This window comes from Vicugna pacos, chromosome 25, assembly GCF_048564905.1.
Source record: "Vicugna pacos chromosome 25, VicPac4, whole genome shotgun sequence".
Lineage (NCBI taxonomy): Eukaryota > Metazoa > Chordata > Mammalia > Artiodactyla > Camelidae > Vicugna > Vicugna pacos.
This window is the reverse complement of record NC_133011.1, coordinates 5,498,739-5,631,599: the sequence shown is the minus strand read 5'-3', so window position 1 is coordinate 5,631,599 and position 132,861 is coordinate 5,498,739. Positions and strand designations below refer to the sequence as shown.

The 132,861-nt window shown below is 38.6% G+C and overlaps 2 protein-coding genes and 1 pseudogene across 12 annotated transcripts; all 3 read right to left on the bottom strand.

Annotated features, from left to right (window-relative positions):
• Positions 1-21,814: 21,814 nt before the first annotated feature.
• Positions 21,815-66,559, bottom strand: DPY19L4 (dpy-19 like 4). 5 transcript variants are annotated; one of them, XM_072949472.1, is made up of 20 exons: positions 66,466-66,559; positions 61,615-61,725; positions 60,613-60,805; positions 56,307-56,431; positions 53,992-54,082; positions 53,593-53,714; positions 53,333-53,478; positions 46,729-46,852; positions 42,434-42,568; positions 39,976-40,107; positions 39,774-39,872; positions 39,122-39,195; positions 36,672-36,830; positions 35,668-35,787; positions 32,164-32,284; positions 30,248-30,304; positions 29,421-29,503; positions 26,571-26,703; positions 24,036-24,194; positions 21,815-22,364 (listed from the first exon to the last, which is right to left on the bottom strand). In XM_072949472.1, the coding sequence occupies exons 3-20, from the start codon at positions 60,647-60,649 to the stop codon at positions 22,200-22,202; spliced, it is 2,082 nt and encodes a 693-aa protein (XP_072805573.1). In that variant the 5' UTR covers positions 60,650-60,805; positions 61,615-61,725; positions 66,466-66,559; the 3' UTR covers positions 21,815-22,199. The 5 variants fall into 5 exon arrangements, with proteins under 5 accessions (XP_072805573.1, XP_072805574.1, XP_072805575.1 ...); XM_072949473.1 differs by lacking the exon at positions 66,466-66,559 and adding an exon at positions 66,068-66,093; XM_072949474.1 differs by lacking the exon at positions 66,466-66,559 and adding an exon at positions 62,482-62,593.
• Positions 66,560-72,429: 5,870 nt separating this feature from the next.
• LOC116285575 (nuclear ubiquitous casein and cyclin-dependent kinase substrate 1 pseudogene) lies at positions 72,430-74,909 on the bottom strand (annotated as a pseudogene).
• A 214-nt stretch (positions 74,910-75,123) lies between these two features.
• Positions 75,124-123,144, bottom strand: ESRP1 (epithelial splicing regulatory protein 1). 7 transcript variants are annotated; one of them, XM_031691166.2, is made up of 16 exons: positions 122,716-123,144; positions 122,081-122,209; positions 120,708-120,821; positions 117,818-117,932; positions 107,383-107,481; positions 107,193-107,247; positions 105,832-105,942; positions 105,574-105,706; positions 105,435-105,477; positions 103,026-103,327; positions 100,011-100,229; positions 97,588-97,786; positions 94,558-94,726; positions 84,266-84,416; positions 80,753-80,862; positions 75,124-76,670 (listed from the first exon to the last, which is right to left on the bottom strand). In XM_031691166.2, the coding sequence occupies exons 1-15, from the start codon at positions 122,845-122,847 to the stop codon at positions 80,788-80,790; spliced, it is 2,046 nt and encodes a 681-aa protein (XP_031547026.2). In that variant the 5' UTR covers positions 122,848-123,144; the 3' UTR covers positions 75,124-76,670; positions 80,753-80,787. The 7 variants fall into 7 exon arrangements, with proteins under 7 accessions (XP_031547026.2, XP_031547022.2, XP_031547023.2 ...); XM_031691162.2 differs by having other exon boundaries at positions 97,600-97,786; XM_031691163.2 differs by lacking the exon at positions 80,753-80,862.
• Between the last annotated feature and the right edge of the window lie 9,717 nt (positions 123,145-132,861).

The following is a 132,861-nucleotide window of genomic DNA, read 5'->3' as shown; positions in this document are numbered from 1 at the left end:
AAATAACTTTGAATTCAGTTAATTTATGTGAATTTTTTTTAAAAAAGCAAATGCAGTGCAATTCAATTATGAACACAGATTAAACTTTATTCAGTAAGTATTTTCCTAAACTGAAAATAGACTTGCCCTATGATCGAGCAATTCCACACCTGGGCGTATATCCGGAGGAAACTCATGCACCTAATGTTCATAGAAGCACTATTTACAACAGCCAAGACACAGAGGTAACCTAAATGTCCATCAACAGATGACTAGATAAAGAATATATGGTATAATGGAATATTAGTCAGCCATAAAAAATAATAAAATAATGCCATTTGCAGCAACATGGTTGGGCCTGGAGATCATCATAGTAAGTGAAGTAAGCCAGAAAGAGAAAGAAAAATATCATATGATATCACTTATATGTGGAATCCTATTTTAAAAAAGGACAAAAATGAACTTATTTACAGAATAGAGACAAACTCTCAGACACAAAAAAGAAACTTATGGTTACAGGGCAGGGTGGGCAGGGGGGGGAAGTTGGGGAGAGGGATAGATTGGGAATTCAGGATTTGCAGATGCTAAATACTGTACATAAAATAAACAAACAACAAGGTCCTACTGTATAGCACAGGGAACTGTATTCAATACCTTGCAATGGCCTATAATGAACAAGAATACAAAAAGAAATATATAAATGTAGGTAAAAATGAATCACTATGCTGTACACCTGAAATTCACACATCATTGTAAACCAACTATACTTCAACTGAAAAAAAAAAAAAAGGTATTTTGCTAATGGTTACACCGCCATCTTGTGGCCTTTTGGGGGTAGTGTTCGTAACTACCAGCAGTACATCACCTTCTCCGAATACTTCCCTGCGTAGAAGAAATATAACATGAGGCTTACGATTGGAGGTAACCTATTCTTTACATAAGCTAACCTGCTACACCTAACTGAACCATATCTTCATAGCGACTTCCAAAAATAGATCTTTTGAGAGAAATAAGTGAGTCCTGTAGCTAATCAAACATTACTTTCGCAAACTTACAGTAACTGTCACCGCAGCCTTCCTTGTTGGTGCGCGCCCCTGCCAAGCCCTGCTGTGAGCGGCCACAGCACTGCGCATACCCACCCTGGCATTCATCTCACCTCCTTGCAATTGCTTAACAGTCTAACCTCCCTGCTAGACTCTAAGCTCTTGAGGGTGGTGTGAGCATAGTGATCGCACAGTTTACCTACTACAGCCCCTGGTACATATGAGACCCCCCAATAAATATTTGCTAACTAAATAAAACGCTTTATTGACCATATAGCACATACATTTCACATGCATGCAAATGCATTCCTATAAACCAGAGCTGCAAACCTTTACTTGGTCTCTCCTTTACCTCACCTACAGCATTAAACTGCCCCTAAGACTTAGGATTCACCTCTGTGTTCTAGGTTTCATAACCAGCAAGGAACTTAAAGCTTGTGTAAGGCAGTATCCACATCACATACATCTGTCTTCCTATTACTCAAGTGATTCCTAGCCGAATGGGTAACTAAATGTAGACCTTAAGACCTAGGTCAAGGAACAGGCATATGCTGATTGCCATGATACAGCCAGAGCTGCACCTTCGAGGTTTTTCTGCTCTGACTGGGCAGCCTCATACCACCTTCCCGTATAACCCTTTCTACACAGGCAGACAAACGTCGTCAGGGCCTGGGCCAGGCGGGTGCCCTCATCTCTGCATTTCTAGGTTTCACAGAAGAAGGCACAGCCCTCCTGGCTGTCTGGTGGTCTGTCACCTCCATTCTGTCAGCCGAGCATCTGGAGACAGGAAGTCATGGGAACTTTCATTTTAGTCTTTTACTTCCAAGTTCTAAACTTCTACATTAAAGGCTTTAAAATATAAAAATCCCTCTGCATACAGACAGGACAAGAATTCAAGCTGTGCTTTCAGAGTTGGCCCCCAGAACTTTACTGGCATTCTCGGTAGCTAGAAACATTTTGTCACATTAACATATCAGCTCTTAGCAAGAACTCGACTTCGCACAGTCCCATGGCGTAAGATGAGTTCCCTAAGTGTTATCCAGACAAGCTAAGAAACAGGACGGATGAGGAGGTGGTAGCAAGCAATGTGACCACTTCAGACAACCTGCTTTCAGATCACACACACACAAAATCAGAGAACAAAGACATTTAAAGTGTAGTCCACAGGCTGGTGTCAGCCCGCAAACTGCTTGTTACTGGTCTGTGTTGCACTAAGCCCTGGGATTGGCAGTCTGAGTTTAGAAACGTTCACAGCAAGTGGACACTGTCCTGACTTGTGAGTGGGTGATCAGTGGGCCCGTCTAGCCAAGCACATTCAGCAGAGTTTGGGGACCGGGGACCCTGCGTGGTCGCTTAACATGAAGCATGAAATGGGAACAAGTCCCAAACAGGAGGACCACACATCAGTCTGTAATGGATTGAAATGAAAATGCAAAACAAAACTAGTTCTTTCACCACAGGTGGTTGGAGAAATGCTTTCCTGAAACTTGTATGAAAGGCACTTTCAGCCACATTTCACAAGACTGAAGTCCACTGTACCCAATAATCAGCAAAATACACGGCCTCTATGAAAGGAAAGTAATTGTTTGTTATTTCGGCTAAACCAGAACTGACCCAGTTCCTTCATGTGCTTCTCTGGGAGCCACATCACCTTGGACTGGAGGCAAGGCAGAGAAAAAGGATGCTCTGCACCCTGCAAGTCCACGCAGTGAAAAGGACCAGCAGGGCTTGGTGTGGCGAACTGAGCAGCAGCAGCACCCGCTGTGATGCGCGGTCTGCCCACGGCCACAGCAGGCTCCGCGTTCTTACTGTCCAGAGGCCAAGGTCTTCCATTCAGCTGCGCACCATGTATGCAACCTCTATCGAAAGAGAAGAACATGGGACTTGAAGAGCTGCAAGTTGCTGCCAGCAACTAGGAACCTAGATGCTGACTCTGACCCGGCAGCACTGTCGCTGAGAGCCATGTTCCTTTTGCAAACATGTAGGGAACCCAGCTCTTGGCTCGAACTAGGTGCAAAGTTCTCGCTTTTCTGGTGGGTGACTCCATCTGTGCTGATACTAGAAGCGGGTGGTTTCTGAGACCCTGCTACAGTGACAGCTATACTGTCAGCTGACAGCTCAGGTGTTGCTGCCTCCCATGAAAGCCAGGGACAGTCACTTACACAAAGGCAGGCAGCCTACTTGCTGGTCAGCAGTCTATGACTTCTGCCACATGCCTTCAATGGATGAACTAAGGGGCCCAAGGACTAATGCTGGCATGTGGCGGGCCTGGACTGGCAGATCATGAGGACTAGGGGCTGGAAGCAGTCATTTGTAAGAAGAGGAACCAGATCCACAGAGAGGAGAGAGTGGAGCAGACATGCAAACAGACAGAAGCAGAAATACGAAACCAGGTTTAGCTCCAATGAGAAAGAGAGTAGCGAAATGCCTGAAGATTTTTTTAGTATCCATTTCAGTTCTATTGCTGCAGATAGAACTAGAGAAACTTTAAACAGTGTTGTACCTTCCCTGAGTTTCCTGTCCTTGGATTCCTCGAGACTGGTTTCTTTCATGCCTCTTTGCGTGCCCATGACAGCGTCTGTTCTTTGTAATCCCTAAAACCTCAGCATACATCATTGTTGCCAGTTCCCAGGGTGGGACACTGTGGCACGTGAATGCTTTGTCCCTGTAAAATCTCAGTGATCCATTTCCATGAGGCACGCATCGTACAGCGCTGCGTTCCACAGCGCAACCCTGGACAAGGTGTCTCAACCAACGGAAAGGCATTGCCTCTAAGGACTGTGAGACGTTCCTTGCTGTTCAGTTTGCTCTCTTGCTGAAGGTAAGATTCTTTTTATGACCACAACATGATTTCAGCTTCCAAATGCTGATGTAATGAACTCAACTGAATGGTGTTAACATTCCAACAATGAAATTCCCCTTGAACTATCCTAGAACAACACGCTTAGCTTTGGACCAAGGAGAGTTCGCAGTAGAATTAGCTATTGCACCATAGAAAGAGAAAGATGTCTTTCCTTGCTGGGCAGCGAGGGTATCCAAGGCTGAGGAGGATTTGTCTCTCATGATGTGTCTCTCAAAATGTTAGGGGATTTTCAACAGTGTTCCTAGGGTGTGGAGTACCATCCAGCAGGATTGTCCAGGGGGTGCTTGAGTCTCACCAACATACCAGTGGCCATCACCTTCTCCCCCAGATCAACAAAGTGGAAAAGGCTCTCTAGACCACGTGTTCTCTAAGGGGGTGATATCAGATCCAAAGAGGAGAAAGCTGGTCCTTGGAAGACTGCAAAATTTCCTTTTTATGTATAAAGCACAATATACATTTAGGTACATAAACAGATATACAGTATATCTGTGGTATTAAATTTTCATGGGGGAAGTCATTGCAAAAAGAATATCTGAAAAGGCTCCTTAGAGGGCTGTAAGAACAAAGGCGACATTGAGAAACATTTGTCTAGGCTCAAGCTAAATCCTGACTTTCCCACATGGAATGGCACAGAGGAGAAAACATTACACAGACAGAAGCCAGATATTCAATTCTGGATTCAGTTCTGGCAGAGCAGTGGGAACTTAGGCAAATTTATCCCTCCAACCCTCTGCTTTGGAACTTCTAAAATGAAAATAACAATGAATTTTATAGCATTATCATCAGGCTCAAATAAAATGATAGATATGACTGTGTTCTGCCCTCTTTTTTTTTTCTTTTTACTTATGGTCAATTTACAATGTTGTGTTAACTTCCGATGTACAGTATAGTGATTCATTTATACATATATATAGATTCCTTTTTATATTCTTTTTCATCATAGGCCATTATAAGATATAAAATATAGTTTCCTGTGCTATACAGTAGGACTTGTTGTTTATCCATTTTATATACAGTAGTTAGTATCTACAAATCCCCAACTCCCGGCTTATCCCTCTCTACTCCCTTCCCTCAGATAACCATAAATTTGTTTTCTATGTCTGTGAGTCTGTCTCTGTTTTTAAGTAATTTCATCTGTGTCCCCCATTTTTTTTTAGGTTCCACATATAATGACATTATATGGTATTTTTCCTTCTCTTTCTGGCTTACATCACTTAGTATGGTGATCTCCAGGTCCATCCATGTTGCTGCAAATGGCATTTTATTCTTTTTTGTGGCTGAGTAGTATTCCATGATGCATCCAACTTTTAAAGATGTTAAATTATGGGACAATGTGCGTTTTAGAACCATTGAATTATGATGTTTGTAGCAACTTGATTTGTAATTGCCAAAACTTCGAAGCAATCAAACTGTCCGTCAGTAAGTGGTGGATAAATAAACTACAGTGCATCCACGTGATGGAATATTATTCAGTGTTATAAAGAAATGAATTGTCAGAGGGGAGGGGATAGCTCAGTGGGAGAGCACATGCTTAGCATGCATGAGGTCCTGGGTTCAATCCCCAGTACCTCCATTAAAGAAATAAATAAACCTAGTTATCTCCCCCAAAATAAAAAAAAAAGTGAAATTAAAAAAAATGAAATAAGCCATGAAAAGACATGGAGGAAACTTAAATGCATATTACTAAGTGCAAGAAGCCGATATGAAAAGGCTACAGACTGTATGATTCCAACTATATGACATCCTGAAAAAAGGCAAAGCTATGGAGACAGTAAAAAGACCAATGGTTGCCAGGAGTTGAGGGGAAGAAGAAAGGGCAGAGCACAGAGGACTTTTAGGGCAGTGAAACTGCTCTGTATGACACTATAATGATGGCTACATGTCATTTACACTTGCCCAAACCCACAGGATGTTGGTTTCTTCTCCAAAATCCTCAACCCAATTAAATTTTTGCACTTTTCTCTTCATGAGTTTCTCTATTTTCCTGATTAAAAAAATTTTTTTGTTGTTTTCTTTTGGTGGTGCAGGATAATTAGGGCTACTTATTTATTTATTAGTTTTTTTTTAAAATGGATTTATCTAATTACAGAGACAACTAGCAGACAGAGGCAGCTCCACCATTAGATGGTGTAGGCAATCATCCAGGGCCTTTCAAAGGCCAAGGTGTTGTTAAGCCAGAGATTTCAGTCTTCAACCAGGGCATTCTAGCCTAACAAGAGAATGTGAAATAATCAACTTGCTCTTGCTTCTCATCAACATTTCCCTGCTTCTCCCATAAGGTGAACCTTGTGTAAAGCATACAATATAAAAGCTGCCTAATTTTCAACTATTTAGGAAGGGGACACATAGCATCTTGGCGCATTTCATTGGCAGAATTTGTTGAACTGCACACTGTCAAGTATTCACTAGAACAAATAAAACTATCAAATGCATAAAAGATAAAGGATTACATTAGACTTCATTGCAAATGCAGTTATTCCAACCGTATTCTCAGTGACCTGGGTTAGGATTGAGAGAATGTCAGCGAATTCAACCATCAGAATTCACCAGTGACCATCAGGAGCTGGTCAGAGAATTATTTACATCAGCTGGCAGAGCTCTCCTGGCAACACATGGCAGAAGTTGACTGGCACTTCACTGGCAGCAAAAAGAATAATTGAAAAAGAAAATCACCAGTGCTCAATGACTACAGAATATTAAATATTAGATAATAGAATCATACACAATGCAAACATATCTGAAAATGGGAGACAGAACATGACAAGGGCAGAACTTTTGAATCAGGTTGTAGGAAGAAGACTGAAATGGGGCCCCACAGATCAACACAACTTGCTCCTTGCCGACTCTGCCCAGCCCCTGGGTGGCTCCATATGCACCTGTGCTCACAGGAATACCCTCTTCCCCATCACCACCACCACCACCACCACCACCATGACACCTCCTAGAGGACCCCTTGAATTCAAGGACCTCGCACTGGCAGCCAGGGTCTGACAGATAATCAACAATATTGAGTCCCTCACTGGCATTTCCCAGGCCAGTATCTCTCTGCTAAGTGGTGCTCTCAATTTTACTGACCCCTCATAGGAATTGAATGGATTTTGTCAGGCAAGCAAGCAGGTTGCAGAGCAACAGCACACTCATGAACTCACACTGCCTGAGAAAACGTGGCATTTTTCACCCACGCTGGCCACACAGCACAGGATGGAGGCGGTCCAGGGCTAAGAAAACAAACTAAGTGCTTTGACTTCCTGTTGGGTTCAGCCAGCGGGAGGCACTGGCCAGGAGGAGAGAGAGCAAGGGGACAGAGGCTGAGTATGCACTGCTCGGCCCACCCTCACTGCACTCCTTGCGAAGGTGCCTCCTTTGGGCAGTGGCGCCTGTCTGGTGACCCCTCTTCAAGGTGACAGTTCTCCCCCAATTTCAATAACACTCCTGCCCGCTTTGTCTCTTCAGGGCTAACAGTGGCACTGAAGTACATGTCCATCCTTCGTGGGCCCCTTATGACCGCCCACACCTCTCTTCAATTAACTGCCCCTGCTGCTCGTCTGTTTCCTGGGATCTTGACCGCTACACTTAACTGCTCCTTTGCTGGTGTGCTTTCTGGAACAGAACTAAGGTGAATCACATTCATAAACTGGGGGCAGGGGGGTGGGGGGCCCTGGAAACCACCAAGATGGAAACCGATGCAATCAGGCCTGGGCTGCCATGCTTTTCAGTGGCCTGGACGCCAACCACACACTCCAGCTTCCAGGAAAGCAGCAGCCAGCCAGTGGTGACTGTGGCACTGGAGGAGCCATTCACTTAATTTTTTTTAATTTTTATTTTTTAATTGAAGTATAATTGGTTTACAATGTTGTGTTCATTTCTGGTGTACAGCATAGCGATTCAATTATATAATTATATAATATATATATATATACTCCTTTCCACAGTCTTTGAGCCATTCACTTTAACCCATTCTTTGCCCCCTCCAGAGGAAGTTAGACCCTGGAATTAACCATCTCCACAGACTTAAGCCATGGGTGGGGCAAGTCCTTCAAGATGGCAGGACTCATACCATTTCATGGCACTGGTCCTCTGGAAGTTTTTTTATTTATTATTTTATTTTATTTTTATTTTCTAGTTTATTTTTTTAAATCTTTTTTTAAAATTAACCATTAGCTTTTTTTTTCTTTTTTTTTTCTTTATTGGGGGGGAGGTGTTAGGTTTATTTATTTATTTTTAATGGAGGCCCCGGGGACTGAACCAAGGACCTTGTGCATGCTAAGCACACGCTCTACCACTGAGCTATGCCCTCACCACCCCCCCCCCGGAAGAGTTTAAATATGTACACAAATCCCAGCCCCACCCACAAGCACCTCAAATGCAGCCAGTAACCATGGCCCTGCAGGAACCCCCATGCTGCCCACCAGCCCACTGTTGGCTACTCCAGTGAACACACGAATGATAAGAAAGCCTTACTGCTGATATGGAGAAAGTTTGGGTGGTCTGGATAGAAGATGAAACCAGTCACAAAATTCCCTTAAGCCTAAACCTAACCCAGAGCAAGGCCTTAACTCTCTTCAATCCTGTGAAGGCTGAAGGAGGTGAGGAAGCTGCAGAAGAAAAGGCTGAAGCTGGCAGAGGTTGGTTCATGAGGATTAAGGAAAGAAGTCATCTCCAAAATATAAAAGTGCAGGGTGAAGCAGCAAGCGCTGATGGAGAAGCTGCAGCAAGTTATCAAGAAGATCTGGCTCAGGTCGTTCATGAAGGTGGCTGCGCTAAACAACAGATTTTCAATGCAGATGAAAACAGCCTTTTCTTGGAAGAAGATACCGTCTACGGCTCCTGTAGCCAGACAGCGGAAGTCAGTGTCTGCCTTCAAAGCTACAAAGGGCAGGCTGACTCTCTCGCAAGGGGCTAATGCAGCTGGTGACGTTAGCCAACGCTCATTTACCATCTGAAAAGCCTCGAATCCTGAAGAATTAAGCTAAACCTACTCTGATTGTGCTCTATAAATGGAACAGCAAAGCCTGAGCTTTATTAAGTCTGTGCATGTTAACGTTGTTATCACTGCAGATGGGACTCACTGCTGGGGAGAGTAACTGGACAGTCAACACTCAGCATGACTTTTCTTTCACTGTAAATGCACACAGTATTGGAAGCAGGCTGCCCATTTCTGCAAATTTTTAAAAGAGCCCTTTGAGGTTTCTAAAGGAACACCCAAACCCACAATCTGGCCCCAAAGGCCAGAGCACGTAATTTGACATTCTTCCTTCAACCCAGTAAACAATCCAAGTTTGCGACCTCAAATTCAGAGGCTGACCATATGGGAGGCTAAGCTTCCCAAACCATGAAACCATTTCTTCTGGCCACAGTCCATATGCAGAGAGGTAAGTCTGTGCATTAAGGTTACCCGTGCAGCTATATATCTCATGAATACTTCGCATTTAGAACATAAAAATCTGAAAAAACAATGAAAGTCAGGTTAGCATGGCCCTTCTCCAGAAAGAAACATCCCCCCAACCCCACCCTGAGCCTTCCCCAAATGGGCAACTGAGAAAGTAAGTTTTGGGTGGGGCCATTAATACATTTTATTCTGTCTTCTTCCTAATCGTATGACTCCCCCCAAATGTGTTGAATTGTATCCCCTCCCCACCTCCTTATCTTAACAGCAGGAAAAAAGACCTGATGTGTAAGAGTCGAAATTAAGCTTTTCAAAGAACCAAACGATCAAGAAAGTTATACTTGAAAACTGACACTGGGCTCACGGTATCACTCTGGGCCACAACAGCTTTGCAGTCCAGCCAAAATAATAGACTTAGGGCTCAGTGTTATTCTTATAACATCAGGCTAATTTAGGATGTTTAAAATGACAGTTGAGATAGTCAGCAAGCACTATACAAACCGGTACAACTGCCTCAATTAAATGTGACTTGCTACACATTTTGGTTCACACCAACTGACAGCTTACTAATTGTGTGCCTGGGGAATAAAGTCAACAGCTTCAGGCACCGTTCTCTTCACACACTGGGACTGGGACCAGAGGCTCCTCTTGAATAATGGTCTCAGATCCAAAGGGCATTAGTCAATGGGCACCATATTGTCAGTTCCCACAAGAGTTCATGGAAAAACAGAAGCCAAGGAAACAGAAGGTGACGGGGTGGGCAGTAAGAGCAGAGGGGAAGGGAAAGAGGAGTTCTGGAATAAAACAAGCATCTTTAAGTGGCATATATGATAAATGAACATCGCATATTATGCTGAAGCTAACTGTACCAACAAGCAGAGCTGCAGGCAAGTTAAATTATATTCCCCCCTGCAAGGTAGTCATATTTATTGAAGTACTTATAAATTTTGCAACCACTTAACATATGTAAAGCTTTTTCTTTAAAAAAAGTCACTGATGAAGTTTTTGAGGATTGTGTCCCAACCCTACTTAATTCATTTTGTAAGCCTTACAGTTTTTTTTTTTAAATAAAACTTTTTATGTTGAAATAACAATAGATTCCCAGGAAGCTGCAAAAATACAAAGATTTCCACAGTATCCTTCACCAAGCTTCTCTCAATGGTGACATCTCATAGCTATATTGCAATGTCAATCAAAACAGGAAATGGACATTAGTGCCTTACTGTTAACTATAGACCTTCTTACATTTTCAGCATTAAAAAAAACTGCATTTACTCCTGTGTGTGTGTTAAATGACCCCTTTTTGTGTCATACACACTTTCTCACCTCTCCTACTTCTCCCTTTTCCATTTTATGAGCCAAACCACTTATATAACCAATTCACCATATACTCTCATTTCCCTATTCTGACCTCCTCTCTCACTTACTTTAAATTTGTTTACCTTGTGCTATTATACTTATGTAAACTATTTTAAAACATTTTAGAATAGAAAGGGAAATACATATTTTGTATAATACACGTATATATTTTAAGGTCCTTTATCTGGTTTATGCCTCACCACCTTTCCAAAGGCTTCTTGAGAGCTTCCAGGTTGGTGACCACGTGGACAGTTGGGAGCTCAGGGAGAGCATGGAAGCTCCGCACTGCTTCCTTGCCCTTTGCCTCTCTTCCATCTGGCTGTTCCTCAGCTATAGCCTTTCATAATCAACCAATCATGTGAAGGAAGTACTGGTGCTCAGGGCAGGCTGCCCCAAATATGCCGAAGTGGCATATTAATTATTTTGATTTAAAGTTACTTAAGAAACAGCTGATGCAAGAGGGACACTGACCCACCTCTCTGTCCCCCTGAGGGCAGGAAATAAGTCTCCCACGTGGAAGATGCCCTCCCTGCACCTGGAGGTAGGTCACCCTCATCACCAGGGACAGGGGATTCAGGGGCCAAGAAGTCTGTCTAAACAAACCCTGTTACTTCCTTACTCATTTACTACCCCAAGTTCAAACTGTTTAGATTCCTCACTAATCAAGTGCCCAAAGCCTGAATTTCTTTGTCCTGTAAATTTCTACAAATTTATTGTTTCTTTGTCTAAAAGATACAAAAACTGCCTGCTTTGGCCACTTCGCGGGTCACATTTCTAAGAGGCCACTGTGCTCATGAACTTATTTATCCCGTTTAAAACAAAATAAAAACAAAAAATCCCTTCTTGGGGAAAAAAAAAAGTGAGGGGAGTGATTAGAAAAAAAGAAACGATTGCCTCTGCTTAAAATCCGTCCCTTTCATCACATTCCTGTTCATCCTCTGCTCCGGTAGGCTCCTCGCTCTCCAGAAATGTGTTAATGTTCGCCTTGGCAGGTTCCTGGCATACACCTGGCACTCTATAAACACTTACTGATTGAATGAAACGCAGGCCAACTCCTCCACCACCCACCCCCAAAGCAAGCCTGTGAATATGACATGACACTCATCAGTACGTCTGCACACTGCAGCTCCCACGCCGAATATCTTGGGCACCTTTAAATACCGAGCAAGTAGAATCGCTGAGCCGGCTCGGTTACTGTTAGCCTGAATTCGTGGGCAAGGCAGCATTTACCTCCTGGTGTCTGGAAAGGAAAGAAGCGCATACTGCACCGCAGGCTCTCCAGAACAGAGTAACTTCAGGCCTCGTAAAGCGTGACCCCCGGATCTGGCCCCAGCGGCGAGCGAGTGGCCCGGGCAGAAGCGCCCTCCATCTGGACTCGACCGCTGCACTTTGCTTCTACCGGGTTTGCCCCTTCCTCCCATCAGGGTGCCTTGAAATCTTTGCCAGGTCGTTCCTGGCTTCCAAGTAGGCGCCAAGTCTTTCCGACGACCACGCTTAGACAACCTCAAGAACGCTAATTTAAGGGAGCCAAGGCCTCATCTCCCCTCCTCCCTCGTCTGCTTTTCTAAGTAGCTACAGTGGAGTTCGTCTCAGAGAAGACCAGCTCTACCAGGGGCATCCGGGAGAGGACAGCGATAAACGAGAGCACCCAAGAGCGAGAGTCCTCCACCGCTCCGGCGGGGGTGACACCGCGGCGCTTCACTTCATTTGTACTTGCAGCTGTGCCCCAACTTCTGGCAACCTGCGTCCACCGCATAAAATTAGAAACAACGCGTGCGAACCTTAGTGCCTCTGGGAGGACCCAAAGAAAGTGTGCGAGCATCACCCACAGGACTCCAGGAGCCTCTGGCTGCCGACCCGCGGGGTGGCTCTCCCTCTCGGCTTCCCCCGTGCCCCGAGGACACGCTGCAGCCGGCCACCTCCACTCCCCGGGCGGCGGCGGTGCAGGCGCCTCCTGGGGAATGGATTAGGGGGGCCGCGGAGCTGGGACCGCGCGGCCGCCCGGCGCCCCCAGTGCCCAGGCAGGGAGGGGTGCGCCCGCTGCTCCGCCCGCCCGCGGGGTTACCGTGACCGCGAGGCGGCTGCACCTGGCCGAGCCCCTGCAGAGCCCCAGCGCGAGTCGCACCCGGGCAGCCGCTGTGCTGCCTCCGAGCGGTTCAAAACGGCCGCGCCCCCGGAGAAGCGCGGGCCGCGAACACCAGGTCGCCAAGCTGTGCTCTGGAGGTCGCCACCTGCACGAAGTGTGACGCCCTCCAGGAATCCTGCAGAGACGAGAATAAGAGGCAGGACCCGCGACCCTGCGAGGCCGTCTCGGGGAGCGCGAGGCTCTCTGGCTCCCAGGAGGAAAGGAAGGAGCCCCGCGGGCCGCGGAAATCCACGGCCCAGGGCCCGGAGGCTGCAGGCGGAAGAGCAGTGGCCCGCAGCCGGGAAGCCGGAGCTCCCAGATACTAGGGGACGACTCTGCCCCCGACACTCAGCAGCCAAACCGCTCCCCTCGATGGCGTTGGCCCCGCCCCTCCCATTCTCTGCCTGGGCAGTGGACCGCCCAGCCTCTGAAGATGTTTGCTGGGGACGGCGCGGGTTTCCCTTCACTTTGTCAACTCGGTTTCCATTAACTAGTGCCACGCAGTATTCTCTAAATACTCGTCGAGGTCAGTATGCCTCCCAGCGTAAGCCGAATCTAGAGACGTGGTCTCAACACAGGCCACCCACCCGGGGCTGATTCCCAGGGTGCCGGTCCTCGCTGCAGTAGCCTAGATTCCGGGCAGAGTGCCCTTTGTGCACTGTGCAGTTGCACTCAGACGGCTCTAAAACTGACGCACTGAACCCTCATGTTAGCCTCTATTGCCTGGTCTCTTGGCTTCTGTTTCCTTGAACAAAGCTTACGCACCTGAGAATGATCTGGAACCTCTTTGGCCGAGGTTGCTGCTCCATCTCCCAGTTCTATTTCCATAAATCTGGGGTAAATGACAGCACGATGACAAATATAGTTTTAAATCCCAGTTACAACATTTACTTACTGTATGACCATTATCTGTAAAATGGGTATAATAATAATTTTTCTATAGAGTTGTTAAAAAATCACGTGAAGGAATTATGTCAGAGCATGTAGCATAGCATAGAACAAAGCAAACGCTCAGTGTTTATTGTTACTGGATACCACCAATGGCCTGGTCCAAAAACTCAAGCTGGGCCAGATTCCCTCTCCTAGAAATCTGAAATAAGTAAAAATAGATCAAGGCAATTAATAAATAGGAGTTGAGGCTGAAAAATGACATGACCCAGATTTAGGAATTGGCCAAGCCAAAGTAATAAATAAGCCGGAAATGAGGAAGCAGAGGTAACTAATTATTAAGAGAATATAGGAGATGCAGTGAGATGCAGACATCCTGGGAGAGACCATGCAGCAAATGAGAGATATTGGTTACTTAATAGGTCTTGGCTCCTAATATTTTTTTCTTACAATGAAACTCCTCTCTCCTTAACTTTTATTAAAGTAAGTTAACGCCTGCTCTTTACAAGGGGAAGAGCTTAACATGAGGATTCCCCAGTTGTGGTTGGAACAAACTGACATGACATCACTTTCTTTCTCTGCTTTCATCCAGATTAAGTTAGCAGCTGTAAAATAGGAGTTTCCAGTTGGTTCTCTGCTCCAGGAAAGTAGGTAGTGATTGGAAGAGACCAGACCCTAACTCTGGTCATATATATATCTTTCATGTGACTAAAGCAGAATTAATTTCAGAGCTGGTCTTATAAATAAAGTATGATCATGAAAAATTTTTTGCATTTCACCACTAGAGATGACTCAAAATTCAAACCCAATCATAAAAGGCAATAAAATGAGATTTATTTATATTAATGCTCATTGAGTAGGGAGTAAGAAAGGATCTCAAACTTTTAAAAAATTCTATGTAGATCTCATTTTTTTTTTGCTTGTAAGAATTACAAGTCCTCAGAATCATGTTAATGTATATTGCTAGCTATTGGTCCAATATGTTTACATTTTACTTAATAAGCTAATCCTTAGGGCTAACTCTTGCAGAATTAATATCTAATGCAATAGTTAATGATTTTTGAAACACAGTATTGTCCAGGAGCTGTGAAACTGCTTACATTGCTATGTATTAAGAACTTGTCAAAAACTTAATGTTGAGATAATAATAGCTTATGTTTACAAAACACTAGCTATGTGGCATGAACTTAAAATGCTGCTTTACTTAAAATCTAATTTTTATTTCTCACCAATTACTCTATGGGGTAAACATTATCCTCATGTCATTGTACTTTGTCACAGTGGTTATGAAATCCACTAAATAGTATCATAACTGAATAGTCACAGCAATTACTTGAGCCTATTTTTTCATTTCTATAGGACACTTAGTTTATCAGACTGACAGACCACATTCCCTCATTCAATAGCTCTAGCCACAAGTTTTCAGGTAAGCAGTAACTATTAATTCTATTTCTTTACCAATGATACTACCAAGAGAGAAAGCTAACTTGTAACTACAGTAAATGATCTGCTAAATTTTTTCCCATTTATGACCTTACAGTTCACGTATACACTCCCACAGCCGAATAGCAGTGAGAGGAGCCCCCATGAAACAGCCTAACTGGTGACTATTCTTTTTTTTTTTTTAAATAATCACTTAAAATCTCTGGAAATTGACCTAAGAGCACACAGCAAATGAAGAAATATTCCAAAAAAATCTAAAACTCCATAAGAACAGCCAGAGACTGTAGCATTTGAACATATACCCCCCTTCCCTCCAGCTCAGCATGGTGGAAACTCCACTCCAGGTGTGTACGGCCCCTCAGTACCCAGGCAAGGGCTACAGTATCTTCCTGGGAGGAGCAGGCCACCAGAATTTCTCATCTCCCTTGTTGCAACCACATATTGCAAGGGCTAACCTTCGAGTAAGTGAAGCCAAGAAGTGAGAGGCTACCTTCCTTCACCTAGCCCCTGCTTTTAGAATAGAGGCTCTCCCTCGGCAAGGCGCGCTGAGAATAGCAGATCCCTGATCGCCCTCACCCCAGCTAATCTGTAAGACAAAGTTTGCATTGGGAGAGGCTCCCATCCCCACCCAGAAGCTGCTTGTAAAGTAGGAGCGCCCCTTGGAGAGACACCGACCTGTGTCTGCTCCCAGCTTCAGTGATTTTTGCCTAGGGTGTAAAACAGAGAGCTCTGAAGCTATCTCCAGAGGAACTGACTTTATCTGAAACATACCAGGAAAGTTCAAGTCCAAGGGTACTCAAAACAACAAGAGATTTTGATGGAAAGCAATTAAGAGGAAGCTAGTAACTTTGTAAGAGATACAAGCTAAACCACAGGCCACCTAGAGAGAGAACCAGGGGAAAAGCCAGCTAAGAAGAGCCCTCCTAGCTTTAGAACAAACGACAAACACTGACCCCCTAGAACTACTCTTCAAATGAGCCAGGGTTTAATTAGATCAGGTTGTGAAGCAATGTATGCCCCAGGGGATTGTTGAAAACTAAATAGAGCAATCAGCTGATGGCTAGCGAGCCTAACAGCTGGATAGGGTCAAGAAAGGAGGTAGTAAGGAGCCCTGGTAGAATCACTGTCATACCAGGGTGTCCGTGTAATGCTCAAGACAGTGACAGCTGAGGACCAATAACAGAGGCTCCACAATGTGGAGTATTCTAGACATCACCAAAACAGTCCAGGCAATACTAAGAAAATAAAAGCCACCTGTAATCAGCTCCAGGAAACACAGGGATGTCAATATCCAGAGTTGCTATAAATAGAAAATATCAAAGAGATAGAAATTATTTTCAAAAAGAACCAAATGGAAATTCTGAAGTTGAAAGTACAATAATTGAAATGAAAAATACACCAGAGGGGCTCAACAGTAGATTTGAACTGACAGAAGAATTAGCAAACTTGATAGAGATTATGCAATCCAAACAACAAAGAGAAAAATGATTGAAGAAAATTGAACACAGCCTCAGAGAAATGTAATCACCATTAAGTACACCGACAGATGCATAAAGGGAATACAAGAAATTCCAACTATTATTTTTTTTTAAATCGTTAATGTATATAACCAGGAAGCTCAACAAACTCCAAGTAGGATACATGCAAGATCTACTTCAAACACATCATAGTAAAAATGCTATATCAATAACATCAAATGTGAATACCAACGCAATCAAAATGAAAAGCATTTGTACTTCAAAGGACACTATCAAGGAACCGAACCCACTAAGTAGAAGGAAATACAGCCGGCCCTTCATATCCTCAGGTTCCTCATCCTTGGATTCAACCAACCCATGATTAGATTATGATTGGTTGACTCTGTGGATGCCCAACCCACAGTTACAGAAGGCCGACTGCATTATGCCATTTTACACAAGGGACTTGAGCATCTGTGGATTTGGGTATCTGCAGAGTTCCTGGAACCAATTCCCCAGCAGATACCAAGGGACAACTGTACGGCTGACCCTTGAACAACGTGGGCTTGAACTGTGCAGTTTTACCTATATACAGATTTCTTTCAATATAGTACTATGTTTATGATCTGCATTTGGTTGAATCCACTGATGCAGAATCTGAGGATAAGGAGAGCCCACCACAGGCTTTGAGTATTCACGGATTTTGGTATACATGTGGCACAGCAGGGGGCTCCTGGCACCAACCTCCCACAGATAACAAGGGATGACTTAATTTCCAAATTATGTATCTGGTAAGGGATTTATACTCTAGAATTATAAAGACCTTTTCAATTCAATAGTAAAAAGACAACCCAATTTAGAAATGGGCAAGTAAATGCGAATGAACATAAAGAGTCACTCCAGAGAAGATATACAAATGGCAGTCAACACAAGAAAAGATGTTCAAAGTCATTAGCCATGATGGAAATGCAGATTAAAACTACATTGATATATCACTTCACACCCACTAGAATAGCTATAATCAAGAAGAAAGATAATAACAAGAATGTAGAGAATTTGCAAACTTCCTACACTGTTTCAAGGACTGTAAAATGATACAGCCATTTTGAAAATCAATCTGGCAGTTCCTCAGTTACTGCAGTCATCATATGACCCAGAAATTCTATTCCTAGACATATACCCAAGAAAAATGAAAAGATGTGTCCATTCCAAAACATGTACATGAATATTCATAGCAGCGTTATTCAAAATAGCCAAAAAGTAGAAACAACCCAAATGTCCATCAACTGAAGAATGGATAAACAAAATGTGGTATAGTCATACAATGAAGCATCATTTGGCAATAAAAAAGGATACACGCAACAGCATGAATGAACTTTAAAAACGTTATGCTAAATGAAAGAAGCCAGTCACAAAGACCACATATTACATGATTTCATTTATGTGAAATGTCCAGAATAGAACTTTCTGTCCAGAGACAGAAAGCTTATTTGTAGAAGTTGCCTGAAGATGGAGTAGTTGAAGGTGACAGCCAGAACATATGGGGTTTCTTTTTGGGGTGATGAAAATATTCTAAAATTGATTGTGATAATAATTGCACAATTCTGTGAATATACTAAAAATTGTTAAATGATACACCTTAAATGAGTGAATTGTAGGGTATATAAATTACATCTCAATAAACCTGTAACCAAAAAAGGTTCATATATAAATAAAAGACAACTTAAAATTCTAAAAACAAATTTTTATTATAGAAACAAAACAAGGAGTGTAACTAAGCATGAAATAAATAATTTCATTCTTGGTAAAAGTACATTTAATGTTACAAAATATGAAGTAAACTAGTTTATAACCCAACTCTTCTAAAGGATTTATGTTTATTGAAATTAACTTTTATTCTTTTGCAAAGATGTAGCCTTAGTTATAGGAAGAGCACATTTAATCTAAATATACATTGTTGTAGATATGATTCCGAAGTCAACATACATAAAAGTGGTTGTATTCATCTTCGTTAAATAGCTGTACAAAGCTACTAATTTAAAATATGAAAGGGTTTCTTACGCGATATCTCACACTATAAGTATGGAATGAATATTTTTTCTGATACTATTATATCAATAAATATAGTGGTCAGATGTTCTCTTACAAAAAAATGCGCATAAGATTATACATGCCAAGGTTACAATGTTGTAAGTTCTAAGAGACTTCTAACCAGAAATGATTCAGAGATGCCTTTATGCTAAATTTAGCAAACTGGATTCTAAAATGCCCTTTTTTAAAATTACAGCAATCAAGTATAATGTTTAGAAACCTTAATGGATGGAAAATAGTTGAATCAAATATATTTCTTTGCAATTTTCACATCTAATTTTATTTAAAGTATTAACATTACACATTCAAAAACTTAATAATGAGCTACTATTTCAAAAGAAATTGTTCAATTTTACTTGCAACTTTAATACATATTGGAATCTAAATCTATTAGCAAATAGCAACAATAGAGAGTGTGTATTTTAAAAACTGGACATATAAGAGAATATATTGAGATGTAAATCAGGAAGCAGTCACTTGCGTTACAAAGGGTTCTCAAATGCACAGAGCAGTTCATAATACGGGCCCTTAAATATTCATGCACTTTAAATACATTTACTCAAAAACTGATTTACATACACAACTTTTAGAAACTCCAGCGATTTTATAGAGAGACACTACTTTTACCCACAAAAGGCATCAAAATGTTTTAACAGTTCAAAAATAGAAAGGGCCAAAAAACAATTGATTTCTCAAAAACAACAAAGTTTAATAAGATGGCTATTCACTGCTCCTTCAAGAAATTAATCACTTATTTTTTAAAGTGTATTTTTCAACCCCAACTTATAACACACTTCGACCTCCATTTCTACTTTTCCTTAACTCAATCTCGGTTGTCTGGAAGAGTGTCACAACATTGAGGCTATGAACAATTTGGGTTAATGTCCTGAAAAAACATGCTGTTTATACATACAGAAAAGTAATGAAGAAAAAGTTAGCTTTGAAGTACAATGCATACTCCCTAGGCTGTAAAACCCTACCAGTCTAACAAAAAGCACTGAGACACAATGTCAAAGTCAGAGAAAATATAAACCAGCACAGAGTCAGTATCAGAGACCTTACCAAGTAAGTTTTATTTGTTGGATTGCTTGGCATCTGGGAGCTAAATGAATTAATTAACCAGGTTAGAAATCCCATCACTACCCTTAGTAAAGATTTGCTTAATCATGAATTAAAGTCAATAGTGAAAACAGCATAGTGAGGATTCTTTCTCTGTGCTTACTGATGAGGAAAAAGTTACCAAAATTTTCTTATGAGAAAGAAAGAAATGGATTTTTTTTTGAAAATAAAAATAAACTTTGAAATAAGGAGGTTAAGGCACTTATTTCAACGGTTTTGCAACATCAAGGCCTAAGTATGTTTTATATTTCTTTGAGGAAATCCTTCTGCCCAAAACCCAAAATCTTTGCTCCTTTCACAGTAGATCCTTACTGTCAAATCTAACAACTGTAAGTTACCCAAATGGAATTACTTGCAGAATTTCTTAATCATTTGTTATTCCACAAAGTGAGGAAATTCATTAAATGCTCCTCAAAGTTTTCTAATTACAATTATTTTAACTACAGCTAAATAGAAGCAAATAAACTTATCTCATACCCAGTATTATTATTTCTATAATAAAGCTCACATTTTTCTTTTCACCTAATGCTCAGTGAAAAATTCATTATTTAAAAAATTCAATTAAAAGCTGCTCCAAATCTGTTTAATTTAAGAAGTAAGGTGACAGAAGCAAAAGCAGCTTACTAATATGCCAAAAACAAAATCAATAAACACACAACAGTCAGAACTAATTCAGCATATTTGATCATAAAATAAATCAATAAAAATTCAATTAAATATTTCATGCTACATAGAATAGAAAGTAGGCTGTTCTATCTCCCTTTCAAAATATGCAAGCCGATTTTTACATTACACTATTTTGTATGCTCTCTCTAATCGTAAGTACCACCATATGACTATTCACTGTACACTTAGGTAACTATGGTAGTATTTTCATAAGGCTTGAAGCTAAATACTAGTCACTCACTATTAAGATGTACAAAGAACCTGAAATAGCCTGCCTGTAGCTGTCTTGATATAAGTGTTAAAAGTTACATAAAAGTATGCAATGAGAACCAACAGAACTAATATACCAGACACAGGACACTGCCATCAAACAATTATTAAGCTCCAAAAGAGCAAAACATCTTAGAGCTAGCCTAAGAACACATGTGCTTTTTCTTCTTTTAAAATATACATATTCCAGAAAATAAAGATAATGGAAAGACGCTCCTTTCTAACACAGTAATTTAGGGTAGTGAAACTGCAATTTTTATAGTACTCTAACAAGTGAAAAATTTGAAAATCTGTTCACTTAGGTGTATAAGGTAAAAACATGCATTCCATCTTACTAAAATGATACATCTACCCTGAATCTCTTTATAAAGTCAAATTAATCATTTTAGAATTTCTTTTAATTAATAATTAAAAATATGAAAACATTTAACTTAAAGGAACATAACATTAGATTGGGAACCTGTGCTGTGAATTTTATTACAGTTGCCATTTAGTTCTCAATGTTGAAGACTACGTCGCAGTTTCTTAAATAGCGGCGCTCGTGTTCTATCACAAATACATCCCCGTGCAGAACTAAGTGTGACGGCATCTGCACGTGTCTCTAGAAACTGCTGCTAATTTTAGTGTACATTTTCTCATTCTGAAAAAGATTTAATTTTTTACTTACTACTTCAGTAGAAAACATGTGAGTACATTATATACTCCATATCCATATTTGTAAAAAACCTGAATAACATTCTTTTAAATGTCTGTTTTAAAAAATATATAGGTAACAAGAGTTAATGTTTTATCATGATTAAACTGGTATCAAATTTATGGGCGTAAGTAAAAAAAGCTAACCACTTAATAGTCATAAAGTAATAAAATGCAAAATCATGCAATATATACTACTAAGAAAGTGCTTATATAAGCAGCAAATGATGAGCGCAGTATCATGGAAAATCTGGATATATCTTTATGTATATCCTCAAAAATCACTTTCTTTGTATAATTTTCATTTTAATTTAAATACCACAAATTCTCAGCGAATCTTTAGTTTTTTTTGTAATATTTCAGTTCTATTATATACCATGAAATACCTTCAGAAACTGCCTTGAGGGTAAGAATAATTCTTCCCATCTATAATTACATCACATTAAATATTTATTAAATGTTATATTTGAGAGATACACTCTGATCTTGAACATACTCAAATTCAAGACCAATGCCATGATGGAATGAAGATTTATGAGGAAAACTTTACAATAGTTCAGAAGGTAAAATCTTTAAAGACCATACAACAAGAAGGAAAACACCTGGCTGGAATACTGCGGAGTGGGAGGTCTGACATTTTACCAAGGACAGTAACGTTTCCCCACAGAACGCTAGACCCAGGAAACGGCAGGAGGGGAAAACAGCAGCAGCAACGTCTCAAATGTCCATACTCTGGTTTCCAAAAGATACCACGTAGGTAGAAGAAAATCACATTTTACTTCAGGTGGTGTAAGGGAAATGAAGGCCTTACTATTTTTCAAGACTGAAAGGATATCACAGCGTTGATTTTATATACAAAGTAGGATCTGTTCCAGTATACTCTAGTGAAGTAATTCACATACGGAGAATAGTTAATTTTGACCTCATGACAAAATCGCCCATGTTTTGAGTAGGTTAACTTGTCACCTTCTTCACAAACCACCTATCAAACAATATGAAACATAGTATTAAAAAGCTCATTAAGCTCAGAGGAGAAATGCAATTAATGTACAATTGACTATATTTATATGGAAAAATATATTATTGCTAAACATCACTCTCTCACATTGGTTAGCAACCATCTCACATTGTTTAGCAAATGAAAGCCTCTTCACAAGTCACCATGTCCATTAAATTCATGAGCTCCCCAGTGAGACCGCACAACCAGCATAAAATGTTTTCCCATTTTTAAAAGAGTTAGTCCTAAAATTTAGAAGGCGATGTCTCCATAGTCTATTACCATCCCTCTGAAGAACATCACATGGAGTCTGCGAAGGCTGAGGACTGGACATGTGCTCTTATCCTCAAACTCTTCTGCTTGTGTACAACTGACTCGTAACAGTAAGCAAGTTCCCGTGACTTACCCAGCACAATCCTTTACATTCTCACCTTACTGGTGCTCACTAAGATAGCTTAGCAAGCTTGAAGGGTTTTCAGGAATAAAATACTATTATTCTAAGGCCGAGGAAAGATGTCAGAGAGTCAAGTTTAAGAATAAAAGGATGGATTGGCTTTAAGTCCGTGCCTGGCATTACATGAAAGGAATAGTAACTTGATGTTCAAAATGGAGCCAAAAGGTGGCCAAGAGCAGAAAAAGGCTCCAGTAGGCAGCAATACAGCAGTAACCACTGATACCTGATGTTTAGTAAAATTCCATTTTGTCCCCAATTAAGCCAAAGCTCACAGACAATAAATACCAACAAAGAAAATTCAAAATACATACAGCAGAAAACAGAGTAAGTTTATATAACAAGTTAAGGGGTTATGAAGACAGGGAATGAGAGAAATCATAAAAATGAATTTCACACCTACAAACCGGCCTGGGATGGTTAAGACAAAGAGCTAATCATTTAGGAGGGTACAGAGTAAATCTTGGCTGCAACCTGAAGAGACTAGGCCCTCTAACCAAGAATGACCTCCCAAACTTTTCCTAAGTTCCCTCACCCCGAACTTTCCCAGGAATAAAGGCACCCTTCCCAGATGACACTAATTCTCAGATACCCAAGCTCCCCTGTCAGTCTTCTTAGTTGCCAGGTATACAGTATATACACTGCAGGCTGAGAAGTAAGCAGTTTGGTAAAATAGCTGAAATCAGTGACAACTTAAGATACAGCTAAACACTAACAACTAAAGTGGCTCTGAATACACTAATTTTTGTGGATAATAGGGACTCAGTGTACAGGATCATGTTAATTTAATTAGCATTTTTTCTAGGTATGTATCAAATCATAAGAAATTTCTCAACATAAGAATGTAACAATACAAATAGCTGCTCTTTATATTATTATACTATGTAACACTAATATAATATGTTAAAATCATCCTTGAAACCAAATTATGCCAAGTTTTGTTTATAAATGTTGAACATGCACAAATACAGACAACATATATGGAATCAGGTATTGGTAAGATTTTTTTTTTCAGAATTGCAAAATTTTCCTTTCGTACATTTAAAAAATACCTCACACTACTTCAAATAAGCTCCCTCCACTATTATATAACTTTAAATTACAGTCTTAGTTAAGTTCCAAAAATAAAGGCTGAAGATAAGATTACAAGTTTAAATAAAATCGTTTTCCTCAAAAAAAATTTAATTTTCCAAATGGTTACTCACGTGGCCATTTGCAATGTCTAATAAATCTTTAACCCTGCATCCTCTCATGGTTCCCACCTCATTGCAGATAGCATCTTCTACAATTAGGTAATTAGCCTTGTAGGATGTCAGTATTTTATAAATATCCTCAGCAGATCGCTTTGAATAGATTTGATAGATCTGAAAGAATGTAATTAAAACAATGATTTTAAAAGACATTTAAAACTTAACATTAATTAAAATTATACACTGAGCATCTTCTACGTAAGAGCACTATCTATGGAAAATGAAGATATTCACTAAGACTTGACTCCTGCCCTCAGGAAGCTTATATGCATCTGGCTATTGGCCACATACATTTATCTTCTTTGGAGAAATGTCCATGCAAGTCCTTTGCCCATTTTTCCCCCAGTTTTATTGAGACATAATTGGCATACAACACCGTGTAAGTTTAAAGTGTACAGCATGTTTATTTGATACTGTTATATTGTAAAATGATTGCCACCATAGCTTTAGCTAACACCTGCACCATGTCACACAATCCCCACTTCTTTTTTGTGGTGGGAACCCCTAAGATCTACTCTCTAAGCAATTCTCAAAAGATTAATACAGATTATGAACCATGATCACTGCTGTACATTAGATCCCTAGAGTTTATTCATCTTGTAACTGGAAGTTTGTACTCGCTGACCAGTGTGTCCTCATCTCTCCAACCCTCCCAGCCTCTGGTAACCGCAACTCTTCTCTCTGCTTCTGTGAGTTTGGCTTTTTAAGATTCCACATGTAAGTGATATCATATAGTATTTATCCTTCTCTGTCTGACTTCTTTCACTTTGCATAATGTCCTCAAGGTTCATCCAAAGATTTGGGGGGAAAAAAGGTTCCTAGTCTCATAGCCAAGTCACATAAAACTGAAAACTCTAAAATACTTAAACTTAATTACAACCTAATTAGAACTCTGATCTAATTATAAGTGATTCTGAAATTCTGCTTTAAAGACAGACCAATTAAAAGAAAACAACGAAAAAAAAGCCACGTCAGAGTTGGCTGGTTTAAATTAACAAAAAATAAAGTTCATGAATATGCTGTACTATATCATCTAAGCAAGCAACACTACCTTTTAAAGCGCAGCAAATACTTACTTCTTTTTTTAATATTTTTTATTTTGGGGGGGAGGTAATTAGGTTTATTTATTTATTTTTAGAAGAGGTACTGGGGATTGAACCCAGGACCCTGTGTATGCTAAGCATGTGCTCTACCACTGAGCTATACCCTCCCCTAGCAAATACTAATCAGAGGCAGTGGTTGTCTCTCAAGTAAATCACTCCCAGGCACAGCTCCCAGTCTCCGACCTCTCCCGGCTTCAATCTGTTCCATGATCATAATTAACTCTAAAACAGATCTAAGCTTTCTACTCCTAGGCTTACGGAAAAGTCTTTGATGACTCTCAAATGGCTCAAGGGGAAGTTTAAATTCCTAAGTATGATATTCCAGGTCCTTCAGAATTTGGCCTCATTTTTATTTTCTAGTTTCATGGCCAAATTTCATGGCTCATGTGACCTTTTCAACCTGAAATCATATGTATTCTTTTTTCAAACAAGTTTCTAGCCCAGATCAAGGGAATGTTCTTTATGCAGGCCTGGATTTGTGCAGGCAGAAATGATGGCTCCGGCTTTTGAACTCCTCTCTGTGCTTCGTGTGTGTGTGCACCTACAATTACAATTTAATAGTACACAGTAACAACTAACATTTAAATTTTACTGTGTTTCAGGCAGAGTGCATTATCTTATTTAATTCTCACAATGAGGAGGTGAAAACTATTATTGTTTCCAGATTCAGAAACTTTCTCAAGGTCAAAGAGTTAGAATGTGGCAGAGGTACCATTTGAGTCCAGATCCTCTACTTCCACAGTCTAGATTCGGAGAGTCTAACCTCTGTACTAGAGTCTAACTTCTTTATTGCTGTACTTAGCTTAGAATATATTTAAAAACTGTTCGAAATTCTCTCACACTGAAAAACAGGATATTTAGAACTCAGGTTCAGTTGCCCATTACCATCAGATATGAAGTTACCGTTTAAATCCATACCTAACATTCAAAGTAATATATTCTCTGAACAAGAATTAGATACCACACTAATGTTATACTAAGTTGAAAATAAATCAGTGTTTTATAAGCAACAGCAGAATTTTGGCTTGGAAATAAGAAGTGTATAAAGACATTCACTAAAAGACTTCTTTCAGTAATTTGAGAAGTTTCAAAAGAAAGTTTCCCTTTGTAAAATATTAAACATCAGTCCCTTGAAACCTTGTGGAAAATTAAATGTTTCTCCTAGAAACATATCAGTACTATTCATAAAACAAAGAACGTCATATTTTAATTTTGGCCCCTCTTGATTAAATGTATTATACAGCTTTTTGAAAACCAAAGCTAATTAACTCTTTTAAAATTGTCTGGATTTTCCTAGCTAGCCAAGAACATATACACCATTACAGAACTATACTAAAATAAAGGTCATATAAAAAAAGACCCAAATGTAGACTCTAAAATGCCTTACATTTTCATTTCTCTTGAGGAGATCATCGTCATTGTAAAGAGGCAGGCTTGTCACCATCCATCCAGTGCATAATTTAATCGTACCCATTAACTGTGGACTTCCTGCAAACACAGCTGCAACTGGAGCTTGCCTTCTGCAAAGAACCAGAAAGAATCACACACTGAAAAGGTAAGGATATGATTTAGATCACTGATTTATGTCAGTTCTGAAATACCAACCAACTTAAAATGTATTGTACATTTAAGTTTCATTTCATGTCATTTTTGGATTCATGCAAAAAACTGAGCACCTAGTATGTACCAGAAACTGTTTAGAGTGCTAAAAATACAGAAATATTTCAGAGAGGTGGGAGGACAAGGTCCCTGCTTTCAAAAGGAAGCAGGGGGACAGTATAAACATACAGGTCAGGTGGTAATAATGCTATTAAGAAGTAACGCATAGTAATGGGACAGTGACAGCAATATACTATTTTAGATAGTGTGGTCAGTTCAGTGGTGATACTGCAAATTCTCAAATTCATCTTTGGCAAATATTAACCACCATAACCCAACTCCTTCCAAATCTGTCTATCCTCCTGCTCTTTAAAAAAAAAAATTTTTTTTTAGGTTTTTTTTTTTTTTGGTGGGGGAAGGTAATTAGGTTTATTTATTTATACTTTTTGGGGGAGGTATCAGGGATTGAACCCAGGACCTCATGCATGTGAGGCACATGCTCTCCCACTGAGCTATACCCTCCCCCTCTTCTGCTCTTTCTTGATCTTAACATATCTGTCTCAAGAAAACACATGAAGGACTTCTCTACTCTAAATCATAATGCAAAGTCCCAGATATATGTCACTCATAAGACAGGTCCCAATGGGCTGCTCTAATATCCTCACTTACTTATTCACTCCCTGTATTTAACATTCAGCATCTGCCTACAATGTGCTAGGGATATTGTCAAGCTCTGAAAATAAAGAGATGGCAAACAGCCACTGTCCCCAGGGAGCACCCAATATGGGGAAACAAAAATGAAACAGAAAAATTACACCACAGTAATAAAAATGTCCAATCATCTGATGTACAACATCCAGTGTTTCAGCCTTTGCTGTTTTTGAAAATATTGTGGCAAATCACACACATAGATGTGACTTTTCTTTTCTGTTAACGAGAACACAAGGCTATACAGGCAGCCTTCCACAAAGATAAATACAACTCACAAAAAAGTATTAATGGCCAGTAATTAAGGATTACTTAAAAAATAATTTTTATACATACGAGAAGTACCATTATAATGAGATCTTATAATAAGGCCTATTCTCATTTCCATATACCTTTTCTATAAACCTACTCCTCATTTCTAGAAACATTTTTTGTTTTTTGTTTTCTTCTATTATCCTGGCCTTTCCTGATAGTATTTCATTCCTTTATCAAGTTCTAGTTTCTTCTCCTATGTCTTTAAAATTTTTCATATTATTTCACAGTCTCTAGCCATGGGGTAGACTGGGTTGGAAAATGGTTGCAATGATACTTTTCCTTAGAGTTAAGCTCTTGGAGAAAACTCTGATCTTCGTCACATGACTTGATTTAGCCAACAGAACAAGAGCAAACAATGTGAGGAGATACTTAAGACATGCTTGACACAGACCTGTCCTCTCCTGCTGCTCCTGGGAACTCTACAGCCACCAGCTTGTGAATGAGCCCAGGCTCACCTGGGCTGGATGATGAGAAGCACGTGGCCAAGTCAACTTCACAGCCTCAGCTGACACACACCCAAGCCTTCGACGTGTGAGAGAGGTGGTGCCAGGACACCCGGTCCCAGCTGAGCCAGCCCAGACCAGGAGAATCCTCCCCACTGCCTCCACTCAGCTGACCACCAAAACGGTGCGAAAGCACACGTTTACTGTTTGTAAGCCACTAAGATTTGTGGCAGTCCGCTGTGCAGTAAAAACTGACACAAAACGTTGTATTCTCAGAAATGGTTAGAGGGCTAAGTCTGTTGTCTCTCACAGACTACAGCTGGTTCTTGCTGTGTTGGACGCTTCTTCCTGTGTTTTGTAACTTTAGAGCTTATCTTCACGTAGCTTTATTTGTGAAATCCTGAGGATTACATCAGGCACTCCAGACCATCCCAGGACCATTTTTTATGCTAAATTCTTGATTTAAGGTTTCCTGGGTTAGACAAGTATAATTTCAAACTACAAACATGTGAATGCAAATGCATCACTAAAAATTCAGATGAGAGACTTTATTTTTGACCAAGAGCTGAGGCCAAGGAAGACGTGCTTTTTTTGTCATCCTTCTCTACCACTTGGTGGGTATTTCGCTAGTCCACCCTTTCACTGATAGAGTAGCCCTTTGAGGGTCCTTAGGTTATATATGTGTGTTGGGGGAGGGGAAAAGGTGTTTCAAATACAATTCCCGGCTTCCATAGGTCCAAGGGCACATCTCCTGTCACATTAAAATCTGCAGGAGCATTACAATTAAAATTAAAAATCTTGTTAACCTTAGTTATCAAGACTAAAATTCCACCGTTCATCCACCTCCAACCCAGAGTATGAGGAACATGTGTTGACTATCTAAATAAAAGGACATTGGTTTCTTTTTATTCTATATTTCTAGGTGTTTAATGGCTAGAGTCTCAATTCTCAAACTTATCAATACTTTATTTCCAATGGAAATAAGTTCAATTAGAAAATTAGAATTAAAAGTCCAATCAAAAACTAAATATCCCAAAAAACATGGAGTAAAATTCCTGAGTTTTATGAGAAGAACTAGGAAAAGCATTGATGTATTATTTCCCCTGAATCCATTAAATAGTGTTATGATTAATTAATAACTTAACAATTGTCTTGGGCAGTTTAATTCTTACTTTATCCAGGTCATAAGCTCCACCGTATCTGGGTCATAAAATTCTTGTAGTTCCATTAATTCTGTCATTAATCTTGGAAAAAACTAAAATGCAAAACAAAATCCCCAAAGACTGTGTGTAAGTACTTAGAAAGTTTAAAACTGTTTCAGAGTACTTCCAAAGACTAAGAGGCTAACTTAAAGCAAATAATATTACAATACCGTTCTCAAGGAAAAAATGGCATGGATTGCTTTACTTTCTTTCAGTTTCCTGCTCATTCTTCTCAGTCGAAACAATCTATTTTATGGTTAATCTACTGCCTACACTCAATACATAATTTTAGCATTACCAAAAATTAATGATCAGTTGTATCTTTCATGCACACGCACACACACACTGAATAAATAAGTAAACAAATACATTTCAGGTCAAGTCAAATAATTCACAGATTTACTGGCAATTAGTTTCATGTTACATTATGACAAGCCAAAGAATTTACATTACTTTATAAATATTTAAACTTTAGAGCTGCCAAAATACTTCTTACTATTTACTAATTTACCAATAAATACTATTTGTTCAGCCATGTCCTTTGCCAATTATAAACTGAATTAATAACAGTACTGAACTAGTACTGAACTACAGAAAATTGCATCAAATGGCATTCTAAAAATGTTTGGCTCTTCCATCATGTTCCTATTGGTAAAAAGTTAAGTATTATTAAGTATATCACACTTTATTTTGTTACAACAGTACCTCAATATAAGTATCCTACCCACATACATAAATTCATCACCATCTTGTACATAAAGTATATTTTAATATTACGAAAAATCTAATTTTCTTACCTCTTTCCATAAGCTGAGACCTATTATAGTAGGCACAGCCATGCTCAGAATAAGAGCCTAAAATATTAAAGTAAAAAGGGTTATGGATAAATGTATTTCAGAATTCCTTTAGACGTACTGGACACTGACTCTATGACCAACCACAGATTCTTACAGTTATAATAGTTTCAATCAGAGGAGTTGGAGTCAGCACAGAACCTAGTTCAGAGTGAGGTGGGTAAAGACTAATGAATTTAAGAGCTGGAGGCAAAGTGAGACACATGTATTTACTATATAAATTTAAGACAGAACATAAAAAGGGTAATGCTCGCAGCAATATTTCAAATGGCAAATCAGTATTTGACAATTTTTCCAGGAATTTAACTTAGGAAGAGCTTACAAAAAACACTGAACTGCTGTGTAAACACCTAACAACAACAAGAACAACAAGACAACGAGTTAACGTAGGAAAAGGAGCGAATACATATCCACATGTCACTGTGCTAAAACACGAATGTACACACTCCTCCAGAAAACCACCAGGAACACACAACAGGACTATTGTTAAAGATAATCATTTATCATCTTCCTGCCGAAGCCTGTTCTTCTTCCTGTTGTCCCATGCCTGCTGGTGACCCCATGACCCACAGTCACACAAACCAGAAACCTAGGAAAGATCTGTGACTTCTCCCTCCTCCTCATTCTCCTATACTTAATCACGCACCAAATCTTAACAATTCTTCTCTTCTATTATTTTCACTTCAGTATAGTACAGTATTGATAAAATGAGCCTTGAGGTTAGAAAAGCTTGGGTGTGAATCATGATTTTTATACCTATAAGGCTGCAATCTTGGGTAAGTTACTTAACCAGTTTAAGCCATAGTTTCTTTGTCTATAAAATACAGATAATATAGCTTAACAGAGTCTTTGTAAGCAATGAATAGCATGTGAAATGCTTCAAAAGGTACACATAGTGAGCTCTCAGAAACACTGCAGCTTTTATAGCTTCCATCCACCATGGCCTGCGTCTGGGCAGCAGCCTCCGTCCTGGTTTGAGTCTCTCACCCTTAAGCCCACCCCTCACAGAACGGTATCGGTGAGCTCGGAGAAGATGTTAAGTCCGACTCTCACGCGCCTGCATAAACATCTCACGTCTTCCTACTGCCTATCGTGTAAGACAAGGAGGCACAGCGAACACTCAAAGGCCTCGGTGACTTACCCTCCTTGACTTCTCCGGTCTCATTTCTTCACCACCCCTACTTAACATTTTATGTGCCAACAAAACTACGTATACCATGCTTCTCTGCCTCTGTTTTTATTCCCTTTGAATACATCATGTTCTTTGCCTAGCTATGTTTATTCCTTCTACCATGAATACCCTTTCTTTCCCCCCTTATTTGACTAATAACTCATCTTTCAAATCTCACATTTGAAGTCTTCTCTGAATCCCTAAAAAAAACCGAAGTAAGCAGCCCTTCTCTGTTCCAATAGCACCCTATCAACACTTCTTATTATCTGTTTTTATGACCAGGAGACTGTAATCTACTTGATGAAATTAACCATGTTTCATTTATCTTTTTATTCCAAGCACATTGCACACAGCAGGCACAGTGTAAATGTTCCATTTATGCTGAAAATATACCATAGTTCTAAATCAAACCAACAAAAATGTTATCAAAATTAATTTCTGATAGCATCTCACATTATTCACTTATATTTTTACCTTCTATTTTTTAAGCTGTCTGAGTGGAAATGCACTATTTTTATAATCAGAAATTATTTTAAAAAAATTTTCCCATAGGATCTCTTTCTCTCTTCTGCTCCATCTATAAATCATAATGTGATTTAGCCATGCTATTTTAATTGTATTCAGTGTGGTTTCCATTCACATAATTGGAAGAGAAACAAGTACTTAACACATAATAACAAGGACTCACCAACAATACTGGGTGTACAGTTCGTAATCGAAGCCACTTGAAAAGTGTCATCCAAAGTTCAGGAGAACATACACCAAATGCTGCTAACATGCACACATAAGGAGTCCAGAGGTATTTTAAGCTGGAAAAGACAAAAGGAGTCATATGTGAAATAGCCCTTGAACATCATTATCTGATTTCTTTTTTCAGAGTTCTTTCCTAATAGTCATGAAAATACCATAATGTTGAGAGAGAATGAAAAACTTAGCCTCTAATTTTCAGCAACATACACTTCTTAAATAATTAAGAAACATGTGGTTACTAAAATGAGGATGAAATAAGACATTAATGTAGATGAGGTGTAGTAAAATTGTACTCAGGAGAGAATATACACTTCTTCAGAAGGCAATTTGGCAGAAGTTAAAAAATTTTTAAATACTCCAAGACAATCTCATTTCTAGCAATCCAGCCTACAGATACATTAGCATAAGTGCATGAAGATATACATGCAGGGGTTTTAACTGCAGCATTTGTTTTAATCACAAAAAAATAGAAACCTAATTGTCCTTCAATAGGTATTGATTAAATAAATTCTTATGAAAAACAAAAAAGCAAAACTCTTTTGTTCTGTTTGTTTACTTATCTAGAATAGGAACTCTCTGAAAAAAAATGACTAGATTTCATACCTAATCCCCACCACCTACCTGATGGAGTCTGGCACCTCCTAGGTCACCCTGCATGTAATCTGCATGAACAGGCCTAGTGAGTAGATTACAGAATTAAGGACCAATGACAGAATAATGCAGATTACATGTTCAAAAAAAGGATCCTGAACTTAAAATGGCAGGTCCAACAATGAAGAATGGTGGGAATAGCAAAAAGTTCTTTTTCAGAGAGAAATAAAACTGAAAGTAAAGGGGAAAAAAGGTTAGCCATGCCCTAAAATTCTACTGAGACAGGAGGGAAGGGAGCAGGGCCTAACCATGAAAGGAATTGAATACAGCAATTGAAGATTCGACTCCCAGTAGACCTTGAGGCCCAAAATGGTTGGAGATTTGACTTCAGTAGACCCTGAGCTTTGTTATACACTCACGGTAATATATTAGCATGGTAAATGACACGCCCACAGGCACAAATAGGGTTCCAAAGCTGACCACATAAGGTCAAAAAGTGGGTCATGGCCCGGTTCCTGGGAATCCCAGCCTCTTCCCCAAAAAGTTGGATTAATCCTCCCACTTGTTAGCATATGAAGTTACCAAGCTCATAAAAACAAACAGCTCCAGATCCCCACAGTCTCTCTCTCTCTCACCTTTGGCGATGGCCTGCGCTCTGTCTATGGAGTATGTGTCTCTCTGAATAAATCACTTTTACTCAACTGTGGCTTGCTCTTGAATTCTTTCCTGCACTAGACAAGAACCTATACTCTGGCAACACTACCACAAGGCAACAAGATGGAATTAAAACATCAGTCACTTAAAATAGTCATGAATGAATAATTTCTTCATCCTACTTAGGCATTATGGATTGCTAACTATTGAGTGAACCCAATTCTCACTTCATGTTTCTGTAAAGAGATTCCCACTAGCCATAGATTTGGCAGGTTGATAAAATCTATGGACCCCTTGTAAGAAAACATCTTTAAATGCATAAAGTAAAATAACTGAGCTTACAAAGAAAACCAACTATACTGAAGTATTTATATCAAAGAATAAAATTTGTATTTGTAATACAGAAATACTTGTACTGTTTATTAATACATCAAACACAGGGCTAATAATGACTATAATTTTTGAAGTAGTGATGTATATAAATAATACTTCAAGGTACCTGTAAAAATTAATATGAGAAAGTAGCTATGCTTTCTGCTGGGAAAAGCACCATTAGTACTGCTAAAATGACTGTAATTCAGTATCTATATTCATAATTAAAGGAAACTTAAAGCTTCTACTAGATCAACATTCTTCACCTCTCCCTACTCCTTCTGCCATCCCTATAATTCAGTCTTAACTGCTCCTCCTTATGGCAGTGCTTTATCTGATTTGTGAGTGTGAGGTGGGATAAACAACTGAGCATACTCAGCTCAAACGCTTCTCCGCTTCTATATTTTGGACCCTCCTTTTGCATCATGGGTGTACAGAGGTGCAGTGGGCTCACCAAGGCTCTGCCCATTCAAGAACGAAGGCCTGAAATTTGAGAACCCAAACTCAGTTTGGGATGGAAAACATTAGAAGCCCTTTTGGTCACACATGAAAAAGTGTTCTCTAACACAACTTTTATCAGAACCAGAATCACTCAGATGATCAAAATATATTTCTCTTATATATTTGGTCTTTGATCAAAGTTCCTGATTCACAGCTCCCAAACCCTTTGTAATTTCCTTAGTGCTGAGAGCTTAAAGGCATCTTTTATTATGTTAATGAGGTGACTTTTGGAAAACAGCTAAGAAGGGATGGTTGCCAGTGGAGTCTGCCACGCGATTACAAGGTTGAAACTTCCAGTCCTACCTGAAGAGGGCCTGGAGTGGGAGTTCAATCACCAATGGCCAATGATTTAATTAACTGTGCCTATTTAATGAAGCCTCTGTAGAAACCCAAAGGGGCAGGGTTCAGAAAGCTTCCAGGTTGAACAGGTGGAGATCTGGGAAGGGTGACACCTGGAGAGAGCATGGATGCTCAGAGCTCTTTCCCCACACCTTGCCCTCTGTACCTCTTCCAGCTGGCTGTTCCTAAATTACATTCTTCTATAATAAACTAGTAATCTAGTAAGCAAAATATTTCTGAGTTCTGCAAACCACTCAAGCAAATTAATCAAACCCGAAGAGGGGGTCTTGGAAGCCTCTGATGTACAGTCAGTTGATCAGAAATGCAGGTGACAACCTGGACCTACAACTGGTGTCTGAAGAAGTAGAGGGCAGTCTTGTAGGACTGAACCCTCAATCTGTGGATTCTGAGGCTATCTCCAGGTAGATAGCGTCACACCTGAGTTGAATTGCAGGATACCCAGGTGGTGTCCAGAGAATTGTTTGTTGATGTGGGGAAACCCCCTACCCACATTGAAACTGGCTGTTCAGAACCATTTTACAGCCCTGTGCCTTACTTCTCATCTGAGTCAAACTTCAAAAACAGGGGTATCATTTAATGAAACTTTGCCCTCATAATACCATTTACCTCTCCTTCACTTACCAAAGTTGTAACTTTATTTCTGTGTGGTTAACATCTGTGACCTTCATTAGGCCACAGTCACATAAAGCTAGAGGCTGTCACCTACTTTTGCTCACCACTGTACCCCCAGCACCTAGCACAATGCCTTGGCCCTTGGAAGATATTCAGTAGTTTTTGAACAAATAAATGAATAAATAAGTATCAGTTCATTATACAATAAACACCTCTGTAAGCTCCAGTTATACTAAGGTTCTTTTGAGTTTTTATACTGTTTTATAAATGTATTCTTGAAAGTATCCACTTACTACCATTAGAAAGGACAATTCTTTGTAAAAACAAATTAGATCAAATAAAGTACACTTACCCTTCTATAACCATTGCAAGAGAGCCCAATAAAATAGTGTGAATCACGTGATAAATTATCTCTGGCCTTTCTCCAATTTGTCCATCTTCAAGTGTAACAGTTTCTTTCAGGGACTTACCACTACAGAAAGAAATGTGGTTTTTCACTACTTTGAAAATACTTATTTGAAAAATCAAGAGTTCTTTAATATCTTCATAAAAAGAAATACAGGTAGTTCTTAAAATTTGAAAGTATATTCTCGGGGGGAGGTATAGCTCAAGTGGTAGAGCACATGCTTAGCAGGTACAAGGTCCTGGGTTCAATCCCCAGTACTTCCTCTAAAAATAAACAAACAAAAAAACAAACAAACCTAAATTACCTCCCCTCCAAAAAAAAAAAAACTAATAAAAAAATTTAATAAATTAAAAAAAAAAAGAAAAAGAAAGTATATTTTCTAGTCAAATATCTCCAAGTCTTTGAAAATGACTTTCTGAACTTGAAGACAACCGACTCAGTAAAGACTAAATACGAAAGTTCAGGAAATGTAATAAAAAAGACATTTAGGTTCCTTTTCTAAGATCAATTATCACTGAACTAGTGATTGCTAAATCAATATAATTAAAGCATAATTTGAATAATTAAGGTTTCAAAATTAAGATACGGTATACAATCTCCTTTCAAATGTGATAAAAATATTTTTAAATAGTCAAACTTTATAATTTAAAAATCACTTAAACTACTAGCTTTATTTAAGTAGAAATTATTTTTACAGTAAGTAAAAATCTGAGTAAATTAGTGAATAAGTCTGTAAAAGTTTAACTTATTTAAATATTATTCTTGCACCAAAAATGGACATTATTTAGATGTATAAGCTTAAATTTGAATTTTTACCTGGTTAACTTATAAATGATATTTTACATACTGACAGAGAATTAGAAGCTCTAAGGGAAGGATATTAAAAATAAGTTTTATATATTTCCATAATTTATTAGTTAATAGTGTGATTGGTTCTCCTAGGTACTTACTTAATTCTCCTAAAAATTACTTGAATCATAGAAAGAAAACAAATAATTAACACTAAAATATAGAAAGGTAATAAAGAAGACTGTGTCAATCGCAAAAAAAAATCTTGAGATGGTGCCTGAAGGGATTCTTGACAAAGGAGCCAATTCATTGTAAAATTCCTACAGAAAACAAAAAAAAAGCACGATATTAAAATCACAGGTGTTTTAAAGTACTGAACATAAAAGCATTGCTTTTTTAATCTCAGTAAAAACTAAGACAAAACAAATTTCCAAAATCCATTCACTTATAACAGCAAGGTCATACCCTTTATAAATGAAAACAGCAGCATTAGTAACCCTCCTCAACAAACTGCCCTGATAAATGTAAAACTACTTTTTATGATGCAGCAATGTGACCATCTCTAGAGCCCAATACAGTTTTAAGGGAGTTTTACTTTCTATTTTTACTTGGAAGACAGCAAAAAATTCAGCCATATAACCTCTACATTTGCAATATGGTCTGCATATTTGTCCAATATGGTAGCCACTAGCTACATGTAACTGCTACAACATGAAATGTAGCCAATGCAAACAGATACACACCATAAGCACAAAACACACTCTGGACTTCAAAGATAAAAAAGAATGAAAAAAGGAATTTTAAAATTTTAAAAATACAGCTATATGTGGTTTTATCTGCATTCTCACTCCCAGTCCATCTTTAACCTCCATTTCATCCTCAGATTCCTAGCCCTACGGAAGGAAGTCAGAGATGCAGTGATGTTCAGGAGTGCTCAAGGATGGACTGAGAATGCTTCACAAATCACTGGGTTTAGAATAAAAGGTTAAAGTTTCACAATTTGTCAAAGAGTAATACAACTACCGAAGAGGCTGCCATCAGAATACTTTGTACCTAAAATGACTGCACTGATTTTTTTAAAATCTGCCAATTAAAGTTACTAATTCTGTAAGGTCCAATTCAAATCCCAATTTAATGAATACTTTTCCATAACCCTTGGTCTCAATCTTTCCCTCCCCATATTCCCATGGCATTTTACTTATCCCTCCATTACGGTGCTTAATACAACCTGCTATATGTTAGACTCTACTCGTTCTGTATCCCCCAGCGAACCTGGTCCAATATCCTACACATTAAATAAGTATTTAATAACACTTCTTCAGTGGTTCTTAAAGTGTGTCTCAACAGAAATGTTTCCTGAAGTTCTGAGGAACTACAAAATCTGATATCCAACTGGCACATTTGAGCATAGAGCACTTACTATTTAAACTACCCATGCCATTAATTATATAAAAACTATCTAAAGAGTTATCAATATTCTTAAGGACAGGGACCAAGTCTTAATCTTAAAATACTTAGTGCATTACTTACTGAAGCAAATCTAATTAATACCTGACACGCTGAACAAAGGAGCACCATATAATATCAACTAAAATACACCAGACAAAAGCAGCCTTTAATCCTAGGCTCATTCTAGAGTCTTCCTCCAAGGCCAAAGAGAGAGTCAGCGGAAAGGCCAATCAATTCTGGAGGTCTACAACCAATTTTTACCAGTTGCCTGCTGAGTGTCAGGCCTGCACGCATGTACACGCATGCACATGCACACGTGCGCACACACACACACACACCAGAAAAAGACATGGTTTCTACAAAGCATGAGGTCTTTTAAATGAACCTTTCATCTTAGTAGATAGCCACATATGATTTACACTTGAGAAGATTTCTCCAGTGTTCAAGCCATGTTAAACACATGGTTAACTGTGATACATCACAACGTGTAATTCCATGCACAGCATCTAAAATCTCATGTAATTAGTGCAAATAATTATAAGGTTCTAAGGCATATTATACGAACTAGAGAAATGTATAGGTAAATATATTTTTTCCATTATGCAAATGGACTCTATCAGTACATAAAATCATTTACTTTATTTTAGATTTTAAAAATACATGTAACCAACAAACAAAAAGTACAACACTATTCTTGAAATTTGAAGGTCAGCTTCTGGTCCAATCCAGTATTATGACCACAAGTGAGATTCTCTGCTATGAAATAACTATCTTACTGCCCACCCCTTTTTGATGACCATACCCTCTTTAATGTAAGCATTTTGCTAACTAGTGGTTAAAATTTCCCTGGTTTTTTATTCACTTCAGATCGTTAATTTACTCTGCCCTTAGGCTGTACCATGGTTCCTCACCAAGGGAGAAAGTAGCCTCAACATACTGTAATGCTATCAAAGTTTATGTGCATCTATTTTTAAAAGATTTAAACGAGATTTGTTTTTTAATGAGAAAAATATTAATGCCATATTTCTTCTAGATAGTATAATATCTCAAATTATTTTCTAAGTGGTATATAACTAGGTGTGTACTACCTCCTTCAATTATTTTTGCTCTCTATCTTCTAAGTGGTCTAGAGTTAGGTAAACTTACACAATCTGAAACTTACTTAGTCATATTTAGTCCAAATTTTACTTCAAGGAATTTCAGCATGTGTCCGTTTTCTTTGTGTGGGACAAACATCTAGAGAAGAAAAACACTAGTTACAGTAAAGAACTATCAGTCATGCTTTACAGCAATATGCTTTTGCCCAATACAAGAAACAGCAGCAAGACTACAAAACAAAAAGCAAGAATTAAATAATACAAGGTGTAACTATGAAGCAAGGAGATTTACTGGCGTAAGTCAATCACATTACCTTACAGTTAAGCATAAAACGATAATGTTTATAATTATTTTTATATTTATAAATAAATATAAAAAATATTTTTTGAAAAAGATTTCAACCTTATCCCACCTGGCATAAATAACTTACCCATCCTTCTGATCATCTTTTACTCATCTGAATTTATTCCATATATTATTTAATGTTAATGATGACATTTTAAATTAAACAGAAAATAAGTGTGATTTTTTAAAGTATGTCTAGAAAATAATCAGAATCCTATTTTCTCACCTAACATACTAGGTATGAGAATTGTTTAACTAAAAATTTCACTGTACAAACTCTATTACCTCATTATTCTCATTAAAATTTAGTCTAGTATATTTCATTGTTCAATTTGCTCTACTACATGAATCTCAAATACAGAGTTACTTACCTTCATTATAATATTCAATGTCACTGTCAGAGTGCACACCAAGTAAAAATTAATCACTTTCATTATTTTAGCTACAAAAGTTCCTTTCTTCACATTCAGCTATGCAGGTAGGGGGAAAAATCATGAACAAAGAAGTGAGGTTTAAAAAAGTCAACAATTTAAAAATTTACACCAAGAATGATAAAAAGGCAATTCTAATTACCTGAAGGCACTTAGCAAGCATTAAGGCTACTACTAAACTTAATAAAGGAGACACCAATAAAGCTGAATTCTCAAACTGCAGTAAATATCCCAGAAACAGAGAAAATACATAGATTTTATAAACTTCATGAACCTGTTGAGACAAAAATAAAATGAATGAGAATAAAATGAATTTTACTGTACATCTATTCATTATTGTTGTTTAGAATAGGTTTGACTACAATTATAAAGTAAATGCTCTACTATAATTTTGGACAAATGTTCAACTTGTATTTTTAATGTTATGGTATATAACTTATCACTTTCTTCTTAGAAAGAACTCTCCACAAAGTAAAACCCTTTAAAACCATGGATGTCTAAATCAGACTGGAAGAACCTTCTTTAATTCCAGGCTTTGACAGTTTCACCTGGTTTGTCTTGTTATTAAAATGCATCTATGCAACACCAAACTGCTTAAAACAAAAATCACAATCTTTAGCAGCAGTTCCCAAAACCTACCCAATAAAAGTATACTGGCATGAAATGTAGCACCAGAGAGAAGTATTTCTGCACTTGACCCATTTAGCAGTGAGAATAAGAAAGTTAAATTCAATTTCCTAATAGAAGATCTCCCAGGAGAGTTTTATTACACGGAGAAAGTTTTCCAAAAAGAGAGGGCATACAGGATCATCCGGGTCTGGTAATATTCTATTTTTTCATTTTGGCTGCTGGTTCTCTTGGCTCCAAACCTATCCCTCTATCCCCTGCCTCGCAACACTGGGGATATTTGCCTCTGCAATCTACATTTCTACTTTTCCAGTTGGCTCCCTATTAAGCTCTGTCAATATGAAGTGCTGGGGAGAGACAAGGTTGGAGGAAACAGCAGGGGTGTGTTCCTTCCAGCAGCTTGCAGCTCCTGGGAGCATCACCTCAGCGATGCTTCTTCCCTCTAACAGAGCAATTCCTTCCTGATAGAAAAACTGCAGCTGCATCCAGCTGCTCTAACACTTGCAGAGCCAGCTTTATCATAGTTTCTTACCCCAGAGATCCCAGGACCAGCCGGCCAGGCTCTTGTTCTCAGAAGTCTGGGTCCCATTTCCACAGGGCCCTTCTTCAAGCTCAGAAACACCAGCAAAGCTGAGCAGTGCTCCTCCTCAGAAGCCTGAGTTTTAGCACACACGATCCCTTCTCTAAGATTTAAGCTTCAATAATTTCAAATTCTTCCTTTAATCCCTTAGTTCTCGGGGTGATGGCTGCTTCTTGCAGTTACCTCTATAATACTTTCAGGTTCTTATTACCCTTTCAATGAACAAGTTAAGACTTTACACTTGGCTAATGATTCTTTATATTAAATTCTCTCTATTAAAGTAAACTGAATGTTTGGTACTCATCTGGATTCTGGACCACCTGAGTATAGCAGATAAAAAAAAGGAACAGAGAAGCAAGAAGATTCCCAAATTTCTGGCTTGGACAACATAGTAAACACTTAATAAACATTTATAAATAAAGAAACGAAAGGTAAGAGAGGGTAAAAAAGATAAAGAAACAAAGGAACCCAATGTTGACGGGAATCTTTACTACTGCTGACAGTAGTATAAACTGATATAAACATTCTGGGGAAAAACCTGGTATCTAGTTAGATGGAGTATGCACATATCCTTTGACTTATAATTCCACGGTGAGGTTTATATTCTAGAAAAAAAATCGTGTATTTCTATGCCAGGTGGCATGTATAAGAATGCTCACCGCAGTACTGGACACAGCAGTCATATGACAATAAACTGGAAAAAATGAAATGCTCATCCACAGCAGAATGCATAAATAAACAAAAATGGATGAAACATAGCTCCGTCTATCATCATGGATGAATCTCACAAGCAAATCAGGCAAAAGTAAACAGTACATTATTTAATAGCACATGTTTAGAAATACATAGATAGGTGGTGAAAATCATAAAGAAAAAGAAGGATCAACAAAATTGAGGACAGGCAGCCTCTGCTGGGAAGAGAGCAGGATGTGAGTAGGAAAGACAGAGGTTACTCCCTCACCCACCTTCCCCTAAATTGAACCAGGAAACTGACACTGATACAATTCTGGGTGTTCAAATGTTCTATTTCTTGGTCTGCATGTTTAAATACTCATATTTTATTCTACACACTGTATATACAGCATACATATACTCTTTTGTACATGTCCTATATTTCACCTTTTTTTTTTTTAAAGAAGGGAAGAAGGAGGAGAAATGGCTAGGAACAGAGAGAAAGCACAGGGGTGACTTTGGTTCAGTAGGCCACGTTTAAGGGAATTTCAAAGCGCCTCTAAAAGGACTAGGGGAGAATGAGTCCAGCACTCTTTTGAGCATAGGTATGAATTAGAGCCTATTAAAAAATTTCAAAATAAGCTTAAAGGATAAATGGTTTATACACTATAAAACATGTATTCTCTAGATTTAAAATTGTAATTTTGAAATGCCATAATACCTTGTCACTTTGCTCCAGCGAAAAACTATCTAACAAGAACAGGGATATTGCTTGAAGAAACAAGAGATAGTGGCTGTACTCCCACATCATCACAAACGTGTAGGTGGAAGCGCTCATCAGCAAGTAGCAAAACCTCTAGGGAGAAGAGAAGGAAGAAACCACGCGTGAGCGGTGTCATTACTGTAAAAGTCTGCGCGGCTGTGAGCTCCGAGTTGCAGCTCTGCCACTGGCTCCACTGTAAGCTGTATGATTCTTGGAACTTAGTTTTTTGAGCACATAATTATCATTAAATCCTTACATAAATGCTAAGATCTTCGGCACTCTAGAGAGAAATCAACCACTTGTTCTTCAATGCTCAGTATCATACTGAGAACTTTAGGAGCACAAAGGGAAAAAAAAAGAAAAAGAAAAAGAAAATTCAGTACAAATGTCTTTCATCCCAAAAGAGAGAAAGTAATAAGTATTTTTAAATGGCGGCTTTGACCGGAGTTGAGTGCTGCCTTTAGCCTTAGTGGAAGTTAACTCCTCCCGCCCTCGGTGGCAGTATTTTCACCTCCACGATGCTCCGTATTTTCTTTCTAACAGCTTCCCCTGATTCGTCTGTTTATGTCTCAGTCATTCCACAGCCCATGGAAAAAAGCCGAAGACATTTTAAATTTCCTCTCAGCAAAGCATGGACTTACCTTTCCCAGAGCTTGGACTGTCAGCCATGTAAAACTCTCAGCTGTTTTCTTCCGCTAAAGTACTGAACACAATGCCTGAAGTACGCCTGGCTAATGTCAATTCTGCCTTCCAGCTGTCATCTCCCACGTGATCCCTCAGTGAGAGACCAAATCTGTGACAAATCCACTGTCCCTTAGCATATTCCTAACAACAGTCTCAACTTCCTCCAGGGACCTACCTTTATATTCCCAATTCCTTCATAAGCCACAGTATCAAAGGGCTTTGTTCTAACACGAACAGTGAAAGAGAAGGACTAAGGGTCAAGTCAAGAAACCTAAGGTAAGAACTGTGTTCTCTAAAACTAAATCTTCCAGACTCAGCTGACCATACTCAATGATAAATTCCAAAGTGAGAAATACTTCAGGCCATCAGCAGATATAAAAAATTACCAGCATCCTGAATAAGATTAAGACCAGATAGACGTTAAGAGGTGAAAAAATTCCACCAATTGATCAAATTCCAACTGCAAGGCCCAGAAGGGCACTGACAGAACACACCAGCTTCTGCTCTATCACAATTGCTGTAAGAGAAGGTGTTCTGGGGACCTCATGTGGAACAACAGAGCTGTAATAACTAGGCCCAAAACCATCATCCTCAGAAAAACCCGTTCCTGAAATCAATGAAGGGTCAGACCCAGATCCAGCCTAATTAACCTGCTGGCCATCTGGTGATGCTAGGGAAAAGCTATAATGAAACAAACTGCCAACTCCAAGGTTTATTCTCCAACTACTCTAAGAACATGCAGTGAAAATGTGACAGAATACATGTCTAACACAACGTGAATAATGACTTTTCTCTGGGTATTTTCAAAATTCTGTGCACTATTATCTACCCCTTACCTTTCTCACTTCACTTTCAACCATGCCTTTGTTGTCAGCTTTTTTATACGTATCACTTAAGTGACACATTAAATGGGTTTCATTAACCAACCACAGGTATCTCTGGATGGCTCAAGATAATTGCACAAAAGATCAGAGCTTGGATATCCAGATGTTACTGGGACCATAAGATCTAGCCGCAAGAGTGGGAAGCAAAGAACACAAGATGTGATGAAAACATACATGTTGCTGTAACACTGTCCAGTAACGAAAAGGAGCAAACTGCTGATCCACATAACAACTTGGGAGAGATGTCGAAGGCATCAGGCTGAACAAAAAAGGCCAATCTTGAAGGATAACATACGACAGAATTCCATTTATATAACCCTTCAACATGACAAAATTATAGTGATAGAGAACACATCAGTGGTTGCCAGATGTTAGAGTTGGGGGAAAGGTGTGACTATTAAGAAGTAAACAATATATATTCTCTTCATCACTTATGTTAAATATATATATATATATATATTTACCATAATATATATATATAACATAAATACATATATACACACACACATATATATAAAATATGGTGATGACTACTCAAAATACACATGATAAAAATTCATACAACTATATACCCTTTCCCCAGAAAAGAAGTATATATAAAAAGGTATAATACATGTAAAAAAGTTATAATAAAAATACATATATATTGAATTAGTTCAAGATTCACATGAAGTTGCAAAAAGAATATAAACAATTGCCATGTTACTCCCTCACCCACCTTCCTCTAAATTGAACCAGGAAACTGACACTGATACAATACTATTAATTCAGGTACAAACCTTCTTTAGATTTCAACACACATGCACACATGTGCGTGTGTAGGATGAGTTCAAGGGAAAGCAAACATAATTGAAGGACTGGGCAGTTTTGCTTTTTAAAAATGAGTTTTAAGCTGAAGGGTTAAGAATATACCGTAGTTAACTTGCTTTTTTTTTCTGCCATATTTTCACAGGATCCTTAATATTATTATCCCTTTAATATCTGCATACGAATACTTCACTCTTGTGTACTCTTGAGTACCAGATGAATGACTAGCTGTAAATAATCAAATTACTGATAAATATAATTTTTCCCCATTTACCTTAATATTGAGAGAAAAAAAGAGGGAAGGAGGGAGAATATGGAGTACTTCCAAAATAGGGGAAAATAATCATGGTTAAATAAAAAAGGAGAAACAAAATGCAAAACTAAACTAAGAGTATAAGCCATTCTTGGATCTGTTCAAAAAGTACAGGGTCCTTGGTAAACAACAGAGAACTGAAGGGAAATACACTTTTGACTGTATATCCACCTGCACTGACTGTGTTTCTTTTACCATATGTGTAATGTAGATGTATTACCTTTTTAATTTAAAAAAGTTAGAATAAAATAATACTAGAAAGAATAAACATATAATATGGTAATAACAGATACTCAGAAAAATATAAAATATGATATAGAAGGGGAAAATAAGTTTACACTTCACATCTTTCCAAAACTCCTTCTTTTAAAATAAATAAGAATAATGACCTTATTAAAAAGAATAACTGAATAAATCTTTTTTTAGGCAATAAAACTTTTATTTTAATTCAAAATAATGGTAAATACAAAGAAGCTTAGGCAGTTCATTTTGCTATATTAAACTCTTTTAATTCAAAATTTGAAGAACTACTCCTCCCTGGAGAAGGCTGCACAGGAAAGCACTCAGAGACTCCCTGACTATGTCAAAAAGCACTTTATTCAAGCCCAACAAGAGGCAAATTACACATTTAAAATATGTTCATGTTATTTTAGATAAAAAATGAAATACCAGAGTTATGAAAAATGAAATGAAAAGCTCGCTATGTCATCAATGAAAAGAGGAGCGCACGTTTTTCAGTGATTTCAAAAAGGAACAATAAGTGAAGCCTATTTCCTAGCCAACCAGGTCCCTATGGTTTCTTCTTCTAGCCAGGAATCCTTCCCCAAGACAGGCAGACTGTCAAAGGATTGCTATATTTCAGCCACTTTCATTGTGACTATCTATTATAATCACATTTATTTTATTTTATGCATTTAAAAATCATTATTTTAAATATGTGTGTGTGTGTATATATACATATGTGTGTATGCATGACTGGAACACTGTGCTGCACACCAGAAATTGACACACTGTAACTGACCACAATTTTTAAAAAATCATTATTCTGAGACAGAATCTGTAAGCTTTATTTGACTGCCTGAAGGGTTTCTGGCAACAACAAAAGTAAGAATCTAAACTAACTGGCACTCTCCTGAAACTCACTAGCCTACATACACCTCAGTCGTAGAAAACATAAGGGTAAACAGGAAACACGCAATGCCACCACTGCTGTCACTTGCAGTCACTCTTTATATCTTCATTAATTTGATGATTAAAGGCCACCATTATTCCAGAAGTGACAGAAATGGTAAGATACTAATAGACAAATTAATTTTCAAAGTAAGATATTCTTCACATATTTGTCAAGTAACTGCACTAAAACAATATAACACCTTCTTTCTTTTAAAAATAATTTACTATCAATCAGATTACAGAACAGTTATAATGAGACTATCTAACTGTATCCTTTGTTGTGTACTAACAAGATTTCACTGAATATAACTTAACTTTTAAGATTAGCTTTGAAATTATGTACCACATTTGCAATACATCAGACTTAATTGTGACAAATATTTGTATCTTACCTCTCCATAAGTATTTAAGTTGCTTTTTAAATAGCCTGTAAGTGCAGCAACTTGGCATGCAAAATATGGTAGTGCCCAGTTTTCTCTTAAAGGAATGGAGTATTCAATCCTTGTTGTATCTACCCTAAAATAAATCACAGATGAACAGCAAAATAGCAAGACATTATATTTGTGTAATATTGTACTTTTCAAGGCACTCTCACACACATATCATTGTCCTCCATATCCTGTGAGGAAGGCACAGACTGAGCCACCATTACCTACACAGCATCTCTCAGAACAAATTAATAGTGTTTCACCCCCACCTCACCTCCCACCCAGGAAGACTTAGTGCTGCTGCGCACTGCTTGATGAAGAGATGGGCCTCTGTGCGTATTTGAAAAAGGCACCCCTGCTCTGGGCAGATACAGCTTATGCTACAACACACAGCTTGTTGCAGGGTACACTGCAGTTCAGTCCCTCACGCTCCCCTCCCTTAATGAGATGGCTGCCCTTCTCGAGAGCACAATGTGCGCCACATAATTAGCAGGCTTGGCCAATCCAAAGTTCATATACTAACCCTTATATAAAAGGAATATGAAACTCAGAGAGGTGATGACTTAATCAAATCACACAGATGGTAAAGGACACAATTAGGATTACAATGCATGTCTTCTGATATCTAATTTAATCCTCTTTTCAATCAGCAGGTAACCCAGAATTAACATCACAGTAGTCCTGTATGTGATGTTATCTAGAGAGCTTTGAAAATTCCCCAAATCGTAAATACAGAATGTCTTTGTAAGGCTCCTCCAAAGTCCCTCCTTAATCAGTTTTCATTGAGAGCCTGTGGTCCCCTATGCATATCCTCACTCCACAATGGTCTCCCTTCCCAGCAATAATTCAATCTGGATCTCGTACACTCAGTGGCTATTTCCCACACAAAAAACAAAGGTGCTATTGCTCAAAAAACTTCATGAAAATTGCTGCATAATTCTCCTAATGGAGACGGACATGCTTGCATATAACTGAGTTCAGTCAAACTGTGGGACGTACAATAGGATACCACCCAGGATAAAAGGAATGAACTGCTGACAGACCCTTCATACGTGAATCCCAAAATAATTATGCTAAGTGAAAAGCAAACAAAAAACAAAAAAAGCATAAGCCGTATGACTCCATGTCAACATACACAACTGAAGTTTGAGAAACCCTGGCTTAGACTAGCTGTGTAAAACAATCTGGCACGTCAACGTGTAATGTGTGAACACTGAAAAGCAGCTAAGCTGTATCAGTGTAACTTCTGCTGACTACACGTTCCCTTGTACTGATGGATTACAATTTACCTAACCACTCCCTTATATTTAAAAATAATAACTTTCTAATTTTTCATATTATTACAAATATCAGTATAATTAGTAAGTTTAAGCAGTGAACTCTTTCTTTTTTGGATTACTTCCTTGGAATAAAATAAAATTCCTGGGAAAAACTACCATCTAAAAGTGAAAGGCCTCACACTTCCACAAGCATCCTGAGTACACCAGTATCATTATCACAGAACCAGCATCATGTGCAACCATTATTTTCTGTTAATGCTGGGACATGTGCACTCCCTGCATCCTACCATTTTATTAATTACCACTGTACACAGTTACCCTTTCTTGGCCAAAGATTAAACTTAATACAGACTTCTAAATCAAGTATATTCTGTTTTTCAAATATAAAGATGTTTGTACTGAAAGTGATACCCAGGTATGTATTTGTAGATAAGATCAGTGGGGACCCAGGAATAATTTCTATATTGTTTATATGTGAAGACTGGAGTCAGGTTAGACCATTTTGGTGATAAGTCTGTTCACAAGGAGTCATTTGCCTCTGATTTTTCCCCCCACTACTGTCTGTACAGTGCTGTTTCCTGAAATTTCTCTGAATTTTCTAGTATGCCTACATCCTAGTTTGAACAAACAGGAGCTATTTTATAATCCTACTTTGCCCTTCTGATATTGAGGAACAGGTGAAACAAAACGTCATTAAGAACACAACTAATAATCGTAATATAATGACCAATATCTTTTTATACTTTTCTATCATATATAAATTAAAGCTGATGAATGAAAAAGAGCATACTCTTACATGGCATTAAAATATATTTTGCAGTAGAAGAAATATACCAATAAAAATAAACAATGAAAAACAAACACACAAAAACTACTTAAGAATGTTTCAACTACAAAAGACACATTTTAACAGAATGTATCAGGGGTATATAGCTGAGTGGTAGGGTGCGTGCCTAGCATGCACAAGGTCCTGGGTTCAATCCCCAGTACCTCCATCAAAATACATAAATAAACCTTATTACCTCTCCTAAAACAAAAAACAACAAAACAGAATATATCACATTACTTTTTCCACCTAACTCCTGCTCCAGCTACCCAGGATATACTGTGTCATTAAGTAACGCAGATTAATAGGACAACTGGACTGTCATTAAATAAGGCAACTGCCTTCAAGTCTCACTTAGATGTCTAAAATATTCTACTTGACAGGGAGTCTTGTTATTCTTTAATACCATTATTTTTAAATGGAAAAGCTGCCTGGGCTTTCTCTTTGAACTTCTGATGAAGAAAGCTCCAGGGATCAACTGAAATGAGTATTTAAGTTCATTGTAGGTGGTAGCCAGCCTCCAAGATGGTTCACAATGGTCCCTGCCTCCGGGCAGTGCGCCCTGGGCAGCCACTTCCCACGCTGCACCGGTGTTAGCCTGCAGCACCAACAGAGAAGGGCAGAGTGATGTTCTGTCATTTCCGAGCTTAGGTTATAGAAGATATCTGGCTTCCACTGTGACTCACTCCACTCTCTCTAGGCTCATTCACTCTAGAGGGGGCCAGCAGCTCAACTGTGAGCAGCCCTCTGCAGAGTCCACATGATGAGAAACAAAGGCCTTCCAGGCCAACAGCCCGCAAGGAACCGAGGTTTCCTGCAAAAGCCACACAAGGGAGCTGAGGAAATGGTCCAGGCCAGTGATGCCTTCAGATGACAGTAGCCCCAGCCAACTCCTGACTGCAACCTCACAAGAAAGCCTGAGCCAGAACCACCCAGTTAAGCCACTCTGGATTCCTGACCCTCCGAAACTGGAAATAATGTTTGTTTTTTCAAGCTGTTAAGTTTTGGGTTGACCTGTTATGCAGTAATAACTAGTGCATTACATAATCAAGAAATCAATCCTTTTAGAAGGTTTTTATTTTAAATGTTTCTATTTTAAATAATGCTTGTTGGTATGAAATACTCTTCCACTCTAAAAAGCAAGACATGTCTAGACCTAGTCTATGAGTACCAAAATAACTTTCTGTGAGTGTGCTGTTAAGATTTCTAACAATGAATCCTAATGGAATTTTAGAAAAGCACATGGCAATTTAAAATATTCTCTAACAGGCACTTTCTGACTTAACAAGAAGTCATCTTATACCCCACACCAGATTCTCTAACACGACTCTACGCTAAAAGGAGCCAGAGCTCCATAGAATAGAGGCTAATTCCAAATCTTTCACAGGAATGTACAAGGTGAGCCTGCTCTTCCTGTTGAGCCAGAAAGCAAAAAAGCTTTCAGAGATTAATAAGATGTGTCAAAAGAACTCAGAAGCCAGCCTGAAAGGACTCTTATCTACCAAAGTCGTAACAATTAGAGCAACAAAAAAAGCAATGATGATAATGTATTTTAGCCCTATTGAATCAATGCAAATCCCCATGTATGGAAAGATGCTTAAAAAAAGAGAACATCAGAAAAAGTTTTTGTCACTATGTGAGACAGCTATTAAAAACTATCTCATACATAGCAACTGGTAACTAAAATGAGGTTAAGCATTTGTCTACTTTCTAACAGTAACTGAATTTAAAGGTAACCAAAGAACCTGGTTAATAAAGAAAAATTCTACTTCTGAAGAGTGAATAAAGCTACTGAAAATAGAAAAATATAATTTTATAAGCCCTTGTGAAATTTCAGCAAAGATTGTCAACTGGAGTTATAACCCTTAGGTAAGTGGTTAATGGTGAAAAGGACATTCATCTGGTGCCTCAGAACACCACATAGATTGTTTTAGAGTCATAAGGGGAAAACATAGTTATTCAGTGGAGAGATCAGACTGTCATCCCTCAAACCAGCAGTCAAGTTCAGCTTCACCAGGGTTAGGCCAACTAAATACGATGTAACTTGTAAAGTCACAGAACATGAAAAACACATCATCTACAATATATGCTAACGAGAATTGTTTATCTTGAATCCATCAAGCCTTTAGATATAACTTCCAGCTTACAGAAACACAGGTGACAGAGAGGAGTTAAACGACGCCACAAGGAAGCAACTGGAGAAATCCACAAGGTAGGATACTCTGTAGGACAACTGATTGGTCCCTTCAAAAAGCCAACTGTCATTAAAAAAAACGGACTATGTTAGATTTAAAAGGAATTAAGGTATGTAAGAACCAGATGTAATACGCAGTCCTGGATTAAATACTGGTTTGGATAAACCAGCTACAGACTGTACTTTGGGGTCAACCCAGGAAACTCTAACATGGACTAGGTATTAGAAAAGATAAAAAGTTATTGAAATAAAAAGGTAGAGGCTTCTGAATAAAGAAAGCAGCATATAAAACAGTATGTGTAATATATCTCATCTTGGTTAAAAATATATATATACACACAAAGATATACACACATACACACATAGAAAAAAGTCCAAAAGAATATGCACAAAGAGTATGGCTGAAACATGCTGTACATCAGAAACTGACACAACATTGTACACTGACTATACTTCAATTAAAAATAATAACAATTGGGGGAGGCGGATAGAGCTCAGTGATAGAGCACATGCTTAGCATGCACAAGGTCCTGGGTTCAATCCCCCGTACCTCCACTAAAAAAATTAGTAAATAAATAAACCTAATTACTTCCCCCTTCAAAAAATAAATAAAATAAATAAAAATAATAATAATTTTAAAAAAGAATATGCACAAAGATATACACAATGCTGAGTGGTCTCTAGGTGGTGAGAATATGAAATTATTATTTTATTTTTGCTGGTCTCAATTTTCCACAATGTACATATAGTTTTTGTAGTAATAAAGTATCGTTCATCCCTGTACTTTTAAGAAGAAATATACTTAACTATAAAGATGGACAGCCATACTTAAAAACTTTTTTCTTTTGTTTTTTTTGCAGGGGCAGGTAATCAGGTTTGCTTATTTATTTATTTTAAATGGAGGTAAGGGGGATTGACCCCAGGACCTCATGCATGCTAAGCATGTGCTCTACCACTGATCTATACTCTCCCCTGCCTTGTACTTAAAAACTTCTAAGGAAGGTTTTGAAAATCCCTTACATCAAATTGCTGCCAGCATGTGACTGAACAAATCCCTGTAAGAGATACAGCCCTTAACTTGAATCTCAGTAACCTGAAAATATCACATTTTTCATCTGGTAGATGCCAGAAGGAAATGTGTAACAGAAGAAATGTCTCATTTTTTTTCAAATTTAATCATGTTAAGCGTTATGGGGGGAAAGTGCTGTGAGAAGGAGGCACTTTCAAAACAAAAAAAGCATCATTCAAAAAATAAATGTTTGTAGGGGGGAGGGTGTAGCTCAAGTGGTAGAGCACATGCCTAGAATGTCTGAGGTCCTGGGTTCAATCCCCAGTACCGCCATTGAAAAATCAAATAAATAAGTAAACCTAATTAACTCCCCCCTGCAAAAACAAACAAACAAACAAACAAACAAACTAACTAACTAACAATAAATAAATAAATGTTTGACACTGATCAATGCCAGGAAAACTTTTATGACATGTCTCAAACCAGTCCTCCATTTCAAAGAAGCTCCAACCCCCACTCTCCTTGTACTCACTGTTAAAGAACTGAGGCCCCTTTGATCACCAAAAGGAATAGATTTATTAATTCAAAGGACACTGTAATAGACTAATATAGTAGTTAACTTAATAGTGACACATCTGGTGCCTCTTCCTTCTTTTCCTGAACCTACGTCATCAATTTTAAAGAAACGAGGGAAGAGGAGGTATGTCCACGTACACTAACGCTGCTGTGTCTGAAAAAAGAGTGATAGAGGTGGGTGGATTATTTTTAAACCGTTGTATGATAAATGACCACAAACGTAGCGGCTTAAAATAATACAAATTAGCTCACAAACCCAGCACGGTCTGGCTGGACTCTCTGTTCAGGGTCTCCTTAAGCTAAAATCCCAGCATCAACCGAGGCTGTCATTCTCATCCGGGGCTTGTAGTCCCTTTACAAGCTCATTGATTGTTGGCAGAGCTCATTTCATCCTCACTTCAGTCCAGCAACAAGGCTTCCCATGCTTCAAGTATCTTCTATACCAGCTACAGAAAGCTGCCCACTTTCAAAGGCTCATATGACAAGATCAGGCCCACCAGGTAACCTTCCTACCTTAAGGTCAACTATGTTGTACAGCATAGCGTAACCACAGGAATGATGTCCCATCATACATCACAGGCAGGAATCAGAGCACAGAAGGTTTTGGGGGAAGGAGGCATTTTTAGAACTCTGACTACCACAGCCACAAAATTGTAAGACTTATTTAAAAACACCTTTCTTACCTGTTAATTATGAACCATGCAACAGTGAGCATTCCAGCTAGCCAAGTTCCGCTCATAAGCCAACTTGTAACAAATAGAGCAGTAACATATACTCCTTGCAATCCAAAAACAATGCCAATATAGAAATACACTGGTTCAATAATCTCCTAATTGAGGAAGAAAATAAAGAGAGTGAAGGAGATGACAGGATGACAGTGTATAATTTTCAGGATCTGTAAATATGTGAGAAAATAAATATTAAAGTCCTAAGAAACACATACATTGCTACCAGTTGCTTGATATAAAACGCTGGCAATAAGTTCTGGATACAGAGACATCTGCTGCACGGCGTTTATAGTCTTCAGAGATACAGTTCTGTTATTGTGTGTCAGTTCGTAAACACCTGAAGTGAGAAAAATTGTCCTCCACATCATTCATTCTGCTGTTACAAGAATTAAACATGTTATTCAGAGGTCATCAAATATTTTAAATTATTATCAAGAAAGATCTCAAAATATAATACTCTGTGCCTCATTTTTCCAATTTTTTAAATTACCTACAAAAAAGAGCAATACCTATATTCTGAGACAAATCTCCACATTCAAGGGCTCCCACATAGAAGAACAATGTTTTATTTTAGAAAAATTTTGTTATTGAACATACAAATGTGGTTATCATACCTCTTTCAAAGGAAGGTGCCTTTAACATATCTTTAAAATAAGAGTAATAAATGGCACTATCGCCCTGAAATGTGATTTCTCGCTCAAGCTCCTAAAAGAAAATAAAATGATTATTTAAATACCAGTGTCTTAAATTTCAGCTGCAACCTTCTTTTTCTCTTCTCATATTCCAAACTAATGCCATTTATTTATGCTTTTATGCAAAGACATGTTTGAATTTTCCTTTAATCACCAGTGGCTATATTAATAAGGTTAAACTTTTCAACAATCTGGCAATCATTTTAATGAAACACCTCAGGTTGAAAATGTATTATAATGCATAGGTTACTTACCTATTATATATAAGAAAAATCTAGAAGGAAAACCCAAAGAAGTGCCATATGGATCACAAGAATAGTATGGCAGGTAATAAAAGATGATGATTGAGGTGTTAGAAGTCCATAAAAATTATAAGTTTAAGAAGAAAGTTCTATATTCTACTGCTATTCTGCTTCCCTATGTATTCACAACAGCAAGCCCTTAATTAGTTTTCAAGAGCAGAAGATAACTAATCATTGCTTTTCAAATAAACTTCTAGAAATGTAAGTAAATCCTAAAATTCCTAAAATTAGGCTACATAGAACCAAGAATATAGATGGTCAAAAACACTGAAAGCTTGTGCTTTTGATGCTGAATCAAGCTTTCATAAATCTATAAAATCTTTTAAAATGAAACCTATTTTCATGCACAATATCTATCAATTAATACAAAAGATATGAGAAATGTTTCCCCGAAGTTTGATCAACAGAACTTCCTAAGGCATAAATGGGCGTCTCCTAAGAGTTCTGCAGTTACGTAAGCTGTGTGAAATGCTAGATTAAACAGGTAAATGGGTTTCTTTATTGCAAGACTTCTCAGAGTTTCAGTATACATTATGCATTGTGAATCTCTACAAAGTCTTTCCTAGATCTATTTGATCAGGAAATCTTTTTTTTCTCTCATTTAGAGCTTATTAATCTAAGTAAATTTCCTTAAAATGGTTTGTTATAAATGGATACAGATTTGTTTCTTTCTAAAATTTCAAAGACGTAAAACTCCTGAGTGCTTCTCAACTTTAATGTACATATAAAACTCCTAGAGATATTATTAAAACACAGATTCTGACTCTGAAGTGTGGCTGAGAATCTGCAAGCCTGAAAAAGCTCCCAGATGCCAATGCTTCTGTCTCATCACAATGGTCTGAAAAACAAGGTTCTTTTTTTTTTTTTTTGATTTATAATCATTTTACAATGTTGTGCCAAATTTGAAAACAAGGTTCTTGATGAATGCCTTCTATACTTTCAAACCTTTGGTTGTTCTCAATTCTGCCTACACAAGGGAATCATGTGGAAAGACTGTAAGTAATACTGATCCTAGACACTCCCCTCACCCCTCCCTAAGAATCCGTGAGGGAGGTTATTTTTATAAAGCTCCCAAATGATTTTATTGTACATCCAGTGTTGAGAACTACTAACAGTTAATCTTCATAACATTTTCAAGGAAGCAAGATATGCTAAAATAACAGCTTTGGTCAAATCAATATGGCTCAGTAATTATTCAGTTAAACGTTTCGGTGGTGTTAGGTAAATCAAAGGTTTAAAAACATTTAGTCAGCTTGACTACTTGCTCAAAAAATAAGAACAACAACAAAAGGGTTTGGGCTAAAAACAAAAACAAAAAAAATTTAGAGTCAAAGGATAATACTGTGAACTTTGCCAACACATATTACAAATACATTTGATTGTGAATGTAAGTCTAAAAACGAACTTATTCAAAGGTCAAATGAATTAAGAATATAACTACTGAGTAAAGAGTCTGTGGATTACACACAATTTAAAGCTAAACATTAAACATACTAATATGAGGCAACATTTTAATAATATTATGCCTGTTAATCATTTTCAGCCCCTCAAAACAGTCAAATCATGCAATTCAAAAATTAAAATATTTTGAGGCTGAAACTTCTTAAATGTAAACTACTAAAACTCCCAAAAAGCTGACTAGACTCCATAACATTTCACTGTCATCAAAAGTCCCTCATACATCAATTGCATGAAGGAAAGCACCCTCATAGTTTCTATTCTATGACCTTAAAACATGTTCTACTAAATTTTTCAAGACTGATATTGTGACTCAAAACAGCTTCTGTACCATTTGGTTTCTAATGGCTCACAGCCATAACATAAGAAAGCACCTGTCATACTTATCATACATATAGTCTGGCTCCCTGGAAAACCCAACATTTAATATTAAATATCAACACAGATTTTCACATGCTCAAAATTCTTGCTTCTTACCTGCCTGTTGGAAAACCAGAATTTCCGTTCATGGTATGCTGATAAATAGAGAGCATAAATCATACCACTGGTAACTGCTGCGAGACAGCCAATGAAAATCTTTGCAAAGCGCTGAAGTAATATATCTGAAAAAGCACATTAAAAGTAATCAGATGTGGTTGATATTTATAATTATGCACTTATAAAAAAAGTGAAAAAAAAAAAAGAAAGAAAAGAAAAAGAAGGTAGTATGTACCCTTGATATGATGTGACAAAAATGGCATTCTAACTCTGTGGTCTTCTTCCCCAAAATTCATCATCCCAGTCTAAGTATTAGAAAAACAACAGACAAATTCCAATAGAGGGGCTTTCTAAAATACACCCGACCAGTGCTCCTCAAAACGGTCAAGGTCATTAAAAATAAAGTAAGCCTAAGAAACTGTCACAGCCAAGAGGAGTCTAAGGGGACATGATAACTACACACAATATGGTATCCTGGATGGGATCTTGGAACAGAAAAAGGACATTAGACAAACACTGAGGAAATCTGAATAATGTATGGACTTCAGTTAAAAATAATGTATCAATATCAATTCATTAAATGTAAAAAATGTACCATACAATATAAAATGTTAATAGGGAGAATTCTGCATGGGGGGGTATGTAAAATGGGAACTCTGTACTATACTATCTGCTCAATTCTACTACAAATTGAAAATGGCTCTTAAAATTAAAGTCTATTAATTTTAAAAGGAATAAAAGGACTGTACTACCAAATATCTAAAGAAAAAAACACAGGTTCATTTGGAATTACTACTGTTATTTTTTCCTTATCAAGCAATTTTTTTATTGAGAAAAAGTTTACATACAATAAGTTACAGCTGTTTAAAGTAGACAATTCAATGACTTTTGATGATTATGTCTTTAAAACATCATATACAACTATTATATACATGTAAATATTTCTTGATGAAAACATAAAGCACATTTAGATTTTCTACACACAGGATGACTTATTCCCGCTATAACTATTAAGATTCAATATGAGAATAACAGATACTGTACGAGTTCACTTATATATGGAATCTAAAAAACAAAATAAATGAACATAACAGAACAGAAACAGAGTCACAGATACAGAGAACAAACAGGTGGTTGCCAGAGAACAGAGGAGTGAGGGGAGGAGAGAAACAGGTGAGGAAGATTAAGAGGTACAAAATTCCAGGCACAAAATAAATGAATCACAGGTATGAAATGTACAGTATGGGGAATATAGTCAATAATTATGTGTCATCTTTGTATGGTGACAGATGGCAACCAGACTTATGGTGGTGATCATTTTGAAGTCTACAGAAATAATTAAATCACTATGTTGTATCACAGGAACTAACAGAGTTGGAGGTCAATTATACTTCAAAAACAAACAAACGCATAGAGAAAATGACCAGATTTGTGGTTACCAGATGCACAAATGGGGGGGTAGGGGAGCTGGATGAAGGCAGTCAAAAGGTACAAACTTCCAGTTATAAATAAGAACTAAGAATGTAATGTAAGCATGATAAATATAATTAATAGTGCTATACGTTATACATGAAAGTTGTTAAGAAAGTGAATCTTAAGAGTTCTTATCACAAGAAAAAAATTTTTTTTCTATTTCTTTAATTTTGTATCTATATGAGATATCTACTAGACTTCTGTGATAATCATTTCATGGTGTATGTAAGTCAAATCATTATGCTGTGTACCATAAACTTATACAGTGCTCTATGTCAACTGTATCTCAATAAAACTGTAAGAAAAAAAGAAAAAGATTCAGTACAATAAGCCCAGGCCTAAGGGCCAAAGCCTAGTGTTGTTACTGAATGACAAGTTTATCTTTATAATGTTATTAATTTAGCTAAACTAAAATCTTAGCTATTTTCAAAACATTATTTAATAAATATTTGTTTGCATAGCATACTAGAGACATTAAATTGAATAACTAGCCACATATCATTAAATTAATAAGAACTATATTCAAGGACACTACCCGATAAATCAAATATTAGACTGAGCATTACACAATTGTTTCAAAATTAGTTTCCAATAGCATGGGGAAAGCATTTAGCCTGGCACATAGAAAGAGATCAGTAAATAGTAGCTATTTGTATTAGCCTACAGAAGCATACTTGCAAAAATATACAAGGTAGTTAATTAAAGCAATGCTGACACAATGTGAACTATAAAGAAATTAATAAGAAAACTTATCTACCATGGCAACAAGGCAAAGTTTCTAAACATGTATCTTTTCCTGTTTTGTTTTAATCAAGTCTTAGGTAAGGGCAAATTAATCTCAATTATCAAGGACTATTATAAAAAAAAAATTCAACCAAATCCTATGTCTAAATGCCTTACCTTAGTATTATTTTGCTTTTGAAAGATACTAGAATCAAAGCTGGAATCAAGCTATCAGTGTTTGGTAGAAGTGTAAATATTTTAGAGAAAATAAAGAGCTCTGGGCCCTGTAAATTATTTCTTAAAAATTATCACTTTAATTGGAAAACTGAAAAGCAAAGGACTGACTTCCAAATAAGTTATATTGGGGAGGATGGTACAGCTCGGCATGCACAGGGTCCTAGGTTCAATCCCCAGTACCTCTGTGTTTAAACAAACAAACAAACCTCCCCTCCTCAAAAAAAAGTTAAAAACAATTTTAAAGTTATGAGTCACAAACAAGCCTAATTAGATAACTTCTATATGTTCCAGTCTCTTCATTTGTAAAATGCTGATCATGCACAAAAAAAGAAAAAAAGAACATTACATAAATGTCAATATCCATAATATAGGATATAGTCAAGTAATATTTCAAGTACGGAAAAAAGCTAATGACATTAAAAAAAAAAGAAAATAAACGTAGGACTCAATTTCACAAAAAGTAAAAAGTATAAGCACTTTGAAAAAAATATAAGCAATAATTGCTGAAATTTTAAAAAGTTATTACAGGAATTATGCATATTTTTTATACTTTTCTCTGATTTTCATGTTTTCTACCCCAAAAATATATGTTTGTAGTTGGGGAAAATACTATTTTATAATAGTTATCTCTGGATTGTTTATTATCTTTCTTATATTGTATTTTCCAAAATGTTTTAAATGACCACTCTATTAGTCAGCTTTTCTGTAACAGAAAAGCGACCCCACAGTGTCAGTGGCTTACAGAACAAATGTTTACTTCTCACTCATGTGCTATGGATTTTGGGCCAGCAGGGCCTCTCCACTCAATTCCAGACTTCAGATTAGCTGTGGCTCTTCTTGTATCTTCAGAATTCCAGGATGGGATCAGTCCCTACTTGGGACATGCTGATCTCGTAATAGGAAAAGAGCAGGAGAATGGGCAAAAAAATACAGTGCCTCTTGCGACTTCTGGTTAGAACCAGCACACTGCTACTTCCACTCACACTCCATTGGCCCAGGCGAGTCACGCTGATAAACTGGACAATGGGGTAGGGAAGAATACTTGGCTTCAGAGAGGCACTCCAAGCCACGTGGTAAGGGACAGAATGCATAATCCACTTTCAGGAATAAGAGCAAACATTTGGGAACAATGGAAGGGTCTTCCAGGGTTTGCCCCATTAGTCACAAATACCAACTTCTCTCCCAAAGGCAAAGAAAGATATGGTAAGAGCAGCTACTCAGCCTGTTTCCAGCATGTAGAAAGCTTGGGACTCATTCATCATTTTAAGACATGAATAGTTGTATCCTTTACAATCTAGGTTGGCAGTTCTTTTGACAGTACATCTCTCCCTAAGCTTAGCCAGCAATTCTCCTAGGTATTCACCTAAGAGAAATAAAAACAGATGTCCACAAAAAGATTTGTACAAGTATGTTCACAGAAGTCTTATTCATAATAGCTAAATACTGGAAATTACTCAAACGTCCGGCATGAAAAAGGGACAAACACAGCAAGATGAATGAATTTTTCAAAATGATTATACTTTTAAAGGATAACACAGTGAGCTAAGTGAAAGAATCCAGACACAAAGGCATATATGTTGTATGATTCCGTTTATGCAAAATTCTAGAACATGCAAAGTTAATCAATATTGAAAAATATCAGAAGAGTGGTTATCTTGGGGGTACAGCGGAAATATAACAGAAATGGATACAAAAGAACTTACTGTGACACAGAAATGTTCTACAGCTTATTTAAGTTGTATTCAAGTACCAAAACTCATTTAATTAAACACCTATGATTCTATGCATCTTATTGTACATTAATTATACTTTAATTTTTAGAAATTAAATCACTCATTTTGCAAAGAAAAGAACAATTTTGTTGGCTTTTTACCTATATTCCAGCCAGCGCCATACTCCAGTAACTTCATAGACAAGAATACAAATGTCAAAATTTGATGCTGAAGGAATGATACACTCCTGGGGTGACTCCATCAGGAGAGTAACACTAGAAGCATCTGCCAAGTTTCTTACAGACTTCAGCCCAAAGACCTTTTCCTTTTCCTGATTTTGTCCTGTATTGTTCACTGTAATAAATCACAGCTGTGAAGATGGCTGTATTCTGAGACTTGTGACTCCTTCTAGCTAATCTCTGAACATGGGGGTGGTCTTGGGGACCCCTGACAGAGCAGATAACTTGTCTTTTTAGTTCATGGGTCTCTGGATCAGAATGAGTTATAGCTGACCCTGATGGAGATAAGACCTTGAGCTTCAGGAGTGATGCCTTGATTGGAAAAGACTGAGTGTCTTCCTTGGGGTGGGGGAGGTACCAAGTATATTTTGTCTGAGGGAGAAAAGAGAATAGTTATGGCCGAAAGTCCAGACTGTGGTAGACTTATTATTATTCTTGACTATTTTGTACTTTCCTATAAAAAGATTTTTCATCCCTGCCCATTACCATGTGACCTGCAATGCTTCCCTGTAGTTAGACTTCTCCATCCCACTGGCCTGATTGCATCACATGCTTGGGCCAACAGAATGTGAGTACAAGGGGCAGTTCAGCAGAGCTTTTAGAGGCATGACTCTGCCTGCTCTCTTGCTCTTTTTCCTCGGCCACAAGAAAACACGTCCCAAACAGGGAGTGTTCCTCCATGACATACGAAGCTACATCAGCCAATCTGCAGCCACAACATGCACTGTTAATCAGAAATAAATGTTTGTTGTAAGCCAGGGAGACTTAGGAACTATTCTGCAGCAAGACCTAATGAAAGATGACTGCTATCACCACACGCTTACGACAAAATAAATGGATACACTTAGAGTATTAATATAAAATATACTACCTCACGTAACTAATTTTGTAATAGCACAAAACCTCCCAATCTATCTAACTTACGTTTTGGAGTTCTGTCGGGAGTTGGAGTGTCAGTGATTTTCTCTTCTTTGGTAGATTCTTTATTTTCGGAAGACTTTGGCTTTTTTCTTTGGCGCAGTTCTATAGTTGGTCCTTAAAATATTTGAGAAGTTATTGCAATGTGCGTATCAAATTATTCTGTTTATATCACAGACTGATTTACTTTTATTATACTAAGGAAAAGGCCCACAGAGACCTATTAGTGCCAAAGGTAACTTTTTTCATAATTATTTTAGTACTCCCTACAAAACTTTCCTTTCCTACAAACAAAAAGATAATACAAGTTCTGCCTCCAACTTGTGTTTTCAGAGTCCTATTGATAAACCAACAAGTTCTTCTCCTGAGACGATTCAATTTTTAAAATATCACAGAATAAGCAACCTCTTTCCCAGAATGATGGGAGAACAGTGTTATATAACAAATTCACTTATTATTCTAGTTACCTGAGAGTATAAATGCATCGTTCATGAGTTAACAATTTTTTAAAAAATCAAAATATATAATAAAATACATTCATCGTAAAACTATACTTCATTTTCTAAAATAACCCTGAACATTCTGCAGAATTTCACACTGCTGTAGTATCATTATCACTCAACAGTTTCACAGATTTAGGTATTAGAAAATAGGATAAACCTATAAAAATCCCTACATTTGGGAAACTCAGAAAATTTTTCCCAGTATTAGACTATCTACTCTTCCTATATCTTTTTCTATTTAAAAAAATGTAATGCAGAAAGTACCTCCAAACCAGTTAAACCAAATTAAACAGGAATTTACTATATTCAACTTAACTACTTTTCCTCCCTCTAATTCTTATGAGGTGGACTATGAATGTCGTGTACGTACAGGACACTATGATGGCCTTTCAAGGTTTAAGGTGGTGCAAGAATCTATCTCTTTATAGAAGCAGAGAAGAGTTTTTTCTTTTCTCTTAGTAATGACTTAAGGCTATGAAAAGAGTCTAAAAAGAGGAGGGAAAATATATTGTTTATTTAGTTAGATAGTGTCTGACTAATTTTTAACCATTTCTGTACTATCTATCATTTATTTTACAGTCATGTTAAGTAGTAAAGCCAGTAAATACATTAGAAAATGACATTAGAAAAGCCATACCATGGATTTTGACCATTTCTGCATACAAATCTGAGACAACTGATAAATACTTATATATTCCTTCTTCACGATTCCCTTCTAATTTTCCCCTGCTACAGGTTAAACCAAAAGTTAGAAGCAGTCAACAAGAGTGAAGATTTACGTAAAGCTAAATGAAGTTTTCAGGTGCAAGTTACCATTTTTACTTTTGTTTAAAACGAATGCAAGGAAAAAATATAACCACAGATGTTTACGTAGTAGTTACACATGAATAATTAAACACATTGATAGTATTGGAATTTTTAAAAAATTTAATTGGGTAATTTCAGAAATCAAGTTTATAAATCTGTTGAGGTAGGTAACGAATTACGTGACCAACAGGATAGGGCTTTTTTATTAGACAGAGCCTAAAAGCACATATTTAAGATAAAGACAAATTGGGAAGGAAGGAGACATTCACATTAAAAAAGTGTTCTTTAGAAAAAGCTATTACTTTCCTTTTTAAAAATAAATTTCTCTTTGATTTATAAAAAAAAAAGTCCCTATAAAATGAATCACCGTACAGGGACTTTAATAGTGTTCTCTGTGCACATAAATGGATTTTATTTATAAAAGTACAATTTACACAAAAATTTTGCATAGAACCCCAAATAATTTATGAAGTACACATATCTTAATCCGTCATCTCTCAAGAATCTATATTAGCAATGTTTATCATACAAATAAACAATCTATAAAAGATCTATACTATATTTTCTTGATTCTAAAATGCCATACGTTTTAACTGACAGCATTTCAAGCGGGGAAAAAACACTACCATATTAAAGATATGCACTGATTTTAAGACATGCCAATCTCAGTGGCATTAAATTGTGGGAGCAAACAGTGGGAAAACAGTATTGTTTTTAACCAATATCGTCAACCTTGTCCCCAAAACTAATTTTTTGCCTGTCGCGATGAAACAAAACTGACTGGATGTAAATTTTACATTTCCTCTACATTGATCTTATAACTTCATAACTGATAAACAACACCCAGAAAGGTGGATAAGCAACAAAGGCCAAAGCAAGACACAAACTAGATTATTAGTTCTGAAAACAAAGCTCTGGGATAGAATTCAGGTTTCCTTTTCACTATCTTATACTTTTTGCATTGTAAAGAAAAAGTCAAACTAAATAAAAATGATAACATAGTCACCAAAATAACCTGCTATGTCAGTCTCTGGCCCAGTGCTCCTCACATGAGAGAGTTAACAGGGCTATAAACAGGCTTGCAGATACACCTAGCAGTTTTCAAGTGCAGTGTTAATACTGCTTTCTACACAAGGTTGTCACTTCTTTCTTTGTTTTAACATTTCTTCCGGGAAACACAAATATAAATACCATGACCCACTATAGCAACAAGAGAAGAAGAGATTCCCAAAGAGTATTTATTTAGAGAAAACGTGGGACGATGAAGAGAATCCAGGTGAATGGGAAAAACGAGCAAAAAGCAATATAGAGAACATTTGGGTATAAGTAAAATAGACAATTTAGTTTAATTTTAATATAGTGAACACAAAATAACGTATCTTGAAAAAAAAGTAGAGTACCTAATAAATGGAAAGTACTTAGAACAATGTCTAGCACACAGACGTGTTTGCTATAAGCATCATTAGATTATAAAAATGAGAATTTACTCATTTAGTGTTGACTATTATATCCCAGCACCTAACATAGCAGATAATCAAATATTTACAGAATTAAAAAAATTGTTGAATGAAACTATAATTTTACAAAACTGAAATCCATTCATTGTTCCATATAAGATGTATTTCACTGCTTTGGATTATCTGTAATTCTACAAAAATCATTTTTCATTTTATATCTCAGAATGGAAATGGTCTTTTTAATCGGTCCCATATTACATCATTTAGTTAGGTATAACTTTAACCTCCTAAAACAACGTGCCCTTTGCATGATATATAACATTAAAGACTTAGTATTGCAGTATTAGTTTTTTCATGCTTTAACTTAAGCATGAAATTGCTCATGGAAACTGGCTTATCAACCTACCCCTACGGATTTGTAATTAGTCAGAAAAGTTAAAAATATCAAAAAATGTATTACATATACTGCAACCAAAGATAAAACCAAGGTGACAAATGGAATTACATCCTTCCTTACCAATTACAAAGCGTTTTGGTTTTGAAGCTGTTTTTAGGTAGAGTGTCTTAAATTTAGATCAGGTTTAACACTGAAAATTCAAGGAAGAGAAGGCAAATGTGAACAAGTGTAAGCACAGGGACAGAGCTGCAAGTCACAGTGCAGCAAACACTTCTTACGATCAATGTTTTAAAACTTGCTTTCCACTGAATTCTTGGAACTTCCTCCTTGCACTCTTGTAAGTTCAGTAAGGCTTAAAACTAACTAGATCACACTCACAACCCCCCTCAATAAGGTTAAGAGCCATGTTTTCTAAAAGGATGAAAAATCTTAACTACTCAGTCTACATAAATCTGTGCCTGACAATAGTATGGGTATCATGAAGATATTATAACCAGTGTTTCCTATAATATCTATCACTAGCTAAGTTCCTCCCGACTCCCCGTTTTTCTCTTATACCTATCAATTTCAATGAATAAATCAATGTCTATGAATAAATACTCTAAGTGAATTAATTTTCTTGGCACTGGCCCTCTAGGGGCTTTCAAAAGCTTTCTCTAGGCCACCCACTTTCACCCTCGAAACACTCCTGGCTTCTTGATCCCCCGAAAACCACTTACATCCTTCCTCCTTCTGCCATCTCCCCCAAACCTGTAAGTGAACTTGACCGTCTTCAGTTTCTGCTTGTTCATCCCCTCCCAATTCACCTGACCATGTTTATCTCAAACTCTTGCCTCTTTTCGTCCCCTTGGCGTGTGGCTCCTCTCATCCGTGGTGACTCTGTATTCGTCAGAATCCACAGAGAGCACTCAGACTGATGGGCGTTTGGTCCAACAACTATCACTTTCGAATGTGCACTCAGTACCTACATCTACCTCTACGAAACCAAATTAAGTCCCCCATCGCATCAATCATGTGCTCACACCCCTCCCTCTCAACCACTCCCACCTTGGCTTTTTCTCTTCCTACCCGATTCCCAACTTGAAGCTCTACCTTTGCTCCCTACTCGGGCCGACACAACTTCGGGCCATTTACTCCTCTCCTGAATTTCCCCGCACACCTCCCCCCGCCGCCCCGCGCTTTCCCGCCCGCCCGCCGCGGCCACCCGCCGCCCAGGCCTCAGGGCCCCTCCCGCCCCCTCCGTCTTCCCCGAGACCTCGGGCGACAATTGCTGCGCAGGACCCCGGGACGGTCACCTTCTTCCTCCGCCATCGTCTCCGCGGAGGCCGGGGCGCCCCTCCGGCTCCCGCGCGGCCCGGAGTCTCCCGCCCTCCGCGTCGCGGAAGCCCTCGGCCGCCCCAGGCCCCCCTCCCGGCCGCCCCGCCCCCACTTCCTGACCCGCCCCCCTCCGGTGTCGCCGCCAATCGCGTCCCCCCGGGCGGCCCGGGAACCAGAGTGCCGGGAGCGGGGGGCGGCCGGAGCGTTTCGCCGGCGCGCCAGGGCCTGCGCGGGCAAGGAGGCGGTCCGACGCGGGTGGCTCCGCCCACGACTGGTGCTGGGAGCCCGCTCCCCCCGCCCACTACCCGCCCTCCACCCCCGGGAAGGGGAGCCCGGGGGTCCCGCTGCAGTAGTCTGTGCCCCCGCCCGTCCTCACCAAAAAGGTGGGAGCCCGAGCTTGCTTTCCGGGACTTCGATGATTCTACTCCGGGAGTCAGAGACTATCCAGATCCAGCCCCGCGTCCCCGCCCCGTTTTGCTGAGAGGAAACTGAGGTCCAGCGGGTGTGTTAAGTCCCAAAGCTAGTCAGAGCCAGAACTGGAACCCACGGCTCCTGCATCCCCAGGGTGATTTCAGAGCGCGGCCGCTCTGGGTTTGAGCATTGGTGTAGTAGGCCACTTGACCATTACAAGAAAGAAGCCTGTACTTTTAGTGTGTTTCACCACCCAAAGTGGTTAAACAGATGCATTTACATTTCATGATATTTCTTCAAATACAGTAACACTAGGGTCAATGCGCGAGGACGAGGGTGCATTTAGATATTTCACAGCGATGGAACATAGTTTTAACTTGTTATACTGTTTGTCTTCACTTTTATTATATCAGGCATTAAATGTACCAGGGCCTCACTCCTCCTCTCCTGAACAGTACCAGGAAGTAAATTTAGGAACTGACAAAATGCCCATTTTAGAATGAGAGGGAAAAAAGAAAACAAGAATTTACTGAAGTCATGGGGTAATTATGGAAGTCCCATTCTTAGCAGGTAGCAAGACTCTCCTAATAGTATCTTTATCAAGTTAGGATATTTGAGGAGAAGCTATCAATTTTCAGTGCTGTGCAAAAACAGTTCCAGGAACTCTTCTTACGCCTTTGGTTGCCTGTGAATATATTTTGTCTGACAAACGACACTGGACGAGGAGTTAGAAACACGGTGGAGTGTATCAGTTGCCCAGAAAAGACCTGGGTCAAGCTTTTGCACGGCAAAGGAAACCATAAGCAAAGCAAAATGACAACCTACAGAATGGGAGAAAATATTGGCAAATGATGCAACTGACAAAGGCTTAATTTCCATAATATATAAACAGCTCATACAACTTAATAACAAAAAAGCCCCAAACAACCCTATCCAAAAATGGGCAGAAGACCTAAATAAGTAATTTGCCAATGAAGACATACAAATGGCCAATAGGCACATGAAAAAAAGCTCAAAATCACTAATTATCAGAGAAATGCAAATGAAAACTATGAGGTATCACCTTATACCAGTCGGAATGGCCATTATTCAAAAGTCCATGAATGATAAATGCTGGAGAGGCTGTGGAGAAAAGGGAACTCTCCTGCACTGCTGGCGGGAATGTAGTTTGGTGCAGCCATTATGGAAAATGGTATGGAGATTCCTCAAAAAACTAAAAATAGATTTACCATATGATCCAGCAATCCCACTTCTGGGTATATATCTGGAGGGAACTCTTAATTCAAAAAGACAGATGCACACCAATGTTTATAGCAGCACTATATACAATAGCCAAGACATGGAAACAACCTAAATGTCCATCGACAGATAACTGGATAAAGAAGTTGTGGTATATTTATACTATGGAATACTACTCAGCAATAAAAAAGAATAAAATAATGCCATTTGCAGCAACATGGATGGACCTAGAGATCGTCATTCTAAGTGAAGTAAGCCAGAAAGAGAAAGAAATATACCATATGATATCACTCATATGTAGAATCTTAAAAAAAAAAAGGAAAAAAAGGACACTACGGACTCATCTGCAAAACAGAAACAAACTTGCAGACATAGTAAAAAATCTTATAGTTACCAGGAAAAGGGGGATGGGAAGGGATAAATCTGGGAGTTTGAGATTTGCAAATGTTAGCTACTATATATAAAAGTAGATTTTTAAAAAAATTTCTTCTGTATAACACAAGGAATTGTATGTTCAATATCTTGTAGTAACCTTTAACGAAAAAGAATATGAAAACAAATATATGTATGAATATGCATGACTGGGACATTGTGCTCTACACCAGAATTGATCCATTGTAACTGACTGTACTTCAGTTTAAAAAAAAAGACCTGTGTCAAAGCAGACAGAGAATAGAACGTGTGGTCATTAAAAAACCACAGGAGCCTGTGGACACGGGCAGCAGATTTCAGTGTCCTACTTTTCAGATTGATAAGAGGGCAGAACTCCACCTCATGGGAGAATATCCTAAATACTTTAAATTTTCGGTCTTTTGTTTACACTCTACTCTCATAGAATGATACGATTTTCTGCCACCTCTAGAAGCTTGTGGACCCCTTTGGAAGGCAGTAGATATTTTTAGGGATTGATGTGAAATACTCTTTGTTTTAAGAAGTTAAGTCTTTAAGAAAATGTAGATTAAGTGGCTATTGTAGTAAACTGGGTTAAGAAATAAAAGCTTGGAATAAGGCTGTGTAAATAAAGATGTTCAAAGAGAATGGACTCAAAAGATGCTGGAGGTAAAATCTACAGGGCCTAATGACAAATTAGATGTGATAAATGATGAGTTGAAAATGATTCCTGAGGTTTCTATTTTAAAATTAATCATGTGCTTTCTATGTGCCAAGTACAATTTGCTGCCAGGATATGAGAAGAATATAAAACAAAAGCCCCTGAAGACTTACCTACTTAAAACCAAAAAAATACAGGCAAAGCCTGTTTCAAAAACGTTCTTCCGTCAAATGCTTCATCTTATAATTAGTAACAGAATAATTAGTGTGAAGTCTTTGCATTAGCTCAGCTTTTCTTTTATTAAAGTTACAGAATTCTGTTTTATCTCTATTATATAATAAAATCTTAATTATCTTAATTTTAATGATTAACATATTTAAGTTATTCTCAGCACCATTTCCTTTGTGAAGTCTGAACCAAATATGATCAAGTTGTCTTTGAAAACACGTAATACCCTTACCGCCATTATATTCTGGCTTATATGTTGGTTGTGTTTTATCCTATTCTTTCAATTCCTTGAAACATGTTGCAGACAAATATTTTGGGAACTGACTTAAGAGCTGTTGATAGTAAGTAGTATTAGCCATAGGTGTGGCTTAGAAGACCAAGATGATAAGTTGTATATTTTGCACCATCCATGAGAACTATCCTTTGATTTGAAGCTCTTCTTGTCTTCATTTGTTTCTAGTTCTAATTCTGACTGTAGATGAAAATTTTTTTCCTATGCCTTTTCTATAAAAAAGGAGACAAGGGACTGTGTTGTCAGTTTCTCCTACAGTTGTTTCTCAAGCAGGCCTCTCTTGTTCCTCATCGTTTGAAGCTATGCCTCAGTGCCTTCTGAATACATTTGCTCCATTATCTCTCATAAGGATCTGCTGTCTTTCTTCCCCACTGGCCACTGACTGGGAGAACTACAATCATACAAAGCAACAGAGTCAAACTGGGATCTATATAATCCTCCCCAGTGGGACATATTAAACAATGTGTCTTCTATTTAAATATTTTTGAATTGATCATGTTAAGCATCTTAGGACATTTTCTAAAGTATGTTTTTTCCTACAGTTAAAAATCTTCCAGGAAGAGTTTTTTTTGGTTTTGGTTCTGGTTTTTTTTTTAACCAAATTAGTCGTATGAAATAATGCTCATAAATAAAGCAAAGCATTATTGGTACTAAGTGGCCTGTGATCAAGATTTTCCCAGGCAAAGCTTCTACTTCAGTAGACAAAGGTTGCCGACTTTGGAACAAGATTCCTTCCTCTCTTCTTTCAGAAGCGTAGCTGGTGGACACAGGATGGACCAGGCAAATCTAGACCTGTTGTGCTGAGGATTAATCACACTTCCAAATTATAGGTGTATTAAAACCAGAAGGATACAGTGATTGTGGGGGGATGAAAAATTTCCCACCAAAATTATGACATCACCATAACAATTTATGTGTAACAGGGTAATTGCCATGATATTTTTCTTTAAAAAAATACAGTTAAAAATAAAGCCTGTTCATCAATTACGACATAACTTAAATAAATTTTTAAAATCCTGTTAGAATCCTGTTAGAATGTTTAAATTCTGTTAGAATCCTGGATCACTTCTGTTGAGAACAGGACCCTGAAAAGCCAGTAGTAATCTGAGTCCTGGAGATGGCAGAAGTTCCCAAAATCATATGTAGGTAAATTTCACACCAAACCCTCTCTTTGGATGTGTATTTCAATATAAAATGTGACTCTCAGAGTTTGTACTTCAATGTAAAAAGCAAGCCATTAATAACTAGATGAATACTAACATTTAAGCATTTTAAAAAATGGTTCTAAACAACACCACAATTTTTGCTTTTGAGCAACATTTAAATTTATGAACATCCTTAAAAGGAAACTGTGTAGAGTGCATTCGTTTTCATCTGCAGGAGTGAAGCTAAATTAGTTCATTCAACAAATATTTCTTGTATGTATCCCAAGCAGTCCAGTCACTAAGGATACAGTGGGAAAGAAGGTACAGTTTACCTTGATGAAAGTTACGACATGGCGAGCTGACTACACGGAGATCTTACAGCATCTTGTGACTCAGGAAAGGCCTTCCTCAAAAGGAAGATTTCTTCTGCATAGTAGGTAATAAAGTGAGGAATAACGAAAAAAAAAATGTGTTTCAGGCAGAGGAAACAAAGACTAAAAGTGCATCACTCTTGCAGAGACCCGGAAGAAGTACAACAAAGTATAGGTGAGGGAAGAGCGCTTTGGAAATGCTCGAGGTGGGCAGGAGTCAGCTCAAGCAATACCATGCAGTCGTCCAGGTGTGGGCATCTAGCACATAGAAACCTTTAATAAAAAGATTTTAAGAACGTGTGATCATTTTGTTGTGTTCTTATCACACACACACAAATAAAAGAGGGTGGGAGGAAATTTTTTGGAGGTGATGGATGTTTGTGGCATTGATTGTGGTGATGTTTTTGCTGGTGTATACTTACCTCCAAACTCACCAAGTTGTATACATTAAATAAGTTCAGCTTTTTATATCTTAATAACACCTTAATAAGTGGTTTTAAAAATTTAATCAGATCTCTGTTTTTTATTGAAGTATACAGTTAGTTTACAATGTTGTGTCAAAGATCAGTGTTTTTAATTTAAAAGATTGTTATTTTAAAAAAAAAAGCCTTCTGGCAATAGAGGAAAGCAGAATTTGATGCAAGGAGTCCAATACTGAGGCAAAAATAAGCAAGAGATCCTGGTGACCAGGATGGTGAGAAGAGGATGTTAAGAATTACTTTCTTAACTGTAACATCTGGTAGTGCGGGTTCTTTTTTGGGAGGGGAGGTGAAAGGTGATTCAGTTTGTTTGTTTGTTTGTATGTTTATTTATTTATTTATTTATTTCGATGGAGGTACTGGGGATTGAACCCAGGACCATATGCCTGCTAGGCTTGTGCTTTACCATTGAGCTATACCCCGCACCCCCACATATGTTCTGTTTTAACATGTTGAATTTGAGATGCCTGGGGAGACATCCAAATGGAAATGTCCATTGCATTTTTGGGTACAGAAGTCTGTAACTCTGAGGAAAAGTGTGGAAGTAAACGAGTGAGTTTGCCCAGAGAATAGAGAAGGTGGCTGAGGAAGAAACCCTGAGAAACACCATCAGGTAAGGAAGGATGACTCACACAAAAAAAGGCTGAGAGCCTTTCAGAAAAAGTTGAGAATTCTCATTGAGTTTTTTAAAAATATGTTTCTAGTGTTTAGCTCTACTATCATATGGGTTTCAGTTATAAAACACTGGCTTAAATCTAAGGGTGTAATCGGCAGCTTTGTTCCCCACTGATAAAAATTCACTTTATTTTTTCTTTTCCAGTGATTAATTTGACATGGCTTTCATTGGGAAAGCAGGGTAGGGGGTGCGGGAGTGGTGACAAAGAGAACACCAATAGACAAAAAAGGGTAAATTAAACATATAACGGTTTTCTTAAAGAAAGAGAGAGAGAGTATGTTAATTTCAACAAAAGGAAAAAAAGCATTGAAAGCTCAAGAGTCAAGCCATAGCCAAAACCATATTCTAACCTAAGTAGGTTTTCTTTTTTTTCCCTCTTTTTTCCTTTCTTCTTCTTTTTTTCCCTTCTTTTTTAAAAATAAAATCTCTCCCCAAACCATTATCACTTCTAGTCCTCCGCAGACTGGGATCCATCTTCAGACCCTTCGTCCCCAGACGTCTTGCCCGTGTTCTCTCCTCTGGAGCGCTTTCTGGTTCCTCGTCTTCTTCCTTGGGAGGAGTCTTTTCCTTTGATGCCTTTGGAGCTGTGGGGTGACCCACCTTCCCTTTGCCTTTCACGGGACTTGGCATCACTGTGGCCTTTCGCCTGGGTTTGGGCATTTTCTTTTCTTTTCTCTTAGGTTTGGACTTCTTAATCATCTTTTTGTTTTTCTTTTTTGAACTGCCACAGTCACTGTCGTCATCATCTTCCATCGGGAAATGCTCATCACTGCCAGAACTCTCCTGGAGTGGTGCCTCATCCTCGTCTCCTTGTTCTTCACTGCCCACATCTTCCATGAGCATCTCTCTGTTGAGAGCCTGCTTTACAGGCTGCCTGCTGTTGCTGGAGCACATTTTTATGATCTTTTTCATCTTCACTGTCCTTTTGTACCTTGGTGTGTTCCTCTTTGGGTTGATCCTGTAACCTTCACTTTTAGAACAGCAACAATATGTAGCTACTGAATAATTCAGCTGCTGAATGAGTGGCATGCTGGCAACCAAGTCAATGGGCAGACCAAGGGAACACTGTGAGGCCCTGCTCTGTGACTGTAACAATGAACTACAGTTGTGCAACGCTACGAAGACAGCCAGAGCAGATAAGTTGCACCTGAGACTGCCAATCACATCAGCCCATCTCCAGATCTTACTTCAGCTTCTAGATCCTCTCCTTGACTTTCTGTGCAGGCACAATGGGTATTACTTAACCTTCACTTCAATTTCCTGGTCTCTAAAAATAATGGTGGAACCTACCGTAACAGGTTGTTGTAAAGATTCATTTAACCAATGTATGCTTTTTATTGTTGAGCATACATATTCTTGGTGGGATTTTTTGTTATTGCTGTTGTAACTTATAGTACACTCCTCCAAGGTAATGATTACCAGCTTGAGTTTGGGCCCTAAATATCCCTACACCTTCCACATAAAGGAATTGAGGGGAAGTACATTGAATATGGATACTTGCCCTTTACGTTAGTGTAAACTAGGGGCAAGTCAAGTAGTTTTTTTCAGAACCGTTTTTTCCCAGGCCCATATCATGGGATCTTGGCCTTTAAAATCTCACATAACACAAAAGGAGGCTGCTAAAATGTAGAAAAACAGTTTCCTCCCCACAGCACCCACTCAGTGCTCTTACTCCCACATTTCATCCCAGTGGCCTTCCAATCCTCAAAGATTACATCACCTCCTGTCTAGTCTGTGTCTCACATTAGCACATGGACTAGAGAATGGATTACCAAGCACAACCCTAGAGATTCAACCTTGTACAGAAAACATCCAGAAACCGAATTATTTCTACCAGCGCAGTTCTGTTGATCCTTCTCCTCTTCTCATTAAGAGCACTTCCTGCAGTGGCCCAGTTTTAAACTTGGAGGTCCATTTTAAACTTGACCCATAGAATTTGCTTCAAAATAATACAACAGTTGGGAAAGTGGAAAGGAATATAATCCATAGGATTATATGTAATCCTATATATAATGTTATATATTGATTATATAATCCATATATAGGAAAGGTTGGCCTTTAGTTCATAATTGTTGAAGCTGGATGGAGACACGGTGTCCATTATTCTATCTACTTTTGTGTATGTGATAAATCCCTTCAAATTGCTGGAAGTAGAGAGAAGAGAAATTGTGTAATTAACTATAAACCTGAGAGGTGGACCTTGAAGGTCTTTTATATACTCGGATCCTCTTTATTCTCCCTCTCTTCCCTCCCCATCTACCTTACTCCACCGCGTACCCTCCTGACTGCCTGTTTCCTTTCTGTCATGGAAAGCAGCTACAAGAGGTACTAGTTCATGGAGGTAAATAGGAAAACCCCTTGGCCCAGGCAATCTGTTTTTCTCGAAGGCAAGCAGTAGCCTGGGCAACATTAAATGCCTGCCAAAGACATCAAAGCCCAGAGGAACAAGGGGCAGAAGCTCAGCTTGCCTCCGTCCTCACGGATGGCAGAGCGCCAATGCCGAAGAACAAAATTAAAAGCAATTGCATCATCTTTATAAATGACATTGGCAAAGGCTGGGACTGAAAAACTGTCCCAGGTGAACTAGACTTCATTTGGTGAACAGAGGCATTTATGTAGAAGTGCACTCGGCATTGAGGGAAATACAGGTTTACCTCCTGCCCTTGGTGGAAGTGAGGCAAGACTTAACCTGGGTTCTAAAGAATGGATAGAATTTGGATTAGAGGAAATAATGAAGAACTCAGTATTAGCAAAGAGAGTAATTGGGAGAAGCGTGTGGAATTCAGAGACACCAAAGTTCTAGCTCGTATTATGTGACTTTTAAAAAATGTTTTATGTGGCTTGAATAGGTTTTCAACTTGTCAGGCAAATAGAGCCCTTGTCATAAGATGCAAGGACCAAATATTAATACCTCTCTATGACCACCATAACGGTTAATTTCAAAACTAAAGTCTCAATGATTTATGCTCTAGGGGTGGTTGTTTGGGCTGTAACTAGGAGTGTATTAATCATTGATAGCTTTTACAAAGACTTCTGGTAACCTAGGAAAAGACCTTACACCTCAGGGAAAGCTGGCTTGCCCACCACCCTCTCCACCATGACACCATTACCACTCCTTCAATAACAAAACAGGATGCAAACATTGAGATTAAACAGGTAAGTTTTATTATCAAATGTAACAATTCTACAAAAACTCAGTAGTACTGTAGTAAGTATCACCGCCTATCTGAAAGTCTCTCAGAACTTCGGGCAGACAGCATCTTGAGGCAGCAAGTATAAAGAACTATTTTTCTGATCTTAAGTGCCAGTTATCACCAATTTTCACACAAAATAGTTTGTTTCTTTTTCTTTCTTTTTCTTTCTTACTGCAGTGAAAGGGCCATTGCTAGTCAGTGAAGAGGGAATGTTTGGCTCTCCATTCAAGGTGTTGATCAAAGTAATGCCAAGTAAATAAAAAGAGCAGCCACATAAATTGGCATGGCGTCGCATCCAAGCTAAGGACAATGTGAGTAACTTAAACACGTGCGCTCAGTTCATCAAATCCTGTCTTCCTCTCTGGAGTTACGCGAGGCAGCAGTACTATCTAGCTAGTGTCTAATATTGCACTTTTGTAGCATAAACACAGCTAAACACATGGTGCTAAACACTGACAGCGTCCATACCTGCTCTAACCACATCAGTGTTTACCTCTCAGTCTAGCATGCTGACTATAATCCTATGCTTTTAAAAGTCTTAATTATTTGACAGTTAAGGCATTAGAGAAAAAGGTTTAAGGTTATCTTAATATATACAAGCATTCACTTCAGTTAGTATATTGCTTTCTAGAATATACTGTTCAAATATTCTCACTTTTGCAGTATTAAAAACTATGGAGTTTCTCATTAAAGTCCAAACCATCAATAATGGGAAAAAGTACAGTATAAAATAATACATATGAAGCCACAATATTCAGTTACAGTTCAAACTAGAAATTACTAACTACATGTAGCTGCTTCATTTTTGGTTTTGCATTTTGGCCCCTCGTTCATTCTTATTTACAACTGGTACCTGCTGAGAAAAAAGTCCTACTTTTGAACCGTGTATGTTTTGTGGTGGGTGTTCCATTTCTCCTCATTTATTCCCAGGTGTTTGAAAAATAGTTTTCGTTGGTTTAATTGTAAGATATCATGATGGCCAAGAGACTGGGGAAATATTGGTTTTATTTCTTTTTGTTAAGCTTGTGATTTAAATATTCCGACCTTATTCTTGAGTTACTTAGGAAGAGGGCATGGCTGTGCAGAAGACAGGGAGATGGAGAGAAAGGAGTGGGAACCCACCACATGAAGATTCCATAATAGAGTTCCTGATGGAGCTGGTTGACACAGGTGGAGTTACTTTTTTCCCCAAGACTTAAAATTTTAGGACACACCTATGATGCCATATTAGCTGGAAGTAATGGAGACATCTGATTTCAAATTCACATTTTAAATGCTGACTCGCAATCAGCAGGGAGCCAGGCATGCTGCTTGCTCTAAGGATTTGGCTTCACTGGCTCAAATTTTTCACTCCACCAAAAGATAGGGTGCAGGTCCAATGTCCAATCATGTTTGCTGAAAATACTGCAGCCTGAGTGTAGACAAACTTCCCCTGAAGTTGCTAGAAGTTGTCTTATGTCTGATGGTTTCAGGATCACCATGCATCTTTCAAACACTGAAAAAAAATGAACAAAAGGAAATATTACAATCTCTAAATGTTACAATTCTTAGTAGCTATAGAAAAAGAGATTCTGAATTCCAAACGGTCTTTAAAACAACCTTAAGGTAGTCCAAATTTTTATTTTACAGACATAATCGGCATTTGCACAGCAAATCCTCAGGGAGTAGAGTGCTGGCAAGTGAAATGTATGTGATATTGGCATTTCCACAACACCCTGCCCTTTGTGCTATCATGCATGGGGTAACGTTTTCACCTCCCCATTTGACTCAACACATTTGTGAAGAGATTATTTCATTCATTCCTTATTCTGGGTCCCCAAGTTACCACAGCATTTTACTGATAACTAGAGGTTCCATACCACTCTAAAAATAAACCATTAAGGCAAATTTTTAAAATTAAATTCTAGTATAAGAAATTGCACAAACAATTTTGTATCAATGAGAAGCACTGAGGAATGACCTTGTAGCAAAATGAGCTCTACACGTCAGTGACTAGCTGATAAAAGCAATCTTTATGTGGACTATTTCATTCTCACAACCACCTTATTAGATGACCATGTTATTCCCATTTTACAATGGGGAAACTGAGGCACAGAGCAATCAAGCCAATAATTGGCAGATCCAGAATTTGAGTGCAAATTGGTTCCACTGTGCTACTTCACTTACACACCACACGAAGTCTTTAAAACGAAAATGAGCTTGGCATGTGTGTACTCCCACATGTAAATGAGAAACAGAAATGAAGGTAGAAATAGAAATAGCTCTTCAGGGTCCAGTCCTGTTCATATGGCCCATTTGTAATTGTGGTCAAGATTAGATTTGCTTTTAAAAGCAGATTCTAAAATTTGTACAGTTTTAGAATCAGGTACTTAAAAACAAACAAACAAACCCCCCCCAGAATACCCCAGAAACGTTTATTTATTAGAATTCATTTTTAAAATAGTTTACAAAGTGACCATAATTTAGCACTTAGCTTAAAACGCTATGAAAGCTTTTCCTTGGATACCAAGTACAGACAAGAAAATCTCTATCAACGACCCAACAACACTATTGGCCGATGTCTATTTTGTTCTTTTGGCAACAGCACCGGAATTTTCCTTAAATAACTGCCCCTCACCCAATCTCAAGGTCATAAAGATGCCAACTTTACCACTGAGCTCAACAAGCAACCCAGATAGAGCCAACTAGAGCCTCACATGGCTTGGCCACAGTGGTTTCAGAGATGGACTTAAAGTGAGGCCAGTGAAAGTGAATTCCTGCTTGCTTCTGGACTTGCAATGGAAGGGTGGTAAACGCTGGAGTTGCTGGGGGTACCTCATGGAGAGAGCTGGGCCCAGAATGAGCTTTTGGATCCAGGCAAGTCAGTCACCCTGTCTGTTATCAGTTCTACTGAATTCCACCTTCCTCATTCCCAGCCCATATTGTTAGTATTCCAGTAGGAAACCATTGTAGATGCTGAAAATTATACCCTCACATTTTGTGAAAATGTGGAAAAGTCCAGAAGAAATTAAGTTTCACATTTTCAGAGCTGCCTTTTAATGCCAGTGGTATCCAATGGAACTTTAGGGTTAAGCAGTGAAACTACAGCCTCCCAGCTGCCAGCAAAAAAAGAAAATAGCACAGAGATAAGGAGAAAACATTTCTGATTCCTGTTTAGCTGGAGAAAAACAAAGACTGTTATGCAAAGACAGAATTGAAGCTACAACTGCAAAAGTCCATCAATCTGTCTTTCCTTTCTAGTAAGACCTGTGTTAAAACTTACAAACCGTACACTTCCCTAATGCTCATTACCGCAGGCTAATCACAAGAAAAACATCAAACAAATCCAAACTGAAGGACAGCCCACAAGAGCAGTACACCTCAGAACCGTCAAGGTCAGGAAACAAGTGAAGACTGCAAAACTGACACAGACCAGAGGACACTAAGGAGACAGGCCAACCAAATGTGAAATCCTAGACTGGATCCTGGGATAGAAAAAGGACATTAATAGAAATACTGCTGAAATCTGATATTATCAGAATAAGAAAATGCAAACGTCTGGACTTTAAACAAAGCAGCTGATTTGTTATCCTATCATGATCCCAAATATATGAACGTAAGATAGAATTAGAGGTTTTGAGTAATGGTCATAATCAATTTAGGACATTGATATCAAAAGTTTCCACTACTAGTCATTCTTATTCAATGTACTCATTTCGCCATATAGACAGTATGCTTGTCAAATTCATAGACAGCATTTAGGGGTTGAATAAAGAACATTTAGAAAGACAAAGTATGGACCGAAGAGAATACCAACTGGATAGAATAACGTGCTCTCATCACTGTGACCCAGACTAGAAACATCCCCGACACTGCCTTGCCTGGGCGTGACGCTCTGATAGCATCAAGACGTCTTGAGATCTTGCCGAAAATGGCAGAGAATCATCACTTCCAACCTAGAAATGGGGTTTTTACAAATTCAGAATGAGAGGCTAAGACTCCATCATTTCTCAAAGACAACTGTATCGGCAACCTCTTTTCCAATTTAGAATCCATATGGTTGAGGCCACATGGTCCTCGGTCATGAAAATGGTTACAAAATTTGAAAATGACATGCCAGCAAACTGATTTCATCAAACTCAATAATAAACAACGAAGAAGTAAGCCACACCAATTCCTGACCACATCTTTCTAACTCCTTCTCTTGAGTGACTCACACAGTACGCCAATGTCCTTTAAGGAAAGGTTCTCGATTAATGGTGGGGGCGGGGAGGGGGTTTTGGCAATTTTCAAAAACCATTAGGATCCTGTTCCTCTAGATTTAGTTTTAGAAGAGGAGAAAGGCAAAATAAAAATTTTTAAAAAGCAGAAAACACAAAACAAAAAACAACCAACCAATGAAACAAAAAGAAGAGGAGAAAGACAGGCAACAAAACCTCATAGTCATTTTGGAAAGAAGCATATTTTTAAAAGTATACCCAGATAAACCTTAAAAACATTATGCTAAGTGAAATAAGCCAGTCATAAAAGGACAAATATTGTGTTATTCCATTTATGAGGCACCCAGAAGAGTCAAATGCATAGAAACAGAGAAGAGAATAATGGTTGCAGGAGGCCGGGGGACGAGGGAAATGGGGACTGTGTGATGTGTACAGAGTTTCAGTTTGAGAACATGAGAAAACTCTGGAGTTAGATGGCTGTGAAGGTCGCATAACACTGTGGATGTACTTAATGCTACGGAACTGTACATTTAAAAGTGATTCAAATGGTATTATGTGTATTTTTAATCACAATTTTTTTAAAAAAAAAGAAACTAGGGAAAAAAAGTGTAACCCACTCAATAGAATTATCATATGACTCAGTGATTCTCCTCCTAAATATATACCCAAAAGAATAAAAAATACTCAAATATTTGCACATCATTGTTCATATCAGCACATTTACAATACCTAGAAGGTGGAAATAGCCCACACGCCCATCAACAGATAAACGAAAAAAACCAAAATGTGGAATAGCCGTACAATGAAGTATTATTCAGTCAGAAAGAGGAATGACGTACTGATACAAGCTACAACATGGATGAGCCTCAAAAATGTGTGAAATGAAGCAGATTAGGTGGCTGGGTCTACGGGCAGGGAAATAGGGAGCGACTGCCTAACAGGTATGGGTTTTCCTTTAGAGTGATAAAGATGTTTTGGAACTAGATGGAGATGGTGACTGCACAATACTGCGAATACACTAAATATCATTTAATTGTTCAATGCTTTAAAATGATTAATTTTATGTTGTGCGATTTTTAAAATCTCAATTAAAAAGAAAGAAGAAAAAAAGAAAGCATACCCAACCTGTATTCCACGTGATATTGTAACTAAATTTCCAAATGGAAGAGTTTTCCCCTATCCCCAAATAGCATACCACTGTTATCCATAAATGCTGCTCAGATACTGTCTACTTAGATGACAGCCTAATTCCAGTCTCCATTCCTTCACATAAAGGGATGAGGGCAGCTCTCTCCTGACTTCTAAAAAACACGGTGAGATTCTTGACCTTTATTTGTTTGGCCCTTTGTAATTTAACTTTCACACCACAGAGCCTTACCTTCTTTTCTGAGGATGGTCTAACTGCTGGGGCCCTTAAATACAAACCCATTCTTTGGATAGAGTCCTGGCCTGGTCATTTGTGTGAACAAGTCCATCCTCGGTTGCATACTAAAATGCAAGTTAAAACAAACAGGATCAAAAGATGGACAAACTGTCACTACAGATGGTTAGTATTTCAACTGAATAGATCTACCAACGGAATTATAGAGCATTTAATATAGACCGGAGGAAACAAATTAGCACTGATACAAGCCATATATGTAACTGCTAATCCCAAGTCACCATTTCTTAGTTAACCTGTCTGTATATCATAAAAACCCCTTCTAGGAGGGAAGTTAAATTATACACGTGGGTAGAACATCGTACCACAACTCCATCAAACGCTTCAGATCTTGCTAACTGCTGTTTCCAGGACATCACAGGGGTGACTGGGTATCAAATATTTGAGCACCAACTATTTTCAAGGTACCGTGCAGTAAACCCAGTATCTCCAAACGACTGTGAGCTTTAAATAGTGTTAGATGTATTTGTATTATCAACTGAATTCTCTCAGTAGCGCAGCAAGTGGAAAGCAGCGAGAGGCTCAAAGAGATAATGATTAAAGTCAGTACATTGAGAAAAAACAAAAACTAGCACTGCTGAGAATGCAAAGCCTTTGACAGTAAAGGTTAATGCAAAGAGCAAATGAAAACGAAAAAGGAATTGTATAAGGATACCTGAGAGTCCATTGCAGAGTAACAGGCCCGTCAACTAAAATACACAGATTTATTTTCATGACCAGAATGACAGCCTCATCACTGAAGTTTTTTAATAGTAGTTTTCCTTCATAAATTCCATCCTCATTCTATTAATATCATTTATCAAAATGGGCCTAACTTAGGGGCTTTTATTTTATAAGAATGTGGATTTGAGAGCAGAACCTGTGTCCTGCATTTTTCTTTAGCAGCAGAATTCTTCCCTTTTTGTAAATCCATGCCTTTTCCAGCTTTAGAGCCTCCACAACTCCAAATGAAGCATGGAAAAATTAAGTTGGAGTAGTTTTATGGAAGGAATTTTGCTGAGGATAAGGGAAACATACATTCAAAAATTGTATTTAAAAATAATATATTTATAAAGAACGATATAGGCCCCTGTTACACTTATATATATGTGTGTGTGTGCGTGTATATGTTAAAAGACAGAATCAGAAACCATTAAGAGATTTCATTCCCTCAGCCAGTTATTACCAAGGATTTGCTTATTACACAAGTAAATTATACAATTAGGTAAAACGAATCATAAATAACCAGAAATCAAATAAGAGCCTCCCGTTAAATCAGCAACAGCAATAAATACACCACAGGTAAAGACAGACACAGATTATGCTTAAGAGAACAGTTTTTTTTTAAAGTCGTCCACTGATTTTTGTCTTGTGACAAAGCCATATCTAAAATGAATCCAAAATCTCATAGCTAGTGGCTATTATGAAAATAACTGAGAACAGGCAAAATAAATAAGAAGGCAAGGAATCTTAAAGATGGCAGAAAATAAAAGCTTTTAGGCAAAAGTGATATGAAATTAGGTTAGATACAAAAGATTTTGAATGCATGCACTGTAATTACTTCGAAGCTGAAGGAAGAATAATCTGATATAGTGAATTAGGTAACTGCGGTTCCTATGTAACCCGAATTCATTGATCCAACTCATAAATTTCAAGCACTTGAGAAATGAAGGCCAATGCCTTGAGGTGAAATAATTTTGCACAATCATCGCACAGTCTGGTATAATCTTCACACAATTAGAAAATTATACCAGATCTGCTCCAACCTTAAAAGATTCCCTAGAGGTGACTAGAAGATAAAACAACTTGAATCTGTTTATCTCAGTTTTGAAGCATGTCAATCTTTTAGCCATAAAACTAGAAATACCCCCAAATGCCAGCCGTGGCACTCTTCCAAATAAGAGCACCTGTGTTTACTCTCATAACCAATTTTGTGTACGACCACTTAATTCTACTCAGTGTGAATGGAATAAAAGCGAATTAATCAAGACAAAAAAGCAATTAATTCAAACGACACTAAAACCTGAAACTTTGCTTGTACTTTCTAAAACTGGAAAACCATGGGGGAAATACAAAACTCAAATGCACTCTCCATGAGATTCAGCAAATTTCTCAATAGTCTTCAGTAAAAAAAAATCTCTACTCTTTTTATAATCTAGTGAATCAGACGTGAAGTCTGGAAAGTAACTTTTTTACCCCTGCAAGGGTTTCCAACAGGCAGCATAATTGTTTAGGGAAGAAGCAAAGTATCTACTGATCTCTGAAAAATATCTTCTGGAACGAATGTGCTAAGCTAGCGAGTAACAAAAGATAACTTTTGTCCACTGTCATTCAGTTTTTCACTATGAGACCTTTTTTTGACATTTTTGTCAAAAATATCCTTTGTATGTTAAAAGCCCATTGTGGTAACTTGGTAGGATTTGGGGCATCTCCACTGACATCATTTTAGCTGAGCTCCACAATCCTTGATGACTCATGGATAAGAAGCTTGTAAACCTGTTCTAATAGTGAAACAGCACCTGCAGGCACAGCCCTTAGAGTGCTGTGCTGTAAATGCTCAAGGGCTCTTTTAGGATTTGATGATTATCCCCCTTCCCCCTCAGTGATTCTCAACTCTAATGACTCAAGCAAAGCTCAGCTCCAAGAGGAAAGACTTTTTTTTGTTACTAGTGCAATAAAAAGGCTGCAAGGTACTGATTTTTAGATGTTGTTAGGAAAGGAGTTTGGGTTCTAGGCAATTACGCGATTTGAGGAAGGAAAGGTATCTGCTCAGGTGAGTTGTCAATCAGAAGATTTTGCTCGCTGTTGAAGGGCTCTCGCCAAGAAACAGCTCATTCTTTAGCTGAGTCAAAAAGCAACTGAGGGACACAGGCAGTGACAGAGAAACTGACAAGGGTAAATATCAGTTTCATGAGAACTGACCGACAGCAGATCATAAAAGACTCATTCAATATCCTACAGCTCATTTTAATGAGTTAACCGTCTAAAGAGTCACTGAGTCTCCCTTGTTTTCTCCAGATTTGGCAGAGGCACCTTGGATTACTTTTTAAATACCCAAACTCCATATTTAAGCACTTTTTCTGTTAGTCAAGAACTTGAGGAAAATTCCTTCTTAGCCAATCCTATTCTAGAAGGAAAGACCCAGATACTGTGTGCTCAGAGAGCTTTCCCAAAGCAGCCTAATTAAAAAGGGAAAAAACAAAAAACAAACAAACAAAAAAACCCCAACAGATTATGTTGAAGTAATTATAATGGCATAGAAAAGCCCTAATCCTGCCGCAGGGATGAGTTTGAAGTCAGCACTCACATGACTAGTCATTCTGACTTTGACTCTGGTTCCCCATAAGCAAATCTGTTAGCACTTGTACACACACGAGCCTCAGAGAATTTGCTTCTTTCCTGGCTGCAATCTTTGGCAAATCAACTTGAGTAATAAGGGCACTGAGAACTTTTCTTCTTCAAGGTACTGACCTGGTAACCTTGGAAGAAGTTAAGAATTTCCTTAACTCCAGTATTGTAGGCCAGGCCCTGCATTCTGACCACCGTGCCAGGCTGTGGAGGGACACCGCTAAGATTAGCAGCTGTAGGGAAGTAGCCAAGACTATTGGGCGAACCTGGGGGGCTAAAGGGAGAGAAAGCACAATGAACCAAGAGAAACAGACATTGTCTAATATTTACTCTAAAAACATTAGCTACTTAAGGAAACACTTTCTCAAGGTGACCTTCCTTAGAATTCTTAGAGTTATCTCTCCCAAGACGGGTAAGCACACCATAGCTATTCTGACCCACATTTCCACAAACGCCACAAGTTGAAGGGTTAATGCAGAGAGAGTGCAGGGCTCCCCCAAAGGTCCAGTTCTGTCTGAGGTTCTTAGAGGGAGAGCAAGGAGAGAGGGAAGCCGTTCCAGTTGCTCAACCGCAAAGCACCACTGCCAAAGCCCAGCTCATTGATGATTAACTGGCTAGTTATTGGGAATGCTAAGGCATGAAGAGGCATGAACACAAAGGAAGAATAGAAACCACAGCCACAGAGACCAAACAGCACACAAAATGATTGCTCCAAAGAATAGGCTGTTCCGCCCCTATATGCAAGCAAATGTACAACAAAATAAGTAAATACAGCACAATGAGACAGCAAAGTATTATAGCACCCATGAGGTATTTCTTCCAACCCGACTGGAAAAAAGTGTGTGTTGATAGGGGGTTGGTAAACTGGAAAGGATGCATGACAAATTAAACCAATCACCATTAACATGAGGGGTAATTGATGCATGGGTCCTTGTGGTGTACCTGCAGCAATTACCTCCAAGGAACACAAGTCACATGAATATCTAGTAATTCTTTAGGTGGTAACTCACGTGATAACTGTATTATGAAGTCAGTTTCACTGTGCCCCTTTCCTAGTCTGTTTCCCACCACCATTAGTTGCTAGACACCATAATTAAAAATATATACGTATAGAGAGATTTTTTTAAGAAGTCATTAGCTTAAAGAGTAATAAAAAAACCATAGCTTTAGATTCTTAACCCTTATAAATCATTCTAAGTAGGTAATTATCCCATTTCAAAGACAAATGCACATAATGGAAGGAACTAAAAACCTCTGATTATCTACCATACATAATCCTAACTGATGGCTTAGCAGAAACGATACCACGTGATGCAGCCAGTTCCAGCCTCTTTTTTTCTTTTCTTTTTTTTTGGTGGGAGGCAGGTAATTAGGTTTTTTTAATTTTTAGAGGAGGGACTGGGGATTGAACCCAGGACCTCATGCATGCTAAGCATGTGCTGTACCCCTTGAGCTATACCCTCCCCTCCCCAGCCTCCTTTTATTATTAGCACAGTAACCTGGAGAAAGTCACTTAATTTCTCTGATCTCCAGTTTCATCATTTGCTAAGTGGGGATGTTAACGCTTCCGAGTTTCACAGAATTGTTCTTCAGCTTCAATATTTAACAGATCAAATTACTCCATAAACTGTAAAATGCAGTGATTTGTTGTCCTATTATTGTTCTCACTCTTGCTGTTTCCATAACCATCCCTTTGTTCACCATTTTTAAAATGTTGGAGCCTGAAAATATTACTTGATCTTAAGCTGCCCATAACTTGTTAAGTCTCTAAAACAGTGATTCTCAGCTTGTCTGCATGTAAGAGTCACTTGGAGAGATTTTCACAACCCTCTCCAAGGGGAGTCTGTTTAGAGACTTACAGTCAATCGATGTGCAGCTGTGAGAGCAAAGACAGTGGGGATGCTGAACTTCAGACCTGGGCAGGACTTGAGTCATCATTCAGCCACACACCCTCATTTTTACAGAGGTGGAAAAGGAAACAAAGAATAACTTTCCCAAAGGTCACACAATCAGTTCACTCTTCACAAAACGAGAACTACTACCCAGATTACTCAACTTCTAGTTCAATGCTTCCTCCCCTATGCAAGCACGGTTCCATTCACTCAAAGACCGTATGTGCTCACGTCAAATGCCTGACAGGTGCGAACCCTAATACTCAAAGACCATCGAGACCTCCGTGCCTTTTGCTGGGTTGCTCAGACTTTCCACACTGGGTATAAAAGTCAGATCACTTCCACAATATACAGCTCACTTCCATGACTCTGACCTGAAATATTCTAATCCTTTGGCCAAAGATTGCTTATAAATTAAATCAGGTGTCTAGTACCTTCAAAACACAACCAAGATAAAAGTTATCCAACTAGAAATTTAAGGCTGTAAATGACAATCATGTTCAATGTCTGTAAGGTAGCACCTAATCCAGTGAAGCCTAAACACAACCTGGAGCCACATCCCTATTTTTCGCATGACCCGAGGTACACACAACATATTAAGGAAAAGTAAATCATCTGTGCATCTATCTGACAGGGCATGAGAATAAGAATTTTCTCTCAATCTAAATTCCAAGGTCTTTCAGATTACTGAAATAAGAATCAGCAAAAATAAGCAATTTATGGAATAAAAATGACAGTATACAGGTAAGATGAACTTATATGTAGAAAATCAAATAGAGTTTACTGAAATACTAGAATTAATAAACCAGTTCAGTAAGATGACAAGATACAGGATCAATGTACAAAATAAATCAAATGCACTTCTATACTCTACAATAAATAATCCAAAAATGAAATTAGAAAAGCAATTCCAACCACAATAGCATCAGTAAGAGTAGAATGTTGGGGAAAAAATTTTGCCAAAGGAAGAACAAGTCTTGTACACTGAAAACTACAAAACATTGTTGAAAAATAAAAGATTATCTAAGTAAGTGGAAAGATAGCCCATGTTCACAAACAGAAGACTTAATACTGTTAAAATGGCAACACTCTAAGTTGTAGATTTGATCCAACAGCTATCAAATTCCAACCAGCATTTTTTTGCAGAAATCAACAACACTGAACCTAAAACATATATGCAAAGGACCCAAAACAGCCAAACTTTCTTGAAAAAGAAAGAACAAAGTAGGAGACCTTAACATTGCCTAAGTTCAAAACTGACTACAAAACTGCAGTAATCAAGATGCTGTGGTGTTCCAGAAGGGTGGGCACTGATCAACGGAATGGAATTGAGAGGCCAGAAATAAACATTTATCATCAACTAATTTTTGACAAGGGTTCCAAGGCCATTTGATGAAGAAAGAACAGTCTTTTCAATAAACAGCGCTAAAACAATGGAATATCCCTATGCAAAAGGATGAATTTAGACTTCTGTCTCACCCTAAATAAAAACCTAGCTCAAATTGGATAACATACCTAAATACAAGAGGTAACACTGCAAAACTCTGACAAGAGGTAACACCGCAAAACTCTTACAAGAAATGTGTAGTAATACACTTTCATGACCTTGGATTATACGTGACAACAAAAGTCTAAGTGAGAAAAGAAAAGATGAGGTGGGCTACATCAGAAAGTAAAACCTTTTTTTGTGCCCTGAAAGAAGCCATTAAGAAAGTGAAAAGAAAACCCACAGGCTGGGAGAATACATTTATAAATCATACAAGATCTCCTACCTAGAATGTATAAAGAAATTTTACAACTAAAAAAAACAGTAAGAAAAATAACCCAATGAAAAAAATGTGCATAGGATTTGAATAAACACTTCTCCAAAGCAAATATATGAATGGCTAATAAGCACATATAAAGTTGCTCAAAATCAATAGCCATTAAGGAAATGCAAACCAAAACTATAATGAGAGAGCAAATCCACACCTATGAAAATAGTTTAAAAGAGCTGAATAGGGTGTAAAGAAATTGGAACACTAAAACATTGCCTGCGGGAATGTGAAGCGGTGAAGCCCCTTGGGAATACTGTTTGGCTGTTTCTGAAAAGTTGAACATAAAGTTACCATATGACCCAGCAGTTCCGCTCCTAGGTACATACCTAACCAAAGAAACTTGAAAATCTAGGTCCACACAAAAACTTGAATGGAGATGTGCACCAGTAGCATTATCAATAGTCAAAAAGTATAAACTGATGATAAACTAAATGTGGTATATCCCTTCCATGAAATATTGTTTAGCCATAAAAAGAATGTAGTAGTGATCTGTACTACAGCATGAATGAAACTTATGAACCTGCCAAACAGAAGCCAGTGACAGAGACCACGTATGGTATGATTACGTTTATATGAAATATCCGAACAAGCAAATCCATGGCAACAAAATAGACTGGTAGTTGTTTACGGGCGGGGGCAAGAGACAGTGAAGGGGACAGAAAGGAAGTCGGTGGAGTTTTGACTAATGGGCACCACGTTTCTTTTGGGGGCAATGGGTTATTCTAAAATTAGATTATTATCTAAAAATTAGCTTACAAAAGTGTTCTAAAATGAGCAGCACAACTCTGTAAATACACTCAAGTCACTGAATGGTATACTTAAAAATGAGTTAATTTTATGGTATGTAAATTATCTTAAGAAAGCTGTTTTTAAAAAACTGAAAAAAATCACACTATTAACTTTTTATTAACTAATTCAATTTAGTTAAATACAATTTACAGTCAATGTTTGAGATATTTAATGCTTTTCATGGAAAATAAATTACTCAGTTACTGGAAAATCTTAGCTGTTTTCAAATCCCAAGTAGTTTAAGGAATGGTAGGGAGCACTCTGTGTCACAGGAGAAAGGAAACAATTTTAGTCATAGGATAAAGGAAACAATTTTAACTGTAAGAATAGCTCCATATTTGGAAAGTGACTGGAGAAACACTTTTTTAATCCTAGCAAGTGAAATGGGTGGAGTCAGTTTGCATGTATGAAACTTTTCAACTTTCATTTTCATCTGAAATGAACAATCACAAGGTTAACTTTTCAGCATTTTTTTTGAGTTTACTGCTGCAGCAGACGGACTGATCACTACACCTGGGTCCTCAGTTTCTGCTAGCTCTTCTTAAAGGCTGCACAAGCCTCTTCAAGCATGGGCATCTACCTCTTGGAGAAGTTTTAAGTAACAAACAAATATAAAAATCTTCTAAGAATCTGTTTCGTCAAAATAGCAAATTTATGTACTGCCAAAATACTTACTAAATTAAATTTACTCCAATTATGTCAAAGATTGCAAAAAAATATATATTCCCCTACTAGTTATCATAATATGTTCCAAATACATAGCAGTTACAGACTGCTTATTCAAAACAAGAATTGGTCCACCAAGCTTCATTTTAAATTTGAAAACTGAATCCTAAACTAGAAGTTATTTTAAAGGCAACGTTTTGCTTCGTTTAAAGTACAAAAGGTTAAAAATTGATCCTCTTACATACTTAGAAAAAAATGACACTTTAAAAAGTAACCCTTTAAAATGACCTATCAAGCCATGAAAGACATGGAAGAAACTTAAAAGATATATTATTAAATGAAAGAAGCCAGTCTGAAAAGGTTACAAACTGTATGATTCCAACCAAATGACATTCTGGAAAAGGCACAGCTACAGAAACAATAAAAAGATCATGATTTCCAGGGGTTTGGGGAGAGGGAGGGAGGGAGGAATGAATAGATGGAGCAAAAGGGATTTTTAGGGCAGTGAAATTATTCTGTATGATACTACAGTGGTGGCTACATGTCATTATGCATTTGTCAAAACCCATAGAATGTACAACATCAAGAGTGAACCCTAATGTGAACTATGGACTTTGGTTGATAATAACGTGCCCATGATGGTTCATCGATTGCACCAAATGTGCCACACTGATGAGGGATGTTGAGGGTAGGGCAGTATATATGTGTGGGTGGGGAGGGCTCTGTGCAAACTCTGTATTTTCTGCTCAGTTCTGCTGTGAACCTGAAATTGCTCTGAAAGAATAAAGTCTATTATAAATAAATAAATAGTAATGTTTTGATGAAAAATCTAAAAGTAGCAAAACACACTGATCCATAGACATTCCTGCCCCCTGGCAAAGCAATAGAAGAAAATTATGAGAGAGCACATTCACAAAAGTTATTATTTTGGAAGCTATTTTGAGGTTTCTGCTATTTAAATGCACTTTTGTCTTATTTTTGAACAGGAACAGAGCAAGCACAGCAGTGGGAGGTACAGGTAGAGAGCAGGCAGTAGGACTCCATCACACCCTTTTGCCCACAAACCAGAACCTCCTTCTAGGGAAATAACACCATTCTGTTTTTGTGGTTACTATAGTTTTATTCCACACTTAAATGGAAAATGTTCGCTAATAAAGCCATTTTGCCTTTGGTTAAAAAAACAAAAGGCAGCCTAAAAGACCACGTAACATATGGTGATTGGCACATGGGTCTTTAATTCTTTGCTTCAACTGAAGTCATTAATGCTTAAGAATAGGTGCTTAAGCAAAAGTTACAGTGGTCACATGCATAGCAACAGGTGAAAGAAATGATCTCTAGGTTTTTGTGCTTTAAAATGTCCTGGGGGTAGGGGTGTAGCAGAGGAAACAGCGGAAATGGATCAAACAAAACTGGCAAAATGTTGACATTGTTGAAATTGGGTTGCAGACATTCTCTTAAATTATGCTTGTTTGAGAATTTCTGTAATATCAATTTCTTTAAAGTTATGTTTGAAAATAGCATATACAGTACCATCCCCTCTATAAAAACATCCTTAGGGGAAAAAACTTATACATTGAAATCAATCAAGTGTTTTGAGTAATTAAAATATTTTTACTTGAGGTTCACTGCACTTGATAATTTTCTACAATGTTAAAAGAACTTAAAGCATACTTTTATTTTAATTTCCTGAACTACTCATTATATGAACAAGGTCTTTAGCAAATGACTATTTCTTCCATGAAACTATGCTGAATTCTCAGCGACTGACAGTAGAGAGTGAATTCCCTCTCAGTTTTTGCTCACATCATTTAGCAATGTCATTCAAACTGAAAAGAGTTGTTCCTATAACAAAAATTATCTGGTGCTCCCCTGTTATCACAACATCACCTGACTGCATTACTATCGCATTGTTACAATATTAGTATCATTTCACTGCATGCTGAATTCCAGTTTGCAATTTTGGCACTAAATATTTAAGTAGTAAAAAACCATTTTTTTTAACCTAGAGTCCTTATTTTTTCTTGGGCCTATCAGAAAGCTTTCAACAAGTAAATTAGAAAGTAAACTGGTTGCCAAATGTTACTATTGGAAGAAACTAGGGAAAGTGTACATGGGAACTCTGTACTGTTTGTTATAACTGCCTGTGACCTTAAACTTTTCTAAATTAAAAAAAAATAGAAAGAAAGAAATTGGAACAAGAAAGTCAAGTTCAAAATAGGAAATGCAGGTATCTCTCAGAAGGCTTGGTATTGTTTTGGTTCAAGTGCAGAGAATTTCACAACAGAATACAAAAACACTACATTACACAACAAACCAAGCACTGTAAAATGCCTCAACATTACTAAATAGACCTGTTCAATGCTTGGATAGAAAGAGGCTGATTTTACAAGAAATGGTTATCCCAAGAAAGAAAAGGCTTTCCCCACACCCATAAACTTTTCTCATGGGCATGCAAATAAAGCCTCACTCGTTAAAAATGTCAGACATCCCTTGCTCTCTCTTTTGGTTCAAGGTGAAAAGTTATCATTTATAATGTCCTACAAAAGGTGAGGTGGTGGATATATATGAGACATTTATGTTAATCCACCTTTCCTTAAATTACATGACATTTAGTTGAAGACACAGCATGTTTCTCACTTGTGCTACAGCTTTGATGAAAAAGAGAATATTCTTTTCTAAGAAAAATGAGAGGTCAGAACAAAAGGTAGGACTTTATGTAACGGGAGAGAAAAAGTGACAGAACAGAGTTCTGAGTGATAAGCAGAGTGGGCATGAACAGACAGTCCCTTCTAATTCTTCGGTAACCTAGGCTAAGCTCTGGGATACTGGGTAACTGAAACCTTCTTCCCAGGAAGGAAAGAAAGGGGAAAAAAGTTCATAAGCAGAAAATAGATATAATATCTTGTTTTAGCCTAAAGTATGCTATCTCACACTTTCCTCTGTGTCAGAGAATAGCCCAAAATACAATTGAACATTTACATAACAGTTCTTCAAATGCCTTACAGTCATGTGAGTGTTTGTGTTATGCCAAAACTGCAAAATATTTTATGGTTTTTGGAATTTGCTTTTGAAACGATTCCAGATTTTAAGTACAACTAACAACATATCGCCGTGTTTGAGCACTGTGTTTGGGTAAGTAATTTCAGTCAGGGAAAACGCAAAATAACAAAATGTACTAGGAGTTACTTGGGAATGTTAATTTAAATAGAACACACATGACCTTTGATTTAAAAATTTCACTTCTGTGAAACAGAAATAGAAGTATTTAAAGATCAATATGAGCTTTGACAGAGAAAACATTAGAAGTCAAAAAAATAAAGGACTGTTACATTGTGATATATTTTCACTCTTGGGATATCATGTGGAAGTTTCAACAGTGAGGTAAGTATACAAATATTCCTTAGAGAAGAAGTCAGTGACATACTGGTAAGTTAAAAAAAAAAAAAAACAGCAAGTGGGCAGTACAATAGCTTGCCACATTTATAGACCCACACGTCTATGTTACCAAATAGTTGTAGACTTGAAGCTATATAAAAATGGCAGTCCACTTTTACTCATTATACTTCTATACTCTTAGACTTAATAATGAGGACATTGAGGACATTACAAACTTTAAAACTACTAGTAGAAAAAAATTAACATATAAGACGGGGCCCCCAATTACAGGAACTATTAAGCCATAAATGTCAGTTCCTTCTGCCTTTGGGGCTTGAATTCAAGACTCAAGTTCCTATCTCACCAAGATGGGAAACTATCTCTAAAGATTGCTTCTTTTAACAGGGTCCAGATAGCAAGTCAATGGTGGACCTGGATACTCTGCAAATGTATTGTAGAAACTGCACCAGGCATCCGTTGCACAATGCATTCCAACCTGACATTCTGGTGCATAAGAAAGGAGGACAAAGATCTTTCTTATAACCAGTGCTCACTACCAGCAAGTGATTGTCACAAGGTCCAGAGAAGATGACAGACTGGGATTGGGCTGGGTGCCTGACACAGTACTGAACTGTGAATAATTACTTATGCTTTTGAGCCTTTTCAAACCTTCAAAAGCTGGCCAGCTGATGATTATCATGGCTTCCTCCCTGTTCGTCTTCCCCAGTAGAATAAAGATTACTTTTAATAGCATTAATGAATGCTTTTAAAATTCCTAAAAGAATGATCAAATATAATTAATAACAGCTACAAGCTTTGTTGCTACCAAGATTCCAAAGTTCTTGCTCCCTACTGGAAAACTATAGAGGGAGAGGGAGTAAGAACACAATGGCAACTGTAGGCGTCAGATAGGTTAGTTCCAGGCCATTTCCAGTTCACTTATCAAAAACCTCACTTCCTCACTTGATATTGGTGGGTGTACTCAAAATATTTAAATAGCTTGAGAAGAAACAAACAAGGCTTGGTATAATTTTGAAATTTTTTTTAGCAATATTGCTTGTGCCAGAGTTAAATTTTATTTTTAATAAAAAGAAGTTGTTACTGGCTAAACAAAGATCTTTTTAAAACAATTTTTTGAAAAGAATATTGAGAATGAGAGGTCATTATATACCCAAGTTGGAGTCAAAAGCAATCAGACCTGGGAGGAACGCCCAAAACTGGGCCAATCCCATCATTCTATAAGAGCCAGAAACATTAAGTAAATTGTCCCACGTAGAAGAGATGAGACTAAAGCTCAGCTCTCCCCATTTCCAGACGGACAAATCTCTCTCCATTATACCCTGCTGTCTCTAAGAAATTGAGCACAACTAAAAAGAATCAGATTTAAAATATATTGATTCTAAGAAAGTACTGAATAATCTCACTCTGGACTTGTTAGTAAAGATTTAGCGGGGACAAACTACAAGCCCTATAAAATTTAAAACAACTTTAACTTATTTGAGGTCAACATGAATTCTTGCTACTTAGAAACATAATTGTTCTCATTATGAATTTTCCTATTCTGTAATTCAGTCACATGACTCTGCCACCCTATTACAATGACTCCACATTAATGGCCCTAAAATAGGAGAAGTGAAAAAGGAAAGTTGTATACATAGGTAACCTAAAAGATTATGCTGTCAATATACAGTTTAAAAAAAACACACATTTTGGTTTGTTTTGAAACAACCTTCTTGGTCAGAGATATGTCCAGAAGCTGTTGCCTGCCATGCTAACCTTCAGTGGGGCAGACAATATTCTTTTGTGAACTCGGGCACTGGCTATCAAAGGAGTGCTTTGTTTCTACCCTTCCTGTCTGCTTCCATCAGAGCCTTACCTGGGATAGTAGGCTGTGTAGTTCATGAAGAGCTGAGTGCCCGCTGGGTAGTATGCTGTGGAGGGCTGCAGCGCTCGTGGGTTCAAGAGCACAGAGGGCTGGTAGATGGCAGCTTCAGTAGGAATGACTGCTGCAGGGGCTGGAAATGTGTAGGAGGGAGGAGACAGGCCTAAATAAGCAAAGAGAGAGACTTTGAGATATATTGTTAATAGTTAACACATGCTCTAGCACTAAAGCCATAAGTGAAGTCACCGTTCCATACACACCAGGTGTTTATACCAACCCAAGCAGCTTCCTTTTGATTATAAAGATAACGCACTAGAAGCAATCTCAGATCTCACACTCTTATCATTCTTAGTCTGAAATTTGGAAAAACCAGAATCAAGTGGACTTTCAAGTCTTCTCAACCATTTCGTGACATACAAATTATTCCCCCCACTCCTGAGTATCCACAAACTAACCCTTTGAGGAAAGAAACTTGGGGCTGACATTCGGTATAACCTCAAACTAAAGGCTGGGTGTTCTCCCCCCCGCCTCAAGAGCTATGCTGCTATTCCATCTTGTTATCTACTCTATAGTGCAACACAACATGAAGACAGTTATGATAAAACCCTGTTCACCAGTACCAAACGTGACACCAAAGCATAGACTGTACTAGAGTAAACCGAGTAGATCAACTCTGTTATTTACACCCAAAGGTAACCCAGAAGATAAGCTTTGAAGCTAATCTACATCTTTAGATCAGTATTAAAAAAACAAAACAACAAAAAACCAACCTGGGAAATAACCCTGAAGAAATATCTGTGCAAGCCTTCCTGAGAGTCAGCTGATGAAAAGCTGCCTCAGATTAAATGGAAAACAGAAAGGATTAAATTCCTTTGTCTTCTGGTTATGCAGCACCTTCGAGGCCCAGTAACTTACTTAAGTCAGACCAGTTGCTGGTCACTAGCTTTAATTTATGTGATGAACACGACTCTCTAGGCCGGCTTCATCCAGAAGAGTTAACTGGAAGGTCACCTGAATCTGGGGTCTCTGATCCCTGACTTTAGTTTTCAGACCTAGAACCACCTAATATATTTTGCAAACAGCTGAGGCCCAAGGGATAACATTTTACATGAAAATCTCTATTGTCTTTTGCTCTTCTTATGAGTTTCCATATGTCTATGGAGGTGAGTAAGACAGTCAGCTGAAGATGGGCCCATAAGCCAGAGACCAACATACTGCTCTCATGGTCAACTTTTGGGTGCCTCCTTCATATCCACCATAAACTGTGCTACATGCTAAATACATAATGTAGTAATTTTAAAATTGTGATCCCTGGCCTTAGAGAGTCCACAAATAGGGCAAACAGGACAAACTGAGACACCTAAGTCATAATTAGGCTATCAGACCAAAAAAAAAAAAGAAAGAAAAGAAAAAAGACAAAGTCCACTAGAACAAGCATGATAACATGCATAAATTGGAATTCTGATTTTTTTTTTAAGCGTAAACTCTTCCACTAAAATGACTAATGGTCAAATTTTTTAAATTTTAGAAAGTATTAAAGGCTATGGAAATGGAAGGGAGGGTATAGCTCAGAGGTAGCGCTCCTGCTTAGCATGCACGAGGTCCTGGGTTCAATCCCCAGTACCTCATTTTAAAAAAAACAAGACATGGAAATACATTTGTATGCCAAAAAAAAAAAATGCATTTAAAAATTAAGTTATTTTACAGCTTATGATGGGGAAAAGGGAAGACATAAAAGTCTTATAAAAAAAGGGTCTAACAACCACTTTTCCACCAAAAAGAGAAAAGAAAAAGAATTTGAGTTGTACATGATGGAGAAATTCCCTTATCTCATAATGCTTGACAGATTATCACGAAAGGAAATAGTAAAAGTTACTGATATTATCAACGGTTTATGGATAGGAAACATACGAATGACTAAGATTACTTTAAGATATCCACTTAAACCCAATCATACATTTTTAAAACTTGAAACTCATTAGTGATCAACTATTAGATATTCACCAACAGCAAGCAGCAGATAAACATTAGCTTTTAGAAATTTCAAAGGGGAAAAAAAAGATTTAAGTCCCACTGAATGTCCTACAAAGAATACTTATCAAAAAGGTTTTGGTATAGATCCCTCTTACTAGAAAGTGATGTCTTAACACTCCCCGTTTTATTGGAATCAAGCACATAATCCAGTGTACTTTCTCAGTTATCTTTAGACTGTATTCCAAATGCTACATTCTTTAAACATATCCAACATGCTTCCTAATTAGGTATGTCTTACTTAAACTGAAAACTTTGTCCAAAAATTCAACTTTTAATATCAGATCCCCAGAAGTTCCTTAGTCACGAACCAGAACTTGGTCGTCTCCAGACTAAAGTCGTATTCCTCTCAAACAAGATTCCAGATGGCTTGCACCCCGGTGCCAATGAGCAAGAGCATGGCTTGATATTAAGCACTGATCCTGTGATCCAATGGAAACTTTGGCTAATTTACGCATTTATATTTCTTTACTAACTTGCTCATTCCAGATATCCTGGAGAGCAAGAGAGATGCTCTGCACGTTATCCCTTCCAAAAAATATCGAGTGCTCAAAAAATTAAAAATGTAAAATGGGCATCAAATCATCCTTCTTTAAAAAAACAGAAAAAGCTTAATGTGTTACACACACAAAAGAAGAAAACATCTGGCCATACTTATTTTCTCTTTAAATGCGTATTCAAATAGCTACATAGCCAGGTTGCCTCCCAGAGTCAGTGCTTATCCTGAGCACACTAAGCTTCAGAAATCAAGGGCTTATCACTGGAAAAGCAAGAATATAATTTGAAAGGCAGTATTTGTAGCATCTCTAATTACGGGTGTCCACAACCAAGGTCTTAAATGATTCCCAGATACTACCGATTTCAGATGGGAAAGCCTTGTATAACCACCTCACCTGCCTCAGAAAGAACCAGGGGCACAGAAAGTTATGAAAGCAGCTCAAGCACCTACCAGCATATAGCGTAGAATAGCGCCAAGACCCAAGAAAAACTTACATGGTAACTTACATGGCGGTGGGGATAAGCCATTTCGATTTAAAGTGCCCCCCATTAACACAAAGTTCATCTCCTCAGCTGAACACTGAAAGACTTCAACATATCTGTCCTTCATGGTTTTTTTATGACACTTCTGTGCAGCCATAAATGCTCTGTCCGCAGACTTCATCTGGATAAAGGCATCTCCTGATGGGCGGCCCTGAGCGTGTGGGGGAAGAATAAAAACAAAAGGAGACTGTCTCCTTCAACAAGGAAATGGTTGCTTACAAAACATGCAAAAGTGAGTGACAATCACCCATAGTAAGACAGTTTAGCCACAAAATCTGGGTGAGTGTGATCTGCTGAATCCTGACTTGCGTTTCATCACCTAATCAACAAAATCGCCCACAAAATCTGGAAGAAGTGGTTTTGAGAGCTCATAGCTGAAAATGATCCTTTTTCGGTTTCTGTCAATTAATACTAGATTTGTGGGCTTTTGAAAGGGTCTCCTTGTGACTGTGGTTTCAGAGTATAGGACTGGATACTGGGTTTTTCCTTTCTAAAAAATCCAATTAAGTCTACTCAGTTGAGAAAAGCTAGTAACAGAAGCCATATTAGAGCTTTATGTACGTAGAGCTCCTACGTGAAACTGAACAAACTAGTGTTCTCTTTCGGCTCCCAATTCTGTCTCTCACTGACCTGCAAGTTCCCTTTCCATCTCCCTGAAGCCTCGTGTGGGACGTGGCTTGGGGATGAGGAAGGAGAATGGGAACTGGGGGCTGCAAAGAACAGTGACGACTGCAGCATGGGCACTGGGAGCCCTTCCCGCGCCTCTTCCCTGGCATCTCCGCCGTTTAAACCTTGGTGTTTAAGGAGATTTCCTCTGTTACTAATAGCTTGCTAAAAATCCTATTTAAAAGGAAGCTGGTAAATTTCTGTTCCACAGAACCAGAACGCCTTAGTTTTTATTTAGCAGAGACATTTCATGGGAGAGAAAAGACACAACCAGCTTATAGGACTCCTTTCTTATTTTATGCATTTCTTTAAAGTCTCTAAGGGACTATTTAGTACAAATTATTACCATGCAAGTTACCATAAGAGTTACCATACCAGGGAAATTAGGGACACCAGGGAAACCCATTCCAAGATGGAAAACTAACATCTTCGAGGCAGCTAAAAGCTTGTCCATCGTCAAAGCATTTCTCCCAAGTGCAATCACAGGAGGTCACCAGGGTCAATGAGAGCCAAATCTGTCTACTGCTGTTAATCAAAGAGTAATAGTAGCCCCCGGGTTATTAGAAATGGTGACTCAGAGAGAAACCAAACAATTCCCTGGTGATGCTAAATTGTGGGGAATTTTATTCAAAAGGACTCCCACCGGTGAAGCATGCCAAGAGGGTTCCTAGTCAGATAAAAAGTTGTATAGCTTAATATTGATGTAAGAGTTAGAATGAGCATGTGCTGGTATAGAAAACCAAGCAAGGGCTCAGGACGTTCTCCAGTTCCTTGTACCCAGTGGCATACACTTTCCAGTGAGACAGGATTTCAGTTATGAATGTGACTAAATCCTCACATGAGAAGAGAAAGTGGGAAACTAGCAGTTTAGAAAAAATATCTCCAATACAAACCTATATTCAACCCATCATGCACAGAAAACACCTTGCTTTTAAAAATTAATAACTTTGTTTTTAATAAAGAGTTCCTATTTTAACTGGAATTATGTGGTTTATGGGTTTTTAGAATTCTGTCTTGCTTATGATAGCATAAAGCCCTGGCGAATTGCCCAGCAACTAATATAGTTAATTTTATTCAACGAGAAATCAAGAGACAAAAAGCCAGGAGCTACTTTTATTATGCTTAGACTATATACTTGCATACTGTAAGAATCTGATGAGATTTTGATAGAGGATTCTCAACAATTAATTCATTAATACATTTGAGTGCCTATTATAATCACAGTGTTCTAGGTGGTGGAGATACAAGTCCTTTCTTTTTGAATTTGCACTGTATTGAACGCAACTTGATGTCTAACATATGTGTGAAATAAAACAAGCCATTTCCAAAAAACCTGGATACAAAATATATGGGAACATAGACATGCTCATTGGTTTATGCATCATCTATGGCTGCTTTCACACTACGACAAGAGTGGCAGAGTTCAGTAGTTTCAACAGTAAAACATTGTATTAGACTGATAATGTATGTCTCCTACCTGATGCTCTGATGCAGTTGATAATTTGATGGACACTTGTGATGATGGAATCAGAGCTGAATTTGAATTACCACAACAATGATAGCATTCTTTCTGAAGTTCACCTTAAAGACCTCTCACATTTATAGTTAAATCTTTCCTTCAAGACTTACTGATGATCTGTTACTCTTTTCTTGGAAGAGTGCCTTTGATAATAAGAATAAATCAATTTTCCAGTAAGTGACTGTCTTACCTGGTGATTCAGTACCATGTGGACTCCATGAGTTCGAATATCTGTGGAAAATTCCCCAAGAAAGTCCAGGATGTCTTCAATTGTGGCTGCGTAGGGAAGACCTCGAAGGCGTACACAGTCTCTAATGTTTGTAGGGGGCACAAATTGCTGAGGTAGTACTGGAATAATGGGAGGGGTTGGAAGTGGAATGAGAGGGGCCGAGGAGAATCGGTTCAGCACCTGTACTCAAAGCAAAACAGAGGGGAGTCAGAGCCTTGCTACTCCAAGGCTAACTGCAGACCAGCACTGGCTTTCCTGGGGAACTGTTAGAAGTGCACAATCTCAGCTCTGCCCCAATCTAGTAAATACGAGTGGAGTCTGCATTTTAACAAGATCCCCGGGTGATCCACAAGCTTACTGAAGTTTGAGAAGCACCCATGGAGGAAGTCATTCATGCTTTTTAGCTGGGAAAGCACAATGCTTCTGTCAAATGCATGCTGAGGTGTACACCACACACGACACAATGCACTTAGATTAAGGATGCGTCCACCTGGACAGATGTGTCACCATCTGCCTTGAGGCAACTACCCTTAAAGTCTGTTGCTTTTGGGGAGGGGATGCTCAAGTGGCAGAGTGCATGCTTGGCCTGCCCGAGGCCCTGGGTTCAATTCCCAGTGCCTCCTCTAAAAATGGATTAATAAATAAACCTAATTACCTACCCCCTCAACAAAAAATAGCATAAAATGACATATTAAAATAAAAAAAAAGCCTGTTGCTTTTATAAGAATCCAGACATACTGTTAAGTGTGGATTTATACAGCAGCCTATTAGATTTCATTTCAATAGGTACAATGTTCTTCTTAATACTGCCTTCATAGTCTACCTCCAAACCCAAGAAGGATAAAGAAAATCACCCAGTAAAGGAATCACAGGTCAAACAGTGACTCTGGATTATATTAAAATATAATGTCACATTTATAATAATGTATAAAGCAGAAGACAGAATGGTTGGAAAATCTAAACCTGAAAAATCATTTTGTGACAATGAAAATAATTACCTAGTTTCCAGGTGAATTTGAGACAGTAGCAAGACAGAGGGTCCTGACTATCTTTTAAATTCATGAAATTCAGCTATCTTGAGAATGGATGAGAGGTCAGGTATTTTGGAGAAAGAACTGTTCTCAGGCAAAACTTCCAAAGTTCCTGTCTATTTTTTGTCTTACGTTAGAATGTGCTTACTAGCTGATAACACTAGGAGTTCCCTGTGTCATGAGGCATCCCCAGGTTTTCTGAACTCTTTACAGTTGCAGCCTTTTATCATCCCATAATCTGAAAATACAAAGCAATCAATGAACTCCCCCCAAATTACCCTAATTTCCTCACTCAAACCCTGTCAAGTTGCTATCTGAATAAGAAGTGACAACAATCAAAGAATAAACACAACACAGCCAAAGAAATTTCATGACAAAGGGAAAGCAAGACTTTTAAAAATATATACCAGCAATCCAGACGCAGCACAAACATTTGGGGAAGAACAAGAATAGAAAATAAATGTGGTTATAAACAAACTCAGGGCAAGAAGTGGTCTGGCACATACAGTGCCTGCCAAACAGGAGGTGAGAAAGTTATTGACTGAAATGATCATTAGGAATGAAACAAAGACAGTACAGAGTCTACGGTTACTTCAACACTTAGCAAATAAATCATTAGGGACAGGAGGCTGGAGAGGGAGCTCAACCACACTCAGAATCACCTTATGTTGGAGTCACACGGAGACACCCGAAGCAATTAACCTATGGTAGCCGGGGCCCTGGCGTAGTCCACCTAAGCTATGATTTCTGTCAAACTATTCTTCCAAGTAAAAATCTAAAATTAAAATCCTTCTAATTTGGGAAGAATGTATGGAATGTTTGAAGACTCAAACATGCTCAGCATATTTCAGAGATTCAGAATTTATGACACTCATTTTCAGCAAGGTGCAGAGTTGTTTAAACTGTAAGTGTGCGCATAGCTTGGAGTCAAGAGCACTAGTACAACAGACCACGGAACTTGGCATTTCACCTACGCTCATTCTAGGTATAAAAATCAATTTGACCCCCTAGCAGGTGAATGGCTCTATTTAACTTTGGGGAATTATTTTCAATTGTAACGCACAATGGGCTTTGCAGAGGCTAGCCTGACAAAACCATTTTACAAACTCACAGAAATAATAGAGTCAGTGTCCGAACTGCTTGCAGAGAAGACCAAAGTAATCATTAAAATGACTATGTTCTACTGTGGGAGCCAACTAGGATAAGTTGAAGAGCCATGGGAAGCAGTCTGCATGGTCTCAGTTGCAAAGGAAATACGAACTGACCCTTGAAGAGAAATATTCAGCTGGTAAGTCAAGAGGAGGAGCCAAAAAGCTTGAGACCCTACAGATGGTTTCCTGCCTGGATCTCAGTGAGCTTTCAGGAACTGACTGCCCCATTTGCGCCTCAAAAACAACGCTCAATTCTGAAATGTAGTAACAGGACAAAAGGGCACTTTGCACTGTCCCCAGCAGGATGGAACTGATCAAGCCTTTTGGGAAATAAATTTGGCAACACATTAAAACCTTAGAAGCTCTCACCTTATGTCCAGTTCTAAAGAAATTGATCAGAAATTGAGTTCTATGAGCATGTTTACCAGAAACTTCTTATGATAGAAAAAAACCCCAACCCAACTCAAACATAGAATTTCTAAATAAATGATGTATCTCTGTGAGACATAATATTAACTTAAAGATCAAAATTTTCAGGCATGAGTAAACTTTTGAAACAGCATACAAAAGCATGTGTGTAGCAATATTCCAGTTATAGTAAAACATGGTACTTTTTCCTGTGTGTATTCAGGACAATAGTGGCTGTCACTTGGTTACAGAATAAGATTTCTTTTCATGCCCATAGTTTCTGTAATTTCCAAGTTTTCCTTTAAAACCATGAATAATATAGGATTGTTTTCAGAAATAAAGAATAGAAATAGAGCAAAGCCACCAACAGGCTCTTAAAAACCAACCTGCTGGACTTCAGCTGCTGTGCTCCTGAAGAGTTCAATGTATCTTTTACCCAACAAGTCCTTGTGCTTCCTCAGTGCGTTCTGTGCGTACTCCTCACAAGCAAAGAGGACAAAAGCGTCCCCTGTTGGCCTACCATCTGGGTAGGTGACAAAGAGGATGCCTTCCTTCCCCCCAGTAATGGGGCAATGCTGTCCGAAGAAGGATACCACCTCGTCAGCTGTGGCTGTGAATGGGAGCCCCCGCATGCGGACAATGACTTGGTTTTCCTTGGAGAGAAATTGGGCTACCTCATTTGATGTACCTAGGGAAGACAAATATCGGGAAGTATGGGAAGAAATGGTTAAGTCATCAACTTCACCAAATTTAAAATGGTAAAATTCTTGGCAATGTCTTGAATTCATAATTAAGACCCACACTCCCAAATGAATTCATAATAACATCCCAGGAATCACAATTCTCCTCCCACTTATTTCAAACTTCCCCCCTACTATTTTCATAAAACATCTCTCTTAATTTAGGAAAGTAGCCTGACAGTTAAATCATGGACCAACCACCGTATTTTTCTCATGGAGAGGCAACTAGTCATCATGATGGTGAAGAGCCCAGGTCTTGGAGCTAGAATGTCTGGATCTAATTGTTGCTTTGCCATTTACTAAGATGTAATCTCAGTCAAGTTTAATTTCTGTGTCTCAGTTTCCTCATCTGTAAAATGGGAGTGAAATTACCTACCTCATAAATTATGAGAGTAAATCATTACATATAAAATCACTTCAGTGATTTTCATTATTGTCCCAATAACTTTTTATTAAGAAAGCTTCAAACATACTCAAGTAGAGAGAATGGTATAAAGGAATATACTTGGCTTCTAGTTTCAACATTTATCAACACTCTGCCTAACACATAAAGCATTTTGTATAGTGCTGCCATGCAGAAGATCCTCAAACATACACCCTTCGAGCTCATACACTAGTAATATTTTCCCTAAGACCAAATTCTTATCACACTACCCACATACCACGCAGTCCCCAGCATTGATGTGAACACCAGTTAACTCTGTCATCTGCAATGTATGATGGAACTACCATGGAGCCTCAGGACCATAGCAAATATACTTTATCCCCAAACAATGTCAAACATTGCTTTGGGAACTTTGGAAACACTACTCAACTTGAAGCTCTGAATTTGGAAACCTTATTTTGAGAAATAAATGCAAGAAATATACTAGTAAACTGTATAAACAGGATGCTTTTACTACTGGCTTTACAGCTGCGAAGATTTTTAACAGGGTTATATAGTGAAGGGATATAAATGTTCTCTGTATTTAAGTGAAAGCCACCCTAGTATATTTTGGTAATAGGTGTCTAAAGCCCCTAAAAGGCCACCCACATCCTTTGATTTAGCTGTCCTACTTTTAGAGATTTAGCCTAATGAGATACAAAAATATATACTGCAACAAAGAGTGAAGAGCTGGAAGTAAGCTCTAAATGCCCAATGGGATTGTTTAAAAAAAGATTACAGTACATATAACACTGTATAAGCAATTAACATTTAATTGTAATAACCTTTAATGAAAAAAATATGAAAATGAATATACGTATATGTATATATATATGCATGACTGGGACATTATGCTATATACCAGAAATTGACACATTGTAATTGACTATACTTCAATTAAAAAAAAAAGCATTATGAACAAGCAAAAAAACCCCAAATATTTAAAATTTTTTAGAAAATGGAGTAGCATGTGAAGATATTCTTAATATACTAAAAGGACAAAGAAAATTAAAGCAGTATGAACAGAGCAATAGAAATTTACAGAGTAGTTACAGGTATAGAAAAAAATCTAAGGAACAAAGCATAATTGACATTTTTTAATGCATCTGTTATTTTTAGGTTTTAAAGTTATGAATCACTCAAGAATTACATAAAGACTATCTGCTCCCACTTCTTTCTTTTTACTGCAAACACTACATATCCTAAAATAGTAGAAGCCAGAAAGCTGCCATGTTCCTGGCCACTGAAGAGTTAAGGAAGTGAAGAGAAAAATTAGAAGCAGACATGCAACAATTCCAGGTATTCTGGTATGGCTGTTTGAAGGAAGTTTTCTATTTAATTTCTTTCAAGAACTCTCTCCCTTTGTACACAACTTTATATGACCTTTTGACCTTTGTATAGTACTATTTTTAATGACTATTTAACCACAGTTGGTTGACTCAAGCCCAAGGGCGAGCATTACGCGTTACACTCACTGATACTATTGGACATGTCTTACCTCCACTTAAAAAAAGCCAATTCCTATGTTTCATTGGGAAATAAAAACTATTCATGACCCTCTTTATCTACCCCTGGTATACAATGAAAATTTTCGATTCTTATTATAGCCACTTTATTTGAAAGGCACTCACCACCAGCAATTTTCAGGAAATCTTCACCTGTTGCTTTGTAAACCTGAAAAAAATGAAAGGGAAGTGAAATGCAGTTTCTGAGCCTCCTGATGTGAACACTCACGCAAGGTGCCCGGAGTCTCAGGCTGTGAGGACACACCTCAATGTACCGGGTCCCCATGTGATGCTTGTGCCTCTGCAGCGCCAGGTCTCTGTGCTCCTCACTCACAAACCTGACCAGAGCTTCTCCGTTCCTTCGACCCTGGGCATTCAGACAAAGTGCTGCACCTCCCCTTTGAAAATAACAGAACAGAAAGCAGTAGGGAAAAAAATAAAAAATACAGTGAGGAGAAAATGACAGAAAAACCTATTATCCCTTTGGGATTGTTAAGTGAAATAGAGATTAAGGAAAACCAACTTGGCAATATTGAGTCCTTTGAAGAATCTTGCAATATCTTGATCCGAAGACTGCCATGGTAAGCCTCGTGCCCTGACCACCGTGTTGTCATCAATAAGTTCCATCTTGCTGCTGTGGACCAAGCGGAACTTCAGATTGCACAATTAACACCAGGCAGTCTGACCTGTGACCCCTGAAGACAACTTTGCTATGTGCACAAGAGGTGTTCTTTATTTGGAGTTCAGAAAGACTCGTGATACAACCTGACTTACTCTATAACCTCAAAAATTATTTGGACACAGTTCAAAGTATCCTTAGGTGGTTTTTATAGAAAGACCTCTGCCCCTGCAGGTGCAGCACAGCTGGCTGACCCAGAAAACCACCTATCAGCTGGGTTGCTGCTTGCTTGCCGCAAATTGAGAAGAACCCAGGATCCATTCATAGGAAGTGAAGTTCTCCCAATACCTTGATGGCCTGTGACTTCCCAGAGCCAAGAAGGACAGGTTTAAATTCATTCTCTGATCTGGCCAATACACCACTGGGGTTTAAATCCAATCTGACAGCAAAACTTAAGATCCACATAAAGCTGGTAATTAACCCACATCAGTAATGTGTGCATGTGGTCAGAGGTTTGCCATTAAATATCACCCATATCAAATGGGGAGCCATCACAGAGAGTGTTTATGGAAATGCTTGGGAGTTCCCACCCCTTAATGAGTCATTTGTAAATCACCTATTCTATATTTTGACACCTTTTGATGTTCTATTCTCCCATATTTTTATTTTCAGTACTCCTAAGACATTTTCCTAATGAGTCACTTTCTCCACATCTAAATAGGACGCAGCGTCTCTCTTATGAGCAAAGATGTCAGAAGTTTCTGTTCACTTCAGGCACCAAGCAAACTCACACAGTTCACTGCAGTGGTTTTCTAACGTAAACAGGTCTCCCTGTGATTACAGTCAGAGATAGCACCATCTCATACTTCCCCAGTCATTTCCTTTGCTTTCAAGTACTGAGCTGACAGTACTTAAAATTATCTCAGTAAAAATCTTATGAACTCTTTTAAAGCCTATGATTTTTCCTCTGGAAGTTTTCCAGTGAGGATGGACAGGTCAGAGAGGCTAAAATCAGAACCACAGACACAAACACATGCTGTATCTAAGGTCACAAGTGACTAAGGACACAAATATTTCATTGAATGTTATTCCCAACATCTCAGCTTACTTTAAAGTACAAATTTCTTTGATAAATGACCTAGTATTAAAAAACGAATAGCCAACAGGCTTGGTAAAGTTGCTAAAATATAAGGGGGAGTTAAAAATCACAATATGAATATAAACACATCAATAAAGGCTCAACAGAATAGTGCTCAAGTACTTACCAAGTGCCACTTTCAAATTTGTAATTTACTCTCTCTGGATCGGAAAACCTGTGATCTAAAATGAGAATATACAAGTCACCTTTTTAGCTATGAGGGAGACAAAGCTGTGGGAGGAAATCAGAAGTACAGGTGGGGGAACACGGGCAGGATCAGATTCTAGGTTCCACGTTGCTGGAACGCTAATACTTACTATAAGGGTCTGAAATCATTGCTAAAATTATATTGCCCATATCTTCAACTTGAGAGGCTCCATACCGGGAGGCTGAACCATTCTTCTCAAAATTTAAATCTGCGAGATTAAGTTAAGGAAACATTTTGGGGAGGTAAAACAAAGTTACTTCTAACCCAAAATTAAATTCTCGCAGAGCCAAGAAGCCAAGTAAAATGCATCTGATTGACAATTCTTTGAAATCTCAGAATAGCTGCTTGCCATCAAGTCTGGATTTCAGCCATGCTTCCTGAAGTCTCCAACTGCCCACTTGGGTTAAACGGCCAAAACAGTCCTGTCCTGAGGAGTAATAACATGAATTGAGTGGTAGCAAATGCATGAATAATGAGTGCTTTAATTTCAAACCATGAAGCACACAACAAAGTTAACAGGACCCTTAATCCTACCTTTACAGCACACACAAGGCAATGGCCATGATGACTTCAAGATTTAGCCCCCTAGGAGATTTTTGGAGCCCCATAACAGTGCCATCCTGGATGGCAGCAAATGCTTGTCCTTTGAGAGTAAACCTACAGAAACAGTTCAAGCACTCAGAGCCAGCACTGTCCAGGCTTTTGGTTAACTGAGCACAGTGTTTGAGTAAGCCAGGAAACACGGCTTCTAAGAAACGCATGGCTTAAGGTGGGTATGAAGGCGCAACCAGATGAGATTTCTGTCAAGCTTTGCTAATTTACACTGTAAAATAAGCATGTATCTTTGTCAAAATAGTTACTTCAGGAAGCTGATGGTCACTGAAATGTTTAATTTCTTTATTTCCAAGTTTCAGTGCTATAGTCACTTTGTGTTACGTATAAATTCGCATACACTTTGTAATGCAGTACAATGCGTGTAACAAGACTATGGGACTATCTTTCCTCGAGTTTTAAATGGAAACAGCCATTTGGCTGGTGGTTATTAAGACGTTTGCCATATTTTATAAAAAATGTTTCTGGCTGGTATTTTGTAATAAGGGTAAAAAATGGAGACAAATATTAAGAAAAAGTTGGTAGGTACTATTTTTACTGCACACAAAGGGGGTACAATGTAAAAACAACTCAGATCTCTCTCCCACTTAAAGTCAGTCAATCTTCTGAAGAATTATTCCTTTTGACTCTCCACTCAAAATCCCTTTCCATTTCATCCCCTCAGCTTCTTTCCTTCCTCCAGTAAAGAGACATGGCATTGCTTTCCCACTGTGCTAGGAAAATTCATTTTCGTGTTGTCTCTCAACCAGCTACATCGCTGCAGTTAAATACACTACTTGCAGAAAGGCAGCCATACGTTCCCTTGGAAAAGTACTTAACCCCACTAAGCTTCAGCTTCTCTGCAAAGCCGAAGCTGCAATAATCGCTACCTCCCTGGGCTTCTGTGAAGATTCAATGAGATAAAACAAGCCCAGGGCACAAAGCAGGCATTTGCTGAGTACCATTCTCCCCTGTCTTCCTAGAACTCTCAGGTGACCAACTTTCATGACCCATGATAATCACACTTTAAAAGCATCACACTTCAGACTAAACAAATCTGAACTCACCAGATGCCGATTTATATACTCATAGGATAATCATTAGGCTAAAACGGTGGATAATTTCTTCACTCCCCCTGCAGTCCTGCCCTTTAGATCAATCCAGTGATGAAATAAACGTGCTGCCCACTGAGGGATTGGAAAGTCAGTCCCAGGAGATTTTCAAGCAACAGAGCAATGACCACCGACTGGGATCATTAAAATGATTATCCTTGGAAGGCTGTGCTGTGAAGTATCTACTAATTCAGTGGCATTTTCAAAGAACATGATGACAGGACAGAAAAACTGCAACCAAAGGATGAAGATGCTTTTGGGACACAACTGCCCTAAGTTTTCTGGGGACATGTGGGGACTTTAAGGATCCTTATAGAACTGAGAAAGTTGAGCTGTGACTGGCCATAGTTTATCAGGTAAACTTTGCCACCAAACAATCATCTGGAACTCTACGATTCTAATTAACACTTTCAGTCTTGTAAGGGCCTACAGTGAAACAAAGAGAAAAGTATCCAAGAAATAGAGAAGAGGCCAGTGCCATCGTATACAAGCCAATGTCTCTCAACTCTGGCATCAGTGGTATGTAAGGCATAACTCTTTGTTGGGAAGGGGGGGGTGTCCTTGTGTACTATAGGATTTTTAGTAGCATGCAAACCTCTACCTACCCCCAGTTATTAACAATTAAAACTATCTGACATGGCCAATGTCCTCAGGTGGGCAAAACCCATGCCAGCTTGCAAACCACAGGTATAAGCTAGCAGCTCCCAAGAGCCGCAGCTTAACCCCTTACCGTCCATTGATCCTTCAGGGAAAATTTCTACTGGTAGGAGACCATTTACTGGACAGAAATTTTGAAAGAATTTGACCAAGGAAATACTGTGTAAGGACCAACCTGATGCTGTGTCAAAACCCATCAGCAGAGACATGCACGCCCTGCACCTTAAGGAACATGCAAGAAAACTCAGGAGTCAACCGTTGATCCTCTGCGTGTTTTTGTGCAGCCCAGAGGAAATCATGGATTTTACATTTTTAAAGGATTGTAAAGAAAGAATATGAGCAGAGACTGTACGTGGCCTGCAATAAAACCTAAAATATTGACTACCTAGCCCTTTCCTGAAAAACTTTGCTGACTTCTGATCTAGAGACATGAAAACTGCCAAAACCAGAACGCCACAGGAATGTTGGCCACATCGTAACTTTCCATCCCCAAACAGAATCCTGGGGGGAAATGAAACTTTGGAGGAACTGGAGTAGTAAAGTACGTTCCATTCAAACCAGTTTTTTTCTCTTCGATCAGTGACAACTAGGGTTATCTTTCTAATCCCTTAACCAAATTGGACCACAGGTCACTCCCGCTCAGCACCGAATCCTTTCCTAGCCGCTCTTAAATCACAACCGTCAATTTAAGAGTTGTTTAGAGACTATCTCGAAAATAGTACCCTTCAACTGTAGTGAGTGTTTCTTGAGCACAGGGCCACCTTCCTCTGATCTCTTTCTGTCTACCAGAGCAACTATCACTTCTAAGAATCTACTGACCTAAATGGCCTTTATGACACATCGTTTGTGCCAAACACTGTTTACTTCCTCCTATTTTTGCAATAGCCCTGCCTCGTAGATAACAGTAAAACCAAACAGATGAAGAAACTAGGATTTCGAGAAGTTCCATAGCTCACCCAGTTCCCCAAGCTGGGAGGTAAGGGAGCTGGAATTACCAAACAGCTCTGATTTGACTACGTGTATGTAACTGCTTGCACCAAGATAAGAAGGTTTGCTTAATTTGTTTTGTTTTGAGCAATACTTTATGAGAAGCTTTCCGAATGTATATATAAAAGCAGAGGGAAAGAGATGGATCAAAAGTAACAACATAACGTACCCTGTCTGTGCAGAATAGACTTGGAGCTAAAGAATTAAGTTTACTGAATTCTCCTTTTGAATTAAGAATATGTTCTAGACATTTGGCTAACTTGGTTCCACATAACACGTCCCAGCATGTTTCCCTTCAAGTCGTCAACACCAGGAAGACCAGCTGCTCTAAGCTCCTAGCAGCTTTTAAAAGTCACCCAACCTCCTGCCGGCCTGAATCACCCACCCATAGTCTTTGGAAGATTCATTCAACTCGCAATTCTTACCAGAATGTCCCATGAACAACAAATACAGGGGAATAAGAAACAAGTTTTAGTACTAATTCTTTCCCCTACCAATTTATGATTCTATACTGAATGACCTGCTGCACGTCTGATCTTGAGGGAAGGAAAGATGCGTCTGGGCCTCCTGATTTATGGCTGCAGCTTGTCATGCAACTTAGTCATTCTGCCCTCTAGGCAGCCACGACAGCACCGACAGGCTTAGCCGGCTTTACACGTGAGAAACGCCAGGCGGGGAAGAGCCAGACACACACACTGGGAACAAAACGCGCATTTCAGACCACAACTGAGCAGAGGGCTGCATTTATACAGAGCTTGGAGAAGTCCTGAGAGCTCCCCTGTATTTGACCAGGAAGAATGTTTAGTGCCACTTTCTGTGAAACACGGTTCAGGATTTAACCCATGCATCTATCATCCGAAGGTGGAATTCAGAGAGAAATTTCATCCAGCCCATCAATATCAACTCATTCACTTGAAAGAAGTTATCCTTTCCAACTTCCTGAAAACCAACACATTTGGTTTCAGGACACTCAACTTTCGCTTGTAAACAACATCTTTTCAAAACTAAGTTTTTAGTTTCTATCTCAGAGAAGTACAAATATAAAATAAATACATTGTGAAGCAAGTACAGTTTTAAACTGTTATAATTTCATCCCAATTCAAAATTCCAACTCAAAGCCATTTTTCATTGCCATAGACCACCCCCAGAAGACAAGTTTGTTTCTTCCCCTTCTGCTCTGTACTCTTTTTTAAAATGTAACACAATCTTTTATTTACAGTGTAACATAACTGCCAATATGGCCAGATGCATTTCAGTAAAATTCCTGTGCTAATGAACAAGGGAACAGCAAACAAAGTATGGCAAGAGAAAAGCTGAAATTGTGCTCCAACTAAGAACTGAACTTCCTACAATTATGTGAAGGAAAGAAGTAAGTGTTAAACTGCCCTTATATGAGTTGCATAATTCAAAAGAATTGGTTCTGTAAGTAATCTGCTGTATTTTTAAGTGAGCTTTGAAAGAAAACAAATCAAGAATGCTCCTTATAGGGATTTAACTAGGAGCCAAGGCAACAAGGACTTTTTTATACCAGTAATAAATGCTGGGGGAAGAATCTAAAACCATGGTTTTAACTCTACTCCTCAGAAGCTTAATCTTTCCAAGAGGGGAAAAAAAAACAAGATCCTTCCAGACAAATCTCACTTCAGGAGATATTATTTCAACAAAGCACAAAACCGACAAGTCAATCATACCTTCAAAGAAATAAGATAGAAGTAGGGGTCAATGCAATAAAAGAGCTGAAAATTCCTACTTCAGAAAAAAAATTATAAATAAATTAGGACAAGGAGATAAAAAGGGATTAAAAAAATTAGGAAAAGGAGACCACATGATGTCTTCCAAAGCATTCTAAAACAAACAAAAAACTATCTTGGAATTCTCAAACTCACATTTTAGAAGTAAATTATTTTATAGTCAAAATAAACCACACAAAGTTAACCTAGCAACTCTGAGTGCTGGCCAAGAATATACAGTATTTCTAGTCACTTAACTTATTACAGACCACAAACCAGAGAATTCGCCGATTTGGCTCATCTCATGCTGATGTGATGCCAAAGGTAATTCCTTCCCCCATTCAGCTAACAAGGTCAACTACTAAACCTAGCTTAGCTGTACACTTGGTGATATTTCAAATCCCTTTCAGATGCAGAAGGGCACCAATGAGGATTCAGCGTCCGCTGCCACTTTTTAAGAAGAGCAATGAAGGTCTCTGCAACGGCAAAGGCCCAGCTCAACTGATCATAACCAGTAAGCACGTAAGTGCAGAACGAACCACACACACACACACACACACACACACACAGTTTCACAAATGGAGAAGCTAAATTAACCCTGTAGTTTACCTGTACTAACATGTAGCTCATGTTTTAAAAGGTCTATCACCCAGTCTCAAGCAAGTTTAGAAAAAAAAAAACTAGGTGTAAAATAGTTTAAATCAATAAGAAAGTATTTATGGATAAAGTTTTAGCATATGTGGGGCTGAAGTGAGCAGTTTATTGATAAAGTTTTAAATCAGTAAGGAAGCCCTTTTGAAAAGTCCTTGGCTGCTGTCTTTCTTCTTCCGAGTCACCTAACAACCTGGTGAGTTTCGAGGAACCAGTCAGCACCGGAGAGCGGGCAGCAGGGCAGACAGCGGCTAAGTGGTTGCATACCTTACTCTTCCTCACAGCAGTTCCCATTTTAAGATGGGAAAACTGAAGCTGAGAGGAGCAGTAAATTCACCTCCAATAAATCTGACTCCAGAACTGGTGTTCTTAACCTTAACCACTCTGCTAGCAAGGCTATCATCTTCATCTTTAATACATGAGAAAAACAGGCCATGTCACTGTGTTAGTATCATGCCCACACAAACACATTATCTTATCCCCATCAAGATATGGCGAAACACACAGAGACAGTGACACACACACACACACACCTATAACCCTTGGGTGGGCAGACAAGGGCGGTTGTGTTTGTTGTTGCTGCTGTTGTTTTTTAACCCTGATGAAGGAAAGTTGCTCTAGTGAACGGCACTTACTAATAATGTCACACAGCACGTGCCCTACAACTGGATTGAAATTTTACAAAATTAATTTCCCTTTCCTCCTGAATGCCTTAGTCTTAGGAAACAGGATATAATATTATAAGGGAGATAATCTATTTAAGCAGCCAACTCCCCCTCAAATGATCTTTATAAATTCTAGATTATTATCCTGGAGTTAACAAACAGGGCGTTTGCAATCAGACTGGTTCAAATGCTGACACATCTAACTAAGACAACAACCTCTAAGCCTCAATTTCCCCAGTTATAAAAAGGGGGCAATGGGTGGGAGTGGGATAAATTAGGAGTTTGGGATTAGCAGATAACACACTACTAAGTATAAAACAGATGAACAAGGTCCTACTGCATAGCACAGGGAACTATATTCAATATACTGTAATAAAGTATAGCGGAAAAGATTATGAATAATATAAATATAATTTAATCACTTTGCTGTACACCAGGAACTAACACAACATTGTAAGTCAACTATACTTCAATAAAAATAAAATAAATAAAATAAAAAGGGGGGCAATACCTCCTCCAGGGGGCTCTCGGGAGGCTATTGATGGGATATACAGTAAGCTTTCAACTGATAGCTTTCTTCTTTCATCTGCTCTCCATACAAGGCCATATTTTTATTAAAAACACAATGGTAGAGATCTAGATTAAGGAGAATAAATTAGCTCATGAATAACAAAGCTAACAAAAATAGGTCAAGAAACCAGGAGGAAGTAATTCCATCCAACATGGGGATGGGGGGTGGAAATAGGGCTGTTCTTTAAAAAAAAAAAAAACAAAACCAGGTAAGTCATTATACAAAGTCCCATAATCAAAATATCTTTTCAGCAGGAGAAAACTAGTGTTAATTTCCCCAAGGGATCTATGATAAATTTCTTCCTTTAAAAAAAAAAAAAAAGGGCCCCAATCCCTATCCTCACACCTTTACCACCTCACCTGATACGTAAAAAGCTTACAAAATGCCACCTGCTGCTCTCTCCAGGTAGGTCTGCATAACTCAAAAAGCAGGTAACAAGACTGCAGCTGGAATAACTTAGAGGCCCAACACTAACACCAGAAGTGGTTTTAGAACCAACACTACGACAAAAGAGGAAAATCAGTGCTAAAATAAGAACCAAGGCTGCATTCAAGAAATTCGTAAACCTTTTCTTTTATCAAAGTGGTCATACTGTTTCATTTATATAGCACCTGATGGTATACAAAACTTTCATTTGGGAGTACCTGAGATAAAAGTGAGGCTTGGAGAAGGCAAGTAACTTTCCCAGGGAAGCAAAGCTGCAAATTCTGTTACGTGTTCCTTTCCAAGGGTTGGCAAGAACCTCTCTCCCTCCCCTGCTGGTTTACCTGGTGGAACAGGTAATCCCTCAGGAGCAAATGACTCTCTGTCTGCTTGGCAAAACCATCAAGACTGTGTAATAAGCATCTTTAGGTTTCCAAATCCAGTGCCATTTCCATATTAGAAAGGAAAATGTTTAGTGATCTGAAAGAATAGAACAACTCTTCAGTTCAGACACTGTAGAAATCCTCTGCATAGTTAAATTTGAGGAAGTAGATCGGTGGTCTAATCAGGGAAGTAATGATTCCTGTGAAAAGGAGTCATAAAATAATCACAGCAGCAATGTAAAACAAAACCACAGAGAGGAAAGCTTAATAACATTTCTTTATCTGTTGAATGGGAAAAAAAATCTACAAATAAAATGTTAATAAAAACATTTCAGATTAAAATCCACTTTTTGATTTGCAATAAAACCTAAGACTCTAACAATGTAAGCCCAAAGAAACTAGGCTAAAATGAATCCATTTTTAAATAAATAAATATAAAATCCCCTAGTTTTTCAATGAATGCATTACTCAATGGCCATGAGATCCTACTCAGATTTCAAGTGTGAGGTGCCTGAAATGGAGCCCAACTTAATTTTATTCACAATTCTTCTGTTCACTGTAGTCAATCAAATATTTTCATTTTCATCTCCATGGTCCTTAAAAAAGAACCACCACCAAAGAGTTACAGAGCTAGGAAGAAAAGGAATGACAGACAAAATAATCAACATAGCATCTTACCTATTCACCTAAAGATCAGATAATGCAAAAAATATAAAGTATATAGTACTTTAAAAAATACTGTATACTTTAAAAAGCACTATATACTGTGTGTAGATAATACAACATGGAACAAGTAGAAAGCCCAGGTTACCATATTGAAAATGCTAATAACCCCAAATCTTAAATATGTGAAGCTCTGAAAAAGAAATTGAGAGAAAAACAAACAAACAAACAAACAACAACAACAAAAAAACACAATGAACTTTTAACAAGTTTTCTCTGAACTGTCACCACACTGAGAAAACTAAAATACCTAAATCTAAGAACCTTGACTATAGCTACGGAAATTTTTACTAATATCTGACCTATAATTTCTAGGGAAAGATTTCCTTTGATAAAAGAGGAAACTGAGTAGCCAGAGATAAATAATTCTTAATATACTGCCTTTCCTATGCAACTTGTCTTTTTCTAAATAAAGATAACTTCATAGTCTTTCCCTCCACTATCCACTAATACTCTGCTAGAATTTTTAGTTCTCCACTTTGTAGCAGTGCATTAAATGGTTTAGCATTTGCTATGGACTGAATTCTGTCCCTCCTCAAAATTCATGTGTTGAAGCCCTAAACCCTGATGTGACCATATCTGGAGACAGAGCATTTATGTAGGAGGCAAGTAAAGTTAAATGAAGTCCTAAGGAAGGGGCCCTTACCTGTTGGCCTTATAAAGAGAGGAAAGGAAAGCTCTCTCTCCCACCAGTCCTGGCCACAGCACCACCCACCCCTTTGTGAGACACAGGGAGGAGGCAGCTGTCCCTAGCCCAGGAAGAGCCTTCACTGGAAGTTAACCATGTTGGCACCCTGATCTTGGACTTCCCACACTCCAGAACTGTGAGAAAATAAATTTCTGTTGCATATAAGCCACCCAGTCTATGGTATTTATTATAGAAGCCGGAGATACCTAATACATCATTCAAACCAACAAAACACATAGCAAGAATTCTTCCGCTATCCCAAAATTTCAATGAAATTCTTAAAAGAATTCCTTCAGATGAGCTTATTGTACCTTTCTCCCAGCACTGCTGGGGGATAAACTAGTAACTAACCAGTAGCTAAATCAGCTAAACCAAAATTCTAGCTCCCTACTTCTAGGAAGAAGGCCAACAAATGCATTTGACTTGCTTACAAACAGTTAGGAGAAATACCCAAACAATCTTTTTCATCAAGAAATTTTGAAATAAAAATCAGGTTTAGCTCCTGAAAAACAACGAGAACATTTAAGAATAAACATCTATAACTCACAAATTCCTGAAAATAACTTGGATCCGACTTCATGCTGATTCTTACAGTGGCTCTGGGTGAGTCACCCAGTGCTTCCATTACTCAGTGTTACATCTCGTATGTTAGCACATGACCACTTATTAGTTAGCACTTAAAAGACTTAGTGGAGGAAAGATGATGGGTCATCGTGACAACAAGATTTCTGATTATAAAATTTACTTTTACAGTATATAATGCATCAGATATACTATCTTGGCAAGGAAAGAATTTGGGGTAAAATCTCAACCTCATTTTGTCATCTCAAAAGATATAATGACCATGATTCACATGTATTTGACAAACCCAGAAGTTAAAAGGGGTACCAAGAACAGCTATTTGTAAAGAATATGCATCCACTAGTTTAAAAAATTCTTACCCATTCAGAGGAAGGCCAAATAAACCCTAAAACCAAGATAATCAAGAATAAGTGAACTTTGGACAATAAAGAAAGTGGTTTTCACATTTATCATTTACCATCCACTGAAAAAACAGAACAAAGAAAACCAAACCACTCCCATAATCTGAAATTGAATTATATTTTAGGTGTGTTCAACTCACAAAAATCCATGTCTATTTCCATCTAACTAAATCACTATTCAAATTCAGTAAATTATAACTACTCTGAAAGATGTCTATAATTGTACTATTAGTTTTTCCTAGCACAGTAGACAAACTTCAGACAAGCCAAATTTCATACACTATCAAAGTTAAAAATGTTTTAAAGTGTTTTGAATTGCCTTTTTTTTTTTCCTGGAGCTGTCTTTTCAAATGATTCTTGGGTCATCACTTAAAGGATACACTCTGTCATTGCTGCAACATCCAGTTTGTCAATATCAGGTGAACCAGGGCAACACTTCTTGAATTCTTTCCGAAGATCAAAAAAGGAATAGAAGCATTCAGGCAATAATACATTCTGAGGAAGGACAAGGTAAACACTGTTAAGTAGACGAATTTAGTTCAATGCTTCCCTAATGATTAGGAACGTACGAATTGAATACAAGTATATTTTACAGTTCAAAAAAATTTCTAATTGAATGTTAGAGCGTCTTCCTGTTACAGTATTACATCCTGCATAAAAGTCTCATGGAAAAAACTTTTTGTAAGGCAGTGGATAATACGTTTGTACACCGTTATGTATTCCATTCAGAACAGTTCTGAAGCTATAATACATTTGGGCTGTTATATTTTAATTTTATTTGATAGAACTATGTTCTTCATCTGGCCATAATTTTAGACCATCTGTATTTTCAGGCAGCAATATTAGCCCTTTCAGTTCTCATACAGATGTGTACATTTACAATGTACACCTAGACACAGGATTCTATGTCTTTATCAAAATTTAGTTTTCTACTAAAACATAGAAGTTTAAAATCCTGGGTTCTGATAATGCATATTCTGTGTACTAAAATCAGATAAATATAGTAAATTCCTGATTACCTGAAAAGGATTATTTTTGTGACAAATAGAGTCCCACGTTAGTTTTCCTGACCATTATTATTCTGGCTGTACCTGAGAACTCAAATTAGACTTAAAAAAATATGTCACGAATCTCAATGGCAAAGAAGTGGTTACCTGCTGTTCTGAGTTACTAGCACCACTCTTGTGATTAAATAAAGCTCAATTCTCTGAACGAATATTATACTATTGTTTCATTTTTTTCTTAAAAAATATCCTCATTGAATAACTTTGAAATATTAATTTTTTTAAAAAAACTCTTAATTTAGATTTTTCATAAAATTTCAAAATAGTTTATGTGTTTACTTACTGGGAAATAGTATCTTATAAAATCAAGGAAATAAAAATTTTTTAATGTTTGTGACCCACAATAATCATGCAATAATGTCTCTTTCTATCCAAATTTCCCTTATTGGATTCAATTAGATGTGACCTGCTTCTGCTATATTTGAAATATGTATCACTGCATCATGGTGACATTTTTCAAGTTATCAAAAAAATTGTGAATCTTCAAGATTACCTACAAAAGTGCTTAGTTAAAAGCTATTTATTATGACAGCAACTCAAATGTCCAACATAAAAGATTGGTTTAAATAGGTATATCCATTAAAAATACTGAATATTTTATTTACTGCTTACAAAAGATGTTGATGTTGTATCAAATTATAAAGTAGGTTAAAAGGTCTGTGTAGTATAAATGCTCCTAGTAAAAACAAGACCTTTCTACAAAAATAAATACATTCAAATATGTTCATATTCAAGAAAAACACTTTTAATGTTTTCTGACAGGATTACTTTTCATTAATGAGTAGAATTACTTTCATTATGATACTAAATTAATTTAGTTTTGTTAAAATCCTAACAGAAGTTAGGAAAACTTTCAATTTTTCTCTAGAAGTTTTCCAACAACCAAAGCAGTGGATCTAAAATAACAAAAACAGCTGTTTTCCTCCAGCCCAATAGGGAAGGATTCAGTTTTACCTCTTATGTAACAGTTTCCCCCCCTCAAATTCAAATCTGTTTCTGGACCAAGGGTATAACAAATGGTCTGGCATTTAATTAACAAAAAATACTTCCCCCTTCTAATCAAATAATTACTAAGGTTGCTACAAAATGGATTTTTTTAATCCTCAAGATATAGAAACTTGAATTTCTCCTTTAAACTTTTAAAATTGTCACTATACATTTAATTCATTTCTTCGCTTTTTCGTACTGCAGTAAAAAAGAAAGAAAATCTGCACCAACTACCCACTCACTTGTGACATCAATTGCTAGTCTAACCCTTTCATTGGAAGACTTACCTCATGCAGTTTTCTTAAAAAATTTTACTCCCATCTTTTCAAGTTCAGTATCTGCCTACTACAATTAGAAGTTACAGCTCTAACTAATTAGCTTAATAAGATCAACTACATTAACAATGATTGGCTACACTGGGTCTGCTCACCCTTTTTTCACAGCCCCTCAGTATTCCTCCTAGTTAGAGAAATCACACATCTACAGTAAGATTGTGTTTTTCTCGTTTCATACTTCTCTTCCATATCAAAAAAATAAGCAAAGGTAAAAGATGGGGCTGACCCCATTGTTTTGATACAAAATTCAGTTTCAAACATTTACTTTAGATCAAACAAAGCACAGTCTCCTGTAAATTAACATTTCACTAGTTACATGGTTAGCCTTAGAGTACAAAACTTCTTAATGAAATTATTAGAAATACAATGAAAAAGGTTTAATTGGATTTCTCTTAGCTCCTTCCTTTCTATGATAAGGCATTTTCCACACAGATAGCAATATTACAATATATTAAAATATAGTTCTCTCCTACCAAAAACTCAGCTAATGTGCTTTGGAAAAAAAGAGACTGTCAATCATCTCCAAAACTTGACAACAACAAAAGGAAACTTTCATTAAGTCACTAAAGGGTATCTATAAAATTACTATAATCTTAAATATTGCCAAGGAAGTGTGAATTTTTTACTGTGGCAAAATAGACATAACACACTATTTACCATTTTAAAAAATTTTAAGCATATAGTTCAGTGGCATTAAGTGCATTACATCGTTGGGCAAACATCACCACCCTTCCTTTGTCATCTTCTCAAACTGGCATTCTGTACCCATGAAATACTAACTCCGCATATGCATATTTTTAAAATAGAGAAACTTGGATAAACCGTTTTTAAGCCGCAGTCGCCCCGAAGGTCCCATGGTTTTTTTGACAAGCCGGAACTCTTACCTTCTTGGAAGCCTCGGGGTGCAGGATTTGCCGTACATGAAGCTGCCCATCAGTACAAAGACAGAAGGAAGTTCCTACCCCAATATTCAGTTCATTGCTCACTGACTGGTTAAACTAAAAAGAACAAAACATATCCAGGGATGCGAGTGATGCAGAATTTACAGACTCTGAAAAGTGGCCCCACTTGGGTATTACCTGCAAAAAACATGCTATTTGCCATGAAGAAGACCGGTGCTAGGGGCAACATTTGAAACATTTCGTTCAAACTGTCTAGCTTCCTTTAGATAGGGAGGCTTTCCAATCAATGCTCAGTTTACACACAAGAGAACTGAGTAAATGCATTCTTCCTCCCGTCCCCCTCCCCTTCTATTTTTGTGATAAATCTACTCAAGACTTTTTAAGTCAGAGGTCTCATTTCATCAACAAGTTGCCGTCTGATTACATCATCCCCTGGTGTTGCTTTTTTTATGTTAGGATGCTCTAGATTTAAGAAAGATGCCAGTTTCTGATAAACAATTGTGGCTAATGGGTACAGATCTCTGGAAAATCTGTTAACACGTTTCCTGTAACAGACCTCTGAAATAATAACTTTCCCCTATAATTCGCAACTCCTGTGCTAGGGCAGGGGCTGAGAGCGCCGGACACTCATCTGTGCACAGGTGTTCAGCGCCCCTCCCCAGCCGCTATCCAGTACCCGTCGGCAGTCCGGCGCTGCCGGGTTTTAGGTCACCTCAACCCCAGTAAGGGGATTCCACTACTTTCACGTTGACCCAAAGACCATCCCTACATGTTCAGGCCGACAAACCCTCCCGGCGCTAAGACCAAGGCCACTAAAGAAGTATACGGTACCGGAACCGAGCTTCGGGGAGTTCAGGAGCCTGAAATCAAAGCAGGCAGCTTCACCTTCAGGTTCCCAGCCAGCTGGGGCCGCCTCTAGCGCGCCGCGCGGGGCGCGCCGGCTGGTCTACATCACAGCGCCCCCTGCCCCCGGGCTGCGCCGCAGACACAAACCCAGGCCGAGGGCAGGCGCGTCCGGGGTCTGGGCGCGGGGATGGGGGCGCTAGGATCCCAACTCGCTTATCATTCGATTGGTAAAGGCCGGCTGATTCTCTGGCCCCAGAAATGACTCAGGAAGCAACTAGAAAACTAACGAAATTTTGGCCCATGACCCTGGAGGGTGGGAGGCGAAAAGAAGCAGAGACCTCCTCGCAAAAGATCCACGAGGGGCTCCAAGGCGGAGGCTGGCCACCCCGCCCTAGGGACACGCACCGGCCGCCCGGCGAGGGCGTGGGACCTGGTGGAGCTGGGCAGGCTTAGAGGGACGCCTGGGCTGGGCCAGGATGGGGGTGGGCAGCGCAGCCCAGGGCTGTCACCTGTCGGAGGGCTTGGTCCAGCTGCGGCGCGGAGGACAGACTTTCGGCGTCGATCTTAGTTTCTTCCTTACAATCCTCCGTCAGCTCCAACTGATCCGGTCTAACTAGTACTTCGTGCAACTGTCCCACCTCCGGGTGAAAAAAGCAGGAGTCAGTTTCCCCTTCCTCAATTTGGGACGCTTTATCTTCACTCTCCTCCCTCGCTCCCCTGCTGGGGCGGCCCTACTGCTCGACAGATCTGGCCTCAAAATCAAAGCTCACTTGTCGCCAGCGGCTCCAGTGGCCGAGAGGTCGGAGCGGCCCTGCCCCCAGCCCCACCCCCACCCGGATCAGGTCCGAAAGACCCTGGAAGTGGGCACTTGGGCCCCCAGGGATCCCACCCTGCCTCCGCGGGGCGTCTCCCGACGGGTAGAGAACCTGGCTCGGCGGCGCTCGGCCTCCAACCTGGGCCAGATTTTGGAGGACTGAAACAGTTCCAAGGCGGCTGGGCAAGAAGTTTGGTTTTATTCTGGATTCTCTAGGCCCCGGGTCCAGCCTCACAAGCGGGCAAACAAGAGCATTTGTTTATCGACTCCCCAAACTTCTACAAGCTCTTGCCGCACTCCTATCATTCGTACAGAAACGTGGAGAAATACCTTCTTGTTGGCCAGATCCACGACTTTCCATAACAGCAGGATCAGCTCCTTCTCATCCGAGCCCAGTTTGGCCCCAGTGGCCCCAGCAGTGATTCCAAAAAGCACCACCAAGTAATCCGGAGACGCCGTCATGACGATAAGTGGGGAGGGGGAGAAGGGGGGTCGGGAGGTGGTAAGGTGGGGTGGAAGTGAGAACGAGAAAACCTGTGCTGAAACACTCTTCTAAGAGAAAAAGAAAGAGCACCCACCCCCCCTCCTCGCCGCTGCCGGTGCAAAAGGCGGTAACCAACCACCCAAGCCCACACCTGGCCCGTGCTCCACACCCTGGGCAGGAAGGGGGGTGGGAAGGAGGGAGAAGGAGGCCTGCCCTTTTTGTATTCAATTGCCCGTGCGTCTATGCAAAAAGCCAGGAGCAGGGCTGCACCCCCGGGAGGCGCGCGCAATGGCTGAAAGCTTTTCTGTTTTGGGATGTGGCTCTACCTGCCCGCCCCTTCCCCCTCCCCCACGTGGTGCAGGTAAGAGACACCTGGCGGCGCCGGCCCATTGGCTCCTTCAAACCACGACGTGGCAGCGGTGGGGGAGGAGGCCGCTCGGGGAAATGGGAGGAGGGGGCGGGAGACAATGGCTGGATGATTGGAGAGGGGAGGGCGAGAAGGGAGGAGGGGGAGACGCGAGGGGCGGGGAAGAGGCGGTTGCCACCCAGAGGGTAGCCGAGGACAGACGGGAAAGGGTGAGGGGTAAAGGGCACGGAGGGGCCGGTCACCCCTTTGGAAGAGGCCGAGAGGTGTGGGGGGGACTTGGAGAAATGCCGGCTGCCTACGAACGAAGCCGGAGGTTCTAAAGGGTCAAGCGAAAAGGCCTGGCGCAGGGAGGCGAAAGGAGGCCAGAGGTGAGGCCCAGGTGCGGAGCTGCCCAGGGCGCGGCGCCCCGAGAGGGCGAACCGCGGAGGGAGGGACCGGCCAACGGCAGCCGGGAGGTGGCGGGAGCACTTGCCAAGCACCGGAAAAGCCGCTCCCGAGCCCAACACACCTTTAAGTGCAAACAGCAGGCGAAACCCTGCGGGCCCTCCCCTTCTCCGGGTCGGAGCCTGGGCTCATTCTCCAAACCCCGAGACGCTGCCCACCTTAGGGAGTGAAACCCCAGCGCGCGCGGCGGAGCCAGACTCCCGGCTGGACGCCCGGCCACCAAGTTACGGCCAAGGACACAGCTGCGGCGCACTGAGCAGCCGGGGGCCCCCTGTGGGGAAGTTCAGGGACAATGGACCCCATTCGCTTTTCCCTCTACTGCTCCCTTAATAGCTATGCTTTGTTTGGTCCTGGCTGCTAGTTCGAGACTGGAGCCTCGTACAGGGCAGGGGCCCACTTCCTTTGATTTGCCCTGGGCCCGAAATAAAATATACCTACATTTCATACTTAATGTTTTCCTGAATTAGGCCAAAGCAAGCTTTTTTCCAGTTCCCCGCTGTGATCTCACGCCCTTTACCTCATACCTTTGCCTTTGTACTTCTGTGTCGATTTGGCCAAGTTCCCAAGAGATTTTATTCTGACTCTGCTAGATCTAACCTGAGGCTTGTGCGCCCACCTTCGCCCCTCCTCCCCCTCCTCCGTCACCAAGTCGGACGGCAGTGTGGTGGGTCCTGTTGACATTTTCGAGAGAAAAGCGCTAGAGATGAAGTTTACTAGGGTTTCTCTTCTGGTTAACACAATTCTGTCTGAAGTATTGCTAATTCGGCTCTAGGTGTTCAGCCCTTTATTGATGATGTGAAGTCGGGCAACCATACACCTATCACTACAGTTACCCACTCCGGGTACAAATCCGAGAACCTTTCAGGACACTTGTCAGAGGAAGCTGGAAATCCAGCTTTCTCCCAACGGGGAGGATGGTGGGAGAGTTTCCGGAGCCCGAGGCCGACTCCACCGCGTTTCCCGGCTGGAGAGGGTGCTGAAGACGACAGTGCCGCCCAAGGCACAGGTAGCAGCTCGCGTCGCCAGAGAGCGGACGGGGGCCGGGCAGCGCTGCGAGGACCCACGCGGGTCCCGGGTACCACCCTTGTCCGCAGCTGGAGTAACAGTGGCTGGTGTTCCAGCTCCTGGACTTCAGGGTGATGAATCCGGAAAGGGACCCTCGCAGCCCCTGAGCCCGCTCGGAGCCGCAGCCTCGCCCCGCCTCGTCGCTGTATCTCCGAGCCACCCTCCCGGGCCCTCAGGCGCCGCGGGGGCAGGGACTGGGTGCGGAACAAGGCAGGGAGGGACCTTGAAAAACCACCCAGATTGCATTGCACTGGGCGAGGCCGCCGGAGGAGCCGGTTCCCCTGAGCCTCCTCCCCGGGGGCTTTCTCGGTGCGCGGTTCCCAGGTGCTCGGCCCTGCCGGGCGCGTGGGGTACCGCCTGGCAGAGGCGCGAGACCAGGTGCGTGGCCCACGCGGGGAGGTCAGACACCCGGCGGGAGACTTGCTGAAAAAGTGGTTCGAACAGCTCAGGAAGTCCTGCCCCGCCTGTCCTTTCTGGCCTTTGGTGTTCGGATTAATCATTCGTGTAGCGCATTTGGACACAGTGAGAACTTGATTACCAGCGAGTTAGCCAGGGATTCTGCGGCGTTATCCACAATGGAATCGAATCTCAGAGCTGCCCGTTTTCTCAGAGACTTTCCTGCTGCTTGTTTAAGGAAATCGGATTCCTGGTTTCCGACTTTTTAAATTTAAATTTGTCCAACTAGATTACAAGGACAGGGATTTTCTTGGTCTTATTTTAGTTTGTTCTCGAAAGCATTCGCAGGGCTTAGAACAGAGCTCGACATACACCAGGTTCTCAACAAATATTTGTTGAATGAACTTAATGAGTAACACCCACCCATTTTTGCAGCTCTTTGTCTCCTGAGCTAGGGCATAGTTCATCACTGCAAAGGTGAGATTCTGAAAATGGAAGTCTCAAATGTTTTTAAAAAGAGTATGTACTAATTACTCACAGACAGACCTACTTCTGTGAAAGAAATTAAACTCTGTAAAATGCAGGAATGCCGAGAAAACTATAATACAAAAAGATCAGTTCCAAATACAAAAACGTTTTATTGTTCCTCCCACCATTTACAAATAGTTCTGATATATTAGGAATAGTCAGTACGAGGAGGACCTTGAGAAGAGAGGCTCATTCTACCCGTGGTCTTCACAACACCACACCGAAAACTCCCCAAACAAATATGAATCTCCTCTCCTAAGCTGCAGAGTCCCAAATTGAGGGACAGACTGCAAAATAACTAGCCTGTATTCTTAAATCTTAAGGTAAAGACCTTCAGATTCTTTACTGAAGGACTATTCCAGATTAAAGGAATTTACAAGACATGACAGCTAAATGCAACATGGATCCTGGACCAGAAAAACTTTTTTTTTTTTTTTGCTTTAAAGGACATTATTGGGACAAAAAGAAAAATTTGAATAAGATCTGAAAATTAAATAATTGTATCAGTGTTAGTTTCCTAATTTTTGTAATATTATTGTGGTTCAGCAGGGGAATGTCCTTTGTTTTAGGAAGTACCCAGTATTTAGTGATAAAGGGAAATCATTGTCTATAAGTTATTCGCAAATGATTCTGACTATATATATAAGTATATATGGGTGTGTGTGTATACATATATATGGAGAAAGAATGATACAGCAAATGGGTAAAATGTTAATATTGGGGAATCTGAGTGAAGGAATTCTTTATAATATTATTCGCAACTTAAAAAATTTTTTTAAAAGCATACTAGGACTTTTTGCTGCTACCACCATTTTGTGTTTAACAAGGCTCTGTCTCATGACTTTCTATGCCAACCCAATCCTTCAGACTATAGAATGAATCCATTTTCTTTGTCTTTTCCTCAGCGAAAGGAGAAAGGTCACCATTTTCTGTATAAAAATCCTTTCATATCCTTTAAAGTTCTCTTAAGTAACTTTACTAGACTAAGTTACTGCAAGCTCATTAAAGCTTTCATCAGGAATCTGACTTTTCTGCTCTTTAATTATCTTCGTTAGCTTCCTTGGACCTTACTCTTATCACTTTTAGGGAGCAGCTCTTGAACTAGACAGAAGACAAATGTATCCACTGTGGCCTGAGCATCGACACAGTGGTACTTTGATGTCATATTCTTATTACTTGCAATGTGTGTCTCTTATAAAGACTCCAGTAGCAGCAGTGCATTTGCAGGCTCCAGTTTTGTTTTGAGTCTCTAGATCTTTCTGGGAGTTCTCACTTGCTCTGGCACCTATAAGAAAAGAGCCTTCAAAAGTGAATCAAAGTATGAAAATGTTCTAGAGTTAGACGGTGTTGATGGTTGCACAAACATGTGAATATACAAAAAACCACTGAATTGTATATTTTAAAAACCGAATATTATGGTATGTGAATTAGATCTCGGTTTTTAAAAAAGTGAATCAAAGTAAAAGCCTGTGTTCAGAGGCTACCGCAAGCCACTAATATTTCTTCGTTATCTGTATTGGATGCTGTTGTAAAAGAGACCACGTTTTATATTCCTTGGACAAGTCCAATGTCTCTGAAGTGGAGAGGTAGGGGGAAATGATGGTCAGGATAGCTAAATACATTGTAATTTTCTAAGTATTACTCTGTGCATTATTACTGGTCTGAACCTTTATTACAGCAATTACTATAGCTGTACTGTGTGGAAAAAAATATGGTTTTAATAATCAGCCCTACCATTTGCTACCCCGTGACCTTGGGAGTGTTCCTTAGCCTTATGAGGACTCAGTTTCTCACCCGTAAAAATGTGGACAAGGATAAGGTGCACTTCATAGCTTTTCAGGGGAGAAGAAATGTGTAAAGAAGTGTTTATTTTGAAGGAAAAAACCTTGAGAACCGGGATGCTTACTACAAAACAGGAACCTCCCCACAGGAAGGGGGTCTCTCCAGACAACCACCACAAAGGCTGTTAACTCCCTGACCTTAGATTAAAGACACTATCAAGGCAGCATGAAACATTAAATAAGATTTTACTGACTGCTGTGCTAGGGAAATACACAGAAAAGCTATACATAGGGAAATGTGCCATGAATCTGGACAAGATATCTCTTTTTGGGGACCACAGAACTGGCATCCAGGGAGAAGATGCCCCTAGGGAATCTGGGCCTCCATGTCTGTGGTTCCACATCCATGGGCAAATTCAAGCAACCGGGGATAGAAAATATTAGGGAGGAAAAATCAAAAAACTGCAACTATTTACATAGCATTTACATTGTGTTAGGCATTATAAGTAATCTAGAGATGAGTTACAGTAACTGGGAAGATGTGCCCTCGGTTTCATAGGTTTTATATATACAAATACCTACCATCATTTTATGTAAGGGACTTGAGCATCTTCCGATTTTGGTATGTGGGGGATGGGAGGGTGGTTGAAATTAATTCCACACAGATACCAAGGGACAACTGTACATCCCTGCCTCTCCCTAAATCCAATCAGAGAGGAAAGAACAGCAGCAAACCTTATATTTTAAGTCAAGGAGGTTGAGAGGAGTGAGTATTTAAAGATTTTAAGGAGGAAAAGAAGTTTTGTTACTCTTATTACCTAAGTTCCCCTGCCTCCCATGTAGTATGCCTACTCAGCCACCTATCTGGTTGATAAAGGGTCAGTTTTGTTATTCTGGCAAAATGTAACCAAAAAACCAGGAAATCATTGTTGCCCTGCTTTGTGTTGGTTTGAAGTATTTAAAGTGCTGTTGAGACAGTTGACTTGGTGGACACTGTCATTTGGAGACAGTGAAGATAATTATGATGACAGGCCTCCATCTCTTTCATTTGCATGTCAGGGCACTCTTTCCTATAGATTTCTAAATGACTGTAAAATTCTACAAAGTGTCAGTCCTGGTGGATACGTTCAGTCATTTATTTAACAAATACTTACTGGCACCATACTATTCACCAGGCAAAAAGGGTATTAGGCACTGGAAACATTAATACCTACTGAATGAACACAAACATGATCCTTGCCCTTATTAAGTGGGGGACACAAATTATCACAAAAACAAAGTCTCATTGCAAACAGTGATTAGTGTTCTAAAGGCATACAGTGCTCTGGGGTTGTGCAAGGGCTCACAGACGCCACCAGGGAGACCAGAAAAAGATTAGTGAGCAGTAGGATTTGAATGCAGATCCACAAGTAGAAGTGAAATAAGCAGAGTTAGGAGGCGGCAAGAAAGAGGGCAGGAGCCGTGTCACAGCAGGCCGTGCAGGAGCCTATGATAGGAGGGTCTGGTGATGGAGGTAAAGACTGAAGCTGCCTGAGGAGCAGAATGTGAGACCTCCGGCATCACCCTTGACTTCTCCCAATGTCCAGGTGGTCACCAAGTCCCTGGGAATTTTCCAAGTGATAACATGCTTGGGTCACTCCCCCTCCATTCCTCATGTGACCTCTTGGGGCCAAAACTACAGAATCTCTCCAATGGCTGCAACTGCCCTCCACTGTCTGCTTTAACCTTTCCCACACATCCAGTGGTTCTAAGAATACTGGATTTCACAGATCTTTAAAATTAAATGAAAAAGGAGGGAAGGGTAACCACCATAAAAAAATTCATTGTTTTTTAATTACCATTTACTGTCCCCTTTATTTCATAAAAGAAAGGCTATTTTAACACCAAAAAGAAAGACTAATCTCAAAGGACAATTTTTATATTAGTTATATGGATCAGCTTTATGAAAATTTTGCCACACTTTCCTTTTTTTGCCTCATTCAACCTCATATTGGAAAAAATCACATGCCAGTGTTTTGGAGTCACTCTCTTGATCCCTCCTGAAAATTATCAACAAATTGATTTTCCTAAAACTCACTTATTTTAAAAACAATACCAAAAGACAACCTACAGAATGGGAGAAAATATCTGCAAACGATGCAACTGACAAGGGATAATTTCCAGAATGTACAAACAGCTGATACAACTCAATAACAAAAAAACAAACAATCCAATCAAGATTGCAGAAGACCTAAACAAGCAGTTCTCCAGTGAAGACATACAAATGGTCAACAGGCACATAAAAAAATGCTCAATGTCACTAATTATCAGAGAAATGCAAATCAAAACTACAATGAGGTATCACATCAGTCAGAAGAATGGCCATCAACAAAAAGTCCACAAATGATAAATGTTGGAGAGAGGGTGTGGGGAAAAGGGAACCCTCCTACACTGTTGGTGGGAATATAGTTTGGTGCAGCTATTATGGAAAACAGTATGGAGATTCCTTAAAAGACTGAAAATAAACTTACCATGTGATCCAGCAACCCCACTCCTGAGCATATATCCAGAGGAAACTCTATTTGAAAAGATACATACATCCTAATGTTTGTTATCAGCACTTGTTTACAACACCCAAGACATGGAAGCAACCTAAATGTCCATCGATATGCTTTGGGTAGTATGGCCATTTTGATAATGTTGAGTCTTCCCATCCAAGAGCACAAGATATCTTTCCATTTCTTTGTATCATCTGCAACTTCCTTCATCAATGTCTTACAGTTTTCAGAGCATAGGTAACCTCCTTGGTTAAGTTTATTTCTAGGCATTTAGTTTTTTTGATGCAATGGAAATATTTATGGCAGTTATAAAATTCTGATTTTTGAAGTGAAAAAAAAGTGAATGAAGGGCTGCAGATGGCAAAATACCCTTTTTATGGGTAAGTTGTATTCCACCATCTTTATCCATTCATCTATTGATGTGCACTTAGGAGGTTTCCATATCTTGGCAATTATAAATAATGTTGCTGTTAATAGCAGGCTTTTTGTATCTTTTTGAGTTAATGTTTTTGTTTTTCTCAGTATATGCCCAGGAGTGGAGTTGCTGGGCCATGTGATGGTTTTATTTTTGGGTTTTTGAGAAACCTCCATATTGTTTTCCATAGTGGCTGCACCAATTTGCATACCCACCAAGAGTGTACAAGAAGGGTTCCCTTTTCTCCACATCCTTGCCAACATTTGTTATTTGTGTTCTTTTTGATGATGGCCATTCTGACAGGAGTGAGATGATCTCTCATTGTGACTTTGATTTGCATTTCCCTGATATTAGTGATTTTGAGCAACTTTTCATGTTCCTGCTGGCCATCTGCATTTCCTCTTTTGGAAAAATGTCTGTTCAGTTCTTCTGCCCATATTTTAAATGAGTTGGTTGGTTGGTTGTTTGCTTTTTAACTGAAGTACTGTTGATTTTAAATGTTGTATTAGTTTCTGGTGTACAACATGGATGGACTTGGAGGTCATTATGCTAAGTGAAATAAGTCAGACAGAGACAAATACTGTAAGTTATCACATGTGGAATCTAAAAAAATATAACAAACTATATTTTGAATATAACAGAAAAGAAACAGACACAGATGTAGAGAAGGAGCTAGTGGTTACCAGTGGGGAGAGGGGAGGGGGAGGGGCAAGATGTAGGTGGAGGACTAAGAGGTACAAACTGTCAGGTATAAAATAAGCTACAAGGGTTTATTGTACAACATGGGGAATATAGCGAATATTTTACAATAACTATAAATGGAGTATAGCTTTTAAAAATTATGAAATACTGTATTGTATACTTGTAACATAATATTATACATCAACTATACTTCAATTTAAAAATATGATATTGTAAAATAAATGCATAAATAAATTCAGAAAAAAAAGTCCATTGCCAGATGACTGGACAAAGAAATTGTGAGAGATATATATATAATATATATATAATTTATATATTATATATACATACTGGAATACTACTGAGTCATAAAAAAGAATAAAACAATGCCATTTGCAGTAACATGGATAGACCTGAAGATCGTCATACTAAGTGAAGCCACCAGGAAGAGAAAGAAAAATACCATATGATACCATTTATAAGTGGAATCTAAAAAGAAATGATACAAATGAACTTATTTACAAAACAGAATCAGACTCCCAGACATAGAAAACAAACTTATGGTTACTGGGGGGGAAAGGGATAAATTGGGAGTTTGGGATTTGCAGATACTGTTATACATAAAATAGATAAACAATGTCTTACTGTATAGCACAGTGAACTATATTCAATACCTTGTAATAGCTTGTAATGAAAAGAATATGAAAAGGAGTATGTATATGTACAACTGAGTCACTACACTCTACACCAGAATTAACATAACATTGCAAACTGACTATACTTCAATAAATATTTATTTAAATCAAAGTAATGCAAGTATGTCATTTTATAAATCTAGTAATTGTACATGGCTTATAATAAAGAACTGAAGAAAACATTGTAAACTGACTGTACTTCAGTAAAAATAAATTTTTAACAACAACAATAATAACAATAATAAAGAACTGCACTCGCACTGAACTCACGTTCCTACTTCCCAGAGGCAGCTACTGTCCACTTTAAGCTGTTCTTCTGTTCTTACAGTTACCTCCTTGTTTGTAAATAACATGTACTTACTAATTCTGAACACCATTTTTTAAATGTCTAAAAGCCAACTTCAATCTCGGTCCCTTCTCAAACTGAACTGGAACTATGGAATGAAATAAAAACTCTTCAGTTCAAATCGCAGATCCATCTATGATGCTTCCCAGATAGTGAAGCCCTTAATGGTTACCACTATAGACTGTGTACTTAGAACACTGTCCTGTATTATAGTCTCTTTGTATACACTGTAACAGCCAGTAGAACTGGTTCATGCTTAGAAATTGGGAAAGAAGTTTGGTGAGGGTATCCCTTAGTTCTGCTGGTCTTAGAGGAAGGAATAAACACTTCTGAAATGGAAGAGCTGCTCCCAGAGATAGGACATCCCTTTCTTGTCCAAATCTATACCCTTGCTTTAGCTGGTAGGGGAAATATTTGATTTTAATCAAAATTCATTTCTGCAAACAACATTTTGAATCAGATCCTCATTCTGGAAGGCAACACAAAAAATCTTTAGGACTTATACTCCCTGTATGTTGATGGGAGAGAGAACAGAAAAGAGATCTTCCTCCCCACATATATAAATAACAACAGTAAAATAGCTTTTATTTATTGAATCAACACTATATACCAAACACCATTACAAGCATTATCTCATTTAATTCTCACAACAATCAATGAGGTAAAAGTACTGTTTTTAACCCTGTACTGAAGAAACCAGAGGTTAAGAATAACTTGGTGAAGGTGACATAGGGTGG

What these genes read in the sequence shown, in the direction of transcription:
- DPY19L4 (XM_031691168.2), bottom strand. An exon ending in ATCAAGCAACTGGTAGCAAT is followed by an intron (nt 53,479 to 53,592) that starts GTATGTGTTTCT and finishes TTCCTCAATTAG; the next exon opens with GAGATTATTGAACCAGTGTA. An exon ending in GCATGGTTCATAATTAACAG is followed by an intron (nt 46,853 to 53,332) that starts GTAAGAAAGGTG and finishes GATTTATTTTAG; the next exon opens with GGTAGATACAACAAGGATTG.
- ESRP1 (XM_031691166.2), bottom strand. Translation starts at nt 122,847, where the DNA reads ATGACGGCGTCTCCGGATTACTTGGTGGTGCTTTTTGGAATCACTGCT. An exon ending in TGGACCAAGCCCTCCGACAG is followed by an intron (nt 120,822 to 122,080) that starts GTGACAGCCCTG and finishes TGTTCTTTTTAG; the next exon opens with TTTAACCAGTCAGTGAGCAA. An exon ending in ACTTCTTCCAAGGTTACCAG is followed by an intron (nt 80,863 to 84,265) that starts GTCAGTACCTTG and finishes CTTGCATTTTAG; the next exon opens with TATGCAACCGAGGATGGACT.